The 144,179-nt window shown below is 38.7% G+C and overlaps 3 protein-coding genes across 4 annotated transcripts; 2 read left to right on the top strand and 1 right to left on the bottom strand.

Moving 5' to 3' along the window:
- Positions 1-33,499: 33,499 nt before the first annotated feature.
- snca.L (synuclein alpha L homeolog) lies at positions 33,500-102,196 on the bottom strand. Of its 2 annotated transcripts, none has more exons than XM_041563723.1 (6): positions 101,432-101,548; positions 100,815-100,960; positions 87,969-88,010; positions 83,857-83,993; positions 43,204-43,296; positions 33,500-34,183 (listed from the first exon to the last, which is right to left on the bottom strand). In XM_041563723.1, the coding sequence occupies exons 2-6, from the start codon at positions 100,933-100,935 to the stop codon at positions 34,151-34,153; spliced, it is 426 nt and encodes a 141-aa protein (XP_041419657.1). In that variant the 5' UTR covers positions 100,936-100,960; positions 101,432-101,548; the 3' UTR covers positions 33,500-34,150. The 2 variants fall into 2 exon arrangements, with proteins under 2 accessions (XP_041419657.1, NP_001080623.1); NM_001087154.1 differs by lacking the exon at positions 101,432-101,548 and adding an exon at positions 102,009-102,196 and having other exon boundaries at positions 33,585-34,183.
- Positions 102,197-117,407: 15,211 nt separating this feature from the next.
- Positions 117,408-120,094, top strand: LOC121403119. Its single transcript, XM_041590831.1, has 2 exons — positions 117,408-117,465; positions 117,643-120,094. Exon 2 carries the CDS (start codon positions 117,923-117,925, stop codon positions 120,092-120,094), a length of 2,172 nt encoding a protein of 723 aa, XP_041446765.1. The 5' UTR covers positions 117,408-117,465; positions 117,643-117,922.
- A 186-nt stretch (positions 120,095-120,280) lies between these two features.
- LOC121403118 lies at positions 120,281-124,722 on the top strand. Its single transcript, XM_041590826.1, has 2 exons — positions 120,281-123,470; positions 123,648-124,722. The coding sequence occupies exon 1, from the start codon at positions 120,281-120,283 to the stop codon at positions 123,182-123,184; it is 2,904 nt and encodes a 967-aa protein (XP_041446760.1). The 3' UTR covers positions 123,185-123,470; positions 123,648-124,722.
- The last annotated feature ends 19,457 nt before the right edge of the window (positions 124,723-144,179 follow it).

Raw genomic sequence — 144,179 nt, 5'->3', positions numbered from 1 at the left:
GGGGGGGGAAAGGGAGGGGATGATATCACTCCAACTTGCAGTACAGCAGTAAAGAGTGATTGAAGTTTATCAGAGCACAAGTCACATGACTTGGGCAGCTGGGAAATTGACAATTTGTCTAGCCCCATGTCAGATTTCAAAATTGAATATAAAAAAATGTGTTTGCTCTTTTGAGAAATGGATTTCAGTGAAGAATTCTGCACATTTTTTAAAACTCCCATGAACTCAAATTCGACCAATCGAAATGTATTAAAAAAAATAAAATTCATCTCAGATGAATAGGATCGACCTGAAAACTTGAATTGAATTAGAATCAAATTAGTTTTGAATTTTGAAAACTCGTTTCGAGGCTGCAAACAATTCCAAATTGATCCCAAGACGTCTCAAATTGTTTTAAACAGCAATTCGGCAAGTTTTGGATGGCGAATAGTCGGATTCGAGTTCTTAAAGGCCAAGAGTATGATAAATCTCGAAAATCAAATTAGAATTTTTAAAGAAGCTGAAATTTGAAATTTGAATTTTCCGTTGATAAATTTGCCCATTAATATTGTAAAATAGAAAGATTTCTATTTTTACTTAAAATTGAGAATTTTTTTCCAAACTTGATATCATTTTACATAAGCTCAAAGAAAAGTATTAATCATTGTATACAGGTATTAGGAAATCATATGTGTATATGTGCATCAAACTGAGTTGTTGAATGCATACAGATCCAATTTATTTTGGCTTCATGTAATTTCCCTCTTAGAACCTCTGTATGCAAATGAGTATAGATAAGTCATTGCAAGGTTATTTTGAATGCAAAGTGCTGCAGTGATGAACAGTGGAGGGGTTAGGCAAAAAGAGAATTATTGAAGACAGATGAGAAGTGGTGAATAGAAATGTGCAGGCCACAAAATTATAATCTAAATCAAAATTAATTGTAAAATCTTAGTGATAAAATGTAAAAAATTACATTTGAGTTGCAAGCAATTTAAGGGCAGCACTTAAAAACTGACACCTATTAATGCATTTATTGACACAATTCATAAAGGTTAGTGATGGGCGAATTTATTCGCCCGGCGTGAATTCGCGTCGAATTTGCGCGATTCGCCGCCGGCGAATAAATTCGCGAAACGCCCGCAAAAATTCGCGGAAAAAATTCGCCGGCGTCAAAAGTTTTTTTCCGGAAAAACGGACGCCGGCGTCAAAAACGGGCGCCAGCGTCAAAAACGAGACGCCGGCGCCATTTCGCGAATTTTTCGCCGTTTTGCGAATTTCGCACGAATTTTTCGGCGAAGCGAAACGGCGCAAATTCGCCCATCACTAATAAAGGTAAGTGAATGTGAACTCAAACACTCAAAGCCCAACCAGTATGCTCTGATGCACAAGTGCTATGATATATGGAAAGCCGGAGGCTTGGCACACATGGTCAAAAAAAGGAAAATATACCTTGTGAGAATGCAGATAACCTTTCACTACTTGGCAGCCAGAAGTGCAGGACTATTGCCAGTGGGAGACTGGATTATGTTTTAGTGCTCAGAATTTTCATACATTATTGTAGCATTTGTTTCAATTTGGTGTAGAGTGGAAAAAAGGTTCATCTAAAAACTTAGGATGGTCAGTCTTTACAGTCAAAATGTATCAGCGTTATAGATTTCAATTAGCCAATAGCCACATAACCTTTAACATTAAAACAGGGAAAGAAAGAAAAAGAGAAAAAAACATAAAAACTATGTATGTGAGTGCACGTCAACCATAGTCGGGGCTGACAGACTTGGGATGAGCAATTGGAGGAGCCTCTCAGGTTGGTTGCTTTAATTAGAGGAGGCCAGACCCCTCAGTTCCCACATAGACCACACCTTCAGATAATGGTCCATCATGTTTTTTATAAATGCAATACCCGACTCTACTCTGTTCTGCTGCTATTTACTCTCTTGATTATCTCGGCCTTCGTGGATGGTGCAAGGTCCTTCCATTTTGAAGCTATGGCCAGGCGAGTGGCCATTATGACCTGATTCACCAGGGCTTGACCACATTTGTGTATTTTAGGTATTGCCTTACCAAGAAGGAGGATAATGGGGCCAAAGGTACTGGGCGGGCCATTAGTTGGCTTATGAGAACAGCCACTTCTGACCTAAGTGGCTTTATTTGTGGGCAGTCCCAGAAAATGTGTGGAAGAGTATCACCGGCCCCGCAATTTCTCCAACAAGTGGGGGAGTGATTCTGGAATAGTTTGTGTAGCCTCTCTGGGGTGTAGTACCAGAAGGTTAGAATCTTTTGCCGCACACACAAAACCATTCGTTTGGCATTGTCCCAAATTAGGGGCCAGTCCGCGGCCACTATAGGTTGTGGTAAGGCTTGATCCCATTTGTCCATATATTTGTGCCTCTGTTGTGTAGGTTCTACAGAGAGGGTGAGTATTTGGTAATTTCTGGTGATGAGACTTTCTGAGGTAGACCATTTGCCGCCAGTAACTCAAATGCTGTAGGGTGGTTTAGTTTAGCATGTGTGATGTAGGGCTCCATGCCAGATTTGAAGTACTCAAAAAGCTTGATTTTGATTTGTGGATGCTTTTCCTGAATCGTATGAAATGGTAAGATCTCATGAGTAAGTGGATTTAACAAGTCCCACACTGTAAAAAGATGGGAGTTGGCCCACTTTGTATGGAATGAGGGTTCCATTCCCGGTAGAAATGCTGGATTGTGTAGGAACGTTATAGTGACATAGTAAGTAAGTAAGGTTGAAAAAAGACACACATCGATCAAGTTCAACCTTTGAGTTTTTCTTTTATTTTTTAATCTGCCTAACTGCTAGTTAACCCAGAGGAAGGCAAAAAAAAACCCATCTGAAGCCTCTCCAATTTGCCTCAGAGGGGGAAAAAATTCCTTCCTGACTTCAAAATGGCAATCGGACTAGTCCCTGGATCAACTTGTACTATGAGCTATCTTCCATAACCCTGTATTCCCTCACTTGCTAAAAGCTATCCAACCCCTTCTTAAAGCTATCTAATGTATCAGCCTGTACAACTGATTCAGGGAGAGAATTCCACATCTTCACAGCTCTCACTGTAAAAAACCCCTTCCGAATATTTAGGCGGAACCTCTTTTCTTCTAATCGGAATGGGTGACCTTGTGTCACCTGAACCTACTGGACCTTTTAAGACATACTGATAAATAAGGCATTAGAGATTATTATATGGTACCCTTATATATTTATACATAGTTATCATATGTCCCCTTAAAATGTCATGTCTGACATTTGTCTGACATGACCTATCCTTCATAAAGTCATGCTGATTGCTGCTCATAATGCCATTCACTAGGACAACATTTTGAATGTGATCCCTTAAGCCTTCAAATAATTTGCCTACCACAGATGTCTAATTTACTGGCCTATAATTGCCAGGTTGAGATCGTAATCCCTTTTCAAATATTGGAATAACATCAGCTTTTTTCCAATCCATAGGTACCATACCAGATGAAAGTGATTCTGAGAAAATCAGAAATAGGGGCTGGTCTAAAACGGAACTAAGTTCTCTCAGAACCCGGGGGTGTATGCCATCAGGCCCTGGAGCCTTGTTTACATTAATTTTTATTAAACCTTTATGAATCATATCCTGAGTCAGCCACTGACTAGATTGAGCTGAGCCATTAGTGCAGCTATAAAGTTGTCAAAGTTGACTTGATTGAGCTTAAATTGTGTTAGCACTTGGCTTTGCGCCATAGTGAACAAGTGAGTCAGGTTGCCGATAAGGCTGAGGTGGGAATTCGAATAGTCTCTGAATAGTCCCAGATATGAGAATTAAGGTGGAAGTCCTTTATTAAAACATTTTTATTGCTGCCTTTGCTCTTTCTTCCCATATATCCTCTTAATATATCAAACACAGAGAAAAAGTGATTCCAAGTGGTACCTATAGGCAATAACCACGCAAGTGAATTACGCACTAATGGCATTTTTTATGTTCCAGAAGTCATGCAATTCCCATGTTGAAATTATCAGCCATAGACTACACCCAATCTGTAAAGCTAGCACAATAACTTTAACTTGTTGTGTGGCTGTAACAAGGCTGAAATTCTAAGGAGATTTTGATCATATTTTGTGAGCCAGACTTTATCTGATCTTATCATGCAACACCCCACCATAATTTTTTTTTCATTGGATGAAGACGCAACATGCAGGCGTGTCGCAATGGATGTCAAAGGTGTCTGATTTACACATCAGATTTTTGCATCACTCCTATTATATGTTGACCCATGCGACAACATCCAACTTGGTTCTGTCAATCCAACACCATCCTACAAAAGCATCTGTGTAGTTTAGCCCTATTACATTATGTTGCAGATGATATCAAACAGTGCCTAGATTGATACATTTCTCTAAATTAGAAATGAGGCTTGAGCTTTACATTGTATGTTCTAATTAGTACAATGGCACCCAGGGGTATTTCTGGTTTTGGTAATGGCAACCAAAAGCCTGAAACTGGCTTAGTATCACTTCCCATTGGCATGAATAGAAAGCACCAGAAGTCACCTTAAATCAGTGGTGTTTGGATTTCCCTTTTGTTCAGACCCCAACTTCAAGTCCAGAAATTAATCAGGACACATATCAGACTAATAGCAAGTTTATAGCCCCACAGTGGAACTACTGCCCTTAAACCCAAGACTATCTCCTGACACATAAGTACTGGTGATAAAAATGCCCTGTGTGCCATAGCTATTAATATTGTAAAAGAACTGTGGGGCCATTCTCTGTAGGTTACTGCATGGGTGCAAAGTTGCACCTACATTTGCTTTAGTGCAGGCACAATTTCAGGTATGGGACCTATTATCCAGAATGTTCTGGACCTGGGGCTTTCTGGATAACGGACCTTTCCATAATTTGGAACTTCATACCTTAAGTCTACTAGAAAACCATGTAAACATTAAATAAACCCAATAGGCTGGTTTTGCTTCCAGTAAGGATTAATCGTTTCTTAGTTTGGATCAAGTAAAATGTACTGTTTTATTATTACAGAGAAAAAGGAAATTGTTTTAAAAAATCTGGATTATTTGGATAAAATGGGGTTATGGGAGATGGGCTTTCAATAATTCATAGCTTTCTGGATAATGGGTTTCCGGATAAAGGATCCCATACCTATACCAGTAGGGATAGAAAATCCTTGTAAGAACCTTATAAGACAACTGAAACACAAACATAATTCTCCAATTTATAGTAGTTCTAGTAGACAAATATAGTACAAAAGAATAATAAAAAAGTACAGGGGAATACTATAACAGGGTTACTGCGCTCTCTTTGCATTATTTACCACCACTTTGTGAGTGGCATAATATAAGAAAATTATATTACTAGAGTGTATAGCTGTTCATTATCATGAAAGCTGCATTGTATGTATACAGATAAGTCTAAACTACCTGAGATAGAGATGATTCTGGATATTTAGAGTACATAATAAAACATTTTTTAAATGTTACAAACTATTGGGGAAAAAACAAACTAACAATGATGGTGAAGAAATGGCCTGGTGCATTTTGAATGAACTTCTACTGCTTATGAATACATGTATAATTACATCCACAGAGTAGGCCTTGGATAATCCTGCTGTATATTTAAACTGACAAATAGCTGCAGGAACATTCTCATGTGAAATCAAATGAATATGAATCAGATTCAGTTGTAAGATTCCATTTATCGCAAGGAAACATCTTGGCTTTCAAAGAATTCTTTATTTTGCAAATTAAATGCATTATTTAATGAAATATGTCATAGAGCCAGAGGTTTCTCCTGCTCCAGATTTCTCATGGCTGCAGTTCAGAATGGCTTGTAACTTTTAATCAGTACTAAGTGCTGCATGTTGTTTAGCTGCAAGATTAAATTGACTCGGAAAATAGGTTTACAGCTCTTTGTTAATCTGTGGTAGATACAATCATGATAAAGATGAAACACTCAAACACGTTAAGCCTTTCACATTGATGTACTGCCTATGAAGATATGTTTATACAATGTATGCATTAACACTTAATTTTTTCAAGGTAGAAAGCTAAAATATTATATCACTGCCTAGTATAATAAGCAGGGTTATTGCATTACAGAATTGATTTGATCATTTTAAGGGTAGATATATTGCTTAACATTTATTTTGACATATATGCACAGTATAAAATATGGCCTAGATTATTCTGCACCAAAAGGGTCATGTAGAGTCCTGCAGCTGGTCGGGTACCCACGGGTTACCCGCAAAAAATCGGGTACCCTGCAGAATGAGGGTAGGCGTTTCAGGTGCGGGTATAGATGCGGGTCTGCGGGGTGCAGGTCTGCGGGATGCAGGTTGGGTGCTGGTCTCTTCCTGCTGCAGCTCTCTCCCTGCAGCTTTCCCTCCACTCGTCTCCCCCTCCCATCTGACTTCCAGCATTGCTCTTTTACATCACATGGTGCGCTTCTGTCCCTCTCTCAGCCAAGTTTGATGATGTCACTTCCGTTTTGCAGCCGGGTCTTAGAAATTGGTTCTGCGAAGGACTCTAGGGTCATGTACCAAAATTTGGAACCTACACAAAGTTGTTTCAGGCCTTTACTCTATGAAACAGAGTTCAACAATCCCTTTATCCTACTGAAATAAATATAATACAATGTTTACCATATGAGCCAGAGGACAATAAAGAGTGTACTCCATCTGTCTTGTCACTTTGTCACTTGTTTGACTCTACATCATGGATGAGGGAGCTGTGGAAATTATTTTTACAGTTTTGTGACATTCTCCCCCTGTCCCATAACCAAACCTTTCAAAATATATCTTTTGCTGCCATTTCTTCAAACAGAATCTTTGAATTGCTATTTCTGGGTCAGGATAGACCTTATTACAGTGGCTTATGCTCAAAAAAAATAGGAATGCAACATGCATTTGACACCCAAAACTAGACATCTCCTATATTATACAATAAATCACTATCAGCAGCACAGGGAAATCCCTTTCTTTTCTCAGACATTAAGTTAGGCACCAATCAGCTTTTACCTATCTTTATTGTTGGGTGAAATGAAAGCAAAATAGGGAATGGGCCAGTTCCTAGGAGGGCAACTTCAGGTGGGCAGCAAACTGGCTTCTTATATGAAATGTTTTGTTTCAGTACAATCAGTCTGTTGGCACATACTGACAGTGAAATATGGCAGTGATGATGAGTGACCTCTTGCTGGTTTGGTGCATGTGGAAAGCAATATGAATGTATAATGCACATGGATGAGAGTTGATGAGAGTGTGCAGCACCGGATTCGCTGGGTTGGCGCCCCTAGGCTGTGCGCTCCGCGTGGTCCTAGCGCCCGCCCGCACTACCACGCGCTTTGCGCCAGCGTGCGAGCGCCGAAGCACTGGGAAGCACAGGTGGCTGGGCGGCATTCATTCGAGGTGTAAAAAACCTCACAAACCTCTAAAAATCGATCTTTGATATTAACCCCCTAAGTCTACTTGAAAATCATGTAAAAATTAAATAACCCCAAAATGCTGGTTTTGCTTCCAATAAGGATTCATTATAGCTTAGCTTGGAAAAAGTACAAGGTTCTGTTTTATTACTACAGAGAAAAAGGATGTCATGTTTAGAAAATAGGATACTATAAAATGGAGTCTATGGGAGACTTCTGTAATTCGTGGCTTTCTGGATAACGGGTTTCCTGATAATGTATCCCATATCAGTACCTTTCATGGTCACCCATAAGTGTATAAATTCAGGAGCTGCTGCCCCTGTCCCCCAACTATGCTATGTCTGGTAAAAAAATTAACAAAAAAATGCCAATTTAAATTATCATACATGGTTATTTGCCCCTTGGGACAGCATTTTTATATACCTTGAAACATTTTATCCTACAAAATGAGGATACGTTTTTTCAGCTGTCTTTATTGCAAGTTGTTTTTCAGCAGACATGTAGAAATTTTTAAGAGGTGAGTTGTTTTACAAATTTTTTTGAAATTTTCATAGAATGGCAGTCCTTCTGGGGCATTGTCAATATCAATAACAAAAGGTTAGTGCATAACTCTTTACGACATGCAGTCAAGTATGCTTCACATAAGCATTAACAGTCCTGCTTTCACATCCTCACTGCTGTTCACACAAATTCACTTTTCCAGCACTTGCTGCTTTCACTGGACATAAATGCCAGTATCCTCTCTGGTGCTCACTCTAGAAATGCAGTCTCCTGGGAGGTAGTTCCTCTCTAGTCTTTTTGTAGCTCTCTCCAACTCAGGGGAATCACACTCTTTTCCCAGTTGCACACAAACTCCTTCCCTCCACTGAAGGAGGTTCTCACGTGGCCCCTTACCCTCCTCCATTCAAGGAGGTCTCTAGGGGAAGCTCTGAGGTGTAGCTCACACCTCCTTTTAACTACAGCTGACCTGTAGCTTAATTACCTAACTGCCTTTAGCTTAGGCATCTGAAAACCCTTACTGGAGCAAGTAATGGAATCCCACCCTGCTGTCTTCCACTCACTCTAGGGACCCATTATCCAGCTTTTCCTAAGCTGGTACATACCTTTAGCAATGTTTGCTGAAGAAACAAACATATTTTCTCTGGAGTTTTCATTTCACCAGCCTAATGCTGGTGAAATACACACAATATTGTGCCCTTTTTGCACACATATCTTACAGTTGTCATCAAGCATTTGTTTTATCAACCTTTGCTTGTTACTGGATACAACAGATTGTTTTGCTCATGAACAGGCACAAAATAGGGAACATTATAATGTGCTGCTCTATATGGAAAACTAATGTTTTATTACAGCCATTAAACCTATACTGCAAGTATACTGACATTTACATATCCTGTGCCATGTGATATTATTATTGACATATTGATTCAATTGTATCAGATGGCAGGGTCATCAATAAACTGGATTTAAGCCACATCTCTCTCTCTCTCTCTCTCTCTCTCTCTCTCTCTCTCTCTCTCTCTATATATATATATTAGTTATTTTGTATAAAACATCTATAGGAGCTGTGAACAATTTCTATTTCCTTGTTTAACTGAGGACAGCAGTGCCACATAGTGGTGGTAAATTTTTGAGTACTATTGCTGTACCTGTACCTGTATATATATAGAGAGAGAGAGAGAGAGAGAGAGAGAGAGAGAGAGAGAGAGAGAGAGAGAGAGAGAGAGAGAGAGAGAGAGGCATTTTTCAGCATGAGCACTCATCCAAATCTAAATTCCCCCGCAAAATATTTTCTTACCCACTGAAAAGCATTGAAGTCACACCTGAAATCCTCAAGCACAGCCAGAGCAGTAAGAGCAATGGCCTGTGCAGTTGAGGAGTTGGGTGGTGTAGCACATGTGGCACTTTGGAAGTAGGATACTGTGAATCCCCCACTGTAAAATCACCTAAAATGAAATTACACAGACAAGGAATAATGGGTCTATAGGGACTTCAGTAAGCATTTTCTTACTTCCCTTGATGGTTTTATTTTTGGCTGAGATCTATTATCCAGAAACCCTTCATGCAGAAAGTTCAGAAGTACTGAAAGGCCATCGCCAAAGACTCACCGAATTTTTAAAAATGATTTCCTTTTACTCTGTAATGATAAAATGGTGCCTTGTACTTGATCCTATCTGGATATAATGAATCCTTATTGAAGGCAAGACAATTCTATTGGGTTTCATAAATGTTTAAATTATTTTTTAGCAGCTTAAGGTATGAGATTCATATTATGGAAATATCTGTTATCCGGAAAACCCCATGTCCCGAACATTCTGGATAACAGATCCTTATTTGTATAAATATACCTGTTAAAACCCAAAGAATGCTGGCACCTAGGCTATTACAGTTACACTGCTGCTTTAATAAGTATCAACAGTGTTGGAGTAGGTCTCTTAGGGGCCCAAAAGAGAACCTGGCACCCGGAAAAATGGAATAGGTTTTTAAATAGGTCCATAGAAATAGGTCCATAGAAATAAGTATGGTCTGAAAGACAGTCAAAGGCAATAAACCAGGAAAACAGCTGAAAAGAGTTTTGTGTGTCACAAGGGTTGGTGTGCCCCCCCCTCATATGGGTCCTGTGCTGCACAAGTGAAATGCTGAAGGTCATTCCTGACTCTATCTGTGCCAAATATATCTTCTCATTTGGGCTTATTGCCAAGTGCTTTAGCATACTGAATATACCCATAGTAAATGAGCCCTGTTAAATCAAACTGAAAAATGTACTTCTGTAAATGAACACAGGATGTCAGTATGAAGCAATGTAACAGTCATGCATGCAGTTTTGCAGAAATTACTTTAAACCTTTCTGACAGAAAGAAGCTGATACTGAATTGCACATTTTTAATAAAGAATTTTAAAAAATCCCCCCATCTACATGATTTAATATGCAAAATTTTAGAACTGATCTCTGTTTCATAAAAGGGTTAAAAAGCATAGCCCTTAATGAATAGGAATACAGTCATATGAAAAAGTTTGGGATCCCCTCTTAATTCTTTAGAGTTTTGTTTATCATTGGTTTTCAAAGTAGCAACTTCCTTTTCATATATAACATGCCTTATAGAAACTGTAGTATTTCAGCAGTGACATAAAGTTTATTGGATTAACAGAGAATATGCAATATGCATCATAACAAAAATAGACAGATGCAGAAATGTGGGCACCCCAATAGAGATATTACATCAGTACATAGTTGAGCCTCCTTTTGCAAATGTAACAGCCTCTAGACGCCTCCTATAGCCCTTGATGAGTGTCTGGATTCTGGATGGCTGTATTTTTGACCATTCGTCCATACAAAATCTCTCCAGTTCAGTTAAATTTGATGGCTGCTGAGCATGGACAGCCTGCTTCAAATCATCCCATAGATTTTCCATGATATTCAAGTTGGGGGACTGTGATGACCATTCCAGAATATTGTACTTCTCCCTCTGCATAAATGCAAGTGCAAGTGTGTTTAGGGTCATTGTTTTGTTGGAATATCCAACCCCTATATAACTTCAACTTTGTGACTGATGCTTGAAGAATTTGTTGATATTGGGTTGATTTCATCCGACCCTCGACTTTAACAAGGGTCCCAGTCCCTGAACTAGGCACACAGCCCCACAGCATGATGGAACCTCCACCAAATTTGACAGTAGGTAGCAGGTGTTTTTCTTGGAATGCTGTGTTCTTCTTCCGCCATGCAAAGCGCTTTTTGTTATGCTCAAATAACTCAAATTTTATCTCATCAGTCCAAAGCACTTTGTTCCAAAATGACTATGGCTTGTCTAAATGAGCTTTTGCATACAACAAGCGACTCAATTTGTGGTGTGAGTGCAGAAAGGGCTTCTTTCTCATCACCCTGCAATACAGATGTACTTTGTGCAAATTGTGCTGAATTGTAGAACAATATACAGATACACCATCTGCAGCAAGATGTTTTTGCTAGTCTTTGGAGGTGATCTTTGGGTTGTCTGTAACCATTCTCACAATCCTCCGCATATGCCACTCCTCGATTTTTCTTGGCCTCCCAGACCTGGGTTTTACAGCAACTGTGCCTGTGACCTTCCATTTCCTGATTACATTCCTTAGAGTTGAAACTGACAGCTTAAACCTCTGAGATAGCTTTTTGTAGCCTTTCCCATAACTGTCACTGTCAGGTGAGTCAAACAGAGGCACAACTTGCAATTGGCCACCTTTTCTCATGATAATCCAACCAATTTGGTGTTACCAGTAATCAGTATTGAGCAGTTACATGCATTTAAATTAGCAAAATTACAACAACCACTTTTTCACATTCGATTTAATTTATTTCATACAACTGAATACTGCTTCACTACAAATCTTTGTTCAGAAAACACCCCATTACTCCAATGTTCCTGGGAAATGAAAGACATATCACTGTTATCTTTTTTGTTGAAAGTGGAGTAAATTATTATGCACGCTGAGAGGGGTTCCCAAACTTTTTCATATGACTGTATCATTTGTTCAGGGTCGGACTGGGCTGGTGGAACACCTGCAAAAAATCGGCATGCCCTGGCCACAACCCAGTCCTGCTCTCCTTGCTGGGACCTGTGGGCACAATGCTCCCCTCACCCTGAACCCAGCCACATGGAGAAAAAGTGGTACGCGGCAGGGAGAGGAAGGTGGCATTTGGAGGAACTGTAAGTTGTGATTGGGGTGGGGGGGGTCCCCAGGCAGCAGCCCCAGTGGGCACACTTTCTTACCATCAATAAAAACAGAGGCAGTACTTAAAATGCCAACCTCAAGCTTAATGACAGACCCCTGCAGTACTTCACCAGCAACACTGATCCAATAAGCAAATGTTCCATTTGCAACTAGCGATGAGTGAAATTTTTTGCCAAGTTTTGCTGCGAAAATGACACCCATAGACTACAATGGGTGAAAAAAATTATATCCTGTCAAAAAAATTTGTCACATGACAAAAAATTGTGTTGCCCATAGACTTCAAAGCATTTTGGTGAATTTTTGCAGTTTCATTAATATTCGGCAAAGCAAAATGGATCAGATTCATCCATCACTATTTTCCATCCCTTATGTTGTAATCTGTCCTTCAGCCAGTTCCCAATACAAGTACAAATATCAAGTTCAAGATCACTTTAGATCACTTTTAGTATGGTGATCATTTTGACATCACTGTTCCCTAAATGTACACCCACACTAGCCCTGGGAATGAATGTGGTGTTATTCGCTATTAGCAGATCTGAAAGCACAGCTACCCAAGTGCATTCCCCAACTATAAGTTGTTGTCTTTGTTTTTTGGTTTTCTTTTCCTTCTCCTCCCTCATACTGGGTGGTTTATAGTATATACCAATAATACTTTTCTTAGTAACCTTAAATGAGAACTTAACTAGTGATGGGCGAATTTGCGCCGTTTCGCTACGGCGAAAAATTCACGAAACGGCGCCGACGCTGGCGCCCGTTTTTGACGCCGGAGCCCGTTTTTGACGCCGGCATCCGTTTTTTCGGAAAATTTTTTTTGACGCCGGCGAATTTTTTCGGCGAATTTTCGCGGGCGTTTCGCGAATTTATTCGCCTGCCGCGAATCGCGCAAATTCGCCGCGAATTCGCGCCTGGCGAATAAATTCGCCCATCGCTAAACTTAACCCTAAAAATTAATATGGCTGAAAATGCCATATTTTATATACTGAACTTATTGCACCAGCCTAAAGTTTTAGCTTCTCAATAGCAGCAATGATCCAGAACTTCAAACTTGACAAAGGGGGTCACCATCTTAGAAAGTGTCTGCGACACTCACATGCTCAGTGGGCTCTGAGCAGCTGTTGAGAAGCTAAGCTTAGGGGTCGTCTCAAATTATCAAGCAAAAAATGAGGTTGGCCTGTAATATAAGCTGATGCTACAAGGCTGATTATTAAATTCTGATGCTAGTTGCACTGGTTTCTGTGCTGCCATGTAATAATTATCTGTATTAATTACTAATCAGCCTTATATTGTGGCATTTATATTCTATGTGTACTGTATATTGTGAGTGGGTCCCTAAGTTCAGTAAGTGACAGCAGCACAGATAGGGTTGCCACCTGGTTGGTATTTTACCGGCCTGACCGGTAAAAATGATGCTTGACCCCAATGTTAATAATAGGGAAAAATCTAAATATATAGGAAGGCCGGTATTTTTTTGCAAAAAAGGTGGCAACCCTAAGCACAGAGCATGTATGGTGAATTAGCAGAAATGAAGATGAGGAGCTACTGGGGCTGTAGTTGCCTTGGGCTGGTACAGAAACCCGAACCACAATGTACAACATTTCTAGCTACTTCTTTAGTTAAGCTTTAGTTCTCCTTTAAAAGGAAACAATACCCCTACTAATCATTGCAGGTTTCTAAATAAAGATATAACATCAAACACCCCATATGTTACATATGAATAAAGGCTTTTTATGGAAAATACACTTTTCTAGTAGTATGTGCCCTTAGATTATCCCATAAAGATAAATTTCTATCTTAAGTGCTAAGTTCCACCCTCTGGCTCATATGAAGCACTGTGCTCTCGCACAAACCAAAAAACTTTAGCTCTTCCATTTTTCCCAATGAGCTTGGTGCCATTGCAAGCAGACAGTGGAGGTTACTACTTTTCAGGCTATTTGCATTATTTATCAGAGAGCCAGATCTATGGTTATTGTTGGACAGGTCTCTTTGTAACAGTGGAGTCTCCTTAACATGTATACTATGTGCTCCATTATCCCTCCCCTGGCCCCATTATAATCCTACAGCCCTATCTACACTAACTTCCCCATACTAATTTAACTCACCCCCACACCTTGCCTAGTTTAAACACTCTTAGCCATTATTTCCCCTAGTACAGCAGACTCCCACAGCCGGTGCTATATAGATTGTACAGATTGATTTCTTTTGAATACTCTCTCTGATTGCACATTTTTATTTTTCAATTGACATCCAGTTTAATAAATATCATTAAAAAGAATTGTTTTTTGTAACCTCGAACAATGTTTCTTGACATTTAGGGAAATAATAATTGTCAAGATTCCTTTTGTGTCCTGGTGAGCCACTTAAAATCTGTGTAAAAAGAGATAAGGGAGGGACAATGACTGTTGTTTTGTTATGTAGGGATTTGTAGGCCCTATTGATTGAGGTGATAGATATTTCCTTATATCTTGACCCACAAAAATGATGTCCTGGGGACTATAAAACAAAAACATAGCTATGAACAAATAGTTCATTAGCAGATAGTGTTGTGGATACCATTTTTTACCAGTAGGAAAATTACAAAATTATTTCTCAATAAAAGATTGTAAGGTTGCTGAAAACATTTCCTTTTTTGAGGACAGGAAGGAAGAGCAAAGAAAGAAAATAAACTGATTTACTGCTTTGGACCTTAAACAGAACACAAACAGCAGGTGCAGATCTAGTTAGAAGGCAGCTAGTCTCTATGAAACATTGCACTTGATCTGTATGTTTTGTATCTTTGTTCCTAAATCAATGTCTGAGAACAGGAAAAGTCCAGTAATTGCTTTGTAAAAGTCCTGATGAATGACAAGTCTCCACTACCTCATTGTGGAAAGTAGGAAAATCATTTCATAACGTACATCTTAGTTTTTAATTTTATAAAGTTTTCCTGTTAAACATTTTTTAAACCGGGTGCAGGTTTATTCAACTGGCAGACCTCTAAAACATAAAATGGAAGCCCTTTAAGAGACATTTATGGATCAAAATCTCCAAGGTTTCTTTGAATGAATATCTAATAATTATTATAAGCTTCTGTCCAAAATCTTTTTGTGTATTGAATATTTTGACCCAGTAAAGGGAAAACAATTAGACAGAAACATTATATCACATAGTTATTAACATCTGGATAGACTTTGTTTCTATTAAAAAAATGTGTTCTACCAAGAATATTAAGAGATTCATATATAAATGCATAATAGGAAAAGCATAGGAAAAGCAACATACAATTCCCTAGTGTGGCTTTCGGCGATGCAATTATGTAATTGCATCGAATTTTATCAACACCTTTTTTATTTGATATAAACTAGTTTTCTGGTTACAGGCTGCTAAGGTTATGTTGAACATGGTCTCCTGGATTACACGAAAACTATTTATTCATCTTCTATGGAAGCTCACAAGTTTGTATTAAAAATATGAACCAAAAGTAGCATTCTAGCAGAACCAACATCATCAGGACAGAACCAATAACTTCCAACCATAGTCTTTTTTTTGTATTGTTAAGTGCAATAACTACAGTATTGTTATTATTTGTGTACAGCATATGAGTATTTATTTCAGTAATACAATCTATGGCATCAGTTTCTTTTCTTTTTCAGTAACTCAGACTATGCTCCGATTTTTAAAAGCTTGAGATAACGTTTAGAATAGTCTGTTTTTGCTTAAGAATTTACATATCAATTAGTTGCTTCCTACACATCAATTAGTCTTAGTCACTTCCATGTGACCCTGAGTTTTTGGAAATTCTTGGTTCTGCAGCTCTTAAAACAGATTTATCTCTACATTAAAAGCTAGTACTTAACTTATCCATTTATCCCCTTAGATACTAACACCATAAATACAAGAAAGGGCTAATTTCTGAGACCAAAGCACAACATGTTAAACTGCACGCTAAATTGCTTGGTCTAAATTGCAATTTACAATGTATTTGTGCCCATATATGCAGGATTGTATTAGCAGCTGGGGCTGCCATAGGTGCTGTTTATTGACTTCCCCCTTCCCGACTGCGTATCCACCCATACTGTGCATGTGTCAGTTGGGAATGGATTAGAAGGAAAGGTATCCCCCCTCGGATCAACCTCTGAATCCAAAGACAGATGTTCAATGGTAGGCTGGGAACAATTTTTGTTTGCAAACACCCCTTTTACCCCATATAGGCACCCGAGGGCTGCCCCCCTAAAGCTAATGCCCTGAGCTCTAGGCCTATATGGCGAAAACACATAATATTATACTTATTCTGATTAACCTACCTCGCGGGAACATTGCTTCCAGAACTCCCTTTGTGTTACCTTCTCATTTAGATTCCCCCCCCCCGATGAAGACCATAAGTGGTGGAGATGCATTGATTTTATGTTAGGGTTTTTCTTGTTAGGTAACCGTTTGCAAATCAAATATTTTTCCTATACATTGGAGAGTGCAATCCCTTCTCTTATGTGCATGTGATGTACCAAAGCAGATGCTAATTTGCTCCTGATTTTGTAAATTACCTGCAAGTTGGCTCAGCGATTCTGCCTTGCAGTGCTGGAGTCCTGAGTTTTGTTCCGGCTTAGGTACTACGAAGAGTTGTATGTTCTTCCTGTATCTGTGTGTGCTTCCTTTCACATTCCAAAATAAAACATGCAGTCAAGTTAATTGGCCCTATGTGATCTTAGATTGTAGGCTCCACACAACAGACATTGATGTGAATGATGTTTTAGCTTTGTAATGCTTTGTAATACACTGTGTTTTAGGTGTTGGTGACAGATGCACTCACCTACTGTTGTGGTTGAATTCTGGAAAAAAACTAAGTATGAGCCAAGTTTGGGATTCAGCCAGATCCAAGCCTTTTTGAGCAGGATTCAGATTCAACCGAATCCAGGTGCCTGGCCGAACCAAATCCAAAAACTTTAAATAATGTGACTTGCCAACAGAATAGAGGAGGGTTAGAGTTGGGCATATATTAGAGCTGGGAGGAGGGCAGGTCCCTTGGCAGTTCAGTACTTGCTCATGGGGTGCCAGGATTCCCCTAGTTGTTACAAAGTGAAGAACACATATACTTGGCCTCATTGGATATTCACTTGCTGGAGGAAGTGTTCCTGGGAGCCTGGAATGGAAGTATGTCCCAGTAGGAGTAGTAAATACTAGCAAAGATTTGTAATAGTTCACTCTAGGTGGCAGGATAAGGATAGTTAGTAGAACAGCTAGAGGCATCAATAAGTACTAACAGTTAGTACCCTGTGGTGACAAGGCCGTCAATATAAAGACTCTTTAAATGGCTATGGGGAAGCACAAATGTGAGCTCTTTTTTTGTCTGAAAAGGGTTTGATAAGCTCTATTATGTGTGCCATTAGCCTTAAACAATAGATGTGGTGTTAGATTGCTTTATTTTTTTGAGTAAAATACAAAGGACAGTTAGGGGCGATTGCGAGTGAGTGCTCATTTGTTGCTATGGATGTTGCTGAAACTATAGATGGATGACTGATTTAATATGTTTAACCTTTTTATGAGGAAACAAAGACACTGACTAGGTTTTAGACATCAAAGAAGACTTGACACAAAATTGAGCCACATTTCAAACAAAATACTAAGCAAATATGTATGAATGTATCTCATGTAAATCAAGAGTTGTGCCTGCTTTGGATTATTTTTGTTTGGTTGACCAAGCTCCTCAATCATAGCTGTTAGCTCAAACTCCTTCCGGCTTCTTTGAAGGGACTGATAAACAGTTATGGGAGAAATGTAATAAAGGTCATCGAACCATATGAACAGGAAAAAAAGATTGCAAGATTGAGAATGAAATATAATGTATATTATATAAAATATTATGTATAATCTAAAAATAATGTTGTTAGACAATTGCTTGAAGGTGCTGTGACTATTTTAATGTTATTAAATACATTGTGCATGGGCACAAAATAAATAAAACTTAATCATATTTTTTCTCTGGTGCATGAATTGCCACTAGGTACCTGAGGGTACACACAAATAAAAAATGATAATACAAAACACACATTGCACAACTTTTATTGCATTCCCCAAAACAGAGCGGAATGAGGTTGTACAGAATATTGTGGTAATGCACTCTAAAAGCACCAAAAATATATCTAAAAAAAAAAAACTATTTTATATTTCCCTTTTAGAGATTCATTACTATACACAAGGAAGCAACACACGTTCAAATGATCTTATTCATTTTGTAGGGAATTAAATATTTTAAATTATTTTTGACTGCTTTAGCAGATTTTTTAGTCTCATGATTGGTCAGGGCACGCTTTAGGTTTTAGTTGTGTAGAAGAAAATAAAATGCTTTATTTAAAATGTAGGGCCCTGACAGACAAGGAGATTAGTTAGAATATTAGAATAACCTCCTCGGGGCAATGGGTAACTAATCTCCTCCAAAATCTTTACCACTGTGAATCACCATTGGGAAAACCCACAAATTGCTTCGGCTTTCTGAAGTCACCCGAAGTTGCCTCGCAAGGAAACTTCGAGATCCTATCTAAATAATATACACAGATAGGCGACTGAAAGGTTACCATGGAGGCCACATCTGATCCATTGTTCTTGACTTGGATATTTATTTACTGAGATGTGTTTTGCTTCACAGCAATTGGCTGGCCTTCATGGACATGGCGACCCAGCCCACTCCCCTGTCTGGATTGTAGCTTCTCCCCCACCTGGACTCAAATTTCAGAGGAGGTACTGTAAGTGACGCTATTGCATGTGCATGGGAAGAGGGCCCTTCAGTTGTTTTTCTGGTGGGCCCCAAAAAGTCCAGTCCAATATTGGGTGAGGGTGCTATCTAGTGGAGCTAACTATGAATTGAACAAATAGAACAGAAATTGTTGTACAATGGCCTGCAGCAAGGAATATGCATATCAATGTAGGTTAGCTAATGATACCATGCTGTATTTCCTAATTGCATCAAAGGGATGGCAATTCCATATTCAGAAAACACTATATTACAACTGTTTTATTCCCCTGTGGCCTCTGTAGGACATTTTGCAAATATCATTAATTGTGCTGATCATAAATAACTCTACGTTGTCTCTTACTTTACAGTAGGAATATTCCTGTTACTCAGCACAGGGTGAGTGATTAAATAGTGTTCAAGGAAACCTCTTGAAACTGTAATATTCTCACTTGTAGTCCCCCCTTTGCTCCTCCTGAACTGCTAGGTTTTTTTTTTAAACGCTTAGGGGCCCATTTACTTAGCTCGAGTGAAGGAATAGAATAAAAAAAACTTTGAATTTCTAATGTTTTTTTGGCTACTTCGACTATCGAATTGGCTACTTCGACCTTCGACTACGATTCGAACTAAAAATCGTTCGACTATTCGACCATTCAATAGTCGAAGTACTGTCTCTTTAAAAAAAAACTTCAACCCCCTACTTCGCCACCTAAAACCTACCGAAGTGCAGTGTTAGCCTATGGGGAAGGTCCCCATAGGCTTTCTAATGTTTTTTTGGTCAAAGAAAAATCATTCGATCGATGGATTAAAATCCTTCGAATCGAACGATTCGAAGGATTTAATCGTTCGATCTAACGATTTTTCGTTCGATCAAACTATTTGCGGTAAATCCTTCGACTTAGATATTCGAAGATGAAGGATTTACATTCGGCAGTCAAATATCGAGGGTTAATTAACCCTCGATATTCGACCCTATGTAAATCTGCCCCTAAGATTACTTTCAATAATATGAGGTGTGTGCACCATATCCTTCATTGCACCACTGACATCAATAAGATGGTCATCTGTAGTTAAAGTGCAAATTTATGTGTATGCACAGGGCTGTAAATGAGCACTTCGAATTCAGTAGGCTTTTCTATTCACATCTTTTTAGGAGTTGCCTTTTCCCCTTAAGCCATACAAATGATTTGCAAAGTGAAGAATATTTAAGAAAAGAAATCACACATTATCAAAATAGACTTTGAGTGAGGATATTTTGTCTATGCACCCTGCTATTTTCTTTATGGCTTAAATTATATTATACAATACTATAAATATATAAATATATTTATTTATTTTGTTTCCTACCTGGTAAAGGCAGTTGAACCAGCAATCCACTAACACTGGAGTCATGGCTTAACTTGAATTGAACTGGTTTCAGTATCACTTCACTTGATTCCTGGAATATAAAAGAATCACTAATATACTATAAAGCTACACCAAGGTCAGTCAAATTTGAATTAGCTCAGATTGAATCTGCCTAATGGCTTACGTCCAGTACAAAAGTGGTATTGCTATATGCAACAGGGTACTGCTACTGCAAAGCAAATATCATAATCAGCTCTTCTGAGATGCTGAATTTTGTTGCGAAAAAAGCATATCAAAAAGCAAATAAAAAAGCATATATATGTATTTAGTTTAGCATTAGTACACTACCCCCATGATCCAGGAAAACACTTTTGCATCCTGATAGGCTGAAAAAGAGCGTATTTCATGAAATGTTACAAGTCTGGAACAATCAGTCCTTGGCGGAAACGCTGATTAGACAGGTTAAAAATATACATTAAATGTTACAAGTCTGGAACACTCAGGCCTTTGCAGAGACGCTGATTAGAAATGGTACAAGTCTGGAACACCCAGTCCTTGGCAGATAAGCTCATTAGGCAGGGGCAAAAAGATACATGATATGTTACGTCTAGAACACTCAGTCCTTAGTGCAGAAGACACTGATTAGGCAGGTTAAAAAGATACATGAAATCTTACATGTCTGGAACACTTGGTCCTTGGAGTAGATGCTGATTAGGCAGGTTAAAAGATACATGAAATGTTACAAGTCTGGAACACTCAGTCCTTGGCAGATAAGCTCATTAGGCAGGGGCAAAAAGATACATGATATGTTATGTCTAGAACACTCAGTCCTTAGTGCAGAAGACACTGATTAGGCAGGTTAAAAAGATACATGAAATGTTACAAGTCTGGAACACCCAGTCCTTGGCAGATAAGCTCATTAGGCAGGGGCAAAAAGATACATGATATGTTACGTCTAGAACACTCAGTCCTTAGTGCAGAAGACACTGATTAGGCAGGTTAAAAAGATACATGAAATGTTACATGTCTGGAACACTTGGTCCTTGGAGTAGATGCTGATTAGGCAGGTTAAAAGATACATGAAATGTTACAAGTCTGGAACACTCAGTCCTCTCCAAGGACTAAGTGCCAACGATAGCGTCTTTTCCTTTTTAAGGGTGATAGGCTGAAAAAGAGCGTATTTCCTAACATATGGCACATAAACTATACACTGGGCTCATGTGTAGGGCAATATAACAACTGTTTTTTCCCCGGGCTTGTGTAGTGTAATGTAATATTTGCTGCAACATATACGTCCATTGAACTTTACCTTCCAGCCGTATGCAAATGGCAACACTAGCACAACTTTGCTTCGCTTGGCGCAGTAATGCTAGAGCAACTTCTCAAGCGTTTGGCACCCTGGACGCAACTTCGGATTTTTGTGAATTAGCGTTGTCCTGGCAAATCTACGCTTGGTGAAGTGTTGCGCTGTGAGTGAAGCCGTCGCTGGCGAATTTTCAGAGTTTAGTAAATTTGCCCCTCACTCCTTAGTGCAGAAGATGCTGATTAGACAGGTTAAAAAGATAAATAAAATGTTACAAGTCTGGAACACTCAGTTCTTCGCAGATACACTGATTAGAAATGTTACAAGTCCTTTACTTTACACTTTGCCCTTGGCAGAGAAGCTCATTGGGCAGGGGTAGTGACGTTTAATACTTTTTAATGACAGAAATATTGCATTTTATTTTGCATAGATTTAGGGGGTTATTTACCAAAACTAGAATTTATTGATTTTAGCTTATTTATCAAATAATCAGCTCAAAAAGTCAGGTCGGGAAAGGCCTTTACAAAATCGATCGAAAATCCGAATCACTTGTTTTTTTAAGATTTGATGCCAGAATAATTTTTCTGATTATCAGACGAAACCCAGCATAGGTCACAATACCTTCAAATTGTAAAAGGGACATTTGCCATTGACGTTTACATAACCTCAGAAGGTTTGAGATGGGTGATTTTTGGATTCGGATTTTTAGCAGCTTGGAGTATGATAAATCTCTAAAAATGTTGATGTTTTTTTCCCCACAAAGAATCTAGTTTTTGCCCTAAAAACCTTAACCAGAAAAAATTCATAAATAATTACTTTAAAGTACTATGGGACAGGGACCTTCTTCCCAATGTGTCATTATCACGTCGCCTCATCTGTATATTTATACTTATCTTTATATTTATGCTTATATTTATTTCTATGCTTGTGACTTAGTTATAATTATGCTTGTCCTCCTTTTTTTACTGTTTAAAATTGTACAGCGCAGTGTATTTATGTAGTGCTTTATAAATAAAGTTATACATTCATACATTCATATTAAGGTTGGCAGGGCCCTGTATTGTAAGGAAAATTATGCATTGGTACTGATACTGCATTGGTACTGCTACTGCTGCTGCCCTCTGCTCCTCTGCACCTCTTACACCTCTAGTACTCTGATTATATCTATGGTTATGGAAAATTAAACCTTCTGTGTTATTATATTTTATTATATTTTATTATATTTTTATTATATTTTGTTCTAGAGACCAAATCTACACTTCCAGATGGGCCATACCTTTAAAAGCTTAATATTGCTGAATTATTTTAACCCAGGTTATTGGCTGCTGCAGTCTTACCTTGCTTGCTAAATCTATATCTAGGTCAGGGGTAGGCAACCCGCGGCTCCAGAACCCTCTTCATCCTGCTTGCTGCGGCTTGGTCTTCGGATTTGCCTGTCATGTTATCTATACAGCCCTCGCACCTGCTGGTGGCATCTTGAGTGTGCGACCGCAGTAAGCTGACAACTAACTTACCGTGGTCGCACACTCAGGAAGCTGCCAGCAGGAGCGAGGGCTGTACAGACGTCCCAGGAGTGACAGGCAAGACCGAGCCACAGCAAGATGATTCATTATGGTCCTTACCGCGGACACACACTCAAGACAAGAGAGGGAAGATCAGCATGGAGCTTCAGAAACAGAAGTCACATTAAACAGATGAGAACACTAGCATTTAATAGGGCTATTCAGTGTTTAATGTATTTCAAAGTAGGCCTACACATACACACTGCATTTCTGTTTGTTGTATTCAATTGTTGTAACAGTATATAGGAGCCTATGATTAAGGGATCTAATCCCGAAACGCGTTAGGCCGTTTGCAGCCACTGTGGCTCCGCCCCCCCACTCCTGCTGTGTGAGTGAAAGCCGAATGAACACGGCCTCCAGCAGATGTGCCCAGGGTGCTGCTGCCTGTTGTGAGGTACCGGTGGGCTGTGCGATGTATGGGAGAGGAGGGCTGGGGCCTAGAGCACATATGAGAAATGCCTGTAGAAGTCAGTACTTAGGCCTCTGTTCCAGGAGGTGAGCGGGAGGGCCAGGAGTGGCCATGAGGAGTTACAGCCCTCATCCTTCTCGGCTGCACAAACAGAACCTGTGCTGCTATCAGACTCCGATCTTACCGCTGCCAGATATAGGCCCTTATCTCTTATACAAACCTTATTCTAGATCTGGCAAGTAGCTGCTGCAGTATAACAGTATAGAGAGCTGTGCATAGTGACAGCACCAGAAGCCTGGCCCTGTATAAAGGAGTACAGTTCTGTCGGACACCCCTTAAAACCCCGATGGTGGCCCTGGGACATGTCATTGTCATCCTCAGTAATACACCTGTCTTCCACTGTCAGTAATCCAAACCCAAATCATAACTTACCTGTTCAACTGAAAATAACAGAAATATCACCCAAAAATCCCAGAAGCATTGGGAGCATGATTGGGGGGGGGGGGGGGTTGGTGGTCATAGGGCAGGTGGAGCCAAGATCTGAGCATCTCTGAGTGAGCATTGCAGATCTTAACTTGTTTTGGCAAAGCCTAAATAATTACCATGTTAAGACAGATAAGAGGACCATAGTATAGACTAACTGTTACTTTTGTAACCTCTACATCCTTCCTGAGGACATAAGGGCATCCCTTGAGATTTGAATAAGCAAAGTGTTGTCATACTGCCTTTAACCTATTTAAACACTTTTGTAATTAGAAAATAAGTATAAGGTAAGGGGCCAATTAATTTTTTCAGCCAACAATATGTATAATTTTGCTGGAATATTGCAGGAATATTAATTGGCACTGCTATGCCACCCAACTCCAAACAAAAAAAAAAAATGACTCTTACAAAACTGTACTATAAGTACTCTGTTACCAAACTTACCAATACCTAATCATCTTGGACTATGACTGTTTAATTAACTACATTTTATTTAATAAAAACTGCCCATAGCATCCCACTACTTATTCAACATTAGTATATAAGTGCATATAACAATACTACAATGGCTTGCAGCATGAAGCCTGGATCAACCAAATAAATACATTCACTGATGTTCACAGAGACCAAAACTTCACACCAAACCTCTCCTTATCTTATTTGCTAAATGCCTTACCCTCCGAAATCCCCTCCCACTGCCAAACAAACCTGCTGATCTATACAACAATCCAAGCCTGGCAAACAATCAGAACCAAACTATTCGGCACATATAAATGATCACTTTTCTTCCCCCTGTTTAACAACAACCGGTTCCAAGACGACCCTGGGTAGTCAAATGCTATTGCACTTCTTCTTGGGTTCAAATTAAATAGCCTTTATGATTTTAAATCAACCTTATACTTGGATCAATGAATTGTCTCTCCATGATTTATTCTATTCATATTCAGAAAGAATAAATAATATTATAAATAATAATATTTAATAATTATTAATTATTAAAAACACATGATATATTTAATAATTTATTTGAAAAGTACAAATTACAAATGTATGACAAAGATAATAACAAACATAAACAGCAATAAAATGTTGTTGTCTCTCTCCTTTTCTGCTATTTTTGGTTCCTTCCACTGATTATATTTCATGATCACAATGTTCATGGCACAGAAGATCAGGATCGCAGGATCTCTTTGTATTTGATGGAAGGCTGCTCCAAAGTATCCAAGATTGTTTGATGGTTCATACAGTATGTACATACTGAGCAGTAATAATATTTCAAGCATTTTTGTAATTTCTGTAATGCCTGTAACCTGATCGGAACATTGTTGGCTTTTCTTAGCACCATGTAATAAATATTTTCTTCTTTGGTGTTTCTTCACTTCCTTCTTCATCAGGCAGGGGCCTTTTCAGGCTCTTTTTCTTCTCATCTCTTTTATCTGTGTTTTCTGAAAGCTACATCATGACTTTAAAGGGATAGTTTACATTTAATTTAACTTTTAGTATGCTATAGAATGGGCAATTCTAAGCAACATTGCAATTGGTCTTTATTATTTATTTTTTTATAGTTTTTTTTTAATTATTTGCCTTCTCACTCTTTTTAGCTTTCAAATGGGGGCCATCTAAAAAACAAATGCTACAAATGTATTGTTATTGTTACTCTTTATTACTCATATTTCTATTCAGGCCCTCTTCTATTCATATTTCAGTTTCTTATTCAAATTAGTGAATGGGTGCATTAAAACCCTAGAAACTAGCTTGCTGAAATTGCAAACTGGAGAGCTGCAAATTACTTAAAATGTAAAATAATAAAAAATAAAAACCAATTGCACATTGTCTCAGAATATCACTCTTTAGCATACTAAAAGTTCATTTGAAAGGTACATTTTATATTAAGATATGAGAAATCTTTTAGCAGGAGCAGCAAAACTTTACACAATATAGATAGATTTGTAGTATTTTAGTTTTAAGAAACATAAAATGATGATCAGTCATTACCTGAAACACAGGTTTGGCAGGTTGAATCATAAACCTTGCTGGCTGCATAATATTTTTTGCTCTGTTTGGCACCAATGTATCATCTCGTCATCCACTCTGTCTGCAATAATTAAAAAAGATTTGTTGGCAACATACATATCGACCTTTCTAACAGAATAAATGATAATTAAGAAATACACTATATACTGTACATCATTTGCATTGGCTGTTGTTATAGATTTTTGTAGTTATTACCAATACATTTGTTTTGTTGCTAAACAACTATAATTGGTGATTATTTAAAAAACTTACCTTGAATAAGAGGGATCTGTCTATTTTAATCCTCTTTATGCCTTCTGGTTGGCTGTTAGTTGGCTTTTGAGGACTTGCTGTGGGGAAAGTAGACGGTGTCTTGCTGGATGTAACATCAGCGAATGGCCTTTTAAGGCCCTTTCCTTTCTGTTCCTCCTTTTTGTCCTGTACCAATATTTCCTTTCTTTTCACATCAGTTTTTTGGGGAATTTGCTATGATAGAATAAATGAGTTAGTTACATAAACATACAGTAACAGTGCCCATAGCAACATTTTATACCTGTTCCCCATCAATACGTTTGATACAGAAACGTCAATTTAAAATAACAACTTGATGCAAATATTAATGAATCCATAAAGCTTTAAATGAATTTTTTTAATATTACAATGCTTTAATGGATAATAAGCAAGTTAGCAAGATTGCTAAATTACCTGGACCATAGGGTTTGTCCCAAAGACTGCTGATTTACTGATTTACTGATTTACTGAAATTTCATCACTAAGGCAGCTTTGTCAATGAACCTGGAGTGCAGCTAGGCAAGGAACTGAGCAGTTCAGATTTGGCAGTATTAATGAAACAACGTCCCTAATTACCAAGGCTACACGTTGTACTACATAGACTTTAGGGGTCATTTACAACTGCAATATCAATGTTTACTTAACCACAATGCAGCACTCCCCATAATGTACTACATTCCAACACACTACAAATTGCATTATTATATTTGTGTTCTGACACAAATAAGACCCAGTTTCTCTTTTCTATTTCTGAGTGTTGACATTTCTGATATGTGACATGTGCGTAACATGTGCACAGTTGTGCTCTCTGCACAGAGATATGTTTGAAATGACTTTCAAAATGTTTCATATTTTTTCAGTCCAGGGTCTTCCTGTACGGTAAAGTAGCACAAAGACATATGGTACAGTATGTAAGGGAAGAATTTACACCCTTAAGTATGTTAATGAGGTTAATAGTGAAGCTTTCCTTTTCATTTACATTTTGTGTGATTAGGATATTATGCAAATGCAGTCCTACCATAAGTTTAAAGGTAAAAAAAATTGGCTTTTTAGGTTTGTTTGGCATGTTCAGTCAACTGGTGCTATCCCTTAAAGATATGGACAAGTAAAAAACATATTTGTTTTTCTATCTTTGTGCATTTGTACAATAAGCTACAATGTGCATACTGAAAAAGCTATAATCAGCCATTTTATGTACATTGCATGTAGCTCTTAAAGAATGACCACAGATAGTGCTGTAGTGTTGAGGGTGGATGGGGACGTGAGTAATGTCCATTCTCCTGCTTGTCATTCAGTTAGAGGCAGCAGGAGGTGCAGCCTACATCATAGCCCCGTCTTTACCACCTGACAGTGATGTGCGGATAGAGAAAAAGTTCACCTGCGCCCAACACTAACCTGCCTGCTACTAAGCCACACCCGCATTGTAAGGTCATGGGCCAGGTGGGTGGTTGGTAAAGTGCTTCTTAATTGAGCATTAAGCTCATTAGTGCTCTAACACTTGTGCCCTGGGGTTAAAGTAAATGACCTCTTCTGTTTCCCAATTAATAACATTAACATCAAGCATTCATTTTATTGAACATTATTTATTCTATCCAAGATTCTTGTTCTCACTTGCAAAGTGCTCAACCAATATATATATATATATATATATATATATATATATATATATATATATATATATATATATATATATATATATATAAACACCAACTGGCAATGCTGTCTATAAATGTAAAAAGAATTATAGCTTGAATTATTATTAATGTTAGTAAATGAGCCCTACTAAGATAAAGTATTAGAGAGACTCCATAAGATAGAAAATGACATAGATCAACATGGTGGAGGCCTGTAGGAATCTAAAGGAAAGAGGTTTCTATTCCACTTGAGGAAAGCTGTGATATGATTAGCTGTTCAAAGCCGAATACTGTACCCCTTACATAATAAAAATCAGCATGGTTTGCCCATGATCAGTTACCCATAGCAAGTACCAAGATGTACAGTATGACAACCGCATGCTTTAATTACATTTACCCATAAGGATCTGCTTTACCCACACAAAGTGGAGCCTTACAATTCCTGCAAATTCTGTAGCAACTGGGTTCAAGTTGCACCTATTGCATATCGGCATTTGCTCAGGATTTACAAAAACAACAATTAATTTGGTCTTGCTGCATGCACCACGTATTTATTAAAAGCTAAGAGTTTTTTTTTACCACAATTTGGAAGGCAATGAATGAAATAATACATTTGATCTGAGATATGTGCATAGTAAAACATCTTACTAAAAGAAAGATAAATTAACTAAGAATTGTAGTTCATTGCTGTCAGGTGGAAACATCTGACTAGGATTCTGAGCCATCGTACTAACCTCTGATGTCATTATGCCAATCCACAAGCGTGGTCTGGTATTTTTATATAAGCACTCAGAGGTTCCATGCCAAGTGAAATGTTGCACTGATGTGACATTATTTTTTTTTTTTATTCAAGGTCACTTACAGTGACAGACTCAGCAAGAGTTGCTAATTTTTCATTACCCATTACTCTTAAACAATTGAGATTGGGATTAGCAATGCCATTTAGCTACAATGAAGTTTATTTTTATTACAGACTGCTGTAAAAATGGCACTCAAATCAATCATCCTTAAGAAACGGCCAATGAGCATAAGGTTACCTTCAAAGTTAATAACTGTGCAAAATAAAGAATAAAGTCACTGAGTTCTTCCCCCAAAAGATCACCATAGGTTTCACTTATAATCCAATAGTTGGCCACAGTCATTACAGCACCATTCATTAAAAGTACTTACTTGCATGTAAAGCTGCTTGTTACACTTTCACATTTTGGTCCTAAGGGCCAATGCACCCCTCCAGTCTATTTGGACGAATTGCACCCAGTGTGCCAATTGAAGCTAGGGAAACCTAAAGAATCATGCACAAACATAAAAAATATAGAAAGAAATAACGGCATCCTGATGGTGTAAATTGAAATCCAACAGCACAGCACAACTCTGTAATAATAAAACAGTACATTGTACTTGATCCAAATTAAGATATACTTAGTCCTTATTGGAAGCAAAACCAGAATCTTGGGTTTATTTAATGTTCACATGATTTTATAGTAGATTTAAGGTATGAAGATCCAAATTATGGAAAGATTATTGATTATCTGGAAAATCCCAGCCCCCGAACATTCTGGATAAAATGTCACATAACTTTATTTACCATTTGTGAATAAAGTATACTCACTAACCATTCAAGAGCCTTACTTGCTTTTATGTGTATTTGTCTAAACATTGCCTGGAGCTCTGTAGATGGTTTCTTGCACAAGTGTATCCTATTAAGGGCTTAATATCAACACAAACATGCTGCATTTGTCAAACTCTGGAATAAATCAAACCTGCACATTCACTCCACTCCAGATTATGATCTGTATAAGTCATAGCTTAAATTGTTTTCCTAGTTTTAAAAAGGTTTTATAGGTATTACTTGGCAAATCATGTTTCAACGGTACTGAAGTTGAAAGCAAAGACAACAATGTTAGGTACAGGGAAAGAATGGGCCATGAGTGATGAAGACTATTAAAAGTGATATGAGTTACACACTGCTAATAGGGCTGAGAGATCATGGCTTGGAATACATTACCTTTTAAAACCACAGATAATTCATTCCACCTAGCAAATTAGTGGGGAATTTTTGATTTAATTCAGAACGATGAAATAATGCAGTGGCGGTTAAGGCTTGGAAAGATGTGTATAAGGTGGTCATTGCATGACTGTTTCATTTACTAAATCTTAAGGGCAATTGCTTGATTCACATAAATGGACACGTATACAAAATGCATATTCAGGTCCCATTCCAAGCCCTCCATATATCTGCATCCAACAACAGCTGCTAGATCTTCGGTTTCTATTGTTATGCCTTTGTCTTCATGCAGCTCACCCTTAGAATTAGGTTTTGTTCATTGCACTGCATGGCTTGTCACAGTTATCAGTTTGTCAAAATTGATTCTTTTGTTAATAAATGCAAACTTAATAGCTAGGAAGACCATATGTAATAGCAAAAATATTTTTCAGTTTACGGGGAGTTTATTTAACCACCTAGTTTAGTGCTGTTTAGTGGGCCACAACTCCAGTATAATCAGTGCTTGGGCCCACATGACTCATCTTGGACAGCAAAGCTATAAGTTATCAAACTGCTAAATTTGGTCACATGATATTTCTGAACTCTCGGGCAAGGTTAATGCTTGATTCTGCTTAAAGTACAACTAAAGCTTAACTAAAGAAGTAGGCTAGAAATGTTGTACATAATGTTTTGGGTTTCTGAACCCAAGGCAACCACAGCCCTTTGGCAGTAAAGATCTGTGTCTCCAAAGATGCCCCAGTAGCTCCCCATCTTTTTTTCTGATGATTCACTGCAGATGCTCTGTGCTGCTGTCACTTACTGAGCTTAGAGACCGACTCAAAATATACAGTACACATAGAATAAAAATGTTGTAATAAAAGGCTGATTAGTAATTAATACAGATAATTACTACAGATAATTACTATATGGAAGCACAGAAACCAGTACAACTAGCATGAGAATTTAATAATTAGCCCTGTAGCATCAGCTTATTTTACAGGCAAACCACATTTTCTGCTTGATAATTTGCAGTGACCCCCCCTCCCATCTTGGCCATATGAATTTTTAGGGTTTAGTTCTCCCTTAAAGGATTATGTAGACAACATTTTTGACTGACAAGTCACTAAAACATGATTTTCAGGCAGTAGTTCAAAAGACAGGCGGAAAGGATCAAAGTCAGAAGTTTCAGTCCAGGAATATAATTATAATAAATTTAGGAACACCTAGGAATATAAGTTAGGAATTCCTATATTCGGGTATTGAACCTGTGACCCTTGCGTTCTTTTATTATAAAATTTCGTTCCGTTCCAGCGTGCTGATGTCACACAGGCTTGGAGCCACCATTTTGTAATGTTCTGTGCTCCCTCACTGATCACCTGACAGAAAATATGCATTTTCTAATGTAACAGGAAGAAGTGCGAGAGAAGAGACACAGCTCTTCCCATTCATAGCTTGAGATAAAATAATATGTATGTGTACCCTTGGGCTACGTGTTAACACAGTGCCTCAGACATATGAAAGCAACAGATTTTAGTATTTCAAAGTAACTACAGAGGAAGCAGACCCTGCGGCTGCCGGGGGCCCCATGAGGTATATGGACCTCATGATGCTCTAATTCATATACAATTTGAAAAAAATTGGTAAAACCTGTCAACCTCTAGACAATTTGGGGACCTGAAAAATTATTTGCTGTGGGGCCTAGTAATATCTATTTACGCTACTGTAATTTAGCTTTAATAATGGCAAAACAACATCTTGTCCACAAACTTTCTGCAGCCTTATAGTTGATATATGAAAAAAAATAACAATTACATATAAGAGTTCAGCAACCTCCCATCTGGAAAAGAACCATTACAAGGATTGCTAATTTGAGAAAATGCAGGAAAGCGCACAGCACTAAGGGAAACATTTTTTTTTAAATGAACCCTATCTGCATATTTATCTTAAGGTGAGGCACATGTAATTTTTCTAATATAATTGGTCGTGTCCCTTAATAACATTTTGCTCTTCTTTTCTGATCTTAGTGACCTTTCTTGTAAAACATTTTTAAAATATATTTCCTTTCCTCCTGTTCACAGAGAATATTGTGCCCTTTTAGAAGGGCACACATTTTTCCATAGTGAAAGAAAATATAATTCTAAGAAACCTTCCAATATACATAATTTAACAGTTTTCTGTGGTCTTAAATATATTAGACTGACAGCCAATGCGTGGTGAGCAGATATTGTCATCGCTCATAACCTTAGACTGTGTAATCATTTCCCTTTGACTGCTTATCTGTTCAGCATCAAGGTGTTCTGCTGGCCCTCTAGCAGGAACATTAGAGCAACTGTTTTGGTTTAAATGGCACTATATTCAACCGTAAAGCTGTACCAATGGCCCCAAAAACTTTATTACACTTGAAAAACTGTTTACAAACTAGAATTCTAGGTGGAACCAGATGAAAAACCACAACCCTGTTCTAAAGATAAAAAAACACCTCAACCAAATGCATAATGGAGGGAAAAGAGAAATAAGTGAGTCTATTTTTGCAAAGCAGAGCAAGAAAGATGTTTCCACCATGTTCAATTAGGAGGAACAACAAACTGAACCTTGTTCCACTCCCTGCACAAAGGAAGAACATAAAAGCAAACCACCACTGATTTGTGGCCTAAAACTAACTAGATAAACAAGGAAAAGAGAAATGAGGCATCCACTTGCAAAATGGAGGAACATAAAAGAGAACCTTACTCTACCACCTGCATAAATAAGGAACAATAATGGTGCCCATCACTACTCACTTAAATGAGAGTAGAGCCAAAAATAAGGCAAGGAAAGGTAGGAAATAATAGACAGACCTACAAGGCTCTGGAAAAGGGCAGAAAAGTTAATGGATGCATTCAGCTAATGCATCAGAATATATAAGAATATATTTAGCTGATAATTCATCTGGATCTATAAAATTTACAGATCAGTCCTTTACAAATGGGACTAAATTCAACCTGACACAGCAGCAAAAAAATACCCAAAAAACAAGAAAAAAACAAGGTACTAAATGTCTGGATGATAGAATCATTGACGCTGCTCTGTCTTTTAAAAATGCATTTTGATACAGAGGGACTTCAAACCTGCGTCCTTTCTCAACATGGATTTAATCCAGTTAACGGACCATCTGTACAGATTCATTATAACAGTGTAGAAAAATATTGGTTGACAAGCTGCTTTTAACAGATCATGTGGAGACTGCAGACAGCACTGAGACAAAACACCATTGCATGACAGTAAGAGAACAAATGTACTGGTGTATGATCCTGAAGAAACTATGCTAGCACATTTGTGTCCTGTCCACTGGAAACCCCATCGGCATGTATAATCTCAAGAAAATGAGAAGATACCCCATTCTTTGTTTTGAGAGGAGAATGAAGTTGCAGGATAAAAAAATGACATTTTAATGAATGCCTGCTTGAAAATTATCATCTGTATAGATTCATCGTGGCAGCCTGGAGATTGTAGACATAATAAATAGCCAGGCATACCAGTATAACTAGGGGGAATATTTATAAAACAGATTTATAAAAGTAGGAATATACCATGCATTACCACATAAACTCCATGATACACCATGTCAAATCAAGCTGGATTATGAAAGTGTAGCAGAGTTTAAAATGCTGGTGTAAATAGCCGTGTAAGTCACAGACCTCTGTAAATAGATTTATTAAACACTCATTTATGTTTAGAACTAAATAGGTCACAGTATTTTACAGACATAGTACATAAGTCTTCTTGCATTTAACATAAATGTTAATCTTTATTGACTCTATTTTTATTTCTTTAAATAGCAACACATTTCATTATAAACACAAAATCAATAGGGTGCATGATAAAAATGTAAAACTGCTTTGTGCATAGATCATGCCAGAAATACTGTATAGCTAGAAACTGGTATCACAATATGTTACATGTAACAGTAGTGGACATAGGAAACATACAAAATTTTTATAAACAATACCAAACCACTGAAAACAATCATACAAATAGAAAGTAAGACAATAGTAGACACTTAGGTGGTTTTTCTTTCTTTTTTCTGTTTTTAATCAATTTTGTTTGAAAATTGAAGTCACAACATCCACAAAAAATCCCCTACCAATTCTTCCCATTTTAGTAGGTTGGAGTCATTGGGTCACTAGTTCTGATAATTAACCCTATTTTGTGATGCCTTTATCACTGTGGATGGAAGACTTAATAAACAACTGAGAAAATATCCAAAAAAAAAAATTACAAATGGCTACATTAGAACACATTTTCATATGAAATAGAATCTTCTAAAGGATGTAATTTGCGCTGATTTTTCATGCTTCAGGATCATAATCTTGATATTCCTCCTGCAATAATTCAACACAAAGAAACAAGTGTTAGGCATTTGAAAGAGAATCTATTGTAGACATTTTTTATTTAGTTTCTGTGACACATTTATCATTTTATTTTTGAAATTCTAATGGCATGTCTGACTTTACCACTCTAGGGCTCATTTACAAATTAAATGAAATGAAAAAGTGCAAAGAACAAACCATGCATGTAAATGCTATTCACAAAGGTGCTTGCTGTGAATGCCCTTGCAAAAGGTGCCAATACATCAGTTCAGTTTGCTTGAATTATATGCACGATTTATAACATGCAAGATGCAAACTATATGGTGCACGGGCAAAAGGGAACTCAGTATTTTTTGCTCTTAGATATAATATTTACTTATTCTACTTTTATCGTTAAGACATATTTTTGTTTTTATTAGTATGTGTGAGTGTGTGCGTCTGTACATGTCTGTCAGTTTCCAAGGCACTTCTTTCCAGATATTTCTTCCTATCTTCTTCATTCTCTATTTTTTTTCTTTTTTCTTTTGAAAATGTTTTATTTGATTTTCATATTAAACAAGTAATAACATTATGACAGCAAATATTATGCAGATGAAGAAAGACATGTATTCAATATGATGGCATAGTGAGATTGAAAACGGAATACAATTTTATTTTTTTATATATTTTGAAAATGTTTTATTTGATTTTCATATTAAACAAGTTCATTCTCTATTTAAAGGAATTCTGTCATGATTTTTGTGGTATAGTTTTTATTACTAAATTACACTGTGTACATTGCAAGTAATTCATTCTATCATTTAAAATGTTATTCTTGAAACAATAAGGGGCAAATTCATCCGGTCGAATATCGAGGGTTAATTAACCCTCGATATTCGACTGGGAATGAAAATCCTTCGACTTCGAATATTGAAGTCGAAGGATTTTGCGCAAATAGTTCGATCGAACGATCGAAGGAATAATCGAACGATTCGAAGGATTTTAATCCAACGATCGAAGGATTATCCTTCGACCAAAAAAATTTAGCCAAGCCTATGGGGACCTTCCCCATAGGCTAACATTGGGTTCGGTAGCTTTTAGGTGGCGAACTAGGGGGTCGAAGTTTTTTCTTAAAGAAACAGTACTTCGACTATCGAATGTTCGAATAGTCCAACTATTTGTAGTTCGAATCCTCCAATTCAAAGTCGTAGTCGAAGGTCGAAGTAGGCCATTCGATGGTCGAAGTAGCCAAAAAAAACTTCAAAATTCGACGTTTTTTTCTTCTATTCCTTCACTCGAAGTTAATGAATTGGCCCCTAAATGTATTCTTTTAGTTATAATTTAGTTTTGTAATATTGGTGTGTAGGCAGCCATCTCAGGTCATTTTGCCTGGTTATGCGCTTTCAGGTAGAGCTAGCACTTCACAATTTCATATAGGCTATTGTTTCTCCTTCACAATGTAACTGAAGGAGCCGCGATTTGGGTAAGCCATACTTAAATGTTTTACTTCTGACTGCTATTCTCAAATCTACTAGGTGACGCGTTTTTAGCAATGCAGGTGTAAGGGATATGGACACCTGGGAAACTAACATGTCTAGCCCCATGTCAGACTTTAAATTTAAATATAAAACAATCTGCTCTTTTGAAAAAATTGACTTTAATTCAGTATTCTGCTAAAGGAGTGCTATTAACTGATGTGTTTTGGAAAAAAACATGTTTTGCCATGACCGAATCCCTTTAAACGGCAATGCTTTCCTTTGAGACACTTTCCATGAGAAGGTGAAGAATATGTTCTAAATATTTCCTAATTTATATTAGCCAGAGTGTGACAAATAGGCACACAAATGCAGTATCATATTATAAAAGATCTGGTGGGTGCAAAAGTATGGGTGGCAGATATACCACAGGTCTAGTTTCTCTCCTGATTGCTTTTCTACAGATTTGGGGGTTATATTGTTAAATGTGCAAAGTTTACTACAGGCCTAGTCAACTATGGCAACCAATCAGCAGTATATATATATATCTATATATATATATAGATATATATATAGATATATATAGATATATATATATATATATATAGATATATATAGATATATATATATATATATATATATATATATATATAGATATATATAGTTCGTTTGGACGCACACCATCAGCCAAAAACTTAACCTGGGTGCTGGTCAAAAAAATCAATCAATAGTCATGCAATGTGACAGCACTCCAAGGAATTTCAAACAAAAAAGTGATGCAAAGGAGGTTTTATTAGATCCGACATTTCAGCTCCATATTGCTTTCATCAGGGAAAGAAACACAGCATAGTGTCCAGGTGGGAGTTTTAAAACCGCACTATTCCAAGCTTCCCAAGTAAGTGCACCCGCATATTCTACAATACTGTAGTTTATCAACGGAACAGCGCAGCTGAATGGGCGTGTTCATGGTGCTGTAGTGGTGGGCGGTTCCTATGACCCGAAGGTGCAGTGGGTGGAACGGCTGGTCTTTTGTGCTCAGACACGCCCCCCATTTCCAAGCGCCAAGCACCTAGCAACACCATTGCGTCAAGCTTAAAAGGTGCTGGACAGAAAAGCGGTGCAACCTGTCTGCGGATAATGCCAACAGGCAAACGCTGCTTATTGACTGTACCCATTTGGAGCGCAGGGGGGGTTTATATATATTTATCATATATTCCGCAACCTTGCCCCCTCACCCACTTAGCAGGACCAAAGCGGACTTAAAGGTTAGCATGCAGATAAGGGCAATACAAGGGAGGAAGTGGACTGGCAACTGGAGTGGATAAGTCTGCTGCCCATTGTGCGCAGGAGTCATTGGTCAAAGGAAGGGAACAATTTAAAAACAAAATGTAGTAAGTATATAGACACTACAGTGAATCCAGTACAGGTATACATGGCATATGTATAGAGACAGTGGGCATATTATAATAGGGAAAATGTGAAATGTTGGGGGCGGCCATAATGGTGTGCTCCACCAGTTCAAATAAAGCATCCTAGAGGCAGAGTCTCATTCAGTCCTCTGGGGGTCACTGTATCCAGTCTATGGATCCCCTGTGACTCTCTCCTCAGTAGAGCTTGATCCCTATTACCCCCCCCCCACTTACTTGGGAAGGTTGGAATAGTGCGGTTCAGGAGTAGGTCTATATTGGGGAATATTAAGTTATATATACCTCGCACATGCCCTTGTTGTTATTTTGGTTGCCTAGCAACACTATTTGGTGCCAAAATTGGGGTTTTAAAACTCCCCCTGGACACTATGCTCTGTTTCTTTTCCCTGATGAAAGCTCCAACGTCGGATCTAATAAAACCTCCGTTGCATCACTTGTTTTGTTTGAAATTCCTTGGAGTGCTGTCACATTGCATGACTATATATATATATATTATACAGGAACAAAGAGGAGCACTGCAGGCCAACTGTCCTGGGTGCAGGTAAAGAAAAATATACCAGTAAAACGTACCACACTGAAACTAAAAGTGGTGTATTTACAGAAGTTACAAAGTGTGTGTACAAAGGCACCCAGTGAAGCCTCTAGGTCAGCAGTCGCCAAACAGTAGCTCGTGAGCAACATGTTGCTCTCCAGCCCCTTGGATGTTGTTCCCGGTGGCCTCAAAGCAGGAGCTTTGATGCAAGTTTTAATTGCATAAAAACTAAGTATAGTGCCAAGTAGAGCCTCCTGTAGGCTGCCAGTCCACACAGGGGCTAACAAATATCCAATCACAGCCCGTATTTGGCACCCCAATGGACTTTTTTCATGCTTGTGTTGCTCCCCAACTCTTTTTATATTTGAATGTGGCTCATGGGTAAAAAAAAGGTTGGGGACCCCTGCTCTAGGTGAAGGGTTCCTAATGCACGTGCATGCCCCAAAATAAAAGGATGGCTACTGGACTGTGAAAGATAACTTTGAGGAGGGTGCGATACTTTGGTGACAAGATGCATAGCAGCAATTCAAGTTAAAGGACACAATGGGGCTAAAGGGTGCTTAACCCATCTCTTACGCAAAACAAAAGTTCACTGTTAGAAATCTCTTTTCTACAGATCACTCTTCAACTAATAAATGGGTTAAGCACCCTTTCATTTCATAGTGTATGTAACACTTGTTCTTCTCCTGTCAGGAAGCTACTGCTCCATTATTGCATATAAGTGTGTGTGTGCTGTAGGATAAGTGTCAAAGTCCCATGACTATTAAAATAAAGCAATGTTTGACAAGTTACCCTATAAAAAGCTTTATGCAGACTGAGAGTTTCATTTTAGAGATGAAGAAGATGCTTGCATATATCTAATGCTCAATGAAAAATGTACAGCAATTTAAATAACACCTTTTTGCACAGTTATAAAATTCCTAGACAATATCGTGCCAGAAACAGAAAATATCTTTACAGTTGTAAATTAATGAAAATGTGCAATGTACTACCTTAGAAATTGTTATTGAACATTAACTACATTTCTACATGAGTATAAAATGTATTGATGAAAATAGGAGCCTTATATACTGTAAATCATTTACTAGAATCAACAAAGGACATTCTCCTCAAGTTCTAACTTAGAAATGGAAAATATTATGTTTCAGTATCATTGCCTTAATTTTTCCAGCCATGGAACTAATGTACTTCCATACGACATCATTATAAGCACATTTAGTATATTAAAGTGTAAAAAAAAACTACTTTCATATGCATGCAAATAAAACATGTTTGCATTTTTTAATTGGATGTGTGCATCAGAATGTTATTACAGACATTGTAGAATCCCTGAAGGCCAAATGAGTGTAATGGGGTTATGAGCATTTGTTTAATTTGAAGCTCATTAAAGGCCTAAAGATTGTTTGGTGATTTTAGATGTCAGTCATTGCCTTGTAGATAACCACAGAAAACAAAACTAGTCAATGACAGTCAACCTTTTTAGAATTTACCTACAAAACCGACTATTTCGGACTTCTACGGTAAAAAATAAAATAAAAACGTGCACATTTTTTGTGTTTGTCCCTGATCTGATTAAAGGACCAGTAACACAATTTTTTTTTAAATTCAGAATCCACTCTACCCTATTCCACCTGCAGATCCATCTCTCAAAAATGGTACTATGATTAATGCTTACTAAAAAATACCATTATAAAACACAGCTTCTGGATGTACTCCCAAAAGGCGACTGCAAGATCCAATGTATGTTGCTAGACATCTCCTCCTCCTTCTAAACGGGAAGTTAGTTTTGGCGGCAGGCAGTGTAACTTCTTCTGCATAATTTATTTCTGTAAAAGCAGGGGAGAGGTGAAGGAATGCATGCTGGGATTTAGGAGGGGTCTTCCTTAGTTTTTTGATTCATTGCTGACCAGTGTGCTGCTGCAGTCCTTCACTCGCCTGCTCTTACAGAAATAAATGATGCCAAAGAAGTTACACTGCCCACAGCCAAAACAAACTTCCTGTTTAGAAGGCTGGCAAGGAGAAGTTGTCGAGCAACGCACATCGAATCTTGCAGTCGCCTTTTGTGAAAGACAGAGTACACCCGGAAGCTGTGTTTTATAATGTTTTTTTTTTATTAAGCATTACTCATAGTACCATTTCTGAGAGATGAATCTGCAGGTTGAAAAGGGTAGAGTTGTGGTGTTTATGCAAATGGCCTGTAGATGTCACTGTGCTCATACTTATACTGTGCATACTTCCTGGTAGCTTAAAAGTGAAAGCTTACTGTTGTGTAAGGCCTGCATGACTCTGCTAATAAAGCAGTGTTATACTCTACTCATCCTCAGCTACCCAAAATATAACAGATTGACTACAGGATGGCTCTTCTACCGCTGCAGCAGCCTGCACCTTTTCTTTCAAACCCTGGTGAGCCTACTATAGCTTTTACTGCTTGGATCCGTATGTTTGAAAATTACATTATTGCTGCTGACCAAGGGGAGATTTCTGCTGCTAGAAAACGTACTTTACTTATTCACTGCCTGGGAGCAGAGGGACAGCGTATATTCTATACATTACCATTATCTGATGATACTTATGAAACTGCTCTTACTGCTATAAAGAACTTTTTTGTGTCAAGAGTAAATGTGGTTGCTGAAAGATATAAATTCCGCCAACGTGGACAACGTAATGGCGAATCCATAGAACAATTTGCAGCAGCTTTGAGAGAGCTGGTTGTTACCTGTGACTTTGGGAATCTAACAGATGAAATGCTAAGAGACCAAATAGTGTAAAAAACAAACTCACCTCGCATTAGAGAGAGACTGCTTCTAGAGCAGGATTTAACCCTTGCAATGGCTATTACAGTTGCTAGCCTAATTGAAACAGCAGTGTCAGAGGCTAAAACTCTCTAATAATGCACAGTCACAGGCAAAATACAGTACTAAGGAAAGAGATTCACTGCAAATAGAAAATACTGCTTTCGCTGTGGTTCAACACAACACACTGCAAATCATGTTACATGTCCTGCAAAAGCTAAACGGTGCTGCAGATGCACAAAGGTAGGAAATTTTGCTAAGATCTGCCATAGTTCTGCTTAAGATGTTCATGAAGTCAATACTACAAATGCTACAGTATTAAGTGTGGATAAAGCTGGTACATTTATTCCAGACAAGTTTATGTGCACTGTCAGTGTCAGTGCTGCTTCTGCTGACAAGGGGCACTCCATTAACCTGATACTTGATACATGTTCAGCTGTTTCTATAATACCAAAGGATATTTTCTTGAAATACTTTGAAATAGATTTGCTTGTTGCTCCTGCCCTGAAACTGGTCAGTTACTTAAAGGATCCAATCCCTGTGCTTGGTTGCTTGCCAGTGACTGTACAATTTGAATCAAATACTGCAAAATGTGACTTTTACATTGTGAATAAGGGTACTGCTATACTTGGAAGGGATCTCTTTGCTGCATTAAACCTACAATTAGTTGATGGACTCATTACTACAGCACCAGTGCCTCCCACACAGCCAGTGTCTAAAATTTCACCACAAAGCAATACTTCACTGGGCTGTGCACAGAACTTTGTACACAAAGTTGAGTTGAGACCAGAGGTAAAACCAGTGCCGTTTCCTGATTCAGCATGGGGAAAATCTTGTGTTGGTGTTGTCGGTCCTTTTACAGATGCTCCTATAGATTTTAGATTTGCTATAACCTTGATAAACTATTACAGTAAATGGCCTGAAATTGCACTTGTTTCTCATATAACATCAGCTACAGTAATAACATTTCTGTCTACAGTCTTCAGCAGAGAAGGTAACCCAAAGGAGTTAATATCAGACAATGGACCACAGTTTGTCTCATCTGAGTTTGAATCCTTTCTGAGAGAAAGGAATATTTTGCACAGGAAATTTTCAGTGTATTAACAACAAGCAAATTCGAGAAATCAAGCGATTCAACAGAAGTCTGAAAGAAGCACTACAGACAGCAAATCTAACTGAGAAAACTTGGAAAGTATTTACAACAGAGTTCCTACATAACTACAGAGCAAGGCACCATGCAACAACCCAATCATCTCCTGCTAAATTATTACATGACAGACAGATGTGCACTAAGTTACATGTTGCAGACATCAAACTTCCACAAAATACTGTGCCTACAAAATCATCTACTGTTGACATTGTGAAACGTCACCAAGCCAAATGCAAGACTTATACTGATAGAAAACGTGGTGCAAGAGAAGTACACTTTTAACCTGGATCTTTAGTCAGAATTAAGAAACCAGGAATACTGAAACAAGGACAATCTAAATTTACTACACCACTTAAAGTGAGACGCTAGCGAGGACCATACACATATGAACTGTCTGATGGACGCAACTGTCTGATGAACTGTCGGTGGCTTGATAAAAGACCGATGGCGGTCTGAAACGTTGCCAAGTGTATTGGGGCCAGAAACCCATGTCTCAATAAAGGCATTTTAAACAGCATAATCTATGGCTGGTGCTGTCGACATCTGTAATTTGTGGACGCATATGGAATGCAAGTCGTCTTGCTCTTGTTAGATATGACTTTGGAAAAGCTCCATTTGATGAAGGACATTTTCCTACTACTGATGTCAACTACAATAGGCCTGAAGAAAGTGAACCTATAAGGCGTACTGAGAGAATCAGAAAACTACCTGCATGGACCCAGGACTATGTGATGTGAATAATGTATATTATTGCTTTAAGATGCATTATTGTTGTTTATTACATTTGCCCAAATGCTTTCCTACTATTGGGGGAATATGTGGTGTTTATGCAAATGACCTGTAGATGTCACTGTGCTCATACTTATACTGTGCATACTTCCTGGTAGCTTAAAAGTGAAAGCTTACTGTTGTGTAATGGCTGCAAGAGTCTGCTAATAAAGCAGTGTTATACTCTATTCATCCTCAGCTACCCAAAACATAACAAGAGTGGATTTTGAACTTGAAAATAATTAGTGTTCCTGGTCCTTTAAATCATGCATTTTAATAATAAATAAGGTCCAATCAATTCTAGTTTGGTTAGACTTTTTTTTATTAAAGTAATCAGAAAAATTCAGATTTTGATAAATAAGGCCCTTAATGTATTCCTGGTTAATCATAAAATATTTAAAACTACCAATGGTTTTGGATCAAACTGGTGTGAGCACATAGTTGTGTACTCATAAATAAAAATCGAATGACACACCCAATTAATTACCTGAGCACTTCCCATTAAATTGAATGAAGCTGAACACAGTGAAATTATGCATTATAAACTGCTGAAAATTACCCACAAATTCCACTTTTACCAGTTTTAAAGCGTGGTCAAGTCATCTGAAATCTAAGGTACGCTACAAAAATTTTTCCAATGGTGTAAAAATCCCTATTGTATGTTTTTAATGCTACTAGAATGTCTTATTGCAATATTTAAATTATTTTAAATATTCAATTGTAAGGTATGCAGTGATTTACATGCAAAAATGCTCTACATATCCTCTTTTTCATGCAAGAATGGCTAATATAAGAGTGGTTGCTCTTTTAATCAACACCAGTGATTTTTCAGCAAGTATTTTAATAGCAGCATATTAAAACATGGATAATGTTTGGGAAATTGAGTAAGGCGATATAAATGAAAATTACCTCAGGCGGCATTTCATATGTCTCATTATTTGGATTTACCGGCATATTTTCTGAATTTTCCATTGTCCCTTCTGGGCCGAAGCCGCTTTCATTCTGCAATAAAAAGGAATAATATTGTTTTTTTTTTTTTAATTTTATGATGCCCTTTATAAGCATTTATTGCATATTTTTAATTTAACATTTCTTCCAGAATAAACAATACCTTTATACGGGAGATGCAGTAATTATGACTACAATAAAATATTTCAAACTGCATGCTAAACATGAAATATTTTTAATGCAGCTGACAGACCAAACAAAGAAAAAACACTTACATCTTAACATAAAAATATACCCCCCACCTCTGCATATCAGAAATATTTCCAATAAATGCTATGGTTTAGAACTAGAGACTGCTTCCTTGCAAATAAAATCAAATACTGCAAGGCAAATCTCAGAATAAAATTTGATTTTTAAATGCTACAGATGATGGATGAGAATCAAGCAGCATTCTAGCTGATGTTAAACCACAATTCCCATAATATTCAGACAGCCAGTGCCTGAATGATGATGCTTGGAACTGTATGTTACAAAAGTGCAAAAGTGAAGAAAGGAATATTGTTATCAGAATCAAACTTGATAGCAGTACCTGAAAACAATAATATACCTTGAATTACAAAACCCAGTTAATGACATTCAGCCATTCATTTTTTTTAGACATGTCAGCTCAGGAGTTAATTATATGGGGCATTGCCTTTTGTTCAGAGATCTCATTATATTTATTAACTGGTAAACTTTAAAGACCACCAATTAAGAAAGTTTATTTTTCCAATACTTTTTTTTACTCACTCTTGAAAATATTGCTTCACTTCTTTAGAATTTATATTCTGTTTATATATGTATGTATTTTCTGCCATTAAACAATGTTGTTTATTGTCCTGAAGGGTCCACAGCAAGCTAAAATGCTACATAATATTTAGAATACAATGGTGTTTCGTACTAGTATTTACCTGGAGATGGAAAGGGGCAAAGGGCATCCATGACACTCAAAATATTTGAAAAATCATCCAGAAAGTTCTAAATTACAGGAAGAACATCTCCCATTGTCTCTATTTTAATAAAACAATTCTAATTTTTAAAAATGATTTCCTACTTCTTTGTAATAATAAAAAAGTACCTTGTACTTGATTGTAACTAAACTGCATGAATCCATATTGGTGTTACAGCTATCCTATTGGTTTATTTAATGTTTAAATGATTTTTAGAAGACTTAAGGTATGGTGATCCAAATTAATGGAAACATCCCTTATCTGGAAAACCCCAGGTCCCAAGCATTTCAGATAATAGATCCTATAGGTATCTGTATATTGAAAGCCATTCCATTTTGTGTTACTTGCTCCTTAAACAGACTCAACATATACCAGATTTCGAAAGAATCAGTGATCCTATAAATATATGGAGTTTGAAACTCTAATTTGATATTTTTCCTTGGTTAATAACAATATGTAATTTCCCCTTTAAAGTATTAACTTGCACCTATATTCCATAAAAACATGTGAATGATAGAGTGATAATCATAGCATTTACAAAAGAATGTAACAGAAAACGTTTCAGATTGCTGTAGCTCCAGTACATCTCTCATATTGACCTTTCTTCTAGCAAATCACCCTTCTCTGGCATAAACATGAAATTCATTGTACTAGTAACAAAATGAAAACGAAATCCGATTGTTTTTTCCAGAAAACCAGATCATTTATTTTACTTTGGATAATCTGTGTGCGTGGGTGCACATGAAATGTATAAAGGTTAGACAAGACAAATGGGTGTCTTATTGATTAAGTACACTGACCCAAATACTAAACAATTTTCCTTGATGTATGGTAACTAATGCATTCACCTTACACAAAGTAGCTATGTCTTGCACTCAAGCACCTATTTTCATTATTTTTATGTTTGCCTTGAATGTACTTCTGTTTCTAATTGTGGTTTGTTTTAGTTGATATAATCCACTTCATTATCTGCCTCTTTATCTTATAATTCTTTCACTTATGGTAGGAAACATGACTTACCTCTTCATCCTGTCTTTATCCACTTTCACTCTCTCATTCCCTGATAAACAGGAGCACACAGCACCCATTCTGGGAATCTCTTCCTTGATCTAGCTGAGCTTTATAATTTACTGCAATTGTCCCTTCTCTTGTCAAGGGTACTGTAGATTTTATACAAATGGACTATTCACATCCTCCTCCAAATTTCACATTCTGATTTCCACCCTCTACTGAATCAGCAAAATAGTTTCTATTCTGCTAGGTTTAAATGTCATTGTTCAACCAACCTATTATATAAATACTACCATTGCTCTACCATTATAAGTGGTTCAAATATATTCAAATGGTACAACAACCCAGTATCTGTTGTAAAAGCAGATCATTTGCTTTCAGGAGAGACAAGAATTTCTACCGCAAACAGCAAATGACTTTGGGGTATTATAAATAATTTTATGATTTAAAAACAGAATTTTGAAAGTAATATATATATTCATGATGAGCAAATTGCTCACCTGCTTCACAAAGCCTTTCCAAAATATGGCGTGTATGGATTTTTTTCATTTTATTACAGCAATGGAAAAACAGTATAGAGGAATGGCATTCGTTATCCGGAAGCCTGTTTTCCATGAAGCTCTGAATTACATGAGGGTCATTTCTCATAGACTCAATTTTAAACAAATTATTCACATTTTTTAAAATGATTTCCTTATTGTCTGTAATAATAAAACCTGTACTTATATAAGATATAATTATAAGATATAATTAATCCTTATTGGAGGAAAACAATTCTATTCAGTTTATTTAATATTTAAGTGTTTGGAAAACTAAAAGCATGGTGAGCTAAAATACAGGGAAATGCCATATCCAGAAAATCTCAGGTCCTGAACATTCTGGATAATAGGTCCCATACCTGTATTTATTAAAACATACTGCAGTTATAGCTAAAGCTATATAGCCATATAATTACACATGGAAAAGTATTTCACACATTTCAATTTATGTTGTATATCTTTTGATGTATTCAAGATCCATTATGGAATCATGGAAGTATTGAAATGACAAGTAGAGATACTTATTGGCAAGTTTTTTGAACCGTTCAGCAACACTTGAATAGTGAGATTTTGGAATGCATAGGTGTCTTTATCAGTTGCTGCCATTGTGTTCTGAATAATGAAAAATAATATCCGTATTTTATGTTTATTTTACAAAGCTGATGTACCCCACATCATCTAACTGCATCATCAATGGTGCCATAAGGTTACAATTTTTTCTCCCATTTCTGCATTCATATAAAATGTCTGGAGTTGTTGGAGTGTTCATTGGTCATTTCTACAGTCAATATACTGGCACGTTTGTGGTTTATATGCATCCTGTAGTAATTAAACTGGCACTTCTGGGGTTAATATGCAGATTATCTATTATCTATAGTAATTATACTGGCTTGTCTGGGGTTAATAGGTCCTTTATCCATTTTCTATAGTGAATATACTGGCGCATCTGATGTTATGTTTTGGTAAAATTGGTGGATTTTTGTGGTTTCTACTTAAACAGCCCTCCTAGTTACACAATTATGTAAATTGTGAGTGACTTTATCAGCTTTAGCAATAAATTACCTACTAACTTGGCTTGATTACTTTGCCCTTCCCCTGAAAAATTTTCTGCACGCACCCATGGGGGGCAGATTAACTAATACTGAATTAAATTTTATCCACTACAGGAATATGAGTAAAAATGACTTATTCCTTCTTTTTTCAAGGGCAGAAGACTCATATTCTTCTTTTTAATAAAGCGCATATACCTGTTATAAAGGTATTTAAAAATGTTAGCGTTCAATCATAAATTACCTGTTCTTAAAGGTATAATAACGAAAAAGCACAAAAGTCCTTATATATATTTTTTAATATACCCTGCAATGTATTAGTCTTTTCTTGTGTGTTTGATTCAGAAGACATAGTACCATTTATATAAACAAGCTTTGTAGAAGCAATCATAAGTACTGTAGGACCCATGTTGTAGAACATATAAAATATAATTTATACAGAGTATAATGATTTTACTGCTGCTTTGCGCATAAACAGTTGCCAAATACCATTCGTGGCTTTCTACACATTGTAGGATGAAAACTTTTGTTTTACAAAATGGGGGTATCTGAGAGTTTACAAGTTACAAGGATGCAGTGTCGGACTGGCCCACAGGGATACCAGGAAAAGTCCCGGTGGACCCAGGTGTCAGTGGACCCTCATGCTGCTAAACATTTGGCCTATTTCATGGCCATTACCTATTTCTATGAGAACAAAGAGGCTAAATAGATGTAATAATAGATTATAGTATGTAAAGAAAAGAGACTAGGAGAATAGAGGTTGAGTGAAGAGAGGAAGAATAATATCAGAGAGAGTGGGCCCCTGGTCTAAGGTTTTTGGGTGTGCCCCCAGTGTCCCAGTCCGACAATGCAAGGATGGCCAAATTTGACTGATCAATTTATATCAGTCCAAACAAGCAGATCTGAGCATAAGTGAGGGGATGTTGAAACTTCGAGCCGAAAAGGGGCAGCACACAAAACAGAGGCCCAGTTTGTATTCTTTCTAATTGTATCTTTTATCTTTTTTTTCTATATCGTATTGATGCTTGCAAGTTGGTATACAGTAATTTATTGTACATCCAGCCCTAGCATCTTATACAAATAATGTTGTTGCTTATTGTCTCTGTCTTGAGAAGCAGGGTGCTGAGTAGAACTAAGGACAAGCAGTGAAACATTTAAACAGTGATCCGGGATAGGAGGCTATGAGCTGTGAGGTACAGTATGCAAATTCCATGGGGGGGGGCAAGAGCGTCCCTTGCCCCTATTTGTGGATGCCCATGTGCCCCTTACGCTGAGCTAGGGCTGCCATCATTCCTCTCACAGAACTCTGGACAATGGGGCGCGGGTGCAGTGATGTCATAGGGCAGGGCTGCTGATGACATGGGCATGACCACTGACACAAGGATAAGCACCAACGGGGGTGGGGCTATGATGCATTGATCGGTGATTAGCCAATTGCAATGTCAATTAATGGGATTCCTTTCAAGATTTCTTGACAAGGGGACTCCTCAATTGACCCTTCGCCTTCAGCCTTCCCATTGAACCCCATTATTACATACCGTAATGAAACACCAGGAGCCAGAAATGGTGTAAAATGGCTACAGCATTTATTAACATTTAACATCAAATAAATAGGACCTTGCCAGCAGCACCCCAAGGCAATACTCAAAGGCAGAATTTCATAAGGGATCGCTACTATGCTCTGCCGCTCCTCACTTGAGATCAGCACTATGTCATTATATCCACCACTGAGTATTAGGCTGCCACTACCTACAGAGAGGATGGCCCCAAACTCTGCTATGAGCAGGAGCTGCATCTCCCACCATGAGAGAGGTTCAGCAGCTGTTGGTCCGGAATCTGCAGTGTGTCGATGATAGGAAATCCAAGCAGGCTGTCACCTAGCACAAGCAGTAGTAGCGTCTGTATCAATCAACCCACTGTGCAGTCACAGGAGAGAACCTCCTTTCTCCCTCTTCTAAATTTACCTGTGCAGTATTCTGGCAAGGTCCTACCACTGCTGTGACAAATAAAAACTTAAAATGTATTATCATATATCCACTGTTTTGATCCAGAGGAAGGCAAAAAACCCAGCCTGAAGCCACTGGCAGTTCAAGAGGAAAAATATTATGGCGTTCGGAAACATTCCCTGGATCAAGCGTTTGACATTCATTTAATATGAATAATAACATGCAAACTTGCTCATGTTTATACTGTATAACTGTACCAAAACCACAATGTAACAGTGCATGCAGTAATACATCCATATATGCTTATTAATATATAATATAAGAACATAAAGAGAAATTCCTGACATTTCACAAAATATGTAAAAAGGGGAGGGTGGGTGGGATGTTTCTACCTACTCAGAAGATAAAAAAAGTGAACTGCTTCTTCCCCTGACATCACATTACTGCCTTTCTTCGCCCACCCCCTGGCTTTTCCCTGCCTTAACTCACTCCTGCTCATCCAATCACAGCTGCCTCTGATTCTGCCAATCTTTAAATATAAACCATTCGGATCCCTTGTCATGCAGCCCCTGCGTTTATAGCTCCAGGGCTTTCCTTTCTTTGGAAAACTGGACAGGCAGTTTCAGCATGGACAGCCCAACCAAAACCAAACTGTTCGGGTCAAAACCAGGCAAGTGACAACCCTACACTGAGCAGATCAACAATCTTATTTTCACTTTATAAACATCACCTGCAAAGGCCTTCACATTCTTGAATAAACTGGTCAACACTTCTCTGATAATGGATAGTTATGGCACTTCTGAAATAATACTTAACTTTTTTTTGTAGAGAATGGCGTGTGACATACAGGGTCGGACTGGCACAGTCGGGGCCCACCGGGTTGTGAACCTCGGGGGCCCCGTGCGCATGCGCAAAAACTAGTGCGCTGCGCGCATGAGCGAACGTCAGGCCCAACGCGCGCATGCGCGAACGTCAGGCCTAACGCACGCATGCGCAACAGCGCTGATCAACTTTAATTGCCGTTCGGGGGCCAATCTAGGACCGGGACTGGGCCGGCGGGGGGCCCACCGGGTTTTTTCCCGGTTTCCCGCCGGCCCAGTCCGACACTGGTGACATATCACAAGTCAGAGAAATTCTATCTGGCATAAATGGTTATACAAAATGACATATTTCTTGTCACTATGTTACTATGTGCAATTTATAACTACAAGTATAAGGTCTATTATCAGAAATGCTGGGGACCTGGGGGGATAAGGTAGCTTTCCATAATAATCAATATACAGTACTTTAATTCTACTAAACATCATTCAAACATTAAATAAACTCAGTAGTTTTGTTTGCCACCAATATGGATTCATGCAGTGTAGCGTGATCAGGTACAAATTAATGTTTTATTATCTCAGAGAAAAAGATCTCATTTTTAAAAAAAATTTGAATTATTTGCTTAATATTGAGTCTATGGGATAGTCCATCCCGTAATTTGGAACATTCTGGATAACTTGTTTCCAGATAAGAGATCCCATACCTATAATATAAGTAATAAGTAAAATGGAATGCAATATTGTTCTCCCCTAACATATGGGGGGGGGGGGTAATGGCCTTAAGTTTGCTACTTGTCTAGTGTCTAGTAAATTGTGGGGTGTGTGAAGAGAAGAAGAGAGGGTGCAAATAATTCACTGATACTGTAAAGATGCTGACCATTAAAGGGGTTGTTCACCTTCCAAACACTTTTTTCAATTCAGTTGTTTTAAGATTGTTCCCCAGAAATAAAGACTTTTTTCAATTACTTTACATTATTTATTTTTTAAGTTTTTTCCAAAATCTAAGTTTAAAGGTGAATGTTTGTGTCTCTGGTGTTTGAGTCTGGCAGCTCAGTAATTCAGATGCAGACTCTAAACTGTTACAATTTTGCAACATTTAGTTGATCCATTTCTCAGCAGCATCTCTGGAGTATTAGCAACAATTGTATCAATTCTAACAGCTGCCTGTAACGAAACCCAGAGATTCTGCTCAGCAGGGACAAAGATAAGAAATGTATCAACTAAATGTATCCATTTAGAACAGTTTACAGGATCGGCGACCCCACCTCCCAGAGCTGCTTCAGAAGGAGAGAAATGACACTTTACACTTCAATATTAGAAAAACCGTCACACATAGAAAATAGGAAGTAATTGGAAAAAGTCGTTATTTCTGGTGATCTATCTGAAATCAACTAGTTGTTTGAAGGTGAACAACCCCATTATTAAATGAGTTCTCAGAATGGCAATATATTAGGTTTTAGGAGATGGGAACCACAGAAAAGACTGCTAAGCTCTGGTTATTATGTCCAAAATAAAGTTACCTTTGCAAGGATACAGTTTACTGCTCAGATGTATTCTGAGATATCTTAGATAGTCCATAATGCGTTACTTCCCTGAACTACAAGTGAAACATAAATCCATCCTTGTGGCAGAAAAGAAACAAAGTTATACATTTTTATACTTAAGCTATATTATGACCAGTTGTATGAAAACAATTGTTTATGTTCAGTACAATACGTATAATATATACAATTTATTTATCTACAAAATATTTCCCTGTTGTGCTTTGATACCCAGTACAGGGTAGTCCCAGTAAGACAGACACATCTCTTGATAGGCTTTCCCTAATCTTTCTTCCTTGTGGTTTAACTGGGGCAAAAAACATCAATAACAGATTCAATCTGTCTGTTTTTCTGTCTAGCTATTTACTGTATTTAGCTGTAGTTTGCAGTATATGGATTATTGCATTTCAGATGTAGTTATGTAACTTTAAACCATCCTGCATAGTTCAAGGTACAGTATTTGAATGCTGGCACTGGCCTTCATCTGTTATTCATGTTTCACTTTAACTGACTCATTGTGAACACTCATTGTTAACACTAGTAAATCTATGCTATCGTTCAAAAATGCTGGGATGTGCTTTACAAAGGAGATGAGTTTCCTTAGTAACTTTTCTTTTTTACATAAATCAGCAGGGACCAAATTCCTCTTGTTCTATTATATATTTGTGTTTTAATTTCTTTGCTTTAAATTCTGTATTTGCTCAGATACCGATGAAACAGACTTTAAAGGTGCAGTACAGTTAAAAACAGTGTAACAAAATTCAGAGGGAAACCATTGAAACATACAGTACTTGAAATAGTGACTTTATATATAAACACAATAGAAAGAGAGCAGAAACATTCAATGCTAGCTTGACAATAATGAACATGTAGCATCATCTATGTGACTACATTTATTATTTACTCAGCTGATAAGTGTTAGAATGTATTCTTCTACATGTAACAATTACAAAAAGCCATGTGATTTTCCTTGTATGTTCACAATGAAAATGTAACAAGCTTTTCATACATTTCAACTGAACTTTAATTACTCTAAAGTTAAATTTAGAGTTCAGTAGAGACTAAAATTCTTGGGGTCAGTTTCTTTAAAACATACAGTTATTACTTAACCGATTAAGCAATAAAATAATACTGTGTACCCTAGCACATTACTCTATATAAGATGCACAGTCTACCACAATGACTGATTTGAAGTTGGCCACAGGAGGGGTACAAGTTAACAAGAATTTACAATTAAGAAAGGCCCCAGTTCATGATAATCTGGTTTGAGGTTTAAATAACTTTATTTCCCTGAATGGAGGTGTAATGTATAAACAATGAGGTTTAAAATGAAGAAAAAGTGTCCCTTAAAAATGCATTGGCAGAAAAAGTCTAAAAATGCAGAATTTTTTTTTTTGATATGCAAAATCTGGGTTATAATGTGTCATTTTTCTCAGAGCAATAGCAATGACATGGAATAGTCACAAAAACATGTTAAATGAAATTATAATGTCAAGTAAATATGATCCAGTTTGGCCCTACACTAACTGAGGGCCCAGAGCCTACCATTTGACAAGGTGCACTATTAACAGAGCTCAGTTCTTTCATTGACTATAGAATTCTGATCAGCGGGTCAAGCTTTTGGAGTGTGGTGATATATTCAAAAATAGAAAGTAGGTCACTCTATTAAGGTAGGCTTATTTTTCATCTGCAGAATTATTTGAAAAAGTGCCATTTTTGCTAAAATATCATGTCTTCTATTACATTGAAATACTACTTTCTCATCGGCATCTTATTCGTTATTAGTTCATGAGCAGCAGTTCACGTGGTATATGGCTATCACTGGCATTATTCCTCTGCGCATTTGAGGCACCAATGTAATTAAGAAAGCAATGGGAATTCCAGTCTAATCAATTTAATCCAGAAGGCATCATCAAGTTTCAAGATCCATCACTGTCATCGTTACAGATGCAGTTTTCACCAACCGCGTAATACACTGCTTTGGGAGAGAAATTCATAAAACTAATTAGCAGTGGAATGATGCAGGTAAGATGGAAAAGTTTGCAAAATCTCTTCTGCTATCATCTAATAGCATCTTGGGGTTTTCTTGCCAGGGACGGAAAGTTTCATAAAGCATTAATTGCCCATCTGAAAAAGGTAATTTAATTTCTATTTGTTTTAGAAGATGCACTCTGGTTAAAATATATTTTACATTTTTAGGATTTCTTTTTTATCCATGACTAGGATTGCCGGGTTTTGTAATATTGTGACTGTGTTCCAATATGGTCATTGATATCAAGAACGTATAATTTTAGAGCTCAAGGAGATGAATAAAACGTTGCTTATGAAATGAATGCAATTATATTTTTAAAGGGTTAATAAAGCCATACACAGGATTATGCTAAAAATGACATGAGCTATGGGAGACCTCTGGCTGTGAAAGTGCATATTTTATAAATTACAATATGTCCTAAAGCTAATTTTTCTCATCTAGTCTTTGTGCCACACTTCATGATGACACAGAGGAAAATGATGAGATCTTGAACTAGCTCAGAGCATAATGAACACGTGTAATGCTGCTTCAACAAATAAGAAGATAAAACCAAGATATATGGACAGGACAATCCTCACTGCCATAGGAATACTGTTGCTCTGAGATGGTATAGGATACCCTGTGAATCGTGTGAATTATTTCATGTATATTTCTTTATTTAGCTTTAGTTGTTATTTACAGAGTAGCCAGCTATAAATTATGATTGGTTTGTATCTAGAAAGATGCCAATTAAGTAGGACTACAATATATTATTTTTTTTATTTTACACTGCCTGTTGTAATGTGCATACTACTAAATCATTTGTCAGACCTTGACTCGTTGCTTATGAATGCTAAGAATCTCAATGCCACATGCCATGAATAAAAAATTAAATTGTGGTACAGGTATGGGCCTGTTATCCAGAATGCTGGGACCTGGGGTTTTCTGGATCTTTTTGTAATTTGAATCTAATACCTTAAATCTACTAAAAAAACGATTTAAACATTAATTAAAGCCAATAGCATTGATTTGCCTGCTAAAAGGATTAATTATATTTTAGTTGGGATCAAGTACAAGGTACTGTTTTATTAATACAGAGAAAAGGGAAATACTTTTTAAAATTAGAATTATTGGGTGAAAATGGTGTCTATGAGAGATGACCTTCTGTAATTCAGAGCTTTCTGGATAATGGGTTTCTGGATAACAGGTCCTATACCTGTATGTACTTGACTGTAATAGTATAGAAATCACACACAATATGTATACAGAAACCTTACGTGCAAGTCTCCTGCAAGCAATGTTTCTAGAGTGATACTAAAACCCTGCTGCCAGTGTTAGGATTTACATATGGGATAATGCTGGCATATATGAATGGCCAAACTGCAGAGACATGGGTGTATCCACCAGAGTTGAAGATAAAAAGGAAAATGGTTCATGGTTTACATTGTGACAGTAATGGGTTATTACACATCCTAGAATAGAATAAGACCAAGGCTAGAATTCTGAAGGGCCTACTCAGTTGACTGAATGTAGGAGCAGGGCAGGGAGAGAAGAATGTTATTCACTGGTTGAAAGGGGGGAGGTGGGATAATGTGGTTCAGTCCTAGCTATTCATGTTGTAAGCTGATCAGAACTAATTTTCCAACATTCCACTATTTTTGGAACAGCAGACCTACCATTATTAAATTTGTTTAGAATTTGATAAAGGCTATTTTGTAATTTGCCCTTGAATTCCAAGAAACTGTCAACTTTCACTGTTGGCTACTGTATAGACAGCTCACTTTGTTTGAATGTCGCATCGGTGTCAACCCATCTGCACATCATTGTCTTATGTTGTAGTTCCTGCTGCGAGGTAGGAAGCATGCATCCCCCACATGTTTACTGCACTTTTAAAATGTATTTCTATTGACCTTTGATCACTTTTTCTAAATAAGAATTTCACATTTCCTCTCCTGTAAAAAATCTTCTTATAGACTTAACTTGAAAAAGGAATGCAGAGAGTTATGTATCTTTGCAATTATGTATATGTTTCCACTTTCATCATATGCATGTAAGGTTGTAATATTCTCTCTCTGTCATTCATCTTGAAGTCGTATTAGTGGTCTTATCAGCATGTTTAAATACACATTATTAGGTCTGACACTGTAGTTTAGCTTAGAAATTACTGTGACCAAGTGCTTTTTTTACCCTTCTAGAGAAATACTTCAAGGGAATTTTGAACAAATGTGTGTGGGCTGCTATTTGCTTCAGTAATGATTAGGTTTTAAATGTTCCTCACTTTTAAACTCATAAAGTGCAACAAGAGCAACAACAAATGAAACAGTACCATCATGGACATACTGTTATCTAATTTATCTACCCTCCATACAGTAAATATAGGCTACACAGTTATATAGTTGGGTTTAAAAAAAGTCCCTCAAGTTCATCCCTTCAAAATGAACTCCAAAGTGTATTTAAGGGAACTCCAAAGCACATTGTGGAAAAAAATATCTAATGTTATCTGTTTATAATATCACAGGGTCTTATTAGACATTCAGACTTTTAGAGGTTTTTGGATTTTTTTTTTTTTTGCTAATAATTGTCAGAAAAAAGGTTTTCATATTGTTTTAGTTCATTGTTCAATGGTTTTCTTCATTCACACTTTTTATATTCAGATATTTTAATACATTACATGATATACTGTATGTGGTTTTAGAGAAAAGTCAAGTTTCAACAACCTCTAAAACCACTAAAATGAGAATGTTGATAAATGGGCCTCTATGTTTCTTCCCTCAAGCTATTTGCCTTATTATGTAAGGTAGTACCTTATTTGCTTTAGTTGCCCTTGAATGATATTGCCTAGAATTATACCTTGGGTCCTTTTAAATTAAAGATGTTACAACACACTACCATTTATTGTGTAAATTGCATTTATGTTATTTATACCAAAGTGCATAACCTTGAAACCCATTTGACAGCATGTGACTCTCTAGTCAAATTGCTCTGCAAAGTGCCAGCATCCTGCATGGAATGTATTGTATTGCACAATTTAGTATGATCTGCAAAAATCTAGACAATATTTTCAATGCCTACCTCCAGGTCATTAATAAACAAGCTAAAAAGCAAAGGGCCAAAAACAGATCCTTGCAGTACTTCTCTAACAATACTGGTCCAGTTAGAATACACTCTTTGTTATTTATCCTTCAATCAGTCTCTATCCAAGTACAAATATTATGTTCAAGGTCAATATTCCTAAATTTAACCAGTAACTTTCTGTGGGGTACTGTATGAAATAGAACAATGTTGTTTAAGGTTAAGTCAGCTCTATCTACTAAACTTTTAGGGAGATTTGCTGATTCTAACATACTTTGTATCTCAACATATAATATAGCAGCACTGCATAATAACACCTATCCAATTCATAAGTGCCCAAAGCAAATAACATGCAGAGACTAAGAATTCAGACAACTGCTAAATCCACAAACTATTGTGAACTTTTTTTTGAGCGGAAAGCATTAAAAAAATCAGTCAACAGAATAAACAATAGTTAAATCAGCCCATAATGTGGTTTTTAAGAGCAAATCTGAGATCAATATAGACCAGTTTGAATAAAAAAACACAGAACATTTGTTTCACAATTTAGCAATATAGGACTGGCATTTAGCTACTCTACTAGTCTAGCTATAATATAGCTATAATAGATCATAAAGACTGTCAGCCAGGGTCTATCTGTGGTATGACTGATCCACCTAGAATCACCAGAGAGCTATACGTTGTTTGCTGAAAGCTGTCTCAGAATCAGTGGGTGCTTTCAGTGAAACATGTTGGCATAGGTTATTTTATGCCAAGAGCCCACTGTACATATTTTGTTCATTCTTGCTGTCAATTCTCATCCATAGACTTTAGTGAAACAGTGGATTCCCGAGGCCATCTTGTTGATCAGTAAGACTGTAGAACTATGGGCAAGATTAAATTCAGTGAGAAAAAGGTTTATTATGTGAAAACTCATGGACTGGTTCAATTTGAGATGCAATTCCATTCAGAAAAACATTTCTCTTGGTTTATCACGTGAAACTCTATTGAGATCTAAGGGAAACAACTGGAACTAGGTTTTTTCCTCCTCGATTTGAGTCTCATCCATGACTTTTCACGTGATAAACCACGAGATTCCTTTTTCTCACTGAATTGAATCTGGCCCTATAGTGAAAAAAAATAATCAAAATGACGAGTGCCATGGCACCCGGACAGCTTCTTAGATTGAGGAGGGGTGGGGAGGGCTTTTTAATGGTGAAACAAAAAGCATGATGAAATTCTAGGACAGATTAGCCAATTTTCACTGCTGATTTAGTTATGAAACTGCATTGGGCAAAAAAGTTCTACCATCCATAAATACAGATTTTCACAATCAGATACATAAAGAAGTTAGATCAGTACACAAAGTGATCAAAATGTTGTTTTGCATGCTTCCTCTTTCTATGGGAATGCTGTGATCACTAGATACTGATCCACTGATTTATACCCATAGACACAATGGATTTGGTTAAAATTAGAATTTACTGGGGCTGATAATAATGTGGATGTGCAGATTCTTTTCTATACCACACATTGCTAAAAACCTCCTTAATGCCCCTTTAAGCTGCTTGGAATATTGTATCTATTCTTAAATATTTGCTTATATATATATAAAAGTGTGCATAAATTATAGAAAATAGTTAATGCTGGACATAATATTTTACCTAATACATAAAGACATAGTTAAAACTCGATCAATTAATGTAGCATGCATACCAAAACTAGAGGTCTCTGCCAGAAGGGGGAGCAGAGTTATTTGTTTTAATAAGCATACTGTTGAGTGAAAGGAAACAGAACTATGAATGTGGCGCCCCCCAACCCCAGATATTCGATAATATCATGGGACCCTGGTATGTAACATATAGACTAGCTTTATCTAGTGAACATTACTTTCCAAATTAAAGAAAAATGAGCAGTATTTCAACAAATATCTTTGTTTGACCAAGGCATGGATGACATTTTATTGTGGTGTAGGTGGTGTATAGAAACCTCAGCTAAAAGTGTGGTATTGCCTTGTTGCTCAGCACATTTTATTCTCTTGTGATATTTAGTCAATAACAACTGAAATGAAAAGAATAATGCCTTTGTCTTATATGTGCTAATTTTCTACCATATGCTGCTTCAACAAAAATGGTATGCAGTAAACAAGCTTCGGCAGATATACACAACTCCACATTTCATTATAAAGAACAGAGCACTTCTGTTCCCTTAGTAATTGAAAGGCATTTCTATGCATATTATTCTATACTGATGCATGAAACAGATTTCTTCAAATAATCTTGTATGTGAAGAGTGAGAAAGACAGTAGAGCAGATTCAACCATGAAAAATACATGATATTTGATGATACTTTACTCTTTTACTGTGGTAAGGAAATGCGTTAACTGATTCTTTTATGTAGCAAGGCTCAAGTTTCTATGCTGCCCGGTCACTGCTAATTACCAAGCGTTTAAAGAGTAAACCACAAACAATATTTGATTTCACAATGGAGTAGTTAGGCTAACAATATTACACAGTGTCAAATTTGTATTAGAAAATGTATGTTTTTAGATGTAATATCTATTTTTTTTTTACATAATTTCAGGCAAAGACCATTAAATAAAACAAGCGTAGCAGCACATAAAATGAAATACCAAGCCCTACTATCTTTATTTTTGGTTGAAGAGTCGAATTATTAAATTAAAAGTAGGGAAGTCACTAGTTACAAGCAGAGCAATCATTTGGGGGAGAGATAGATAGCAAAATAATACTCGGGCAGTCATCTGCCACAGAGATGAGAGTGTCTGCATAAATCAATGCTGTAAATGTGACAGCTTCGCTAAGTGAACAGTGTAGACTAGACTATAGGTTGACTAAGTCTGAGCACAGAAAGAACAGCAAAATGTAGTGCTGCCTTATTTGCATGACTGATATGAAACAATGAGGGAAGATCTGTGGTTGAAAGGAGTCCAAGATTAATCAGCAACCAGTGAAGTAGTTGAAGTAAGACGATCTGCAGCAGGAATTTTGCCAATCTAGCCCAGTGCTGTCCAACTTCCATGGTGCCAGAAGCTGGAATTTTTCTGGTCTACACGGTAGAGGGCCGATAATGGAAGCCGCTGTTGATCACTCCCTGCTTAAAACCACACTCACTTTAAACCACACCCATGTTACCACAAGAACTTTTAAGACCATGTCCACATTAATGGGGGATAACACAGCACCCCCAGCGCATGGTTAAACACCTTAGGGGCCCCCTTACAACAATATCCAAATGCTAACAAACCCTACCAGGCTCACATCTCACAGGTAATGCAGGGCAGGCAGAGTATGGCACACACAGGGAGCAAAGGGCAGGCATAGTATGGAACACACAAGAAGAATAGGACAGGCAGAGTATGGCACACACAGGGAGCATAAGGCAGGCAGAGTATGGCACACACAGGGAGCATAGGACAGGCAGAGTATGGAACACACGGGGAGCATAGGGCAGGCAGAGTATGGCACATACAAGGAGCATAGGGCAGGAAGAGTATGGCCCACACAAGGAGCATAGGGCAGGAAGAGTATGGCCCACACAAGGAGCATAGGGCAGGCAGAGTATGGCACACACAAGGAGCATAAGGCAGGCAGAGTATGGTACACACAGGGAGTATAGGACAGACAGAGTATGGCACACACAGGGAGCAAGGGCAAGCAGAGTATGGCACATATGCAGCATAGGGCTGGCAGAGTATGGCACACACAAGGAGCATAGGGCCGGCAGAGTATGGCACACACAAGGAGCATAGGGCCGGCAGAGTATGGCACACGCAATGAGCATACGGCAAGAAGAGTATGGAACTTTCAGTCTGGGTATGAGGTGTGAACTGTACAGGGCTTTAAAGGCGTGAAAAGTACAGGGCTTTAGGGGTGTGAACGACAAAGATGTTACAGGTGTGAACACTACAGGGGGGTTACAAGTGTAAACAATGTAGGACCTTACAGTGTAAATTTGATGTGTAAACAATTTAAGGGCCACTTAATTTCAGTACTGATACCTTTTAAAGCTTACACAAGGTAAACTGTCACAGCAGGCAAACTTTCATACAGGGGACAACACAAGGGGGGGGTTGCAGGCCGCCAGTTAGACAGCACTGATCTATATTATATCTAGAAAAATATTATCCACACTTCTTAAAGACATTGACCTTAAGAGAAAGTGATATCTACACTGTATTTCTTCTTCTCATCACCTCAAAACTCCAGGTTTTCCACATTTCTTTGTTTTATCAAAGTGCCCCAATTTGATCTCTGTCTCTTTACTTGGGTTATAGTCTACTTTTGCAGCTTATTTGTAGTCATGGCCATGGCAAAATGAATCAGTTAATAGTGCTGCTCCAGCAGAATTCTGCACTAAAATCCATTTCTCAAAAGAGAAAACAGATTTTTTTATTTTCAATTTTAAAATCCGACATGGGGCTAGACATATTGTAAATTTCCCAGCTGCCCCAAGTCATGTGACTTGTGCTCTGGTAAACTTCAATCACTCTTTACTGCCGTACTGCAAATTGGAGTGATATCACCCCCCTCCCCCCCCCAGCAGCCAAACAAAAGAACAATGGGAAGGTAACCAGATAGCAGCTCTCTAAAACAAGATAACAGCTGCCTGGTAGATCTAAGAACAACACTCAATAGTAAAAACCCATGTCTCACTGAGACACATTCAGTTACATTGAGAAGGAAAAACAGCAGCCTGCCAGAAAGCATTTCTCTCCTAAAGTGCAGGCACAAGTCACATGACCAGGGGCAGCTGGGAAATTGACAAAATGTCTAGCCCCATGTCAGATTTCAAAATTGAATATAAAAAAATCGGTTTGCTATTTTGAGAAATGGATTTCAGTGCAGAATTCTACTGGAGTAGCACTATTAACTGATGCGTTTTGAAAAAAAAACATGTTTTCCCATGACAGGATCCCTTTAACATTCTGCTTCTTCCCTCACTTCTAAAATTTGGTTTATATGGTACTATGAAGCTGAGTGGGAAGCAAAGAGTGTGAGTATAACCATACCCTCACAAGCTTCAATAAACCCCCTAAAACAGAACTGCAGTAAACAAATATTTAAAGAGACATTATACTATGTACACATTTACTAAACATGAGCACAATAAATTGCATTTATACTGAATATGTATTGTCTATTCTTTTAATTAAAAAAAAACACATTTTCCTATTCTTGAAAAAAAAAGTGATATACCTTACTTTAAAAAATAGGCAAAAAGAATGTTCAGGACAAGCCCTAATCATTGAGCACACGTTGGAAATTGCATGCATGCTGCTTTTATGATATTAATAGAACTGTTTGTCTATTGACATACTGGGTGAGTTGCAGCTGAGGGAACTACTAAGCCAAAATGGACAGAAACTAAGATCAAACAGGGATGCTCTAGAGGTATGGGGTCCATGGCCATTATGTTTTTTTATCTTTATAAGCAATATCAATGAGTACATCACTGTATGCCTTACCAACCATGTACTTCCTCCCCTTAATTGGAAGTGTACCACATTAATGACACCCAACAAAAAGTATGCCTTCTCACTAGATAACCGAGGCAGAAGCAAATTTCTGCTTGCAGTTTGCCCTATTTTTTTCTTGAAAAGAAAAATGTATAAAATACTAAAAGTGCAGAACTTCATAGCAACTTAGATTCAATAAAACTGATCCGAATAATGAATGGTGATATGTAATTGGTTGCTATGGGTTGCTGGCAACATTTCTTGTCATTTGCCCTTTTAATCAGATGGATAACATTCCATTTGCAAGCCCTGTCACAGATGACAAACCATAGACACAACAAGCAAAAAAATACCCCATAATCTACTTAGATTCTTACCAGAGAGAATGTAAGTTACAGAGCAATAAACATGTAACATTCTATCCGCAATAAAAACATTTTTACTTTGGAAATCACTCTTACTTAGGGACAGATTTATCAAGATGTGAAATTGGAGTTCACCACAGAGAAATTCCGCCACTCTCTATTCATTCCTATGAGGTTTTGATAACGGCCACAGAAAACACTCAAAATACCAGGCTTGACATGGTATTGACATTAATTAATTAATTTCTTATTTACTTTTAAACAGTAAAATGTTATAGAATTAAAATCCTGCATTGGCAATCTAATGTAGTTGTTACGAGATGTAAATCAACCCAGCCACATAAGACTACAAATCCTTATAAAAAAGAATCTATTTAGAGGTAGTAACAATATCCTAGTTATGAGAATTGCTTTTGATTTTGTGATACTGTATTTACCTTAGATAAAATGGTTTTTAATCTACCGAAATTGCCTCCAAGCCTGGAATTCAAAAATAAGGATTTGCTTTAAGGCCATTGAGAGAACCATCCGCCACTGGTTGGGGATCACTGCCTTAACACATAGTAGACACTTTATTAGTACCTAGACTATGCCTTCTCTGCATATTTACACTAAGATAAGATTGAGTATTGAACTGTATATTACTTGCCAAGGCTAACATATTCTCCATGGAAATATAGGACCACAAAGAGTGATGTTGCTATTAATGTCTGTCAAGAATACCTCAGCAGAGGAAAGCCAAATGGCAGCTACTATGTATAAATATAAATATGAGGAGAGAGAAGCTAATTTATCATAAAGGAACTACACAGTATTAGTGCAGTCACTGAGAAATGTTTACTTTTATTTTATAATGTTCATTCTGATACAACTTTATAGGCCAACTTTAAATACAAAGTGATTCAAATGAAACATAGTTTAGACTTAAGGTCTAATTTAAACTAATTGTTTAGTGGTTGCTATGGGTAATTGTACAAGTGCAATGTATCACCAGTGTTAGTATACTAGCCCTGTGATGTTAGCTAATCAAACTTAGGTATCTATTAATCTATGGGAGCAAAGAACCCTATTAGAACCTTACTTATGCTTTCAGACTGAGCTATTATAAAGAACACTGTTCTTTATAATGGCAATCTATCAGAAAACTGGAATTTTATAACTGAAAACAGCAGGACAGCACTACTGTCATTGGCCAATGAATAATAGGAATTTATTGATAAAACTCAACTTCTCAATATCTGTGGATGCAAGCCAAAGAAGTTTTGTAGTTATCCCAGGAGTAATCCAAAAAGCATTTTTACATTTAGAAAAATAAGCTTGTTGTCCATGCTTTTAAATTGGCAGCAGACCTGCTAGATATATTTGAATGAATTTAAAAAGAGAGCTTGAATGTAGATGGTAAATTAACTGCACGTTTAGTTGTAGTCGCATAAATTTTGCCACAGTTGTTACTTGAATGTGTTCCATTAATTAATGGTACTTGCATCTAAAGCTGTTCCTTGCACTTGACCCAGGCTGCAGAAGCCCACAAGTTACCAGGGGTGGCAAATGAGCTGTACCTGGTAACTTTAAGAGCCAAAATTCAGAATTTTTAAATCAGAATTTCGGCTCAGCTATTCCAGAGACCGCGCAATTGCACGAGCGATTAAATGCTCAGAAGGGGGGGGGCAGCATAAAAAAAGCTGCCTCAGGGCAACAAGGACCCCTGGAATGATGCTGCATACTTATGCTTGGTACTGCTGGTTCTGTCCCACCAAATCTTACATACAGTTACTGCCAGAAGACATAGCTTATTTTAAATTCTAAGTTAAACTACATTTTTGAAGGCCCCCTTATTTTGTTAACATTACATCATGTTACAGTATCTCATAAAAGATAATTATATACAGTGGTATAACTAGACAGAAAGCAGACCCTGTGGCTGCAGGAGGGGGGGCAGGAGGTATAGGGGCCCTGTGAGGTTGTTATTCATATACAATTTCAATAACTATTGGTAAAACAGGTCAATCTCTAGACATTTTGGGGGCTTGAAAAAAAATTTGCTGTGGGGCCTAGTTATGTCTAGTTACACCACTTCTTTGCATACATTGCAAATACCTAATTTTCTGAGCATCTGGTATACTCAGTTCCCTATTATTGCTGTTAGCAACACCCTGTGATATTTTTCACAGCCAAGCTCAGGCCTTCTGTTGTCATTAAAGCTAATGATTGGGTTACTAATGCTTTAACACTCTTCTGCTGCTCTGAATTTCATCCTCCTGTCCTGAAATGAAACGTTTGATATACCCGCGCTCCAAATATTACATACTGTATCTCATACATTCAATTTTAAAAGGACAGCTAAAACAATATGCTAGTTCTTTCAACCTGCTTTCATCCACTGACACATTCTGTGTAAGTTAAGGAATCTTTGAAGTAGGATTGTGCCATGAGCTTTGAAAAGGAAGACCTAAAATGGCTATACACATTTCCCCTCCGTTACTATGGTTTATAACATATTTATGGCCATGGCATTTTCTATTAGAATTAAAGTTATGGTAAGGGAAGTAACATTTATAATTTTAGACAGGGGTGTTTAGGTCTGTGCACTGAACTGTGACTTCTATATTGCTTCGTTAGTGTTTAGGTATTGGATTTTTTTTGGATGAGCCAATTACTGTATGTTGCTTGGTTTGAAAAACACAGGAATTTGATGCTTGTTAAAAATGTTCTTGAGTTTCTCATGCACTCTTGCTTGATCCAAAGTAAAATTTCCATACGACTGCTTATTATTATAGAACAAATATAATATATACTACACTACAGGAGTCATTTATGGTCACAAGTGTAGTGGGCTAAGGGCAATTTTTAGTGCAATATTTTTAAACCACAATGCAGTATGCTCCCAACATATTCCAACATAATTGCAGTTGCCAGTGGAAGATGTGCCTGGTGGAATTACATTAATATTGATGCAGTTGTGCTTGCATTTCCATGCAAAAATGAGATTTCGGTTGTTATTCCTGGCATTCAGTGTGAGAGTGACATGAGCGCCCTATTCTTTCGTCTGATGTAGGAACTACCTGATTTGGAATTAAAAGTAGCAACAGGGTTCACCCAATTCCATGACATTTAGAACAGGAGGCAAGGGGAAGAGAGTGGTGCCAAGAGCAACTCTACAAAGCAAGGAGCACATGTTGATAAAAGTAGCTGATCTCTATGAGTGGTGTTCCTTAATATTCAAAATTCAAGTTTCCTCACTCTTTGATGTATTACACACAGTCCATAGTTACATAGTTAAATTGGGTTGAAAAAAGACAAAGTCCATCAAGTTCAACCCCTCCAAATGAAAACCCAGCATCCATACACACACCCCTCCCTACTTTCACATAAATTATATATACCCATATCTATACTAACTATAGAGTTTAGTATCACAACTAACTATAGAGCTAAGTATCACATGTATACCTTCTATTCCATGAATGCTTGTATCTTGATGTGTTGATATCAAGGCAAGCGTACCTACATAACTGAACCAATCACTAAGCAGTTGCACTGCTCTCTTGAACTAGTTCCCCTGCTTTCACAGAAATAAATTATGCCTAAGAAGTTACACTGCCTGCCGCCAAAACGAACTTCCGGTTTATAAGGCTGGCAAGGAGGAGATGTCGAGCACATTGGATCTTGCAGTCGCCTTTTTTTTTGGAAAAAGACAGAGTACATCCGGAAGCTGAGTTTTATAATGGTATTTTTTTTTTTATTAAACATTAGTCATAGTACCATTTCTGACAGATGGATCTGCAGGAGGAAAAGGGTAGTGTGGATTTTGAACTTAAAAAAAAATTGTGTTATCGGTCCTTTAAATGTAAATTAAAATTATTTTTACCTTTTTACCTTTCTGTGCATATTTATTTTTACCTTTCTGTGCTCCGCAGTAGACAACACACACCAGAGGGGATTGGGCAGGTGGCCAGGTCTGGACTGGGGTTCAAAATAGGCCCTGGTATTTTAAGTACACAGAGGCCCAATCAGCTCCCCAGCAGCCCACTAAATAGTGACTGTCTATGGCAACTTACAGCAGCCCATCTTGCATTTGCCAGAACTCACAGATTGCCAGTCCAGGCCTGCAGGTGGCTTATTAAAGCTAAATGCTAATAAAAGTCAAGCAAACCATAGCATGTTACTGTAATAGCACCTGTCTATAAGTGTGAATTGTATGTAAGTCGGGTGTATGTAGTGCAAGGACTCCCTATACTTAATGTTCAGGTCCAGTTTCAAAAAATAATACACACAAGTATCAAAGCTCCACATACAGTCAGATTGCAAAACTCGCCAAATCATATGGCCAAATTCTACTAAAATAGCAAGCTAATAGCATTTTTACTAGTCTAGATTCTGTATTCTGGGTTAAAGGAAACCTGTCACCCAAAAAAATTATTCAAAATCCTATTTTATCACATTAGTCAAGCAAAATGAACTTTAATTACACAATATACATTATTTGAATCTTGTGTCCTTCAGTCTGGGCATTCATAATTATAGCAAGCAGGCAGGAGCCATTTTGTGGACACTTTTATTAAGGCAAGCCTTGTATCATCTTAGAATCTTGTTTGTTCACGAGAATGGGGGACCCGATGTCCATCCCCATGCACTGGCTACACAATTAAACAGTGAAGAGAACGGGGGAATGTGTGGAGAGCAGTGACATCTAGGAAGTGCTAAATGGAAAGTGAAAATAATTGTCTGCCCTGCCTCTAAGCCTAAGGCATAGAGGAGGGGCAGACAATATTTGATTGACAGTTGAGATTTTTAAATGAGCTTATGAATGCTTTGATAAAAGATAGAAATTGGATTTCATGTTTAATTTGAAAAGGACTTTTATTATACAGATTTCTGTGTCTGGGTGACAGGTCCACTTTAGGAAGAAAGGTACTGTAATTAAATGTTGCTGGAAAACAAAAGAGAACATATTCAAAAATAAATACACAAAAAATAAAAATGTTGCTACATTATCTGCATGAAAGATATATAATTTAGAAGTGGCTTCAGTGCCATTGTAATTTTATAGGCAGATTTTAACCGAGTGAAGCAGAAAATAAAGCAAAGAGCACACATTTGCATTATCACCGCAAGTGATGTGAAATGACACAATTTGCTTGAGTTGGGACATGTTACTACCATGGCAATGCTTCCTGAGAATTAAACATACATTAAAAAATCCATAAATGAATGCATACATATACAGGTATAGAATGGGTTATCCAGAAACCCATTATCCAGAAAGTTCCTAATTATGCAAAGTTAATCTTCCATAGACTCCATTATAATCAAATAATTAAAAATTTTAAAACACATTTCCTTTTTCTCTGTAATAACAAAATAGTACCTCGTATTTGATCCTTACTACGATATAATGAATCTTTATTGAAGACAAAACAATCATATTGGGTTTATTTAATGTTTTAGTATACATAGGGGATTATTTAATGACATCTTAATTTATCTCATAATATTAATAAAAAAAGCTTGACCAAACTCCCATAGCCGATTTTAGCTTATTTATTAGTTTAAAAAAATGTATTTAATCTGATTTGACCGAAAACCCCAAAAACGTCAGTTTTCAGGCTAAGCTCAGTGCAAACCACGATAACTTCAAATTGGGATAGTGCCTTTCCTACTGACTTAGACCTCCACAAGTCTTAAATTTTCAGATTCAGGCTTTTTGCAGCATCGGGGGATAATAAATCCCAAAAAAAGTGGACAGATAACAATATTGTGTTTTGATATGAGACCTACAGTAATTGGCATTAGAAAGAAAAAATTATGAGGTTATGCTAAGGAAAACTCTATGTTAACAGACCCTGTTATCACAACACAAAGCTGCAGAAAACTAGGAAGCAATGTATAGATACATACTGTGTTTCTGTAATTACCCAAATAAATATGCAAGTGATCTCCTGCTGAAATTAATGGGGATATCATAGTGTGTTAATAAAATTATAGTAAGTGTATTGTATAGAAGTGTCTCTGCTAATTAGATTTCTCATTAATATGGACCAGTAATATTATTTACTTGATGTTCTGCTTCTGTGTAAGCAGCAGTTATAGTACCGTAGGGATTCATTACAGAGCCCCATAGGAAGCTCTCACTGCTCAGCAATAGACCCAGGTGGGTCTGATTTGAATAGTTTTCTGAAATAAGACAGTAAATTCAGAGAGTAAGTGTTTGGAGGCTACCTTTTACAGGCTTTGTCATTTCATATATCTTAATTCCTTTTGAGTAAACAGTCTCAGTGTAGAATGAGGAAAGTACCATAAGGAATGTAGTACTAAAGCAAGTTATCTTAAAGGGATACTGTCATCAGAAAACATGTTTTTTTCAAAACGCATCAATTAATAGTGCTTCTCCAGCAGACTTCTGCACTGAAATCCATTTCTCAAAAGAACAAACAGATTTTTTTATATTCAATTTTGAAATCTGACATGGGGCTAGACATTTTGTCAATTTCCCAGCTGCCCCATGTCATGTGACTTGTGCCTGCACTTTAGGAGAGAAATGCTTTCTGGCAGGCTGCTGTTTTTCCTTCTCAATGTAACTGAATGTGTCTTAGTGAGACATTGGTTTTTACTATTGAGTGTTGTTCTTAGATCTACCAGGCAGCTGTTATCTTGTGTTAGGGAGCTGCTATCTGGTTACCTTCCCATTGTTCTTTTGTTTGGCTGCTGGGGGGGAAAAGGGAGGGGGGTGATATCACTCCAACTTGCAGTACAGGAGTGAAGTTTATCAGAGCACAAGTCACATGACTTGGGGCAGCTGGGAAATTGACAATATGTCTAGCCCCATGTCAGATTTCAAAATTGAATATAAAAAAAATCTGTTTGCTTTTTTGAGAAATGGATTTCAGTGCAGAATTCTGCTGGAGCAGCACTATTAACTGATTCATTTTGAAAAAAATGTTTTTTCCCATGACAGTATCCCTTTAAAGAATACAGTATGAAAGGCAAAACACTTCAGGTGTGTTATGCAGTCCCATACTGGAAGCATATAAAGAACTGTATCCAACGGCCATGACTCCTTACACCATGCACTGACACTTGTAAATAACTGTAAAATATAAACTTTTCATACATCAAAGAATGCCATTTAGCTGGTGTAACGGGCCCGAGGGCACAGTAATAGTGTAGACCAAAGAGGAGACCAGACCAGGTTCGAGGTACAAGAGGGTTTATCCAAAGAATCGTCAAAATACAGGCAAATAGGTCAGACCAGGCAGAAGACAAGCAGAATCGAAGAACAGGCAGGAATCGGTACACAAGAATCAAATATAGATAATCACACCCAGGAACTCTGTAGCAGGAACCTATAGTTGGGCAAGGACTGGAAGGGGAAGTAGGTTTAAATAGTCTCTGGGTTGGCGCCAAATTTTGACACGCTTGCGTCAGACGCAGACGCCAGCGTCCTCACGCTGACGTCTTGACGCCGGCGCCCGATTCTGACGCCGGCGTCCGTTCCGTCGCCGACGACCAATCCGGGAGTGGGAAGTAGGTGAGGTCATAGAGCTGTGCCCAGCAGGAGCCATGTGGTGAGGCAGGTGGTCGCCATCTTGGACGCCATCTTGGACGCCATCTTGACGACCTGAGGTAGATTCCATTACAGTACCCCCCTCCTTAGGGGGGGCCTCAGGACCACCGAGTCTAGGGGAGAGAGGGAATAGTTTATGGAATCTACGAACCAAGATGGGCGCATGGACATCTGAGCTCCTGACCCAGGAGCACTCCTCGGGACCGAATCCCTTCCACTCGATGAGATATTGAAGAGTGCCCCTGGAAAAACGAGAGTCCAAGATCCTCTTCACCTCGAATTCCTGATGATCGTCGACCAGGACTGGAGCTGGGGAAGAAGAAGAAGAAGAAGAAAAGGACACAGCAGGCTTAAGGAGAGAGACATGGAAGGCATTCGGGATCCGCATCTCTGGAGGGAGTTGAAGACGAACCGCCACCGGATTGATGATTTCAATGACAGGAAAGGGACCGATGAATCTAGGACCAAGCTTTGGGGTAGGAATCTTCAGGCGGATGTTACGGGTGGAAAGCCAAACTTTGTCACCAGGAGCATAGGGTGGAGCGGAAACCCTCTTCTTGTCGGCAAACCTCTTCTGGACCAGGGAGCTCTTCTGCAGATTAGAGGCAACAGCAGCCCAAATAGCCATCATGTGGGCAGCCTGATCGTTGGCAGCAGGAACATTAGTGAGGAGAAGATCCTGAGGGAACGCCAAAGGATTCTGACCGTAGACACAGAAGAAAGGGGACTGATGCGAGGAAGAATGCAAAGCATTGTTATGGGCGAACTCAGCCCAGGGAAGGAGATCCGACCAGTCGTCTTGGCACAGGGAAACATGGCAGCGAAGAAACTGTTCCAAAGCCTGGTTTACTCTCTCAGCAGCTCCATTGGACTGTGGGTGATAGGCAGAAGAAAATTGCAAAGAAATGTTGAGAGCTTTGCACAAGGATCTCCAGAATCTAGACACGAATTGTGAGCCACGGTCAGAGACGATCTCGGCAGGAAACCCATGGAGACGAAAAATATGTTGGATGAAAAGCTTGGAAAGTTCAGGAGCAGAGGGAAGTTTGTGGAGGGGAATGAAATGAGCCATTTTGCTGAACCTGTCAACGACAACCCAGATGACAGTGTGACCGGAGGAGACAGGCAGATCCACAATAAAATCCATGGCAAGATGAGTCCAAGGACGAGATGGAATGGGTAATGGAAGAAGGAGTCCTTTGGGAGGAGAATGTCCAGACTTGGAAATGGCACAGATGGTACAAGAAGAAACAAAATCTTTAACATCCTTTCTCATGGATGGCCACCACACCAGGCGAGAAAGGAGTTCGGTAGTCTTCTCCACTCCGGGATGACCGGCCTGTTTGGAACTGTGAGCCTGGGATAGGATAGACTGGCGACAATCAGGAGGGACAAAGGCAACCCCTAGAGGAATATTGTCAGGAGCAGAAGCTTGAGCGGAAAGGATTTGCGAAGCCAAGGAGGGAAATAGGGCAGCGACGATCTTGGAGGAAGGCACAATGGGTTCAGGATCTTCGGAGCAGGGAACTTCAGGAACAAAACTTCTTGACAAAGCATCAGCCTTTCTATTTCTAGAGCCAGGACGAAAGGTGATGACGAAGTTAAAACGGGAGAAGAACAGTGACCATCTGGCTTGTCGAGGATTCAAACGTTTGAGGGACTGGATAAATTCAAGGTTCTTATGGTCTGTAAAGATGGTCACGGGAATGGAGGATCCCTCCAATAAATGTCTCCACTCCTCCAGGGCGAGTTTCACTGCCAATAACTCACGATTCCCCACATCGTAGTTCTGCTCGGAGGAGGAAAATTTCTTAGAAAAGAATGCACAGGGATGTAGCTTCCCATCCAAGGATGATCTCTGTGACAAGACAGCTCCAACTCCCACATCTGAGGCGTCGACTTCGAGGAAGAAGGGAAGAAGAAGTTCGGGGTGTCTGAGAATAGGTGCAGAAGAAAAGGCAGTTTTCAAGGCTTCAAAGGCTTCCAAGGCTAGAGGAGGCCAGTGCTGTGGTTTACCCCCTTTGCGGATAAGGGCCAGGATAGGAGAGATCTTGGAAGAGAAACCTTTAATAAATTGTCTGTAATAGTTGGCAAAGCCAATAAACCTTTGGATAGCCTTGACACTTGTGGGGAGGGGCCAATCAAGAATTGCTGAAACCTTGGCTGGGTCCATCTTGAAACCCTGCTGGGAGATGATGTACCCAAGAAAAGGGATGGAAGACACTTCAAACGAACACTTTTCCAATTTAGCGAAGAGATTATTCTTTCTTAGGCGAAGAAGAACTTCCTTCACTTGGGAGCGATGCTCGAGGAGATTTTTGGAAAAGATAAGAATGTCATCCAGATAGACGACGACACTTTGCCCCAACAGGTCTCTGAATATATCATTTACAAACTCCTGGAAGACCGCGGGGGCATTACATAGTCCAAACGGCATGACTAGATATTCATAATGCCCGTCTCGGGTATTGAAGGCGGTCTTCCATTCGTCCCCTTCACGAACTCTAATGAGGTTATAGGCACCCCGAAGATCCAGCTTAGTGAAGATCTTGGCCCCTCTTAACTGATCGAAGAGTTCGGATATTAGGGGGAGAGGGTAACGGTTTTTAATGGTGATTTTGTTTAACCCCCTATAGTCGATGCATGGTCGCAGACCTCCGTCCTTCTTTTCGACAAAGAAAAATCCAGCACCAGCAGGGGAGGAAGAAGGGCGGATGAAGCCTCTTTGGAGATTTTCCTGAATGTAGGTCTTCATGGCAGCCGTCTCAGAGGGGGAAAGAGGATAGGTGCGACCCCGGGGAGGCATGGAACCAGGAAGAAGTTCGACCGGACAGTCATAGGGTCGATGAGGAGGAAGGGTCTCTGCAGAGCCCTTATTGAAGACATCAGCAAAATCTTGATAGACGAATGGAAGGGACAACTTGGAAGAAACAGAAGAAACCTTGATAAGGGGTACAGCAGGCAAACAGTTCCGTTGGCAATAGGGGCTCCAGCGGGAGACTTGAGAGGAGGACCAGTCAATGACTGGATTATGGGTGCACAACCAGGGAAGTCCCAAAACGAGTGGAGTTGAAGGGCAATCGATGAGTAGGAAGGCCAATCTCTCCAGATGCATGGTGCCCAATCTAAGAGAAAGTTCAGCGGTGGTTTGAGAGATAATGGCCGAAGACAGAGGGCGGTCATCAATAGCCAACACCCGCAGAGGAGAGGCCAAGGGTTGTAGGGGAACCGCATGACGAGCAGCAAAAACTCTGTCCATGAAATTTCCGGCAGCACCAGAGTCCAAGAAAGCTTGCACTGGGATCTTCTGGGAACCGAATTGGATCTGTGCTGGAAGAAGGAAGCGTTGAGTAGAGGGTTGGGGAGAATGACAAACACCACCCAGATAGGTCTCCCCAAACCTACCTAGGTGCTGGCGTTTCCCGGCTTCACAGGACACTCATGGGCGAAGTGCGATTTGCCCCCACAATACAGGCATAGGCCGGCAGCCCTTCTCCGTAGCTTCTCCTGTTCGGAAAGACGAGCCCGTCCGATCTGCATGGGTTCCTCAGTAGATGGAGCAGAGGAAGCAGAAACCGCAGGAGTAGGAGAGGAAAAAGCAGAAGCCGGATTGAAGAGTAGGGGTCTCTGGAAGCGAGGAGCCAGGGTGGATTGGAACCGGGGATACTTCTTCGAACGCTCTCTGTCGAGCTCGAGTTGAAATTCCCTCTGCCGGGTGTCAACCTTTATAGCCAACGCCACCAGATCCTCCCACCGAGAAGGAATTTCCCGGGAGACCAAGTCGTTTTTGATCCGCATGGCTAGGCCGTTGTAGAAGGCGGCATGGTACCCATCATTGTTCCAGGTGGTCTCCGCAACTAGGGTGCGGAACTCAATAGCGTACTCTGGAACAGAGCGAGTGCCTTGCTGGATCTGGAACAGACGAGCAGAGGATGCCATAGCTCGACCAGGGGCATCAAAGACGACCCGAAGTTCATGGATGAAGGCACTGGCGTTGTCAATCAAAGGGTCCCCCTTCTCCCACAGAGGTGATGCCCACTCCAAAGCCTTCCCCTGCAGGCGAGTAATCATGTACCCCACTTTAGCTCGTTCGGATACAAACTGACCTGGCAGCAGGGCGAACTGGATCTCGCACTGGTTGATGAAACCTCTGCATGCATCAGGATCGCCGCTGAAGAGGGGAGGCGCAGGAATGCGAGGTTCCGAAAGGCTGAAGTGGGCTTGCAGGAACGGCCACAGGGACCGGGGCCACAGGTGACAATGCCGACAGTTTGTCCAGGATAGCTTCAAGAGCCTGAGCGAAGTGTGACTGCTGGGCTTCGTATGACTGCATGCGGGAAGCCAGACCGCGGATAGCGCCACCGACATCAGGTGGAGCTGGAGTCTCCTCCGAAGGGTCCATGGCCCAACTATACTGTAACGGGCCCGAAGGCACAGTAATAGTGTAGACCAAAGAGGAGACCAGACCAGGTTCGAGGTACAAGAGGGTTTATCCAAAGAATCGTCAAAATACAGGCAAATAGGTCAGACCAGGCAGAAGACAAGCAGAATCGAAGAACAGGCAGGAATCGGTACACAAGAATCAAATATAGATAATCACACCCAGGAACTCTGTAGCAGGAACCTATAGTTGGGCAAGGACTGGAAGGGGAAGTAGGTTTAAATAGTCTCTGGGTTGGCGCCAAATTTTGACGCGCTTGCGTCAGACGCAGACGCCAGCGTCCTCACGCTGACGTCTTGACGCCGGCGCCCGATTCTGACGCCGGCGTCCGTTCCGTCGCCGACGACCAATCCGGGAGTGGGAAGAAGGTGAGGTCATAGAGCTGTGCCCAGCAGGAGCCATGTGGTGAGGCAGGTGGTCGCCATCTTGGACGCCATCTTGGACGCCATCTTGACGACCTGAGGTAGATTCCATTACAGCTGGCTCCAGAACCTGACAGTATCCTTTTTACACTACAAGCACTACATGTTTCATAAGTCCCTAGGCGCTTACTTTAGCACTTTAAGTGGATTTAAAGTATGGTGAACAGGTTCCAAACATTCTAGATAGTAGATCCTATACCTGTAAGGAAAACTGTTTGGAAAGGTACAGCCTGCCAGGTGATACATTGGAACATCAAAATTCACGCTAATATGTAACTACTTCACATTTCATCAGGAAAAATATCAGCAGCAGATGGAGACCAGTATGGGAACATGCTTTGAGTCACAGTATGTTAACCTTTTCATGTGAAATCTAGAAGAGGATTTCCTTTCCAACTGTGTCACCAAGGCTTAGCAGGTTTGTGCTACACAGATGAAATTCACAGTTTCACCCCACAGTTAACATTAAAATAGTGGATCACTCCCACATGTATTTTCTGGTTGCAACCATTTAACAACCACATGCCATAAGTCACAGGACAACCCATCATACCTCATGTATGACAGCTTTCACCTTGATCATGCAAATCAAGGCTCTAATTTATGGGGTATATTTATCTTTATTTATATTTGTAAGTCTCGATTTTTTCTGGTCTAGTTTTTAGGGGAAAAATCAAATTTTTACAGTGAAAAATAACGAATTTTTTAATTTTTTTTATTATTTTGGGATTTATTATGCTCCAGAGCCGATCAAAAAAGTCATTTAGAAGTCAATGGCAGATGTCCCTTTTGCAATTTGAAGATGTTTCTTGCCTTAGACAGTTTCAGGCTGGTTTCCTTTAGATAATCCAAAAAAGTAGAGTTTTTCGGGCGTCAAATCAAAAAAGTCGCACGATTTGAGCATCAGATCTAAAAATTGTACGATAAACCCCTAAACACCTCAGAACCCTTAAAGTGGGCTTCATATACTAAGGCCACAACCCAAGAATTATCAACACATGTACAAGGCCACCAAAATTCCAAGAAATTTACACCGCAAACAAAAATCAGAAACTGGGTAATCCAAGGAGTCATGTAGAGTATGCAAACAAAGGCCATCAGACAAATCTCAGCACATACAGTTTTTTTACAAAGATGAGAGGTTAAAGTACATATTTCCAGACCCAGATGTAAGGCAACTTACAGTGACAAGTGCTCTATTACAGCGTAGAATAAAATATAAATACCCACCAGTCATAAGAACAGTATGGAAACAGATTTCAAAAAGGGTTTTAAGACAAATTATCTAAAGTGAGATAAAATATCTCTCTCTCAGTATCAATTTGAAAATGCATGCATATATATCTATATCAGAGCCAGGGTAGCTTCATCACAATCAGCTTGTAAATTAACTAAAATGTTCTGAGATTTTATTTCTGATTATCTAACAAGGTAGAATACTTTTAATCAGCTCTTTATAAAATACTCTTCCTGAATTGAAATTAATGAAAAATAGAACATGCTTTAAGCGGGTGTTTGCTTGGCTTGAATTATTGTGATGGCTTTTTGTAGTCACATTTTCCTCATTTATCTTTTGCAAGAACTACATGAGTATCTACGTATATCCAGTACATAAAACAATTTGTAATTTCAGTTTTTCTAAATTTGTTTAGTTAACCATAATCTCTTGTGATGAGATTATTAGGGGAAGTGCTAGTCAAAAGAGTGGGCATTCTTATGTTTTCATTTTATTATTATTATTATTATTATTATTAACATGTATTTATATAGCACCAACATATTGCGTAGCACTTTAAAGTAAATGTGATTATACAACTAAATCACATGAATTATATACATAGAACATATGGAGTTACATGCATCACAATCAATACATGTACAAAAGGTGAGGAAGGCCCTATGCATTGGCATACAGTCTAAAGGGAGGGGAGTAATACACAAGGTGCGGGAGTGGGCAAGATCGAATTAAGTGGGTGAGAAATGTGGTACTGTATGTGGTGTTGCGTTTGGTAGTTAATCAGAGTGAGGGTAGGCTTTTTGGAAGAAGTTCGTTTTAAGAGATTTCTTGAAAGCAGAAAGGTTGGGAGAAAGTCGGACAGACAGTGGGAGAGAGTTCCAGAGGAGGGGTGCAGCCCTTGCAAAGTCTTGAATGCGGGCATGTGAGGAGGTAATGAGAGAAGAGTTGAGTAGCAGGTCAGTAGAGGAGCGTAGTAAGCGGTTGGGTGAGTACATAGAGATGAGTTCAGAGATGTAGGGTGGGGCAGAGTTATGAAGTGCTTTGAAAGTCAGTGTCATTAATTTGAATTTGATTCTGAAAGGTAACGGAAGCCAGTGCAGGGATTGACAGAATGGCGAGGCAGAGGAGGAGCGGTTGCTGAGGTATATGAGCCTCGCAGCAGTGTTCATTATGGACTGGAGAGGTGACAGTCTCTGGAGGGGAAGGCCAATTAAAAGAGAGTTACAGTAGTCTAGACGTGATATGATGAGAGAGTGAATGAGAATTTTGGCAGCATCTTAATAAATGATCGTATTTTGGATATGTTCCTTAGGTGGAATTGACATGATTTAATAAGTGACTGGATATGAGGAGTGAATGACAGAGCAGAATTTAGGATAACCCCAAGACACCGGGCCTGGGGAGAGGGGGATGATAGTGGAATTGTTAACTATGATGGATACTTCCGGGATGTTACTTGTGTTAGTTGGAGGAAAGAGAACCATTTCAGTTTTATAGAGGTTCAATTTAAGGTAGCGTTGCGACATCGAGGTAGAGATAGCGGACAGGCAGGAGGAGACGTGAGTTAGGAGTTCTGGGTTGAGATCAGGAGATGAAAGATAGATCTGAGTATCGTCAGCATAGAGGTGGTAGTGGAAACCATACGAGTTGATTAATTCATTTTACATTATCTGCATTTTCTAACCAATACTAATTAGTAAAGTGGCTAATAACACTTCATTGTGGCAAGAGTTATATCAATTGTGAGGATTGTAATATCAGTGTGGGATTAAAAGCAGCTGGAACAGGTACTTTAAGAATCAATAGCCCTACATCTCATATAGAAACATAATAAAAAAATGCTTCCAGACAACTAGAATCATGTCTAGAATCATGTCTTTTCTTTCAGTGTTATTTACTTTTAGGCTGACAGTGAGGAAATAATAAAAATCCTAACTTTGCTTTTTATTACTCTGTAGCATGATATCTGTGTGATGCCAGTCCTCCGACCTAGGGGACCTGTCAAACATCTCAACAAAGGGTGGATGAGAGCTAAAGGTTAGCTAAGATTTTACAGTCCAACATTCATCTTTGAGTTGTTTAACTGGGGAGAAATGCTGTGTTTCTCTAATATTCCTTAAAAGAATGGTTCACCTTTAAAATAACATTTTAGTTTTATGAAGACAGCAGTATTCTAAGACAATTTGCAATTGCTCTTCATTTTTTATTTATTATGAGTCTACAATTCTTCATGTTTGTAGTGTGCTGCTCTCCAGTTTAGCATTTCAATGTCTATATAGCTGCATGGGAGCAACTGACTCTAGTTACTAGGCAACATTTTGGTAGTTAGTTGACAGCAATGGGGTGCATAGCCACCTCTGATTCACCCAAATCCACCACTTCAAGCTCCCCTTCTATCCCCCTGGCACCTCTTGCTGTAGTGCTCAAATCCCTTCTGATTTGTCCTTTATGTCACAGTTTCATATCATTACTAGATCTATTATCCAAAACAACTCCAACATGCACACATACTATTTTTCCCCAATCCTAATTAAACCAACAGTTTTCTGTTTTTTTCTGTAGTGTCAATTCTATGTGATGGTAACTTAACTGCATCAATTCACATAGATGGCAAATAAATCATGTGTTTAAATGTTTTTAGTAGCCTTATGGTGATCCAGTTTATCGAAAGACCCCTTACCTGGAAACCCCAGATCCCAAGGATTCTAAATAATTGATGCCATACCTGTGTGTGTATATACATATATATTTCTGTAATATAGTCTCTTGAGTCTCCATTCAGCACACTTGCCTTTCAGTTGATAAAGTATCTACGCTATGCCTCCACACTGGGACTCTCTTTAAAAATTTATCACAGTGATTGACTACTATAGACCAATGACATTTCTGTGACACTAAAACCACAGAGACTGTATCATATTGTGAATACATCTACTATATGCCATATTATACAAGGACACCCATCTGATGTGTAGTGTGATGTTGGAAAAATAAGAGAAAATCTGTCTCCCATGGGAATTGAGAAAAGAAAGTGAAAAACAACATTAGCATAAGTCAATTTGTTTTATTTGTGGGATTTTGTTCTTCCTGCTATGATTGAATGTTAGATACCTAACCTTGACAGTTCAGCTATCCTTGGAAAACAAAGATATCATACAGATAAGGGAAATGCATCACTGTATAAACCAGATCAGACCAGATGGCTTTAGCAGTCAAGAGTAGGTTCAGCGAGCAGAAGAGCAGCCTTTCATTTTAAAACCAATCATGGCAATCATGAGGGCTGAGAGCATTGTGTTAAGTAAAGTAAATTAATTTGCCTCTTGTACAATATTTCTGACTGATCCACACAATACAGAATACAGATACCATCAAAGCAGGTGTAATTTGCTGTATTTTGAGAAAAATATGCTTTTCCACCTGCCAATATTCACAGAGCATTTTTCATAGGGTTTTTATGCCTCATTAAAAAGAAACAAGTCTAATTAATAAATTAACAAGTAGAACTACTCACCCACTACATAAGCAATAATAAAATAATAATGTGTGATTTACATAGCACTTGAGTCACCAGAGACTACCAAGCACTTTACATCAAAAATAAAATAAAAAACAGGTATATCTGGGTACACAAGCTATGCTAAGAAAACAGGATCAGAATCACAGCTAGATCTCTTAAGTGGAAAAAATACTGTATATGTAGGGCAAATCATTGCTTTGCCTTATATAATTAATATATCTATTTATAAGGCCAGAGGTTTGGAATGTGAAATACTTTTTTTTTCTTATTTGCTAACCTTTTCCCTCAATTTCTGAGATACCCACTATTTAATATTTTGCTTTTGCATCAAAGAAAATTATTCTTTCAGAATTAATTTCTATGGATTTTCTGCTAATAGGTAATACTCTTTTTTCAGTGTTAATGTTAAATATTGTATCCAATGTGAAGATCAATTTCATTATTACAGCTTGGAATTAAAATATTGTTTCAGTACAATGTACCATACAATGTTTTGTTTGCCTTCTAATAGACCTTTGTTGTAAAGTCCCATTTTGGAGTGAAAATACAAAATCGAAAATATGTTTACACATGACATTATGAGAAGGCGAAAAACATAAACATTGCTACATATGTGTAAATTTAGTGATTGTCATTTCTTGTGGGGTTATTTACTAAACTCAAAATGCAAAAATCACAAAAAATTCATGATTTTTTAAATAAACTCTGACTTTTAAAAAATCACAAATTTTTTGGGAATTTATTAAGCCCTGAGGATGGAAAGGTCCAAATCTGAAAACCCGGCATCTCAGACCTGTTGAGGTTGCATATAAGTCAATGGGAGAAGTCCAAATGATTTTGTGTGCTGGGTTTCTTGCAATAACCCAAAGTTTTTGGAGTTTTCAGATGAAAATTCTGCAATAATCGTGAAATTTGTGAATATCTGATTAAAAAAATTCAAAAAAATCTTGAAAATCAGATTTTTTTCCCGCAAACAAATTTTTGGGAAAATGTTATAATAAATAAGAGTAAAAAACCCAAGCGGATTTGATTGGAGTTTGTAGCAGAAAATATTTAGATAAATTCAGACTTTGATAAATAACCCCCTAGGTGTTAATGGATCTTTTCAAAATAAAATGATACATTCATTGTTTTCACTAGCATTCAACCTTCTACCTTGTGTCTCCTGGAGTGTCACATGTATCTTTCACAATTTTTAAAATGTAACAGCCCAGTACACATCAGAGGAATAATGCCACCTAGTGTTAAAAATAGCTTGATGTATATAATACCTATCATTCCAATAAAGCTCCCATTTTTATGAAATGATACACAAGCAGAAATAGCTTTTCTCTGTACACAACATGATTTATTTCACATTACTCTTCAATTGACACTAATATTATAACGAACATAACCTTTGCTCTGAGATTTATGTAATAATCAAGCATTGTAGTGTACTGTTGTATAGGTCAGTATTTCATGGATATGGGTATGGCATCTACAATCCAGAAATTCACTTATGAGAAAGCTGAAAAATGAGAGAAGTCTAGTTTCCTATTTTGTCAACCAATTCTTATCTTATTACCGATTTGAACAATACACCCTTTCTGGAAAACCTCAAGGTCCCAAGGATTCCAGGAAGCTGATCCCATATGTGTACAACAGTAGGGACCTAGTACAGGTATGGGACCTGTTATCCAGAATGCTCGGGACCGACCTGGGCATACCTTATGTCTACTAAAAAAATCATTTTAACATGAATTAAACCCAATAGGATTATTTTGCCTCCAATTAAGGATTAATTATATCTCAGTTGGGATCAAGTACAAGCTACTGTTTTATTATTACAAAGAAAAAGTAAAAGGAAATCATTTTTAAAAATTTGAAAGCTCCCCTTTTTTTGGAGCTTTCTGGATAACGGAGTTCCTAATAAGGGATCCCATACCTGCATTGTTTTATTAAATGTCATTTACTCATCCACACTGCTTCTATAGTAGGCTGGAGAATTATGGAATGTTCTGCTAGAATGCAAACCAGGCTACTTTATTGCCTCCACACTTAGCTTTGGCTCCACACACTGCAATGTATGACATTATTTAAATATATTCTGTGCTGCAAACATGTCAGGTCACAGTAATATCAGACCCAAATCAATAAGTGTAAGCCAATTGCATGCATAGGCACATCTCACAAAGCATTCATTAGATGAACTTCTCCACAAGGCATGCGGTAATTCCTGGGCTCCTTGCTTCCCTTTGCCCTTTACTTTGAATTGTATACATTATGCATTGAAGTAGGTTTTAACTGTGTTTATAGATGCAGAGTACATCATACAGTTGTGTTTCAGCAGAGATTATTTTGCACTTTTAACCACACCTTCGTCTGGTAAACGAGCCTTATAATATTTCAGATATTTGGCCCTTCATATGGATAAGTCTGAATAGCACTTAGCCAAGTGATGTCAGAGGTTTCCAGATTAGGCATGCTATAGTGGCACATAGCAAAGGTTGATAGCCACACAAGTAAAATTGAGATTATTCTGGCTATAGATATGAAGGTGGCCATACAGAAGCAGATATTGCTTGCTAAACAAAACAGTGACCCCCGTCTGATTGAATTGTTGACATAAGTCCAGTAAGGCGACCATGTGCATGACTGCAATAAGTAAAAAGGACTTGCTCATAATCACAAGGTTTGCTCCATCCTGTGTTTTTTTCAGTTTTACCCAAAAGTGTTAATTAGTTTCCTGTCTTGAAATGGTATAGGCAAAATATAAGAATGCAGCCAAGCATTTCCTCAGATATGATTCTAGTGTTTGCATATCATACGTAAACCCAGTTGAATGAGAATTCATCTTAAAATTCTAGTAAAAATTAATCTACAGAAAACTACTAGAAGGGTTAAATTGCATACTATTTTACACGCATACATCATACTTACATCTGAATGTGTTAACGCAATTTTATATATATATATATATATATATATATATATATATATATATATATATATATATATATATATATATATATATATATTATATATATATATATATATATTTTATATATATATATATATATATATATATATATACAGTGGTGTGAAAAACTATTTGCCCCCTTCCTGATTTCTTATTCTTTTGCATGTTTGTCACACTTAAATGTTTCTGCTCATCAAAAACCGTTAACTATTAGTCAAAGATAACATAATTGAACACAAAATGCAGTTTTTAAATGAAGGTTTACGTTATTAAGGGAGAAAAAAACTCCAAATCTACATGGGCCTGTGTGAAAAAGTGATTGCCCCCCTTGTTAAAAAATAACTTAACTGTGGTTTATCACACCTGAGTTCAATTTCAAAGGTTATAAAGCCATTTCTAAAGTTTTGGGACTCCAGCAAACCACAGTGAGAGCCATTATCCACAAATGGCAAAAACATGGAACAGTGGTGAACCTTCCCAGGAGTGGCCGGCCGACCAAAATTACCCCAAGAGCGCAGAGACAACTCATCCGAGAGGCCACAAAAGACCCCAGGACAACATCTAAAGAACTGCAGGCCTCACTTGCCTCAATTAAGGTCAGTGTTCACGACTCCACCATAAGAAAGAGACTGGGCAAAAACGGCCTGCATGGCAGATTTCCAAGGCGCAAACCACTTTTAAGCAAAAAGAACATTAAGGCTCATCTCAATTTTGCTAAAAAAACATCTCAATGATTGCCAAGACTTTTGGGAAAATACCTTGTGGACCGACGAGACAAAAGTTGAACTTTTTGGACGGTGCACGTCCCGTTACATCTGGCGTAAAAGTAACACAGCATTTCAGAAAAAGAACATCATACCAACAGTAAAATATGGTGGTGGTAGTGTGATGGTCTGGGGTTGTTTTGCTGCTTCTGGACCTGGAAGACTTGCTGTGATAGATGGAACCATGAATTCTACTGTCTACCAAAAAATCCTGAAGGAGAATGTCCGGCCATCTGTTTGTCAACTCAAGCTGAAGCGATCTTGGGTGCTGCAGCAGGACAATGACCCAAAACACACCAGCAAATCCACCTCTGAATGGCTGAAGAAAAACAAAATGAAGACTTTGGAGTGGCCTAGTCAAAGTCCTGACCTGAATCCTATTGAGATGTTGTGGCATGACCTTAAAAAGGCGGTTCATGCTAGAAAACCCTCAAATAAAGCTGAATTACAACAATTCTGCAAAGATGAGTGGGCCAAAATTCCTCCAGAGCGCTGTAAAAGAATCGTTGCAAGTTATCGCAAACGCTTGATTGCAGTTATTGCTGCTAAGGGTGGCCCAACCAGTTATTAGGTTCAGGGGGCAATTACTTTTTCACACAGGTTTGGATTTCTTTTCTCCCTAAATAATAAAAACCCTCATTTAAAAACTGCATTTTGTGTTTACTTGTGTTATCTTTGACTAATAGTTAAATGTGTTTGATGATCAGAAACATTTTGTGTGACAAACATGCAAAAGAATAAGAAATCAGGAAGGGGGCAAATAGTTTTTCACACCACTGTATATATATATATATATATATATATATAGCTCCACTACACAAAAATGCAGTAATTCATTAAAAGATTTTCTGACTGTGCACCATCTTCCCAAGTCTACTTAACATATAAAACATTTGAAAAGTTTTTACCTTTTGATCCTTCTTTACCAGGCCTGTTGCTGCAGCAAAATTACCGGCTCCTTCTACTGTCTTGTGTGCAACTGCAGTTACCCCTGTAACTACTGCTCCACCAACATTAGACACCTGCTCTTTGGTCTTCTCAGCAACTGATGAACAATAAAGAAAAGAAAAATAAGTCTGTGCCATGCTCCAGAAGAAAATTTTGTTTGGTTCACAGTCTTTCAAAAATAAAATATGAGAAAAGCAAAGAAATATGTTATAGTATTTAAAGGAGAACTAAACCCCCCTAATGTGAAAAGCCCCTTCCACTGCCCTCTATAGTGCCTCCTTCCTACTTCTGCCCTGCATAGTGCAGTAATGAAAAATGTGCCCCTAATTTTGAAACTCATGTATCTGTGCAGCGTAGCTCAAGGGTGCCATCTTACACATCTTCAGTTTTTTCATATCCTTTTCCTTCACTTCGATCATTCAGTGTCGGACTGGGACACCAGGGGACCACCAAAAAACCTTAGACCAGGGGCCCACCAAAGTTTTTAGACCAGGGGCCCACCCTCAGTACTATTTTCTTCCTCTCCTCACTCAACCTCTATTCTCCTAGTCTCTTTTTTTGCATACTATAATCTATTATTCCATCTATTTAGCCTCTTTGTTCTCATAGAAATAGGGAATGGCCATGAAATAGGCCAAAAGTTTCGCAGCATTAGGGCCCACTGACACCTGGGCCCAACGGGAGTTTTCCTGGTATGCCTGTGGGCCAGTCTGACACTTCACCCATTTACTGAGTTTCCGGCGCATGCACAGTTGACACGAACACCAGCCTCGTACTGGACTGCGCATGAGCCAAATATCTCAGTGTTGGTGTTCCCTTCTGGAAAAAAACCAAGATGCGGAAGATGGCGCCCTTGAGCTGTGCTACTCTGCACAAATACATGAGCACATTTTTCATTAATGCACTATGCAGGGCACAAGCAGGGATGGAGCACTATGGAGGGTAGTGTAACGGGGCTTTTCCCATTAGGGTGATTTAGTTCTCCCTTAAGAGAGATTTTCTCTGCCCATATTTATATTTTTTTTAGCACAGCAGAAAAATTGAACCAGAAAGAATAGAGGATGCATTTCTGAACATATTGAGCATTTAAGGTCTTGTGGCCTTTAGGAGTCAATATTATCACAGTTTGTGTTCAACATGCAGAACACAACTGTCCTGGCACTTTATTATTTTATTTACTTTCTGGCAACAAAAAAGGGCAAATCTTGCCTTTGGCTGAGATTCTAGATACACTGTCACACAAGACAAAGCAAGATCATTTACCCTTTATCCAAAAATCTCATTTATATTTACGACACTGCTGCTTGCAGATAACGGTGGCTGTTTTAACAAAGGGAGTGAAAGAGATAAGCCTGCTTTATGTATATAAATATGTGAAATCAGATCCTCTTATGAGACAGAAAATAACACAATTAAGCAGTGATAATAATGGCATTATGTTAATGTTGTGCTAATACAAGGGTTTTTCCATTTACCATCTATTGTTAAAACAAATTCATTAAAAAAATGATCTTGTATGCATTTTGTGTAAATATGGCTTTCCCAAAACAAATTTGTGGGATAAGAAGAGTCAATGAGGTACTGCAGAGGCAAATTAATGGATAGATCTGCTAAACCTATAGTTATGCCACAGGTTGATACCTTAGGGGCAGATTCCCTAAAGGGCGAAGTGACTAACGCTAGCGAAAATTCACCAGCGTGACATCATTTCGGCACTTCACCAATTCCCGCGCACAGGCGTAACTTCGCTAGTGAACGAGACACACACTAATGATCATTCACACTCTAATGGCAGGTGAATTTTCGGTCAGGCGAAGGGACGTAACTCCGCAAATTCAGTAAGAGGTGGATTTTAATGAATGTTACCTCTGGCACCAGACTTGCCTTCGCCACCTCAGACCAGGCAAAGTGCAATGGAGTGTATAGCACAAAACAAAAACTGTGGTACCGTGTTAGCCAGTAGCAAAAATAACAAATAAAAAAACAAACAAATACAAAAAGTATTGTAGAAGTGATATCTATATTGGCTAACAATTAAAAAAAATACATACATTTTATTGTTAGCCAATATAGGTATCACTTCTACAATACTTTTTGTATTTGTTTGTTTTTTTATTTGTTATTAATGGAGTATATAGGACTTCCTCAATTTTTTTGTCCCAAAAAATGTTGGCGTCTTTTACTTTAAATTTTACCTTAATTTTTTTGGGGGGTAACCGGGTTCTCCCCTAAATTTCCTAAAAATGGCACATAAATGATACACTGAGCTCATGTGTAAGGCATTATAACAAATCTATTTTATGTTATTAAGGTTCCCTGGGCTTGTGTAATGTAATGTATTTGCTGCAACATATACGTCCATTCAACTTTCACTTCCTGCCGTATGCAAATTAGCCAACGCTAGCGAAACTTCGCTTTGCTTGCCAAAGTAATGCTAGCGCAACTTTGCCAACGTTCGGCGCCCTGGACGCAACTTCGCATTTTAGGGAATTAGCGTTGTCCTGTCGAATTTACATCTGGCAAAGTGTTGCGTCGCTTAGGGAACTTGCTCCTTAGTCTAGTTGATAGCTGGATGTAAAAAAATAATAAGATCCCTCTTTTTTAGAAAAAGAACAAATATGTGGCTCAAACTGAATAAGAATTTAAAATAGTAATTTACTATTTATATTGAATAGTAACATTTTAGTACAGTCTCTGCTCTGATTTGTTATTTGGTCTACCCAGAACATAGGTTCAAGATTTTATATGGTCATTTATTTCTCCATTCATTTTAGGACACTTTTAATTCTGTTCCATCCAATACATCTTCCATGCAACTCCAAGTTCTTAATTCCATAGTCCAATTCATTCCCAAAATATTACAGACCCTAAAACAACTATGACTGCTTTTTTTAAAATAATAAGCTGAAATTGACTTGTAGGTTTAGGGGTCATCTATGTTTTTGGAAACATCTAATGGCTCTTAAGTGTCAAAATATACAGGTATGGAACCTGTTATCCAGAATGATCTTTCTGTACTTTGGGTCTCCATACTATAAGTCTACTGTAAAATAATGTAAACAACAAATAAACCTAAAAGGTTGGTTTTGCAGCGTATTACAGCGAAAAAGGAAATCATTTTTAAAAATGTGGATTATGTCATTATAATGGAGTCTATAGGAGACTGGCATTCCGTAATTCGGAGCTTTATGGATAATGGGTTTCCGGATAATAGATCCCATACCTGTATTATAATATTTTGCTAAGATATTCAATATTTACCCTACCACAGCCATAACTATTAAAGTCTATCAGCCTGTATAGGAATGAGTGGTCAAATATTATATTTTAATCAATCAACAGACAATATCCAAAGCACCACCATAAGGAGCAAGCAAGGAGCAGGTTCCTGGATCGTAATTGAGTGTCCCCTGGATTTGTTCAACATGAGAGATCATAAACAGAAAGAGGCAGCTACAACAAGGTGAGCTAAAATGTAGAAGCTAATAAACACTGAAATACAATAGGTACTTCAGTTTTTATATGAGTATAGTAACATTAGTTTCAGAAAACTAGCTTAGATTAACCTTTACAATGTGCTGTATTTGTAAGTCCATCATTATTTATAGGGCACAGATATTGATCTTATCTACAAAGGTGTCCTGAAGATGTCATTTTTTATAATGTTGATATTTTGCAGGACACAAAAGGCCACTACAGTAAGCATGTAATGATGGACATTGGGTCTTGCATTAAAGTTCAAGCTGCTCTGAATACAGTGTTGCTGTCATTTGTACTGTGTCCACAAATTGTGAAAGATGAGTGACTTTTTAAAAAAGTATTTTTAGATTTGCTACAATCAGAAAATATTTGTACAAGTAAGCATTTGGCAATTTTACACCATTTGCCAATATTCCAATTTATACACGAGCAGTAGACTTCATTATTTAATGCTATATTTCATGTATTTAGTCATTGGATGCAAACTATCTTGCATGCATTTAGATTCGATTTGAGGTTTTTTTCTAGATGGCCACTCGATGTTGATGTTTGATTATTTTTCAAAAAGATTATAATATAAAATTGAACCTACCTGTTGTTACTCCATGTACAACACCTTCCTTTGTTTTTGAACCTTAAGATAAAATGACAAGTAGATATCAGTTGAATTGAAAAAAAGCAAAGTGGGTGGCTATCAATACATATTTTTGAAAATTATATTATTTATACACATAGCTGTAAAGACATTTCCACTCTATCCGCTTAGAATGGGGGTCCCCAACCTTTTTTTACCAGTGAGCCACATTCAAATGCAAAAGGTTGGGGAGCAACAAAAGCATGAAAAAGTTCCTGTAGATGACAAAAAGGGTTGTGATTGGCTATTTGGTAGCCCCCTATGTGGAATGGCAGCCTATGAGAGGCTCTGTTTGGCAGTACACCTGGTTTTTATACAACCAAAACTTGCCTAAAATCCAGGTATTCAAAAATAAACACCTGCTTTGAGGCCACTGAGAGCAACATCCAAGGGGTTGGTGAGCAACATGTTGCTCGTGAGCTACTGGTTGGGGATCACTGGTTAGAATATATAATCAAAGCTTAGTGCAGAGGCAGATTTATAAATGATCCAATGGGGAATTCAAGTTTCCTGCAGGATTCCTAGCTATTCAAGCCTTTATTGAATTAAATATTTGCTTACCCTTCCAGAGATTTCATAGCTCAACCCCCAAAAGATTCACTAGTTACTAGTCTTAAGTTTTGAATCCCATAAAAGGATGTTATGTTTCTTCTAGAGAATCTGATTAATACTGATATATTTATACACATAGCTGTAAAGATATTTCCATAGTGTAGAAACAATTTTCAAGAGGATCATTCAAAGAGCTATAAAATGTGATCAATGCATGATCAGTTATGTATTGGTCGTTGCATTAATAATTAGTAATGTCAGGTCTCTTGCACTCCATTTTATAGCACAGTGACCTCCTGCAGGGCAGGGTAGAGACATGCATGAGTGTGTTTTTTCAGACCCATGCCCAACCTATACCCAATTATCCACATTTTTTCCTGTATACATGTACTCCTGACCCAACCCTGGCATAAGCGGCACATAAGCCAGAAGCAATGTCACATAAACCAGAAGTGCAGTTTTCACCATGAAAGAGAAAACATTCATTTTCCCACTTCCAAATTGGCCACCTACAGTACATCTACCCACCTGCAGCTAATCCTGCAGCTAATACTGATCTTGTGCCTTTGCTCTGCTCTTCTCAGCTTTAGGTTATCACACTTTATTAAAGGGATACTGTTGCTGGAAAACATGTTTTTTTTTCAAAACAAATCAGTTAACAGTGCTGCTCCAGCACTGAAATCCATTTTTTAAAAGAGCAAACTGTTTTTTTTTTTATATTTTATATTTTTATAAATCTGACATGGTGCTAGACATGATGTGCATTTCCCAGGTGCCCCCAACCATGTGTCTTCCATGTGATATACTTCAGTCACTCTTTACTGCTACACTGCAAGTTGGAGTGATATCAACCCCTCCCTTCCCTCCCCTTAGTAGCCCACTAGCAGCCTATCAACAGAACAATTGGCAAGTTACCAGATAGCAGTTAGTTGACATCTCTGCTGAAGAATTTGTTTGCATTGCTTAAAGTTTTCCCTGCTTTTTCCTGCTTGGGTGCTACCAAAAGGTGGGACTAAAGAGCACTACTTGGGTCATATTAAAGTACAATGAGAAGAGGAGAAACAATAGCCATCTCAAAACAGTTCCATCATGAAGTGCTGGCTCCTTCTCAAAGCTCAGAAAGTCTCTACACCAATAGTACAGCTAAAAAATGTTTTGTTGGTTTATGAATACAATTTTAAATGGTAGTAAACAATTTGCAATGTAAACAGTGTAATTTAGAAATTAAAAGTAAACCATAAAAATAATAAGAATCCCTTTAACTTTACAGTTCTTGTTAGTTTTTGCCTCACAAAACTTTTTATGCACTGCTTTTTGACATTTTACATTTATGGTGAAAGCTTTAATGGGCAATAAATATTTGAAAGGAATAAATAAATGAAATAAATATTTTCTAACTAATGAAAATTTAGAGATGCAAATAAATGCTCATTCTGTTCATTCTGCTGTCTTGGCTTATACATACCCTGTTTGTGTGATGCAAGCACAATTTGGAAATCACTAGTTTTAAGACATGCTATAAAATCATGCATGTACCAATTTTTTCCTGGGTTTAAAGTTTAATATATTTACCTAATTATAGGCTGTAGCTATTAACAGCGTGTAGAACCTACCACACAGTATCACAGTGGTGTGCAAACTAAATCTCTAGGTATATTTAATAGAATTAAACTGTCTAATATTTGAAAATCAATCTTGAAGAGCAGCAGGACATATATTGTTTGAAAAACCAAAGTATAGCCAAAAGTATAACCAAAATTGCAGTAAAGAAAGGTTTCTATATCCCTTTTTACTGTTTTCAGTTACTGCCTTGTAACCAATCAGTGGAAACCAAGAGAGCTGCAAAGCTGGAAGTAGTGTTCTGTTATGTTAGACATCCACACACTCCAGCCTTTTTCATTACATTTTTGGCTATCTAACTATATTAGAAACATTTTTTATTTTGCACATTGTGTATTTATCCAGTTTTTATTTTTACACTGAACAATTCCTTTAAAGGAGAACTAAACCCTAGAAACAAATACCTTACTTTATATACTGAACTTACAGAAAAATAACCACATTAAAATCATGAGGAAACCTTGTTACAAATTCCAAATGCTGCTCTCAATTTAGGGGCATGTATGATTCTATTTATATTTTCTAAAATACATTCCAATGTGAAAGTCATATAAAATTAAGGATTTCACCTCTTGTTCCACTTAGGGGCCCATTTATTATCCCTCGATATTTTTTCTGGCCGAGGTTTTTTGGTATTTTAAAATTCAAATTCCATAACCCTGTATTCCCTCATTTGGGGATCCAACCCCTTTTTAAAAAAATCTAATGTATCAGCCTGTACAACTGATTCAGGGAGAGAATTCCACATCTTCACAGCTCTCACTGTAAAAAATCCCTTCCGAATATTTAGCTGGAACCTCTTTTCTTCTAATTGGAATGGGTGACCTTGTGTCAGCTTGAAAGACCTACTGGTAAATAAAGCATTAGAGAGATTATTATATGATCCCATCATATATTTATACATAGTTATCACCCCTTAAGTTCCTCTTCTCCCCAATTAGACCAGTCTTTCCTAGCTAAGATTTTACCTTGTACCAGCTTCTCTGTACCCTCTCTAATACAATAATGTCCTGTTTGAGTGATGGAGACCAAAACTGTACAGCATATTCTAGATGGGGCCTTACTAGTGCTCTATACAGTGGAAGAATTACCCCTTCCTGCCATGAATCAATGCCCCTTTTAATACAGCTCAAAACTTTATTTGCCCTTGATGCTGCTGACTGTGATTGCTTGCTACAGCCAAGTTTATCATGTACAATGACTCCAAGGTCCTTTTTCCATAATGGATTTGCCTAGTGCAGTCCCATTAAGGGTATAAGTGGCTTGGATATTTTTAGATCTCAGGTGCATGACTAGATTTATCAACATTGAATCTCATTTGCCAATTAGCTGCCCAGATTGCCAGTTTGTCAAGATCCTGTTGCAAGGATGTGTTATCTGCAAACCCGATAGATTACTTACAATACCCTCCCCATAGTGATTAATGAAAAGTTTAAATAAAAGTGGACCCAATACCGAGCCCTGAGGGACTCCACTAAGAACCTTACTCCAATTAGCAACAACCACCCTCTGTACTCAATCCTGTAGCCAATTTCCAATCCATGTGCAAACAACTTCATTAAGCCCAAAAGACCATAGTTTAGAAATCAGTCATTTGTGGGGCACGGTATCAAACGATTTGCCAAAATCCAAATAGATCACATCTACTGCCCCCCCCACTGTCCAGCATCTTCCTTACTTCATCATAAAAAGCAATCAAATTTGTCTGACATGACCTTTCATAAAGCCATGCTGATTGCCATTCACTAGGACAACATTTTGAATGTGATCCCTTAGCAAGCCTTCAAAGAATTTGCCCACCACAGATGTCAAATTTACTGGCCTATAATTGCCATGCTGAGATCATAATCCCTTTTTAAATATTGGGATGATATTATCTTTTCTCCAATCCATAGGTACCATACCAGATGAAAGCGAATCTGAATCAGAAATATGGGTCGGTCTAAAACTGAACTAAGCTCTCTTAGAACTCGGGGGGGGGGTAAGCCATCTGACCCTGGCGCCTTGTTTACATTTGAATTTTCAATGCAAACTCTTAATAAATCTGCCTCCTAATGTTGAAATGATTTTTAGGTGATTTAAGGTATGCATATCCAAATTAAGGAAAGATCCCTTATCGCAATGCACTGTAGTTCACCTGTCAGGAAAGAAAATCCAGTCACTTGATTCTTACCATCGACACACGGGTAGGTCATCATTAGTCAGAAAGCACATCACACATTCATTTTCTGTATGATCCAGTTGAGCAGTTCATGGTTCAACAGATCAGAAAAATTAGTCTGGCCAAATCTGATGCATTTAATGACCTGTGTGGGGGTTATGTTCAGTATGGACTTTTGATTCCATTATCACTTATTTTGCCTTGGCTTTAAATAGAATATTACGTGTGCGCAAAAACTAGAAATGCACCTTTCTCACATACAAAAGTTATTGAGCCAAATACATTTTTTGCATGGTAGGCAATATGGATGCTTAGACTATGCAATTTAAGTTGGTACAACAGGTCAATGCAGATTACTTTGAAGCATTTCACCATACAAAAGTTGCTAGCAGTATGAGCAAACCAATTGACTTTGATTACAGTATTTCACTGCTGGCTTTTTTTGGTATGAACATGCCTTTTGGTTATAATGACGGCACCCAACCAGATCTATATGTTACAAGCTAAAGATATGGATATAGGAGATGCTATAATCAAGAGTTACTTCACCACAAACATTAGTGACCTTGTGAGTTCTTTAATGGAGACTGAGATTAGTAATCCTTTTTAATCATCTCTTTTATTACTCAGGTTAAATCATTGCTAATTTCTCATACAATTTTTCATGTTTGTAAAAAAGTTTTATTCTGTCAGTTTTGATGGATTACTTGGCTTTGTTTTGAGGCCAGAGTTCATATTTACTACAGACATAAATGAAATAATAATTTAAGTTGATATATTGCTTGTGATCTTATCCTGAACAGACTTATAAATCGTAAGAGTTATTTAGAATGAAATTCCTTTTAAGTCCCATGATTAGCTCTCCTAACGAAATTCAGCAGGCATAATGAAGATGACAGAATATCTTAGGCATCATGCACATGTGCAGCTTTAATGTTGCTCCATTCATCCAATTCCAGTAGCACTGACATTCTTCCCATTTTCAATGCAAATATCAACTGCATGACTCAACTGTATGCAATATTAATGCAGTCAAACTATATGTTATTCTTTAATAAAAAAATGTGCTGTATTTGAAATACACACATAAAGTCAGATGTGATGTGATAGAGATAAGTTTGTTACTGCGACACCTATTAAAGTGTTTGGGCTATATATATATATATATATATATATATATATATATATATATATATATATATATATATATATATATATATATATATATAGAGATAGAGATAGATATATATAGATAGATATAGATATATATATAGATATAGATATAGTATATTCTAGTATATTCTATTCTATAGTATATATATATATATATATATATATATTCTCTTCTGACTACTCAGATAGAGATACATAGGCATGCAGCTAAACAGATTGGACCCAAGATGAGGTATGCGGTCACCCCTTATGGTAATTGCACTAATCAGACCGGAAAAGATGTCTTTGAAACCTCATCAAAATAGCTGGTAAATAAGAATGACAATAATAACAATATAGTAGTAAACCAAAACATCAATATGTGCATATGTGAACTTAGTCTCTCTAAAACTTATATCATAACTTATTATCAGCCTTTGTGACACATGCTCACATAGCAGTTACTGTTTTATTTGTGATTTGTGTCATTCTGTAGATGTCTTTGATCATAGTTTCTGTGTGACAGCAAATATTTCAACAACGACAAAAAAAATCATGGCTAATGCATATAGAAACATATTGGCACAACTCTTGTCTCTTCCATTGCGTGATAAATGTTTGCACTTTATATTTCCAATTGTTTTTGTGCCATATGTTACAGTATGTCTATATCGTACTCAAGCTTGACAAACTCTGATATTTTTTCAGTCCAGCAGGTATACAATAAATCACAAGGGCAATCTAATTCCATTACACAGATGAAGTAAGGTTGATTTAGCTCCAGTTTAAAACTGATACCCCAAATGTAATAAAGGGCACTAAGTTTTCCTAAGATCAGTAATGCATAGCAACCAATGTGATGTTTGCTTTTAAACAGGTGACCAGTAAATGCGTCCTTCTGATTGGATGCTATGGGTTACTGCTCCTGGGCAGACTTTGAGTGCCTTTTCTTACATAACCCCCATAGGCTTTTAGGTGGAACAGAACCACATATAGTAGAGAGTAGTTTATACTGTATGTGTTAGACTTACATTGGAAACAATGCTATATATTTTTATAGATATTTAAGTACTGCATACACTTTATGGTTTGGGGTCATCATTTCCAAATAGAACTGCACTAAATTATAAATTGTTTAAAGGAGGTTGTGGTTGTGGGTTGCAAATATCACATTTATGTTACTGACAACTCAGTTTCATATGTGCCAACACTCCTTAACTTGTGCATCTGAATGACGTACAAATTGGTGGGTTGGTAAGGGGATACCTATAAGACACTCGGTATTCTCATCACGTTCGGCGCTGATCCAGGACACGATTTGCAGACTACAGCATCGGTGTAAAAAGTAGGCTTTATTTCAACACACACATGGTTGTGTGTGTTGAAATAAAGCTGAATATACTGAATGCCGGCGGTAAGTGGCTGGCTTCTCACACAGGCTGCGACCAGGAGAACACAGCGATACTGGGTGAGCTCCGATGTGGATCGCATCATCTTTTGTATAATTACCTGGTAAGGGGATACCTACATGCATTCCCCCCACCCCTCTTAAATCGAGCACTGCCTAAATCTAGTGGTGCTCAATCTAAGAGGCATGTCACTGGTCTCTCCTTGACTTTGCACACCTGCATTGTAATTGACCCATAAGGAGTTACTTGCTTCCTCTGCTTCCATATTAATTGGCACCTAAAATAAGTGCTAAAGGGTGCAATTGCACAATTTAGGGCACTGCTCACTTAGCACTCTCCAAAGTGCTGATCAGTGTGTGGTCTGTTCCTTGCACTGGCTATACTATTGTTGTCACATTCAGCAAAGCAAAGGGAGTTCTGTACTTAATGACTTCCTTGAGCAGGCATTAAGTATAGAGTTTCAGATATACATTGTGTTCACCAATGTATGCATGTATAATTTTATTTGTAAAGCGCTCCTTGAGGGCAAAGCAGTGCACAGCAAAACAAATTAGTAGTAACAAACAAGGGGACCCCGTGATAAGATTTTGGACTCGGTGTACAATATGATTTTTTCTATTTTGCAACTTAACCTAGTAAAAACCCCTACTGAAGCCCTCTTGGGAGTCCCCCCTAAAATAGTTCCTAAACTGAAGCTAATGGGAGGGTAACATACAGACACAATTCAGAGGGGTATTAAGGTGCTGTGGGTTACAGTTTGTCACACTGTTCAGGTGTTATCCGGGTGCTCCCAGAGGTAGTCTTTGAGTTTTGTTTTAAAAATACTGAAGGAGGATTCTCTCCTGAGAGATTCAGGAATGGCATTCCAAATGTAAGGAGTCGCAAGAGAGAAGGGTTTGATACGGGAAACAGCAGTATTAGTGGTGGGTACAACCAAGCGGTTGCTCTGAGAGGAGCGGAGGTTTCGGACAGGAACATATAGAGAAACAAGAGATGAGATGTAGTTAGGTGCAGAGGAATGAAGGGCTTTGAAGGTTATGAGGAGGCGTTTATAAGTTATTCTTTGTTTTATAGGAAGCCATGATAAGGACTTCAGCAGCGGAGGGGCCTGTACCCTTTTGGATGAGAGGAGGATAATTCTCTCAGCAGTGTTTAATACAGACTGTAGAGGGGAGAGATGGAGTTAGGGAGGCCAGTTAGTAGAAGGTTGCAGTAATCTAGCCTGGATAGGATGAGAGCATGCATGAGCATCTTGGATGTATCAGGTGAAAGGAAGGGACGGATTTTTGCAATATTGCGTAAGATAAAGTGACAGGTTTTGACAGTGGTGTTAATATGATCAGAGAAGTAGAGAGAGGAGTCAAAGATTACCCCCAGACAGCGAGCTGAGTTGACAGGATTAATGAGCATGCCATCAATAGAGATGGTAAATAGGGGAGTAGGACCAGGCTTAGGTGGGAAGATGATGTATTCAGTTTTTGTTAGGTTGAGTTTGAGGTGGCGCTGGTTCATCCAATTTGAGATAGCCAGGAGGCAGTTAGAGATTTGAGCCTCTGTTTCAGCTGAAGGGGTGGATAAATATATTTGGGTATCATCAGCATACAGATGATAATTAAAGCCAAATGAATTGATGAGATCTCCCAAAGTGGATGAGAGTGTAAAGGGAGAACAACAGCGGACCAAGTACAGAGCCTTGCGGCACCCCCACATTAACTGGAGATGAGGTTTTGTTATCATAGGAGACAGTGAATGATAGGTTAGAAAGGTAAGAAGAGAGCCAAGATGCGGCTTGGTTACGGATGTCAATCAAATACAGAATCTGCATCAGGAGAGAGTGATCAACTGTATCAAATGCAGATGATAGGTCAAGGAGGAGAAGGATGGAGAAGTGACCTTTGGCTTTGGCAACCTGAAGATCATTTGTAACTCTGCACAAAGCAGTCTCAGTAGAGTGACCAGGCCGGAAACCAGATTGCAGAGGGTCCAACATATCATGGGTGTGTAGAAAGTTAGTAATACTGGAGAACACAATATGCTCTAGGAGTTTAGAGGCAAGTGGTAGAAGGGAGACAGGACGGTAATTTGATAGACAGGATGGGTCAAGCATGGCCTTTTTAAGAATAGGCTTTACACAGGCCTGTTTGAAAGGAGGGAAGGTTCCAGAAGCCAGAGAAGAATTGAAGATGTGAATTGAAGTAGTGGTGTAAGCTCTGCAATACAGTGTTTGAGCAGAGAAGAGGGCATAGGGTCAAGGGGGAGGTGCATAACACTTTGGGACTGTGATTGCCCCTTTCCTTTTGTTTAAAGGAACTATCAGGATAGCACCTCCCATGCACCTTGTGAGCATCTTCTGATTGAAGCACATGTATGGGACATCTAAAGTCATTGTAACGGTCGGCACCCAACACCAGAACAAACATCAGGCACCCTGGTCTCGGCTCATGCTTCACCAGTAGTGTGACCGCCTTTGGGCCTCGGGAGGAGCCCTCGGCTTACTTGGATGCCACCTGGACTTAAACGAGAGGTGTAAGATGAGGGTTCTGGATTGGCAGAGGGGCACGACTGTAGAGCAAAGTCTTTGGACAGAAGGTCGTGGTGTAAGGCGTGAGGCAATAGAGTAGTCAGATCAGGCTGGGTCGAGACAGGCAGAAAATCAGCGTAACAATTCAGGCTGGGTCTGGGCAGGCAGCGTACAAAGCGAGGTCTGGCAGGCAAGGGTCAAAACCGGGAGATCAGAGGGGATGAGGCAGAATCGTGTCACATAACAGGCAAGGGTCAGGTTCCAGAGTTCAGAGTAGTAAAACAGCCAGGCAGGGTCAAAAACAGGAATCAAACAGACAAGAAGCTGAACAGCACAAAGTACAAGGCACCAGGAACAAACCTATCACAGGCAACATAAAATTAACCAATACCCCTTTAAATATTTGAATTTGGCGCCATTGCGCGCTGACATCATACGTCAGTGCGCCTTTAAATGGCGAGAATGCGCGCGGCGCGCGCACTAGGAGGGAAGCCGGCAAACGGAGCGGCGTGGTGGGCGTCCCCGCCGCACCACTAGACCACCAGGGTAAGAGTTCCTGACAGTCTTACACTAATGGTAGCCCTTATATGGCAGGTACTAATGTACTATTGACATTTAAATATTTCTGACCTATATATTATATAAAGGCCTTTTTTTAAAAAAAACAATAACGAGTCAATCTAATATAAGCGGCAACGTTTAGCCACAACAATCAATGAGATGTTTGTTATAATAATTGGGGGTTGCCAAACATCAGGTACCCCCACTGATTATAACTTCTTCTTCTAACCTCATACCCCAGCCTGGAGCTCCTGTTTGCTGAAAAACTGCACCCGCCAGGGGTACTTTTGATTAAGTACCACTTAATGGTCTTCTTCCAATTCTTCAATCTTCTCTTTGGCCTTTGTAAGCTCAATAGAGAGAAAAGTCAGATTTATGATTCTAATTTCAGCTTTTCACTCTATTGCACATGCACACCAAGACAGGAAAGTAGAAGAAGATTCAGAACAAGAATATGGCATCTTGGTGGTCCTGCCACGGACCACGGACCAGTGCACTTTTCTGCGAACAGGATCACCAGTCTAGGGTATCAGGTAAGAGATTATTATCACTAGGAGGTGCATAACGCTTTGGGACTGTGATTGCCCCTTTCCTTTTGTTTAAAGGAACTAGCAGGATAGCACCTCCCATGCCTTCTTGGTTCAGGTTACAATTGTATAACCTTTATTTTTAAATAACTTATTTCTTTGTAGTGAGATTGGCAGGGGTAGGGATGCAATTGGTGTATTTTTCAATCAAAGAGACTGTAAAATAGAATGGAATGATGTATTGAGAGCAAAGCATACAGCATTTCAGTGTATACACACACACACACACATATATGTGTGTTTGTGCATTCCTGAAATATCGAAAAGGAATCATTTTTACATAACAATTTTCTCCTGTGGGAGTTTACAGCATCCAAGGCAGCCATTATATGTGTGCTAAGTATGCTAGGACATCAGGCTATAATGTGTCTTGTCCAGGGTCACAAGGAGATGTCACAGGGAATCAAATCAAACCATATATGAAATGAACAAATTAAGGAGCACTAATGTACATATGCAAATAAAGGAGCAATATGCAGCATTCCATTTAAATAATGTTAAATGTATGTTGAGGAAATTATACCTATGCACAAGCTTTTTAGCTCTACAGGCTAAGAACAGTCCTACCCTGTGTATGGTTTTTACAGTAGTGTAAACAGACACAGGACTCATTTCCAGATTATGAAAACGACACTATCTGCTAATCTCTACCAAGGGTAAAATATGAATACTATGTATATACTTATGAATATAATTAAGCAGGGACAGCTTGCGCTTTAATACATGTTGAGCATCACATTTCTAGTTTAAGTAGGCTCATTAAGTACTTACACTAAAATATTGTTTTTCATTTCCTTCGCAAATATGAGTTTCACAAATAATGAGGTGCTTATACATAACACCGCTTTCAACAATTTTCAGGAGCTCGTTGGGAGCTTCACAATATTTGTACCGTATATAGTGAGCTGATGGTAACTGAAGGACACTTGCAACAGTGTGTTTTCACTCCAAAGATGGACTTAGCAATAATTAATTTAACACTTGTTAACCTATGTGGTGGGTGGGCGCGTGGTAATACACCCTTATGTGGTTATTTAAAGCTTTGTATTGCCCGAACATGTAGTGTGGACTGCAATAAACTTGCACACTAGCAGTAATCTTGCATTGTTGTCCTTCTGTCCCCCACTTTGAAGTCATACATTAGACACAGGCCTGAGAAAGCCAAAACCACAGGGATTTGACATACTTGACGTGATAGTAGTAAACATTTTATTTCATTTTATTGCGTTAGCTGTCACACTCTATAACAATCATGAATTTTATAGGATTCAGAAGAGCTCATATTTTAGTTTCCCTATTCAGTGATTTCTGATATGTTCTGGTGGTGCTTTAGAGCCTGATATTCTGTGAAGTCTCTGTGAAAGCCTTCCCACCAAAGCATTCCTCCCATTTACTTGCATTTATTCATGAGTGGAAGATGATATACTGTTTGGGTTTAAATTAGTAACAGATTGTTCTGTTCCATTGATTTCTGGAGAATGTCAGTATCAGCCCAAGCAATATGGCACCCAATATTCATAGGTATGACTGTACATATGTGCCCTGTGTACACAATATAATATGCATATTTTAGTTTTAAGAGAACTAAGTTTGGTGTTGTGATTATAAAAATCTAGGGTTCCTGGACCACATTTTAGGTCCTTTGTAGATTTAAGTGTGTCCTGTAATCCTCCCTAATTCACCTTTCTGGTCTGGTTCCTATTCCTCTCTCCCTTGCCTGGGCACTTGCATAAATATAATAATGTGTACACTCTTCTATACTACAGAGCTGCAGAATATATTAAAATTGGTCCCTTTTCCTTAATTTTGTAATTGTCATTATCAAGAGTAGCAGATAAATCCTATTTATATCATATGCAATGTATTTGCAAAATACCTTAAAAAGTAACAATATTGTGTAATGACCAGACAGTCAATTTTCAAGCCTGTATTGTAGTGGTCAGTTTTATGGCTTAAAAAGCAGCACAGTAGGGTATTGCTTCTAAAACATACTTGAATGGGATTTCCCACAAAGGAGATGCTCTGTGATCTCCAGGGGGTACAGATCTATACTGCCCTAGACAACTACCTCTACAAACTTCTATACACAATAAACAAATGTTAAAGGGTATTTACATTTGTATTCCAAGGACACACAAGACAAATTATATTTCCTATTATCCCTATTTGCAGGGTGATGAGAAATGGAGATAAGGATGGTAATTGAACAGAAGACATTATATTGATTAGTTTTTTACCTACCCACATAGAGAACACCCTCTTTTGTCTTTCCTGCTGCTTCTGCCACTCCCTGTTTGGTTTTTTCTGCAGCTGCCACAACACCCTCTTTAGCTTTGGAAAGCCCTTTCATGAATACATCCATAGCTAATAAATTTATTCTAGCGGTTCTGTAAAATAGAAATACATACATACACATTAGGACAGGTAATTTGATTATATTGCTACAAGTAACTCTTCTAAACAGAATACACAATAAAAAAATCTATTAACTGATTAGAACACAATTTTAAAGCAATCTGTCCGCGCAACCCTTGTCTATCTTTAATCAGATAGATAATATATATATATATATATAATATATATATATATATATACACACACAAAATTGATATGAAACATGAAACGCCATTTGTTTATTACTTCTGTACTATATTGCAACATGCAACAGATTATTTCAAACAGAACTCGTGGATGTATAATGGTAGTATTTTTATAAATGTGCAAATGACTGCCAAAATATTGTAAATGATAATGTACTAGTTCATTGTCAAGATTAAAAAGCATTACAATAATTATTTGTAATTCAATTAAAACTTTAGGAGAAAACGGAACCCCTATTGTTGAAATTTGAAATGTACCCAATTAATATGTATTTGAGATGTTTGATAGATGACGGAGACAAAAGTGTGTGTGTGTCTGAAAGACTCTGTCTTTCTATAGATATGTATGCGTGTGTGTGCAAGAATGAATATATATAAGTGTGTTTGTATGCGAGAGAGTCCCTGTGTATGTGAGAGAGAATTTTTGTGGCAGAGAGTGTGGGGGTGGTTGAGGGAGAGTCAGAGAAAGAGAGAGAAGCAGACACAATATATTTTACACGCAAAAAGATAAAAGATCAAATCCAGTGATCTAGCATTTAACCCACAGAAGCCTGCCATTTACCTATCCTCCTTATATGAGAAAAAAAAAACCTATCCTCCTTATATCCTCCTTATATGAGAAAAACAACCATAAGCCTCATTCCCAGGTGCATTCAGGACACAGGTGACAAGATATCCCACAAGCAACTGTCAGCTACTTAAACTACATTTCACACTAATTTGCACAAATGGGTGAAAATGACAGATAAGACATTTACAGCAGCTCGTAGTAAGCCAAACAAATACACTAGATATCGTACCTGGCAAGTTCTTTATATGTAGATGCAATACTTACATTAACCTTTGGTCCCCAAATTTAGTCCAAGAGGAATGATATCTGTGCTTGTATAAACAATAAACAAGGAATCAAGTCTCCTCTTCAGTACATAACTGCCAAATAAATCCCCTGAGAGGTATGTGCATATGGAACAACCTGATGGAATCAAAGCATTTAAAGCAGGTACCAGAGAAACCACACCTATCTGCTCTTCATAAACACAAGGAATTGTATAAGGGGTGAAAAATAAGAGATTAATACTTTTACTCAGTAGGAGCAACCTATGTCCTCCGTATTTTTCTTCCCTTCCCTATACCCTCCACACCTCCCTCCTCCCGTCTTTCCTTTCCACATGCCTGATTTGTCAGTGTGAAAATTGAATAATCATAGCCAGCCTCCCCAAGCTGGACCACTTGTAATCCGGCTGCTGCTCGAGCAAACAATGAGAACCATCATCAACAGAAATATTTCAGATTAAGAGGTCTGCCTTCCATCGGAAAATTATTGTTTCCGTCACCTTCATTTGTAATATAGGTGATGAAAAGCAACAATCAAATCTGCCCACAAAACACCACCAGTAAAAAAAAGAGTGAAATTGTCTACTACAGAAATGCAAATGATATGCTACCTTACTCTAGCAGCTGCTGTATGCCCGCTGTGCTGAATTATTTATTTCTAAATAACTGCACTTGCCACAATAAATATTTCTTATAACAAGCTTGTAGTCAGATAGGCGATAGCAGATATGTAACTAGCATGCACTTAGGAGCTCTATTCAATTGCTAATGACAGTAAGAAGAGAAGACTAAAATGAAACAGCTACAATATTACAAAGGTTTATTAAAACTGAATTCTAGTACTCACTGTATTATGTATATGTGTAAGGGGCCCTCCGGTGGAATTTAAAGGGCAAGTACACCAATTTTCCAACTTGAAGAACAATAGCTTTTATTGGTACGAATCACAAGGTACTCACACAGTGTACTTCAGGACATCACCAGGGACACATTCAGAGTGTACAAGAAGCCTCCAAGTTTTGCCAGGATCCACAAACCCAACCAAGGTCCTTTGCACCACCTAGTCGGTCAGGCAGTCCGTCACACGACCTGCGACCCTCCACGTGAACCTTGGAAAGTCCTCCCAACTGTTCGTTAAAACTTTAGCCAACCGTGGCAATAGGAAAAACAATTACAGTCCCGCTTCACCTGAGGCTATACTCACACAAGTCCTTAAATCATTTTGTGGAACCACGCCTTAGTATCCTCGAACGAGACGTAATAAGCAGGGTGGGGCTTCTCTGAGTACCCACCCTTGTTGTTGGGGACATCTTTACTGTAATGCCTCTCAGGCAGGCCCGGACTGGTAACCTGTTTGTTCGGGCAAATGCCTGAGGGGCCGCTCTACCCTGTATTTAAGTGGGCCGCCCACTGCCTGATTTGATGCGGCACTTGCTGCACTATTAAACACTTCAAGTAAACCTGTAGGCGTCAGAACCAGAGGGCCATGTTAGGGGATCGCAGCATTGGTGATTCAGTGGGTGGCTTGAACTCTCCGTTCAGTGATCATTTGCTTTTCCTGGCCCAGGCTTGTTCTGAGAGAGGTGCACGCAGGCACAGTACGCGTCTGACCAAGGAGATTACAGAATAGTGTAAGGACGAGAGCCCAGTGAACCACCAATGCTACTCCGGAGCTTGACCTACAAATAAATCATTATAGTGAAAAGAAAAACTGACACGAGTGTGTGTGTGGGAGGTAGGTATGGAGATTCATGGAGAATAAGGAGACTGGACATAAAGAATCGTGGAATAGAAGGAGAGGCACATCTAGAAAAAGTAAATGGCACACTTGCTCTTCTTTACCCAGTTTTAGTTTAAGATCACTGTCTTATTGACTATGCTGTGTTTCTCAGTTGTCTGCCAAAATTCAAAACAGAAGCACAGAAAGAACTTGCAAAATCTCATAGCATAAGTGAGAGCAGCAAGTATTCAAAACAACTGATGAAAATATACTCATAATTTCAAGTAGCAAAGAACTGGTGTTGCCTTCTGCTTGCTTTTCTTGTGGTGTCAGCCCCCACTACCTCTCACTGTCTACAATGTGCATCGGATAGCAGTATCTATTGCCTCTCTCTATTTATTGTGATTTCGATTTCTGTGCCCCCTGCTTTCATGACATATTGTGCTTGGGGTGACAGTCCCTGTTGCATCTTGTATAATCTGATGGGAGTACCAGTACCCTAACATTTAATGTATAATGTACTGCCTAGTCACTATATAATGTGCTTGAGGGTCCAGTGTCCTCTTCTATTACTGTAAATTATAACCTATACATAGAACCCAGGTTTCTATTAGTCTACTGCAGAATAATCGTAATATTATGCTGTTGCTCTGGGTTATAAGGCATTCAGCAAATGTTTCTGCTGCTGCTGCTATGGTGCTCCGAAAAATCTTGTAAAAATAAATGTAGAGGTTGGTGGATTTCAGTGGGTGTGGCCTAAAATGACAGGCGTGGCCTATTTTGCCACGCTACGCACGCCACCAAAACTCTTTCCCTTTGCTCCCCCCAGACAAAAACATCTTCTGCTGCCTATGTCCTGACATATATAAAATATTCGTGTATATAAGTAAAACACCATCACGCATTAATGTGTGGGCTGTTTTGATTTTTTTTTTTTTTTGCCAGGGCTGCTTTCTACTCCCAGTCCGGCCCTGCTCTCAGGTGCCCTCCTCTTACAGATGCTGTGCACATAAGTGCGCAGGATGGTTCGGCCCAGCCACCACATGGGCAGTTTCTCCTGTACGAGGTCCTTGGCCCTGCGTCGTGCATCTCGGTTATGCTGCACCAGACTGTCCCGATCCATCTTTAGGTGATCCAAAATGTCCTCATGGATCCAATCCTCCAACAACAATGAGACATCCAAATAGACCTGCTCCGGGGCGTACGGCATGTAATAGCCCAGGCAACACCCAAAAACTGTCCACATAGTTTATGAGTAAATAATGGAGTGGGGGGGTCACGGCTGCAACCGGTGCAGTGGGCGTTGCGACGGCAACTATTTCACTTTTTCCATTATTGGCTACCGATCCCTCCGGGACTGGGGACAATGGGGCCTTCACTGCGCCATCCCCTTTATTTTCCCTCTCTTCTTCCCATGGAGACTCATCCGAGGATAACCCGGTGGGTAGCGGTGTGCTCGCAGATTGGTGCACTACAGGACGTGGCGCGGCACTCTCCCCCGTCTCTTCCCAGCTACTGGGTGGGGCACTGCATTCCCTCTCCCTCAGGGTAGGTGCACTTACCGCTAGTGCGTCTACAACGGGCTCCTCGTGGTCAGCTTATGGAGTATCGATTCTCCCACCTTTGCAGGCGCCGATCCAACTGCTGCCATTCCTGCGAACCCTGGATCTTGGTAAATAATGGCCCAAGGTAAAAGAGTCTCTGGCATCGATCACACTGTCCTTCCACATTCAGGTTGCAACTTTGTGCTTCAGCTCCACAGCCACCACATAAAGGAAGGAGCCGCACATCTCCGCGGCTGGTCACTTTTTGTCCGAATAAGCCGGTCCACATATAGCGCCGGCCTGTATCTAGCATTTCTTTCTCTCCGGGCTGCTTTGTATCAGGACTGGAGAACGCCATCTTACTTCCTTGTTCCACAAGATAGTGCTGTTCGCTCCAAGTCACCACGCGATCTGCGTGTTTCCAAGATGGCCACGCCTTCTTATACTGCGTACGCATCACTTCCTGCTCAGCGCCCACTTCCAAGATGGCTTCTGTCTCTTCTTGCCAGCACTTCGGAAACGTCACAGCCGCCACGCTGCCTTCCGATCTTTCTCCCTCTGCCGCTCAGTCACCGTCACTGCCCTGTTCACAGCGAAATCTAAAAACACAGCCGATGATGACAACCACTCTTCTTGGGCACAAATCACGTTGTCCTCTCCCTTGGGGTGTCCCGATAGCGCATACACTTTCTGTATCCTGCCGACTACGCCATTTTGTGTAAGGGGCCCTCCGGTGGAATTTAAAGGGCAAGTAAACCAATTTTCCAACTTGAAGAACAATAGCTTTTATTGGTACGAATCACAAGGTACTCACACACTGTACTTCAGGACATCACCAGGGACACATTCAGAGTGTACAAGAAGCCTCCAAGTTTTGCCAGGATGCACGAACCCAACCAAGGTCCTTTGCACCACCTAGTCGGTCAGGCAGTCCGTCACACGACCTGCGACCCTCCACCTCGCCCCTACTCAGGACTTTTACTATGTGCCACCTCCCTCCTTCAGCCAGGCCGACACGGCTTCAGTGCCCCACTGACCTTTCCAGGTAGGACTTTTACTTAACCTTCTTCTTGGGTTGTCTGCTAGACCCTGTCTATACACTTGGTCCCTCACTGTGGCTGAACCACGGCTTCTAAGCCTCTAATGCTCCTTGTTGGGGTAACAACTACCCATTCTCGCTTAGCTATCACTAACTAGCTCAAGTACCTAGTACTTTTACTTTTATTTCCTTAACACTGTCTACTTCTATACTCCACGACACACAACTCTCACTCTCTGGGTGTGTCTCCCCTTTAAATACTTTCCCTCTAACACTAACTACCCACTAACTGAACATGTGCTTCCCCAACTTTTGTGCATGTGCCTATCACTCCTTAGTACATGAACCATTCCCAACTGTAACACATTAACACATTACATACAAATTTTCAAACACAATTAAATCACATACACATTCAGCATTTCACATTCATACAACTTACATAACTCGCATAAATCTTACATTCAACATTCGATCACCCTCTTACATATGGTTTGTTTCAGTCAAGGGAAGGACAATTTCATTATGCCCTATATATTCCAATTTATAACTGTACTGTAACTAAAGCATGTGGAACCTTTAGACAATTTTTTAGACCTAGTATGGTAATGATACGATCGTAATATCAATACAGTCCATAGATTAGCAGCATACATACTGTAGCAACACAATGCCCAGGGAATACCTTTCCACAATGTTTCGGCCACTCCCGTGCCCTTTCTCAAGTGGTCATTCCCCTCCCGGTAACATACAGAAAAGTTTAATCCCCCTCCAGGGTTAGGGGACATAGTGCAAAAACTATTGAGACTCTGTCCGCAATGTAAATTTCCTGGGAGAGTCTCACCTTTGGGTTTGCACCCCAGGCTGGTAGGCTGCCAGGCTGTGATGGATAATTTGTCAGGTTGCCTTGACAACCTGGGGAAGCACATCGTAATGGAGATTTGGGTGACAGGCTGCCAGGCTGTGATGGATTTGGGTGACAGGCTGCCAGGCTGTGATGGATAATTTGTCAGGTTGCCTTGACAACCTGGGGAAGCACGTCGTAATGGAGATTTGGGTGAGACTCTCATTGGAACTTGACATTGGGGATGCAATCTCGTGAGAGTTGTCACACTTATATCACCTAACATATACAGTATATATATATATATATATATATATATATATATATATATATATATATATATATATATATATATATATATATTCATTCGGGATGGAACAGCACACCGATTTCATCAATCAAAAAATATTTAATTGATAAAGGCCCCAATGTGGGTCGAAACGTTGGATGCACAGTGATTATGCAATAAATATTTTTTGATTGATGAAATTGGTGTGCTGATTCCATCCCGAATGAATATATATGATTTATTTGACCAAGCACCCACAAAGCAGCGTGGACAGAGTGCAAGAACCTTTTGAAAATGTATATATATATATATATATATATACATTTTTTCAGGAAGACGGCCTCAGTTGGAGCGCCAAAACGTTGAGCAAATAAACCTTTCACTTGGCTTTTGAGACACGAAAAAGTCCTTGGAGTGCGGTTTGTTTGTTTTCTGCTATACTAATGTGTTGACTGGCACCCAGGCATTTCAGGACAGTTTAGAGTGCACCAGTTGTATGGGATTTATATATGTATATATATATATATACACACACACACACACACACACCTTGGAGTGCTGCCATTTTGCATTTTGATCAATTTTTCTTGAATTAGCACCCAGGTTATTGTTTGGCTTATGGTATCTATCTATCTATCTATATATATATATATCTATATATCTATATATATATATATATATATATATATATATATTTTATAGGCAATAGCAACAGCACTCAAGCTTAGTCTCTTATTCTGTGGTTAACGTCCCTTTAGGCCTCCAGTCAGTCCTCCATAATACATGAAAAAATAATTATAGACAGCACTCGCTATTGCTCAAAAATGCTTAAAAATCACTTATCTCCCATCATAAATCAACAATAAAATTGGTTACGATTTATGGTACTTGAGACGGTACCCCCCATTAGAGAGAGGAGGGTATGGTGGATTAATAAATTGAACTCACTTCATCCACACTGCTTGAGCAGAGATTGTAATTTGTATCTGCTTCTATGAAACATGTATGAATTTACAACTTGGTGAAAAAATATTTATATTTATATGAGGTTTTTCAAGTTCCATTTTATTTTATACTGTATGCATGGCATGAAACCTGTATAAGGCAGAAAGAAAATGTTGCTGTCACTTCCTATGATGGACTTTAAAAAAAACACACGAACTTGGGCCAAATTGTAAATTCATACATGTTTTTGACGCGCGTCTTTTTATTTTGACGCACGACGCCATACAAGTCTATGGGCGTCATTTTTTTGGGCGAAACAAGGTGAAAAAATTCGTTGATTGGGGCCTCTCTATTCAGGACCTCTCCTATTCATATTCTAGTCTCTTATTCAAACAAAAACATGGTTGCTAGGGTAATTTGGACCCTAGCAACCAGACTGCTGAAACTGCAAACTGGAGAGCTGATGAATAAGAAGCTAAATGCAAATTTTCTCAGAATATCCCTGTCTACATCATATTAAAAGTGAATTTAAACATGAGCAATCACTTTAATAAGTTGCACTTATTTGCACATGTCAATTTAAAGAGATTTTCTCTAAATAATGAATTGCACTACTTATATTGGCACTAAATATTGATGCACTGTTGATGTCATTCCTTAATTGATGTTATTCTATTGGCTATAAATATCACATTGTGTGTGGGATGTGGTTGCCTTTAGAAAGGTCCCAGCAGGGACCGAAATATTACGTTGGCTATGCATGCCTTACCAAATACACTTTTTTCACTAGTATAAATAACCCTGTGCTGCTGATTCTTCTTGAAGTTATACAAAATTTTAACCATGCATCTGGGTGATGTTCAGAAGCGGAGTGCCACCCATTCCATGAAATATATTATATATATATATATATATATAGTATATATATATATATACACAACAAACTGTAGAAAGATCTGCACCTCACATGTCTTATAGAGAAAAATAAATAATTTATTAATTTCGTCAGGACTGACATTTCGGCCTCCCCAAGGCCTTTCTCAAAGTCGCTGTGTAAAATGTATAATGAAGCAATAGAATTCTTAATGAATCAGATAAAATTGAGCATAGGACTGGCCAGATATTGGATGACTTTGACGAAGTTGGCCAGCTTAAATATATTGCAATATATGGGCAAACAATCCCTGTTTTTTTAAAGGGTAAGGCATTTTTTAGTCGCTGTATGCACAAAATGCTTCAATTTCCTTAATATATTGATATATTGATTGATTTTAATCGTTCGATCGAAGGATTTTCATTCGAATCGAACGATCGAAGCCATTCGATCGAATGCTTTTCATTGAATCGAATGCTTACAATCGTTCGAACGAATGGAAATCGTTCGATTTTTAGCGGTCGAAGGAATTCGAATGGTCGAATGGTCGAACGATCGAACGCGAACTCAAAATGCGAACGTTCCCAAACGTTCGCGAACATTCGGCGGACGCGAACGGTCGAAGTTCGCGCGAACTAGTTCGCGGGCGAACAGTTCGCTACATCCCTACTCTTGTATTTGTCTATATGTATTTTGTGGTCACAGCCTCATTGCACAACTTTCCCTTGTTTGTTTAGAAGTTGACCTGTTTTACCAATATTTATTGAAATTGTATATGAATTAGGGCCTCATGGGGCCCCTTTACCTTCTGGCCCCCCCTGCCACAGGGTCTGCTTCCTTTGTAGTTACGTCCCTGCTTATTTATATTATTTGTTCAAATATATTCAACAATCCACATAACAATAATTCTAAACTGTGAAATTCCTGAAAAAATAGGGAAATAAATAGTATTTTTCTAATCACAGTTGTTCTGTTTACACTGCATGATTTCTAAGAGCAATGTATAAATTATATGCTAATGAAGTAATAGAGTCATGCCTGCGTACTGTTCTAATATATAGCTTTTACTGTTTCTGATGAACCTATTCTATTCTATCCTGTCTGAAATACAAAAAAAGAAGAGCAGAGAGGCCAGGCAGATTGAAAACATGTATTTAGTTTAAAGTATACAGGATGGCAAAGGGAAAAAAACATTCTCTGTTGAGTACAGCAATGTTGTTTAAAATGAACCCATGTAATTAGGGTGATGAGTTGTTTTTTTATTTAAATCCTGCCAGATCTTACGCTCCAGTAAATTGATGGGTGGGATTTCTCAGGATAATGAAGAATAATTAAACCCATGTTTAAGACTATTCTAGTCTCTGACCTTGGTTTTGCTGTTACTGCCAGTAATGGAGACAGATAATGCTGTGTTTTCAGTATAAAGGTCTTAAATTTGTTCAACTCTGAAGTCGATTGGGGCCTGTCGCTCAATCAAAAAAAAAAAAACAAGGAAAAGAAAAAGACCCAATTTTAGTCATTGCTATAATTTGTAATTCTGTTGTTCCTTTCAGTAATCTTTTATCATCCCCCAGTATGAAAGATGGAAAAAAAACATTTGCTTCTGCTTGCCTAAAGAGATCATAGTGTATTTTTATGTGTGCTATTTGCCCTACATAAAAAACTATTGGTGCATTTTGAAGACATACTTATTAATTGTGGGTTGAAATATTCTTTTCAAAAGAGCAGAGAATATTGAGCATTGCGAAGTCGCTTAATGGGGGAAACATGAAAGTGAAACAAGATATCCCATTGCATTAGCTATCAAAGGTACACCTGGTGAAGGATTCTCTTAAACTTCAAACGACTATACTATACAATATCCAATTCAATAAATGTGAAAAACATAATGACAACCTACTATAGTCACTACAAAGGTTAACAGTTCTCGAATGCAACATGCTTGGTTTCAAAAGCCGTAGTAACAATACTGTACATTATGGTTTTTTTTATATGGCCACAGTAAAAAGGGTAGCCAGCAATTGCTGGATTAAACATTGTACAGATGATTTGCAATATAAGATGTGAAAATCCTGCAGAGGTTTGCAGCGGCAGAATCAAGATTAAGACACTGGTGGGGGGCCTACAGAATTTATAACCAGTTTTAACACAAGCAAGGAAAAGTAGAGACAATTTACTGCAGGGTGGCATGGGATTTACAGAGTTTTAAAGGTCACTCAGTGAAGTGGTAGCTATTCTACCTCAAGTGAGTAGTTGTCCACTTTGCCCACAAAGTGTGTGCTGGTAGGTTAGATAGCTAATGCAGGTTGGCTCCCCATAATTATATTTTTCATCGACGCATCTAGGCACAATAACCTTTAGTCCCTCTTCTGGACCAAGCATTGAGGCGATATTATGAAAGCAAAGCACCTTTTTTGGAAAATATCAGTGAGGGGAATTAAAGTAGCATCCCAAGCATCTCTTGCCTCTCTTTATGGTATCATTCTCAGGCAATTCTGCCATTAAAACTGTTAAATTTGTAGCATTCAAATCAAATTAGTGTAAGTACTAAAGAATTCATCCATACATTTAAATATAGAGATAATTTTCAATCCACAATCACATGAACAATTACATGAACACTAAAGCTAAATAACCTTTTAGGCCTCTGTATGTAATTATTGTGTATCTTATGACACTAACCTGTTGTTCTTATGCCTATAATGTCTGAATAACAAACCATAGGCTACTCATAGGCACTGGTGTTTATTATTTGCTCCATGTGATCTGTGGAGGCCATTTCTACTGTAATATTACACCTTATATAGGCATGGTATTTATTATCATAAAACCTGATACAGGTATTGGATCGGTTATCCTGAAAAAAAAGCTCCAAATTACAGGATGGCTGTCTCCCATACAGGGCCGGGCCAAGGGGTAGGCAGAGTAGGCACGTGCCTAGGGCGCAAAGCTAGGGGTGCGCCAGGCATGTACCTCCTCTGTCGCCTACCCCCAGTCCGTTCCCCTCTCTGCCCGACTCAATGTGCTTTCTGCATGGTTTTTCGGTCCTGCGCAAACGCGCGTTCACGCATGCGCACAGAAGCGCCACCTTGTTCATGCGCAGGAGCGTTAAGCCGGTGCCTTGTCCGGCGGGTTTGCCTAGAGCTCCTGTGCTCTACAGCCCGGCCCTGCTCCCATAGACTCTATTATAATCAAATAATTCAAATTTTTATAAATGATTTCCTTTTTCTCTGTCATACTAAAAGAGTACCTTGTACTTGATCTCAACTAAGATGTAATTAATCAGTACTGAAGGCAAAACAAGCCTATTGGGTTTATTTAATTTTTAAATTATATTTTAGTACACTTAAGGCATGGAGATCCAAATTACGGAAACCCCCACTCCTATGCCTGTGTGTAAGGCACCGCAGCTCCGTTCCAGAGCTTGTGGTTGCCTTTCTCCTGCAATATAAGGGCCACACATGCTGTACTTTCCTGGAGAGCGTTATCGACTTTTCCCACAGCGCAAGGTAACTCCCTCTGAGATCAACGAGGAATCCTCTCTGACAAAGTACCCGAAAATCAAAGACTCTGTTGCAGGTACTATATTTTATCTGCTTCCCTACGGAATCATAATATTCTTACATTTTAAATACCTAACACTGTGCTAACAAGAGGAACCAAATTCATGTAGAGCTGCAACCATGTACTAGGAATACTGAAACGTTAACTTAGTCATTATAGTGTGCAGGACACAGTGTACAAAGTGCAAAAAAATGCAGCAATTTTTTTGTGCACTTTGCACACTGTATCCTGTAAAAGTTGCAGCAGACATCTGCGTTCCATTTCAGAGCACAGAGACCTGCAGCTTGCCCCTGGGATAAAGCACTACCTGCGTTATGCAACATTTTATCCAATATAGGTGAGTGGGAGTATGTACGAAGTTAGGGAGCACAAGGAGGTGCTGTCCATATCTGGGCTCATGTTATAAGTGGAGAAATGTTACTGTGTATATTTCAGTAATTGCAAAGGGAAAGTTAAAGGTGGGATAGAAATTTGTGAACATAAATATCAATGAGCCCTATTGCACATATCAATTGTACCCCTGCCATAAGTGATTGTGCCCCAAACAGTGTCCAAAGCTGCCAGAGAGTGATTTCGTGTGCATGAACTTTTCAATGGTTTCAATTTACATGGAGCAGGGGGAACATGCTGTTAATGTAGATGCAACCAAATTTTGGTATTTTGGAGCACACCCTGTGTTTACAAATTGATTTACTTTCTAGTGGTGTGACTCCCTGATATATGGCCATATCAGTCTGTCTGTTGCTATCGATGACAGGGTGCGGGGGTGGGGGGGCATCAAAAAATGGCAATTCAATATACTTTGCTGTCATTATGAGAAGTTTTGCACATTGTTTAAATGACATAGTGCCTATATCATCACAAACATACAAAATATTTAGTGCAGATGTATTTCCTATTCGTCATGTAACAGACATTACTCCTGATGTGTGTTGGGAAATATATTCCAAATAGTAAGAAGCAGACTTTCTAAGGGTTAGTTTGATACTGCCTTAAAATACTATGTATACTATTGGATTACTTTTCTAGAGAGTTCATATAATTTGGAGTTTATTAATCAAATTAACCCATTGGGATCCAGTTTAGACAATCTAACTACAGTATTTAATAGGACAACAAATTATTTGGGATAGCCAGCACTCTACCAGTGAAATTAACAGTGTTAAGCAGTAAGTTTATTGCCTTTACGTTTTTGTTATTTTAATATATTGCAACAGAATATTTAATATTAATCTTCCCAGACAGGTGATAAATGCATTTTACAGAGCCGTAACTACTGTTCCTACTGTGCCTTGATTAAAAAAACTTGGAAACTGTCATGTATCAGAGATGAGTCCCAGAACTGATGCATCAGTTTTCTATTAATCATTCATATTAATATAAACGCTTTCAGGATACAATTCCCAAAAGAGTTCTACATATGTTGTGCCATTAGATTGACCCTTAGAAATCCTGCTTAGAAAATGTATTTAGAATACTCAATCTGTATGTAACATGTAAAGTAAGCTACAGTACTAGGGTACAATGCCTTTACACAAGATTAATAGGTTTGTATCTTCATTGCTGGCTTGACAGACAGTATTTAAAGGTTGTTGCATGTATATCCCTACAGAACTGTAAATATACTGTATCTAATAAAAACATTTGGCAAAAAATGAATACTGCCTGTCCATACAGTATGTCCAACCGACATTTTCTGCAAATAGATGCTTACTGATAATTGCTATACTGGAACTCAAATAATGTATAGGCAAGATGTGGCCACTAATAGACTATTCTAAAAATATCCCTTAGTAATAATTGCTTCCATTCTATGAAGTGTTTAATATTGGAATTGCTGAGATAACTGGATAGTTTGAGCCGCGATACTCCTACTGCACTTGGAAACTTTTTGTGCCCAGTTATGTTAAAGGGGTTGTTCACCTTTGAGATAACTTTTAGTATGATGTAGAGAGTAATATTCTAAGACAATTTGCAATGGTTTTAATTTTTTATTATTTAAGGTTTTTGAATTATTTAGATTTTTATTTAACAACTTTTTAATTTGCATTTTAAGCAATGTGGTTGCCAGGGTGCAAATTCCCTAGCAACAATGCATTGACTTAAATGAAAACCAATTTAAAAGTTGCTTAGAATTGGCCATTCTATGACATACTAAGGGGCAGATTTATTAAGGGTCGAATTTCGAAGTCGGAGGATTTTATTCATCGTACGATCGTATGATCGTACTCCGATATTACTTCGATTCGAACTATTTTATCGTACAATTTTTCTTCGAAAATAAAAAAATTGCTCTGGAGGTCCCCATAGGCTAACATAGCACTTCTGCAGGTTTTTAAAGAGACAGTACTTCCATTATCGAATGGTCAAATAGTCGAACTATTTTTACTTAGAATCGAAGTCGAAGTAAATTCGAAGTTGTAGTATCCTATTCGATGGTAGAAGTATTCAAAAAATTACTTTGAAATTCTAATTTTTTAACTTTAAAAGTTACCTTAAAAGTGAACCACCCCTTTAAGTCCTGCACTGTAATTAAATTTTCATTTCGGCGGATTAATATGATTTTAATACTATCCAGTTATGAGCCCATGGAAATGAATATCTTGGAAAATAACAAATTAGATGCAATCTGCTGGCTGTTAGCACTGGGATAATATGAAACTGCCATATGTTGCTTATTTTTCTGTTCTATGCATGCATTTTTCTATTTGATTCTCTACATTTTGTACTAAATCTTTGAGAGCAGTTTTGTTGATTTATGCATAATCATCCCTGAATATTGAATGTGAACATTATGCTGAATTATGATTGTAAATTAACCTTTTATCTTATAAATTCAGCTTGACACTAATATTTAATTATATGAATAGAAATGAAGACAATTTTATATTAGAAGATAGTTGATTCATGGATGTATACATTTTAGTAGCTGAATTAGAAACACTTGAATATGCAAATCTGTAAAAATGAAATTAAGACTTTATTTATGATGTGAATGGCTGTTAAAATACAATGGCAAATTGGTCATCAAGGGATAACCACAAAATGAAAAAAGGTGGGAAAGTGGAAAGCATATGGCAATGCATAAAAGCTAAATGGGGTGAACAGAGGAATGACGAAGCATGACATGTAAAGAAATGTGGAGTAGAGAAGATAAGGGTACTGGCACACAGGGAGATAGGTTGCCCATCGTATCTGGCTATGGCAGGTGACTAATCCCTAAATATTCTTTCCCCTTGCCTAAGCTTCAGACCACTGTATGAAACACATTACTTACAGTGATCAAGCTTAATTGCTGAAAAATTAAGCCATATAGGGATGAGCAAACTTTTTGTCTAGGTACAGTTTTGCTGCAAAATTTGTGGTTTTGCAAATTGGCTCTAGAATTTCACCTTGTGGTCCATTTCACTGGAAAAAACCAACTGTCTCTTTCCCCCCAAAAAACCCCAAACATAATTACTATTTGACTTGTACATCAACCAATGGGCCTGGCCCAGTCCAGGCTGGCAATCTATGGGTTCTGGCAAATTCCAGATGGTTTCTGCTGTAAGATGCCATAAAAAGTTACTGTTTAGTGGGCCTGTGGGGGCCTGTTTGGGCCTCTATGTACTTGAAATGCAAGGGCATATTTTCACTTCTAGTCCAGACCTGACTGGAGTCGTATATAAAAAGCTGTCCAGTCGGCTATTGCTCAGTGAATTAAGTTAGAAAACTGGAGCTGTTTTGAGAAAATTAATTGAGAAAATATTTGGACATTACTGAGGCAGAATAACATAAATTGTATTGCGGTATCTGCAATTTTCCAAGTTATTTTGTGAAACCCAAAGTTGAAATGGTCACTGAAAAGCAGAAATGGATATCCACTGACAGCATGAATATACTGATACAGTATTTGTTAATATGAATAAGTGTTCAATAAGCAGGGATTGCCAAGTGCTTGCCTATTGCTGACATTAGAGAGTAGCCTGCTCTCCTCCCAGATGTATTATTCTCTCCTCAAGGCACCTGATCCACCTCTATATTCCACTTTTTTTGACTCCATGATACTCCTACTTCAGGTGATAGCTGTGGTCCTGCTCCTGCTGCTGCATTTTTGGCATTTGTTTTGGTGGGACATCTTATGCAAGGTTTCTACGGTCTATATTAGATGGACTGTCTGACTGGCATCTGTGAAAGCTGTCTGACAAGCTGGATAAAAGCAATGTAATGTTTCTTTAGGCGGGCCTATGTCAGGGGGCCTAGCGGCTCCCAAAGGGAGTAGTACGGACCAAGGAGGAAGCCAGGAGGAAGAGTTCAAGATCGAGGTATCCGAAGGGTTAAACAAAAGAGTAGTCCGGTCACAGGCAAAGTTCTTCAGGCAGGCAGCGAAGGGTCAAAGTCCAGAACAAGCAGGGATCAATGTACTGTTAGGACAGGTATATGTCTTTTCATTTGATTACAGGTATGAGCAGTCCTTCAGCTCCATCTACTGGACACTTGTAGATATTTCCTGGTGTTAGTTATTTGTTTAATAAAGTTAGTTATTTACCTCTGATGTCATAACTCCAGGTCACAGGAAGTAGGTGTTTCCAGCCTGTGCAATTCATCTCATGTGCTTTCAGCTTTCTCCATGCTAAACAGGCCCTATGCAGCATTGTTGGTGAGTGTATACAGTTCTATTTGTTTAATATACTCAGCTTTTGCATCTTAGATAGAGAGGTTTGTTTCTGTTTGGTAACAGATTTATTACATCTGTATAATGTATATGCATGTGTACTGTATGTATATTGTTTTACCAGTCCAGCCTCTTATACCTCTTTATTTGTATGTATTTCAGTTTTACCCTTTCATCTTTAAATACCCATTAAACAAGTTAACAACTTACACAGTGTGGTGCTTTGAAGAAGGGTTATCTGCCTGTCAATCTTACTTCAGACAGTGAGCAGGACAGAACAGTAGACAACATCACGCATAGCTGATGCAATACAGCACAGTAAAACAACAGCTGGTATCAAGAGGCCCACACGCAGACTGGATTAGCAAATACCACAGAGATACAGTACAGCTTCAGTTAACATAGTACCACGTGCTAACTCTTATCAAGATTAGACGGCAAGATGTCCGAACGATCAATCAAGACCAGATCTAGGGTGTCACATTCATCCAGACTCTCAAACCGCTCCCAGGTGTCTGATGCTGCGCTTTTCCGTGCAGAAGCTGCCGCTGCACTAGCTCAACTCACATTTACTGGGAAGGAAACAGAGCTAAAATTAGAGAAGACACGCTTAGAGGCTATGATGGAGGCAGACAAGGCTCGTCTGGCAGCTGAGAAAGAGGCAGAGAAGGCAAGGTTAGAAGTGGAGGCAAAGCTTCAAATGGCACGCTTAGAAGCTTCAATAGAGATTCTTAATTTACGTAAGACGGTGGCAATTGCGAATGCCAAGGCAGATGCATTAGATGCAGTTCTTAACACTACAGAACAAGCAAGTCAGAAATTCACTATGCAGCCTGATGTAAAACCAGAAACTGCTATGCAACGTACTAAAGAATATGTGCTGAAACATTCACAGGAGTACAGTCCATCAATGCCAAGCCTAGAAAAGCTTAGTGAATACAGAGACAGTGATGTTATCCCATCATTTGAGCAAAATCATAGTATACCTCTACAGAACATTCCTTTGCAATGTGACTACAATGGGCCCGTATTTACCTCTACCCCACCAACAGATGGTGCTCTGTTACAAGAACAAAAGGATTTCAAACAATTGTATCCTGTTGATGTGAAAACTCCTGCAGCCAGATACTATAATGACATTCAGAGGACTTTACCTGTTACTAATAAATACAGCTATCCTCCTGTTACACAACCAGTGGTTCCTGATAGAGGCAGTCATTCTCCAGAGGGAGCATACCAGTACACACCAGATGTGAAGCCAGCGCTTCCTATTAAGCCTGATTCAGACCAACTTACTGGCAATCAGCAGATGTCAGACTTAGTGAGATTTATGGCACGCAGAGAAATGATAACATCAGGCCTTGTTCAGTTTGATGAGAAGCCAGAAAACTACAGGGCTTGGAAAGCGTCATTCAAAAATGCTATAGAGGATCTACACCTTTCATACAAAGAAGAAACAGATCTCCTAGTGAAGTGGCTAGGTCCAGAGTCCAGCAGACAAGTGAAAGGCATTCGGGCAGTATATGTCAATGATTCTTGTAAAGGACTACAGATGTCATGGCAAAGGTTGAACGAAGATTATGGAGCTCCAGAGAAGATAGAAAAATCCCTGTGGGACAGGATTGACAACTTTGGGAATATCTTTGAAAGAGATTGCAGCAAGAAACTTAGAGAATTCAGTGATCTGGTAATAGAACTGTTGGCAGCAAAAAATGAAGGTTGCTTTCTAGGACTAGATAATCTTGATTCCGCTAGAGGAATAGAAGACCTTGTAAAAAAGCTGCCAGATTCTCTAAAAAGGAAATGGGCATCACATGGGACCAAGTACAAGGAAATACATAATGTACTATTCCCACCATTCTCTTATTTCGTGCAATTTATCTCTCAACAGGCAAAGATGTACAATGACCCAGGGTTTGCTCAGACGTTCCAGACCTTTGGTGACAACAAGCCAGAGAAATACAGATACAAGAACACCCCTCAGAGAAGTTCCATCAGGGTGCACAAGACTGAAGTATCTCAAGCTACAGGAAACTCTTCTGCTTTCACTGATGCCAAGACCATGGACTTGACTAAAGGATGTCCGATTCATCACAAACCTCATCCTCTGTACAAATGCCGAGGCTTCAGAGGTAAGTCCCTTGATGAGAGAAAGACTTTCTTAAAACAAAACAATATTTGTTACCGTTGCTGTGCCTCAAATGCTCACCTTGCGAAAGACTGTGACAAATCAGTTAGCTGCACTGAGTGCAACAGTGACAGACATGTGTCTGCTCTTCATCCTGGTCCTGCACCATGGTCAGTCAGGCCTCTAGAAAGGAGTGATCATGGCGGGGAGGGAAAGGACAACAGTGCAGAGGCTACAGTAACTGCAACATGTACTGAAGTGTGTGGAGGAGATCTTCGAGACAGATCATGCTCTAAAATCTGCTTAGTCAGTATCTATCCTACCGGACAAAAGGACAGGGCAATCAAACTTTATGCTATTCTAGATGACCAAAGTAATAGGTCCCTGGTCAGGTCAGAGTTCTTTGAAATCTTCGGTTCAAAAGGCCAGCAGTTTCCATATTCTCTCAGAACCTGTGCAGGGGTGATTAACACTTCAGGAAGATGAGCGCAAGGGTTTGAACTACAGTCTCTTGATGGCAAAGTCACAATCCCATTACCCACACTCATTGAATGTAATGAGATACCAAACGACAGGACGGAGATCCCAACCCCAGAGGTGGCTCTTCATCACAAACATCTAAAGTCACTTGCTAGTGAGATACCCAAGCTTGATCCATCAGCATCTATTCTTATGCTGTTAGGAAGAGACATAATTAGGGTCCATAAAGTGAGGCAACAGATCAACGGACCACATAACGCTCCCTATGCACACAGATTAGACACAGGATGGGTCATAGTGGGCAATGTATGCCTGAAAGGAGTCCATAGACCAGACTTAGTACACTGTCTTTACACCAGAACCTCAGAAGAGAGCTGCAGATCCCTCTTTCCACCTTGTCCATACTTCTACAATGTGAGGGAAAACTATGACATGAATGTATGTGTAACTATGCAATCCTCAGTGTCTACGTACAAATCCTCTTGCAAAGAGTTTGAGGATCATGTAAGCCACAGTATCTTTCAGAGAACTACAGAAGATGAGACGATTGCTCCTTCTCTGGAAGATCTTGCCTTTATGAAAACGATGAAGGAGGGTTTCTACAGAGCAGAAGACAGTAGCTGGGTAGCTCCTCTACTCTTCAAACCAGAAAGAAAGCAGCTACCAAATAACAAAGAACAAGTCTTGCAACGTTTCAGGTCCCTACAGAGGTCTCTTAAAGTAAAACCTGAGATGAGACAGCATTTCTTTGCATTTATGGGAAAGGTAATCCAAAATGGCCACGCAGAGATAGCTGCACCAGTAACCATTCAAGGGAAAGTACTTCTTCGTGATCTCACCTCTGAGACTCAAGATTGGGATGCACCCCTGCCTGAAGGTAAGAGACTGTCATGGGAAGATTGGAAAGAGTCCCTTCACCAGTTGAAGCACATACAGGTAACTAGACCCTATGTATCTGTTTCTTGTTCTATTACTCAATACAAAGAACTTTGTGTGTTTTCAGATGCTTCCACGCAAGCAATTGCAGCAGTGGCCTACTTAAAGGTGATAGATTCTGAAAGTCAGGTCCACATAGGTTTTGTGCTAGGAAAAGCTAAGTTAGCCCCATGTCCAGAACTTACAGTCCCACGACTCGAACTCTGTGCAGCAGTCCTCGCAGTGGATATAGCTGCATTCATAACAAAAGAAATTGACACCAATATAGACTCTGTCAGCTACTACACAGACAGCAGAATAGTTTTAGGCTACATTTGCAATGAGAAAAGAAGATTTTATGTCTTTGTTAGCAACAGAGTTCAGCGAATAAGAAGATCCTCTCTCCCTGAACAATGGCACTATGTGTCAACAGAGAGCAATCCAGCTGATCTGGCCACAAGATCTGTATCCGCAGCACACCTGAAAGATACTATGTGGTTCACAGGTCCACCCTTCTTGAGTCATTCTCACCACTTGAAACTAGAGACTGAAACCTTTACATTAGTGGATCCGGCTCAAGATACAGAGATTCGTCCACAAGTTACAACCTTGAGTACAACATCCAAATGTAAAGAACTAGGGTCTGAACGTTTTTGCAGGTTCTCTAGCTGGAATACTTTGACGAGAGCATTAGCACGCCTCATTCATGTAGCGCATCTGTTCAAACAAAAAAGAGACAGCCAACTTGATCATTGTAAGGGCTGGCACCTTTGCAAAGAACTAAACTTGGTGCATGACTTTAAGAAAGCTAGAACAGTCATCATACAGAATGTTCAAAAAGAGACTTTTGCAAAAGAAATACAGAGCATTTTAGAAAAGGAAGGCATGCCAAATGATAGTCCTCTCAGAACATTGGACCCTTTCATAGATGAAAATGGACTACTGAGAGTAGGTGGTCGCTTGAGAAATGCAGACCTAGGACCAGAAGAAAGGAATCCAATTATTGTGCCTGGTCATCACTACATTGCTACCCTCATTGTTCGTCACTATCACATCCAGTCGCAACACCAAGGGCGCCACATTACAGAAGGAGCCGTCCGCTCAGCAGGATACTGGATAACAGGAGGAAAGAGATGTGTGAGTAGTCTAATCTTTAAATGTATCATATGCAAGAAGCTCAGAAATACTTGTGAAACACAAAAAATGGCAGATTTGCCACCTGATAGACTGAGAACAGATCCACCATTCACTCACATTGGCCTTGATGTATTTGGGCCATGGACAGTCTGCTCAAGACGTACACGAGGAGGCTCTGCCGACAGCAAAAGATGGGCAGTTCTTTTTACTTGTCTAAATATCAGAGCCATTCATATTGAAGTGATAGAATCCATGGACACTTCAAGCTTTATAAATTCTTTCAGAAGGTTTTTTGCTATACGTGGTCAAGTCAAAACTATCAGATCTGATCGGGGTACCAACTTCGTTGGAGCATGCCGTGAACTTGGAATCTCTTCCAACCTTAACTATGAAGATATAGAAAGTTTCCTTTCCAAACAAGAGGTGTGTTGGATCTTTAATCCTCCTCATGCCTCCCACATGGGAGGTGTGTGGGAAAGAATGATAGGAGTTGCAAGAAGAATATTAGACTCCATGCTTCTACAGTTACCTTCAAAACTCTCTCATGAGGTTCTCATTACTCTAATGGCAGAAGTGACTGCAATAGTGAACTCAAGGCCTCTGACCCCAGTCTCAACAGATCCTGAGGACCCACAAATACTTACTCCAGCTACACTGCTGACTCAGAAGTTTGCATCTTATCCTGTACCTTCTGGGAACTTTGATGGTAAAGATCTCTATAAAAGACAATGGAGACAGGTTCAAAGCCTAGCCAAGGTTTTCTGGGACCGGTGGCGCAAACAGTATCTATCTACCCTGCAGGTAAGAAGGAAATGGCAATCAGATAGACTTAACATCAACATAGGAGATCTTGTCCTTCTAAAAGATCAACATACCAAGAGGAATGAATGGCCTATGGGTCGTGTAACAAAGACTTTCCCTGATAAAGATGGCAAAGTTCGCAAAGTGGAAATAAAGATTGCCAGAGATGGGAGTTCTACATTATTCTTCAGACCAGTGACAGAGCTCATCCTTCTTCTTCAGGCTGAAGACCCTGCTCCCTGATTGGACTAGAATAATTGTGGTGATCTTACAGACACCAGGCGGGGAGTGTACTGTTAGGACAGGTATATGTCTTTTCATTTGATTACAGGTATGAGCAGTCCTTCAGCTCCATCTACTGGACACTTGTAGATATTTCCTGGTGTTAGTTATTTGTTTAATAAAGTTAGTTATTGACCTCTGATGTCATAACTCCAGGTCACAGGAAGTAGGTGTTTCCAGCCTGTGCAGTTCATCTCATGTGCTTTCAGCTTTCTCCATGCTAAACAGGCCCTATGCAGCATTGTTGGTGAGTGTATACAGTTCTATTTGTTTAATATACTCAGCTTTTGCATCTTAGATAGAGAGGTTTGTTTCTGTTTGGTAACAGATTTATTACATCTGTATAATGTATATGCATGTGTACTGTATGTATATTGTTTTACCAGTCCAGCCTCTTATACCTCTTTATTTGTATGTATTTCAGTTTTACCCTTTCATCTTTAAATACCCATTAAACAAGTTAACAACTTACACAGTGTGGTGCTTTGAAGAAGGATTATCTGCCTGTCAATTTTACTTCAGACAGTGAGCAGGACAGAACAGTAGACAACATCACGCATAGCTGATGCAATACAGCACAATCAAGATCAGAGAACAAACAGGAAATCTTCACAGGAAACACCCAGGTACAATGCAGGCAAAAATACCTATAATTGGGCAGGGTTTCAGTGTCCAGGGCGCCCTTTTATGACAAAATCCTGGCACCAGTGATGACATCATCATGCAGGGAAGCTGCACCCATGTGTTCAATATGGGCGCCGCCATCTTGGATTTTCATTGCGACCGCCGGGAAGGTGAGCAGCGCAGTCGGGTGTGTCTGGCAGTCCTGACAGCCTGTCATTGAAGGGTTCTACTGCCTGTCTTTTGCTTGCAGTAACTGGAGAGAAACCAGCATTCATACTAATAATAGTCTCTAAAGAGAGTACTTATGTCTCTAAAATTGGGCTCTTCTGCTTGTTTGCACTCTGGAGAGACACCTTTTATTTCTGTAAACTGGGGTGGCCTGCTTGCCACACTGTAGCATTCCACTGTTTGGAAATTATTCCAAATATTAATATTATCCACAAACACTATTCCAAATAATGAATGAAATAATGCATGTGAAAATTGTTTTCCTAAATTTTAAAATATGCTAAAAATATTCAGTCTTTACTTAGAGGTAAGATTTACCTCTAATATGATGCAAAGTCACATATTGGAAGTCAAAGGTTTAACCTATTTCTATTTTATGAAAATACTTGCTGGATTGTAAGTCACAAGCAAGAACATATCAGTCAAGGTCTTCATGGGACTGCTCCCCACCCCTTGATTACCCCCTAAAACTACTGGGTCCAGGTGCTAAAGCACTAGAAGTGACCATAGAGTATAATTCTGTTTTTGAATTTAAAGCAGGTTTTATTTTTATTAAGTAAATACAAAACTAGATTTTGTTTTCAATTTGATTTTTATTGTTGTTTACTGAAAAAGAATGCATTTCTTTACAGCATTGCCTATCACAAAATATGACATGAAAAGAAAAATGTAAAGTTTCAATAAATGACATATAACAAAGAAAAGTAACGCCTTAAATATCATGTTTTTGGAGAAAATATATTCAGGTTTTGTGTTTTGACCACAAAACTGGATTCTGTTTTGCAGTGCTGAGTTTGCAATATAATACATAAAACATTCAGCAGTTGTGGAGGTTGAAAAAAATATTTCCCGTCCATCATGTTTAATCCTTTGCCTATACAATTGCCATTCAGCTTCTAGCTGATCCAGAGAAAGAAAATAAATAAAAATAAATAAAAAAAAAACCTACCCCTCAGTCAGAACTAACAAATTAATGAGACACAAAGCAAGTCAGGCATGGATTACAATCATTTTCTGTGCAGTAGTTTCTGCAGTTTCTCTTTGCTGATTTTCCCTGTGGTGGTCTCAAGCACAACACATTTAGCAGTATAGAGGGGAGACTGTGTGAGCATTATGGAAATTAAGGTAAGCAACCCTTTCATCTCTAGCAGTTCAAAAGTCACTTTCTGATCAATAGCAGAATTCTTTGTAATGATAATGCTCGAATGTGAAAAAAATGCAATGTGCATTACAATGCAGTCAATACTTGTTTTCCCCTGTATTTTGCCTCATGGGTATTGCTATTTATTGCCAAGAAATGTAATTCTCCGCCAGTAAATCGGTGTTAGATGCTTTAATTTAATCTCTTACATGTAACCATACAGGGAGCCAGCTGGAAGTCTCTCCTGCTTTCTTTCATGTGCTGTCAACCCGACGTTTATTTCTTAAGCACATTGTATATTCCCATCAGCCATTCCCTTGGAACAAATTTAAAATACAGTGTATTTACTGAGAAAAAAAATCCTAAAATAAAAAATATTTATAGAAGAATTGAATTATGTTGGTGGTGTCCACATATATTACAATAGTTATGAGTCACCAAGGACTTGTGAATAAAGTGGATTTGTTGGTTACCTAAAAGCTTTAACACCCTGTGTGACATTGCTGTGCAACATTTACATGCATATAACACCTTCTTGGACCAGCTTACAATAAAATATAATATTACACAAATGAATAAAGCAAGCCTAACTTATATTTTTAATCAACTCAATCTATTGATTGGATTGTAGACATGTTCAGACATGGTGTCCCCTGATGAAGGCTTGATAAAGGGCATAGTGAGGCCTAGGGTTGCCACACCTGCCAAGGCCAGGGCCGGTATTACAAATTTACCGGTAATGTAGCTGCCGGTAAATTTGTAATACACCTAACAAAAGCCCGTGGCCTGCCCCGACCCTGGTTAAAATTCACCTTTTTGCTGCCGGCTTCTGGCCAATTGTGTGCGTGGCCCCATCCCCTTTGACGTCACGACCCGCCCAGCCAATCATGCACCGTGGTTCCATCCCCTTTATCATCATAATCCAACCCTTTGATGTCACAGCCCGCCCTTTTGTTCCCGCCCCCTCCACCAGCCCGTGAAAATTTTATTAAAAGGTGGCAACCCTAGTGAGGCCTGAAACCTTGCCATTCTGATATTTAGTTGCCATAGGAGTCAATAAAACAATCAAGCAAGCACTTAATTAAGTTTGCTACAGCCATTGTATAGTCAGTCTCCCCGTACAAGCGGCAGAAGTACAGTATGGAAGTTCAGATGTTTAGGAAGCATGTTGTATACCTGGCCACAAATGTACTAAATATTTTAGGTGATTCAGCTACTACATCTCTTAGAATAAGTCAGTACGCAGATTTAATTGAAGCAGGGGCATGCAGCTTTTCAGACACCTATCTTGGGGTATTCATGATTTTTGTGATGTTTTTCTTTTATTTGCTTTTGTATGTTTGGATTCTTCTCTAAAGTATTGTACAGAGCTGCAGGATACTTTGTTTATTCATAAATAATCAAATAATCTACCAGAAAATCAGTGAAGTGTGCATCTAAGGTCTTGGTAAACCTTTCTTGCATATTTTTTTCAAGTAAGGATAGATTATACTTGTGTATGTCAGAAAAGTGTAAAAAAAATTTATTGAATAAAAGAGACAAAGAGCAAAGAGCAAAAAAGGAAATAAATGACTGAAGAATTTAGTATTACAAATAATTCTCTGTCTCATGTGGATAGTAGCTTCTCTGGCTGTAAGTGCCATAACCACAAGCTGCACTCAAATATGGACACACTGGCCACCCTTGAGCTACCAAAACCTGTCCTTGGTTAGGCATAGGCTCCACATGCTGAACTATTTAACAGAGTTCAAGGATCATTCATCAGCTAGTGTCTAGGTCCAGGAGTACATGCCAAACTTCAACCACTTTTCCCCTTAATATTTGTAGCAGTTTTAGTTGCATATATATAATTTCCCTGCAATTCAAACATATATACAGGTATGAGACTTGTTATCCAGAATGCTTGAGACCTGGGGTTTTCGAGAGATTTGGATCACCATACTATATTAAATAATTTAAACATTAAATAAACCCAGTAAATTTATTTTGCCTCCAGTAAAGATTCATTATACCTTATAATCAAGTGCAATGTTCTGTTTTTTTTTTTTTTACGGAGAAATGGATACCATATTGACCTTCCATTATTCTGAGCTTTCTGTTTAATGGGTTTTTGGATAACGGATTCAATACCTGTACTGCAATCAGTGTAAAAAAAGAGAATTCATGTCGGATTCGCGCGATTCACAGACAGCAAATAAATTCACGAAACGGGCACGAAAATTCACTGGCGTCAAAAAAAATGGATGCTGGCATCTGTTTTTTGGACGCCGGCGCATTTTTGCTAAAAACAGATGCCGGCATCAAAAATGAGACGCCAGCGCCGTTTTGCGAATTTTTTGCCATTTCGCATCACTAATTCACTAATTGCCCATCACTAATTCCTAACAATGCCCTCCCCCAAATCATTAATGTAAAAATTTCATAAAGGGACCCACTAGGAGCCCTACTCCAAGTAAAGAAAGTACTACTGACTATTCTGCTTACTTGCCCTTCTGCTGCAAGTAAGGAAAAGTAATGTGTTTCTTTTCCCAACTGTTCTGTGCTTCTGTGGTAATTTTTAAATTACCCAGTAATAGTACTCCATTCTACTCCTCTACAATTTCTTTATTCTGTTGAATTGAGATTAGCACTGTACTGCAAGTGGCAGTTAACAAACTATGATCTACTGAGGAAATTGATGCTCTAGTTATAGGGCTTCATAGATCAAAATTTGAAAAATATGTGTTGGTACACTAACCAGAATATGGGGAAAGTGTGGATCTGTAGTGCTGTGTTGTTTATTGTTTTATTGCAATAATTATTGCACTCAAAAAATTAAGAAATCTTCTGGGAGGTTGGGAGTAACTGATCACAGTAAGTGTGGTAATGAAAGTTAGAGTGAGTACTAAAAAAAGTCAATATAATAATTTAAAGTACTGTCCTAGACCTTCATATGTGTATGCAGATGTGTTGCACACTTTTGGCCAGATCAAATTTGATGAAAAAACGTGTCTCAGTGTTTTATTACAATGGGAAAAACTGGAACTGAATTAGGAGAAAAGTACTTATCTCCTTAAATTGAATCCCACCCGTAAGTTTTTATGTAATAAACATAAAATAAGGTTCTCATTGATTTTAATCTGGCCAAATCTCTGGACCCTAGCTCAAATGAAGCATAAACGTTAAAATAAATATACATAACAAGGGTACTCCTCAATTGACCCTCCACTTTCAGCCATCCCACTGAACCCCATTGTTACATACCTTAATGAAACACCTGGAGCTAGAAATGGTGTACAATGGCCAAAACATTTATTCACATTTTATTAAATAAATAAAACCTTGAAAGCCTCACCCCAAGCCAATATTCAAAGCCAGAATTCCATAAGAGATCACTACTATGCTTTGCCTCTCCTCACTATGTCATTATATCCACCACTAAGTATTAGGCTGCCTCTACCTACAGAGAGGATGGCCCCAAATTCTGCTACGAGCAGGAGCTGCATCTCCCACCATTAGATAAGTTCAGCAGCCCTACTGTTGGTCCTGAATCTGCAGTGTCTCGATGATAGGAAATCCAAGCAGGCTGTCACCTAGCACAAGCAGTAATAGCGTCTGTATCAATCAACACATTGTGCAGTCACAGGAGAGAACCTCCTTTCTCCCTCTTCTAAATGTACCTGTGCAGTACTCTGGCAAGGTCCTACTGCCACAACTATATCCAAACATTTCCTTTGTACCACAGGATGGAATAAAATTTGCCATTAGCCTATATATATATATATATATATATATATATATATATAAAAAAAACCATAAGAACTGACACAGAACTCCAGGTTATAAATGCATAAATAGTATATTGTAGAAAATCATACCAAAGCCCAAAGGGCGATGTTTCGGGGTACGCAGACCCCTTTCTCAAGCCAAGGGCACAAGTAGAATAGCAAACATTAGTCCACATGGGTTTATACAGGGTAACACAGGAAATTGCATCTAGGAAATGACATCACAACTGGTGATCCTCTCTCATTAATCCCTTAGCCATCCAGAACTGTCCACAGAAATAAATCTCTACTCCCCATTCAATGGTAATCCACTGCACTCCCAATTCAGCTAGAAGAGACAAAACAAAATGGATAACAGTGAAACTAACAGATATCTTGTTTCAGAAACACATACAGATCATAATCTTTGTTCAAATGTTAGGGGCCAGTGAATTTAGTTAGTAGTATCCAACAGACCTCCCGTTTTCAAAGCATTAATTCCCTATCCCCTCCACGTCTGGGGGTGGGAACACACTCTAGGACCATAAATTTTAAATCTGTATCCAGATGGCCCTTCTCCACAAAGTGCCTCGAGACTGGTAGCCTCACATTGCCCTTCCTAATTGTCGATCTATGTTGAGATATCCGTGTTTTAATCTGTAATGTGGTCTCCCCAATGTAAAGTAGACCACAGGGGCAAATCAGTACATATACAGCAAATTTAGATCGACAGGTGTAGAATCCCCTTAGTAAATATTTACGTCCAGTAATGGGATGTTCAAATGTCGTACCCTTATGTACACAACACCATTGGGTGCAAGATAAACAGGGGAACATTCCCTGTGTTCTTGCACCAATGTATGACTGTGTTAGCGTAGAAGATTTAAGGATCCCCCAATGTTTACGAAGGATAGTAGCTACTGTGCCACTCCTGTCATTATAATAAGTAACAAAAGGTATTCATTGCACTCTCTCCCTACGTCGACTCTAGTTTTCCTTGCCCTGGATTTTGCTCCATCTAGAACATATCTATGATATCCACGTATCAGAAACTTATTGTACATATCATTCATTTGTTGCTCACGTCTCTCGGGTTGGCTGACCAACCTCTCTACCCTGGAGAATTGGCTGATGGGGATAGAATCCCTTGTATGTACAGGGTGATAGCTAGTATAGTGTAGCAATTGATTCCCATCCGTGTGTTTCGAAAAAAGCTCAGTATCAAATCCTTCTCTTTGTCTAATTACCTTGACATAGCACTTCAGGGGTTGGGCAGAATGGTGGCTAAAACTTTTTTTGCTGAATATAGGTATTTTCATCATGGTAATACAGACTTATCTTGTGGGCAACCACTATCTTCCAGTAATTGGTGCTACAATAAAACAAGTGACAGGGAATAGGCCATCTGTCCTTCGTTCCCATTCATATAATTGACCACCCAATCAACAATGCCACATATACTCTCCTGATCCCAACCAAACTTGATACAATTTATTAGAGGGCATACAGGTCGATGTAAGATCTAGGTGGGACCAGTATATTAACTTATTATATTTGCTGCAATTCCTTCAACCTTGATACCAGATCACTAGACATCGTTATTTTTAAATGTTTTAAAATAATCAATTCCACCTTCATTTTAAAGGAGCTATTCAATGTTATGTTTTTAATTTTCTGATATATTAGTGGAATGTGAACTGCTTTACCAAAGCACTTTACCAATTTACTATCAATCATTTATTAATTGACTCATAAGACACAATAACAACACTTGATTTTGGCTTTCACACAATGAATTTATTAATGGATTGAAGTAATCATGAATTAACCACACTTACACTATGTTCCAGCTATATACAATCAACTTCACACACAATATAATATAGATTGTGCAATACTATTAACTCTTTTAGCAGTTCCTTTCTTCTCTGTACAAATCCATGGATAATCTACACATATGTTTTACATTTTATAATATTCTTTGTTCATAAAAAATTTTGATTTTTATTTATACATATGTATATGCTTATAGCATTTTATCCACCTTTTATCTTTACCCTATGACTTGTGATTGTGCATGATCTGACCTCATTTGGTCATAAACTTATATATACATGGAATTTTTGTGTAAACTAGGTTTTTGAAAGATTTTTTTCTTTCTAATTCTCAGTTGTTCTTATCACTAACTACAACGTATTTTGTACTTGTTGTATTTATGTTTTCCTATGTGATTTTTGTGGTTATCCTATTTGGGTATGTGATGCCTTTAAATTGGTAATTGATTGCTTCCCTCCCCTTTTTTCTCATTGGTTTTTGGACCTTTAAATACAGATTCTTTTGTTATGCCTATGATTAAGTGTCACCCTGACACAAAACGCGTGAGGCGTGAGATGATTGTTTAATAAAGATTTTTTCTACTTTTTGATTATTTGACTTTTGGGTCTGATCTATATGTGGCTTTCCAGATTACCCTAAACCTCTCTTGTTCTTGTAGCCTGCAGGCTCAACATGGGTTAATCATGTATATATAGATGACATTTGCCCTCTCTGTATATTCCGACTACAGCTGTCTGTATACTCCAACTACAGCTCTCTCTGTATACTCCAACTTCAGCTCTCTCTGTTTACTCTAATTCCAGATCTCTTTATACTCCAACTTTCTGTATACTGTAATGTGTTTCAGTTGCAGCAGCTCAGTGTCACAGGCTGGATTTATATAATACAGAGGGTGCCTGTTGGGCCAAGGCTGACTTCCCTGCTGCCTGAGTTACTACAGTGAGATTAACTGCTGTAAAACAGCAAATAAACAGCCAGATACTAGCAAGCAGCTGCCCAAATACTGTAGTTCTACCCCCAATGCCAGCAGTATAATGAGGAGTAAATATGTATATACTGCAGCTAATAACATAATACAAAAGAGAGAGCTTTGCCTCATGATTCTACCTGCTCAGAAGATAAGGAAGTGAATCTTAAATTAAATCCCTTTGTAACTTTCTACATTACCCGTTTGCAGCGCAGTCCAACATATCGACGCGAGGCAACGAAGATAATATCAATGCGGCTTTATTTAAACATACTCAATGGTGATACAAACAGTGATGGGTGTGCAAACTAACGCGTTTCGTGCCCTTGTGACCGGCACTTCCTCAGAGTTTGACATCGTGTCTCTACAATTGCTGGCCTTAAATTGAATCCCTCCTGTAACTTTCATATGATAACCATAACATTATGTTTTCTCGTTTCTTTGAATCTGGCCCAATCTCTGGACCCTAGATCAAATGAAGCATAAACTTTACCACAAATAAACATTATATAAATATAAAATCTCACAATACATGTAAGCATAAATCTGTATTTGTATTTAATTAAAAAATCTGGTATATGACTTATTGGGGATGACATTTTTTTAATGTTCCAGTGGTATATGCAGATTAGTGGACAATTATATTACTTGTATGCACATTAGAAGAGAGTGGAGATGAGCTAAATATAAAAGATGTGGCAAAATTAATTTCCTTGAATACATGTATTACATGCAATCTCAGTTGTCTCTCCATCTGTTTGAAGGAGGATGGAATTTAACCATTTATGCAATCAAGCTGTTCGCTGCCATTTTTGATCTATTTGCATCAGCTAAATGCTGTACTGGCTCTGTAGGAATATATTGGGACTTTTATTATACAGGAAAATCAGGACTCACTGCTCACATGAAAAGCAGAATCACAGCTGTGCAAAGGAAAATATAGTTATCATTCTAAGTCTATTATTTTAATAATAGAACTACACTGAATTAAATTGCTGAATTTGCAGCTTTCTGCTCCAAATTAAAAATATACCCCTGGCTGACTGTCTAACTGTGAACATCACAGGAACACATTTCAGATAAGCCCTGGGTTCAAATGACCACAAGTATAAATTGTAACTTTCTCTGTGCAGTACATAAAATAGACCTGCTTAGTGGTGTATTAGGTGTTGCTCCTATCTCTTTCAAAGTGCTGTAAACATGCACTTTTAAGATCATTATTAAATTCAAGATATTGTAATTGCTGCATAAATGCCTGCACTAGATTAATAAAAATAAATAATTTATGCAATTGTCTGCCTTTGCCTGCTAAAATGAGGCTTTAGGCAGCCTAGATACCTGAATTAATTAATCCAGTACAGGTCAGGTGATAGAGGTCATAGAATCATACAAATGTAATTGCACATTTCCTATCATGCAAGGGAAGTAACTATTGAATATTATGAAGGGGTTTTGTAGCACCTTAATTTAAAATCTGAGAGACTGTCCAGCAAATAAACAGTTGTTCAGTATGTGTGACATTGGATTTGCTATTCATGAGTAAGACAGTATGGTTATGGAATACACGTGTAGGTTTAGTGCTTGTGCTACAGGTTTGAGACCTGTTATCCAGATGCTCAGGACCTGAGGTTTTCCAGATACTGGATCTTTCCATAATTTGGATCTTCATACCTTAAGTCTACTAGAAAATCATTTAAACGTCAAATAAACCCAATAGGCTGGTTTTGCTTGCAATAATGATAGTTATTGGATTCAGTAGTGTTTTATTATTACAGAGAAAAAGGAAAACATTTTTAAAAATTTTAATTATTTGGATAAAATGGAGTCTATAGGAAATGGCCTTCCTGTAATTCGGAGCTTTTTAAATAACAGGTTACCAGATAACGGACCCCATACCTGTACAACATTAAAAACAGACGACCCCGTGGTTGTCTCCCGTGAGAAGTTTGTCAATGGAAATGAAAACACTGAAGTGGTTATCGCAGAGGTTTAAAAGTAAAAATAGAATTCTGTAAACTTCTATGTCTTTTTTTGTTAATTCCAGGCAGTAAAATAGTACATGATGACATGAGAATAAAACTTTAAAAAGCCATTTTCTTTATAAAAGCAACGGTACCAATCTTAATGGCCACATGGAAAATGATAACAATGCCCTTTTAATGGCCTCTTCATGCTTGAACATCCACAGCTTTTATTGATGTTAGAAAGATATTGAATCGTTCACTTAAATTTTTAACAGCAATAAAGCGAAATCTCATGGGATTGTAGCTGAAAATACTTAATGGGTGTGCAGAATTTTCCAAGTGTGTTTGAGGTTTTGAGCAAGTCTGGAGGTTAAAACTCACTTTTCAAAGCAATTAGGACTTCATACATCAAACTGGTATTTCTTTCCAAGCATTACATAAGTAGACTCTTGAAAAGATGGTTTGCAATGAATTATAAGGGGGTGTCCCAACAGAAATAAAAACGTATTAATTGTCTGCTACAATTTAAATTTTAATAATTGTTGTATTTGTCAGTTCATAATAAATCAGGTGCATTGTCATAAAACAAGAACTGTGAAAACATATTACCTCTGTGTGTTTATGGTGTCACAGTGCAACATTTTGTGCCCAACTCTGCCTCAAGTTACTTCGCTTATATGTCTTTTTTGGAAGGATGCTGATACCTACCACACTGAGAACCAAACAGTATTGTTGTTGCCAAGACAGAGTGTTTTATTTGGCAAAGTATATTGACTACCACTGTGATTTAGAAATTTGTAATGCAGGTTAATATTTCCATTTGTAAAATCACATAAAAGTATAGGGGGTTCATTTAACACAAGGGAGCAAGGGACAATGTGTAAAAAATCAAGTGCAGTGTTTATTGATTAAATGCTTTTTGCGCAATAATAAGATCCTGGAAAGAAACAATAAACTATGAAGTCGAATCGAGAATGAAACAATGCAAGGTATGGAATGAAACATGCTTTTCAGAGTCAATGCCCTACTTCAGTTCTGTTAAAGTTCATCTTCACATGAATATGGCTGTTGGCCTCAAAACATATGGGGGCAGATTCCCTGAAGAACGAAGTGACTGCTGCTAGCGAAAATTTGCCACCGTGACATAATTTTGCAACTTCACTGATTCCCTAATGGACACAGGTGTCACTTCGCTAGCGAAGCAGATAGATGCTAACGCTACTCCGCACGCTAACGCCAGGTGAACTTTCGCTCTGGTGAACGGACATAACTCCAAATTCACTAAGATGCGGATTTTACTGAACGTTACCTTTTGCGCCAGACTTGCTTTCGCCACCTCAGACCAGGCGAAGTGCAATGGAGTGGATAAGACTTCCTCAATTTTTTGTTGAAAAATGTTCTAAGTCCCAAAAAACACTGGCGTCTTTTACTTTTTTCAGGGTGATAGCCTGCAAAAGACCGTAAAATTTTTTTGGGGTACCCGGGATTTTTAAAGGCGTAATTATCAAAGGATGAAAGTGCCTTTAAAAATCCCATAGAAATGAATGGAGAGAGGCAGTATTTCACTCTAGTGGACTGTGGCAATCTCTAACTTTACTCTTTGATAAATATACCCAATTGTGTCGACCCTAGTGCACCATCTTTTTTAAAAGAAGTAGGCTATTTAATCTATCTAACAGGAACTGAAGATGTCCATTGTGTACAGGTATAGAATCCATTATCTGGAAACATGTTAATAGGAAATTTCCAAATTATGGAAATGCCGTCTCCCATGTCTGCAAAGGTCATTTGTTTGCAAATATTGCAAGGAAGTTGTTGAAGTCTGTAGTCGGTAAAGGACACCAACATGGTCGCTTATGTTTGCATATTACTTTCCCCCAATAGTACTGTATATATAAGTGTCAAAGGTAATCTGGTGGTTTGTCTTGTAAGGTTGGTATGGGGATAACCCTTAATGTCTTTGGACTTACACTTTACTAGATATCCTAGGTTTTATGTTCTGAGCCTGAATATATGTAATACATCACCTCTGCTACCGGCTGGTTCACTTTCTCCTGTTCTTATCTTATTATATCTGACAATCTGTGCCTGCTTAGAATGCAAACAAAACCTCACTAATGATTTATCTATAATTAATGTAATGCTGTACACAGCTCGGGAAGAAAGAAGAAGATGATTTTACTTGTAAGAATATGCGAAATATCACCAACGAATACTGCACTTTAGCCATATGAAAAGAAAATTCAGCATTTTCTGTTGAAAAAAATAATCTTTGAAAAAAAGGCAATTTACATTTTTCTCCTTGCTGCAAAATAAAGCTGAGCTGCGAAAAATAGTATTTTCAAGACAAAAATAATTCTCCATTATTTACTTTAAGTCCCTACCAAATATATTAAGCTATTATATGTAGCATGTCATTTACATAAACCATTGTATGCATGTATTTATCTGGTGCTCACTCTGCTTAAAATACACGAAGAAGCATATTTGAAATGCTGGAGTAAAATAAAATGTGCATATATATGTATAGAGCTCTCCTGTCATTTGTCACCTGTATATGAGGATTTAGTGATCTGCACCACACTTGTTTACAATATATGAGGTGTGTGCTCATTTATACACCTTATTTATAAAGGCATGCATAATCTAATGCTAGGCTGAAATGAAGAGTGGGAGTGTCTGTTCATTCTTTCACAGGAAGTGGTCACAGCACTGACTGTGTTTCCAGCCTACACATAGCTGTCTTATGCTGCTGCCTGATCATTTACTTATAACTATGTACCTTAAATGCTCGACATAAAGCAATAGATGTGAAGGTTAATAAACACTGTAATAGTAATGCTATAGTAATATTTTCTTTTATTTAAAGTACAACAGTACTTGTGTTCCACAACAAATAGGCACCAGTCACAGCTGTACCTGCCCAACTGGACATAATCTATAGTCCATAATATATTGTTATACACTATCCATCTCCTTGCCTCTAGTACAATATAAAAGTTATACAAACAGTGTACATTAGCAGCTGTAGGTTTTTTCCTGCATATTTCTATATGTTCAGGTGCAGGGAGTTGCAACGGAATAATGCAGCAGTTCTGGAACCATTTATGATCAGGTGCAGGGAGTTTCAAGGAAATAAATGCAGCAGTTCTGGGACAATTTATGTTCAGGCACAGGGAGTTGCTAGGGAATACATGCAGCTGTTCTGGAACAATTTATGATCAGGTTCAGGGAGTTGTGAGGTATAAATACAGCTGCCTGAAACAATTTATGATCAGGTGCAGGGAGTTGCAATGCAGCTGTTGTTGTGGAACAGTTTACGGTCTGGTGCAGGGAGTTGCAAGGGAATAAATGCAGATATTCTGAAGCAATTTATGATCAGGTGCAGGGAGTTGCAAGGTAAAATGCAGCTGTTCTGTAACAATTTATGTTTAGGTGCAGGGAGTTGCAAGGGAATAAATACAGCTGTTCTGGAACAATTTATGATTAGGTGCAGGGTGTTGCAAGGGAAATTTTATTCCAGTGAGCACCACATAGCAATCGTCTTACGAATTCTGACTTCGACTTCTTCTTTCTTCAAATTTCCCACGGGAAAAGATGCATGCGCAGTAGAATGAAATAGCTGGCTTTTTTGTTTAAGTTCGGCTGCACATGCGCAGCCGCGAGAAGAAAGAAGAGGCAGGAAGACAATTGCTCCGTGGTGCTTGCTGGAAGAATCCCGGGCCGGTGCACTTTTCTCCTGATAAGAGCACTGACCTGGGGTGTCAAGTAAGTAAATGCAATCACTTGGGGTGCCTAACTTTTGGATTTTTGCTAGAGAATTTTCGCTGGAGAAATGGTGCAAAACTTCTCTAGCTCTAAACTTTTTCAATAGTGAATTGTCCTCTTCATCTTTAAGTAAATTGGTGAATTTGATGGCAGTGGCAGATTAATACTTCCTGAGGCCCCAAGGCTACCCTTTCCACAGGGGCCCATACCACCCACCCCGCCCCACCCACCCCTCTGCCTGAACTGCAACTCCCCTCTGGCCCTCCAGCGTACCTGTTCATTCTTGGGGCTGCCAAATCCCCAGGTTTTATGGCTTGCAATAGTTGTTTTGCACCAAAAAATTGCCACCTTTATGCAGGTCTTAGACTGGGGCTATAACTAGAGATAGGCAGAAGAGGCACATGCCAAGGGCACAAAGCTGGGGGGGGGGCGCCATGCACCTATCTTCTCTACCACCTTTCCCTAGTCTGGTCCCCTGTATCCCCTCTCCTCACTGGTGCTGTGCTGTTCCCTGTAGTGACAGAGACTGTGCGCATCTGTTTGTGAGTTTGAGCGCGCCTATTCTCTCGTGCTCGCAACGTAAGAGTTTGCCAGCCTGGCCCAGTATTGCAATATTATCAAAGGTTGATGCATGATGGGAACTGTAGCCCAGCAATCACAGAGAAGCAATGATGCAAACTCTAGTTCTCTATGGCCATTACACTAATTTATAAATATGTGTGATTTTACTGTTTAGGTTGAAAAAAAAACGACTACCAGTTTCCAAATAAAAGCCATGTACTGTTAGCTTATCCAGAAGAAGGGAAAACAAACCCCTCTGAAGCCTCTTCTAATTTGCCTGATGGAACAAAAAAGGGCACTTGTAACAGTCCCTGGGTATACTTTGTAGAGTTAATTGTATTTTCTCTGTTGCTAAAAAGACAACCACCCTTTCTAATCTAATCTATCTGCCACTACAGTTACTGTAGGACGAGAATTTCACACTTTAAGAACCATATTTTCTTTTCATCTCAGGGGATGCCTCAGACTTACTGGTGTATACCAGAGAGTTTTTTTTTTACAGGGTCCTTACCTAATTATACAGTTATTATATCCACCATGACTTCTTTAGTGTAATAAAATACATCTTTTTCCAGCATAAATTATATACCCTTTATTAGCTTAGTCAGATTTCTATCCTATTTTTAAGCATTAGAGATCAGAAACTGCACTACAGTATATATTTGATTGGTCTTGCCAGAACTTTGTAAAGGTGGACTACCTCTACGTTTTACAGGTATTCTTTTTAATTAATTTTCAAACAGGGGGGGATACAGAAAAGAAGGGAAGGGGAAGCAGACAAAGAAAAACAGTCACAGCTGCAATTATTGCATCACATTCTGTACATATCCAAAGACCAGAAATATTTGTATCACATATTTATGGCAAGGTTAACATATGTGTCTCCATCCAAACACCCCATATCCTTTCTAATTTTTCGGGTTGCCCTCTGGCCTCATATGTCAACTTTATTAACGGCAGCATCTTATTAACATAGGCAAACCAGATCCCTTTTTTGGGGGGAGTAGGGGCCATCCATTGCATTATCAGTATTTATTTTGCATAGAACAGCAGCGTCCTCATTAGTACCCTGGTGTTGTTGGCCGGTATCCCATCATCTATTAGACCCAGAAAGCAAATTTCTGGTGTTTTCAGAGGGGGTAGCACCAGTGTATTGACAATATAGCCTACCACCCTGTCCCATTATCTAGAAATTATAGGGCACGACTATATTATATGCCAAAGTGAGCCATCATTATCTCCACATCTCTTACACACTGGAAAGGGTATTTTCCCCATTTTATGGAGTCTATTAGGGGGTCAGGTAAATCCTCATCAAAAATTTGTATTGAAGAAGTCTATTCCTCGTGCTTATGAGAAACTGGTAGAGCCTGTCTGTTACTTCCTCCCATTGTTCCTCCATCAGACTCGGGATTTCCACCTGCCATTGTCTATAAAGCGACTGGAACGGGGGGGATTGTAGGCATGTATAGAGCAGGGAGACCATTTTGATAGGGTCCTCTTTTCTCAGTTGGATCAGAAGGTTTGGTTCCCCCATCTCCAACCCAAATTGTGCCATAAACATGTGTCTCAGCTGTAAATAGCAGTACATAGGAAGGTCCGGAATTCCCATCTTGTCTCTCAGTGTGACCATATCTATAAACCTCCCATTAACTTGACATTAACATTATCTATAAACCTGCCATTAACTTGACTATCGAAATTTATGGAGCTTTATTATGCCATAAAAAGGGAGTTAACAAAGCCTGTATGGCTTTACAGGTTTGTTTAGATATTACTGTCAGGGAATTATGAAATAGGTACAGATATTTAGGTAAGTAGACCATCTTTACAATGTTTATTCTGTTCCAGAGTGTTAAAGGAAGGTTGCCCCAAGTCTGCAGCACAGTGGTCAATTATTGGTTAAAGGGGACTATATTCAGGGTACAAACTGATTGGGATCTAGATGGATATTGATTCCCAAATATTTAAAGGTGGTAACCCACTTGAGACGCGAGTATGCTGCCAGCTGGGGGTCTAAATCTGGGTCCAGAGGGAATATCACAGATTTAGTCCAGTTAATGTATAGACCAGCATATATTGGGCAAAAATGTTAACACTTCGGCCAAGGAGAGGCCGGGGTCCGCCAAGTAAATTAGGACATCGTCCTCATAACCTCATAAAGTGAAATCCTCTCCTCTATCCGGCCATATTTAAGACCAGTCAGGTTGGGGGATAGACAAAATTGAGTAGCCCATGGCCTATCACTAGGGCAAACAGGAGAGGCGACAGGTGGCAGCCCTGGCGTGTTCCCCTACCCAGAGGAAAGGATGGGGTAATGAAGTCATTCACTAATACTTGAGCTATGGGATTACTATATAGCAGCCTAATCCACTTAATAAATTGCCTGCCAAAGCCAAAAGATTCCATTACTGCCCATAAGTATGGCCATTCGACTGAATCGAACGCTTTTTCGGAATCCAAGGAGCCCACCACTCTGGATGCCAAATTGTCATGTGGGACCTGCATATTGTAATAGAGCCTTCTTAGATTAACATCTGTTGACCTTTTGGTCATAAACCCTGTTTGATCTGGCTGGATTTGCTGTGTAATAATCAGTTGCAACCTGACCGCTAGTACCTTTGCCAAAATGTTGGCGTCCACATTTATCAGGGAGATGGTACAGTATGAACCGCGGAGGGTGACAGTCTACTTTCCTGATTTACCTGATTTAAAATTTCACATATTGTGCCTTGTGTTTTTTGTCCGGGGGCCTTAGCTGGGGTCATTGAAGCAATTGCTTCACGGATTTCCTCTGTTGTAATGGGACTATCAAGCATTGCTGCATGCGAGGGGTGCAATCTGGGCAGTGGAATATCTAGTAAAAATTCTGTTAGCTGGGCATCGGTGTAAGTCGCCTGTGAGCGATATACTGTAGATTGGTATAGTACTCAGCAAATACATCTGGTATTTCACGCGGATCTGTAACCGGATCCCCTGTAGCAGATAGCACCCTGTGTATGATCGTCTGAGGGATAGTAACTCTAGATAAGTAGGCTAACATCTTGCCGAACTTATCACCTTGTTCAAATCCTCTCTGAGAGGCAAATAGTAACTTTTTTTGGGTAACTGCTGTCATTTTACATTTCATTTTAGTGTGAGCCTGCATGAAATTGTAATGTAATTCAGAGGAGGGGGCCTCTATTTATGCCATTTCCGCTTCTTCCAGGTCTGAGGTTGCCTGTTGAACCTCACGTTTGGCCCTATTTCACACTCCATTTATGGATTGGATCAGGGCACCTATCAATACTGCCTTAAACGCATCCCATAACATTGAAAGGGAGGCAGAGCTCTGGTTTTCGTCCCAAGTATGTCTCTGCTGTTTCCTGTACCTTGTCCACCACCTCTTTCTGGGTCAACCACAGAGGGCTGAGCCTCCACCTTCTGGTTCCTGCACAGGTATAGGGTTGTATAGTAATGATTATAGGTGAATGATCAAAAATTGACCTAACTCCATATTGGATATGGCTAATTTTAGTGGCCATCTCTGGGGATGTCAGAGCCATGTCTATTCTTGAAAGTGTCTGGTGTGAAGTAGAATGGCAAGAAAAGACTTGAGTTCCAGGGTGCCTGGCCCTCCAGAAATCCTGGAGACCCATTGAATCCGCCCAGGCCTTTAATTTGGTTGGCTTGGTGTCGGTTGAATTAAATCTATCCAACACAGGGATCATGCCACTATTGAAATCACCCACCAAGCACTGAGGCACCGCTGGCAGTACTGCCACTTTCTACATTGGTCATCAGGTCTACTGTGAAGGGAGGGGGTACATACAGGTTAACCAGTATAAATTCAAAGGAGTAAAGAGTACAAAGCATAATAAGATATCTACCATAGTGATCCACATGAATGTGATGGAGTACAAAGTGAAGGCCTTTTTTAATCAAGATAAAGACCCCTCTCGCATAAGTGGAAAAGGTGGCATGGTACGCCTGAGCGACCCACGCCTTATTTAGTGCTAGGACCTTCTGGCCAGTTAAATGGATTTCTTGGAGGCATATAATCGCCGGGGACCATTGGTTCAATGCATTGAATAAGAGGGCCCTCTTGATTTTATCATTAAGGCCTCTAATATTCCATGAAATCAAATTTACCTTAGCCATCGTTAAATAAGAAGATTTTACACTGCGGCAATATCTTGCTGCTGTATATACTGTATAGATAAAAGGGTAGGAGTGAAAGGGGAAAAAACTACAGGGAAACCCATAATGCCCTAGCTCGCCCTGCCCACCCTGGAACCTGGGGTGGGCCTTAACCCCTACCAGAACCCATATATCCACTGCCTGGGACATGGCAACTAATGCCTTTTTCTCTGAGCTTCCTCCGGACTTCAGTATATTTGGCTCTTTGTCGCTGAACCTCCGTGATGTAATCAGGGTAGATCATGATCTTGGCATCTCCGACCTGCAGGTCTTCTTGGTGCGCATCAGCCTCAAAATGGCATGATGATCCCTGTAGTTGAGGATTTTGGCAATCATGGTGCAAGGGGGAGCCCCTGGGGGAGGTTGGCGTGATACGGGATACGATGAGCCAGTTTGACCTGGAACATCTGTGATAGTTGGTCGGCACCCAGATGGTTTCTAAGAAGGTTTTCCAGGTATAGTTCAGGAGCAGCGCCTTCCTATTTTCAAGTATTCTGACAATGCGCACGTTATTGCGTATTGCGTCTCTGCCTCCCCTCTAGGTCGTCCGAGTCTTACAGAGTTTCAACTGGTTCTGGAGTTCAGCAATCGCATATGGGACCTCGCGTAGCGTCCTCTAGGTCAGAGATTCGGCGTTCCAACTCAGCTGTTCGCTCTCTCAGATTTTGGAGATCTTGGTGAAGCAGCGCCAGATCAATCTTCACCTCCTCCACCCTAGTATCAATCTTTACCTCCACTGTGGTCCGTGTATCCCGAATCGCCTGCAATACCTCCTGGAGTGTCGGTTCTGGCGGCTGTGGAGGTTCAAGCCCAGACGGATCTGGAGGGGGTGGAGGTGGTGGGTCAACTCTGCTCAAGTGGGCGCCATCTTGGTTTGAATGTTGCACATATTTGTCCAGCTTGTTGGCCGCTGTGTCGGCTGTTTTTTTAATGCCTCCCATCTAGTACCATCTGCGGGTACTACCAGCACCCTCTGAGGTAAATTGGTGCCCATGGGGTCCACAGGATCGGCTGTATCAGATCAATTGCACCGGAGCTCTGGCAAGACGCGTCTCACTACATCAGCGGTTAGGCCACACCCCAACTACCTCTACTTTTAATTTATTTTAATTTAATACATGGCAATAGGGGTTAACTGATTAACTGATCCCTGGTACATAAATGCTACAGATCTATGGGTTGTAAAAGTGCGTCCCTAAAGCTGGTCATAGATGCAAAGATCTGATAGTTTGAATCCTCGAACGATCGGACTTCCCCATCTCCCGACCTGCCACTAACCATTCTGATCAAATAAAGTAGTAAAAGAACAGATCAGCCAATGTTCTGCCCCTGACGATTCGTACGATCGTATCTTTGCGTCTATGGCCAGCTTTAGTCTAGGTAGAAGGTAGGCTGGCTATGTGCTGCCTAACACAGGCCCGTGGATATTGACCAAACCTTGCATAACATAGTGATCCCAGCAATTTATGCCACCATAACCCCAGAATTTACTCATGATTTAGCCCCAGTGACAGGAACTGAAACATTATTTGACACAGTGGTCCAGCAACATACAACAGTGACCCCATGATTGCAATAGACAGTGGACACAACAATATATGCCAAAATACAGTACATAGAGTTTTCATGGCACAGCAATATATTAGGTGCCTATTTATCATGCTGTGTAATAATTGGAGTTAAGCATTACCAGTGATGTGTCAGAGCAACCAATCATCAATTAGAAAGTTAGAAAGAAACATTATGAAACATGGTAAACATTTTGAAAAATTTTGAAAACTATTATATGCCCACCACTGGGTGCTTTCTTTTGTGTAGTTAATGTATAGTATATAGTTTATGCAGCACAGAACTCTTTATGTTGCTTTATTGTTCTTCAATGTAGAAAAATACAGAATCCTGTGGAACAAAACTAAGAACCATAGACAAATACAAGAGGTCC

Source organism: Xenopus laevis, chromosome 1L (assembly GCF_017654675.1).
Source record: "Xenopus laevis strain J_2021 chromosome 1L, Xenopus_laevis_v10.1, whole genome shotgun sequence".
NCBI lineage: Eukaryota > Metazoa > Chordata > Amphibia > Anura > Pipidae > Xenopus > Xenopus laevis.
Note: the sequence above shows the minus strand (reverse complement) of the source record. Positions and strands in the feature narration are given on the sequence as shown.

Excerpts from the sequence above, each read along its gene's own strand:
- snca.L (NM_001087154.1), bottom strand. The coding sequence starts at position 100,935 with ATGGATGTATTCATGAAAGGGCTTTCCAAAGCTAAAGAGGGTGTTGTG. Across the intron at positions 88,011-100,814 it reads AGAGGGTGTTCTCTATGTGG|GTTCAAAAACAAAGGAAGGT; the intron begins GTAGGTAAAAAA and ends TTTTATCTTAAG. Across the intron at positions 83,994-87,968 it reads TGTACATGGAGTAACAACAG|TTGCTGAGAAGACCAAAGAG; the intron begins GTAGGTTCAATT and ends ATTGTTCATCAG.
- LOC121403119 (XM_041590831.1), top strand. The coding sequence starts at position 117,923 with ATGTCCGAACGATCAATCAAGACCAGATCTAGGGTGTCACATTCATCC.
- LOC121403118 (XM_041590826.1), top strand. The coding sequence starts at position 120,281 with ATGCTGTTAGGAAGAGACATAATTAGGGTCCATAAAGTGAGGCAACAG.